General features: G+C 39.8%; 1 protein-coding gene and 1 long non-coding RNA gene across 2 annotated transcripts; both read left to right on the top strand.

Annotated features, from left to right (window-relative positions):
• The first annotated feature begins 50,319 nt into the window (after window positions 1-50,319).
• Window positions 50,320-121,117, top strand: TAPT1 (transmembrane anterior posterior transformation 1). Its single transcript, XM_031942740.1, has 14 exons — window positions 50,320-50,619; window positions 63,596-63,726; window positions 79,979-80,097; window positions 96,117-96,279; window positions 99,184-99,319; window positions 101,083-101,180; window positions 101,406-101,475; window positions 105,233-105,313; window positions 107,811-107,920; window positions 109,601-109,660; window positions 110,306-110,374; window positions 113,846-113,922; window positions 117,254-117,414; window positions 120,218-121,117. The coding sequence occupies exons 1-14, from the start codon at window positions 50,364-50,366 to the stop codon at window positions 120,445-120,447; spliced, it is 1,761 nt and encodes a 586-aa protein (XP_031798600.1). The 5' UTR covers window positions 50,320-50,363; the 3' UTR covers window positions 120,448-121,117.
• A 13,812-nt stretch (window positions 121,118-134,929) lies between these two features.
• On the top strand, window positions 134,930-140,222 carry LOC116419846. Its single transcript, XR_004230168.1, has 3 exons — window positions 134,930-135,124; window positions 135,674-135,722; window positions 138,713-140,222. It is a non-coding gene; the product is annotated as an uncharacterized LOC116419846 (long non-coding RNA).
• The last annotated feature ends 3,957 nt before the right edge of the window (window positions 140,223-144,179 follow it).

The raw sequence follows: 144,179 nt of genomic DNA, 5'->3' as shown, positions 1-144,179 counted from the left end.
ATTTTCTAGGACAAGTGAAATAAAAGCTGTCCCATACTCGATATCTATATTGTTTTCTGAATGTCTGTGTGGAACTTGGAAACCCTAGAAATCTATATGATTCCTTTTTATGGAAATCTAGTCATAAGCCATAGAGGTACAGACTGATCGTTTCATTGGTTAGGATTATACAACAACCCTAAATTCATTTCTAACCCTAACTCCCAAAGAAAATGAACATAAACCATACCTAAGCTGCGTTAAAAAGGTTTCCCTGAAGTAAATTTCAAAGATAGAAGCAAAATCCAAAGAGTGATTATGGCTCCTTGGAAGGTCAAGATCCCAGCATTGTACACAGTCCATGGATTCTGTAAGTACTTTTGATGAGCAACTGTCTCCCTTTCTATGTCTTTTGTTAAATTGTTAGAGGACCATTCAACATTTATCTCTGTGATTATAAACCCTAAAATGTCCAGAGTACTTCAGGACAGAATTGGGAGGATAGGAAGGAAAGATGGCATGAACCACAGTGCTTTTGCTTTGTATGGAGTTTTATTTATTTATTTCTATGTACATATACCTGCTGTTTGTTCCAATGGAATTTATAAGCTCCTTATAAGTGAGATCTGTTTGATTGTCTACTTTGTAATTACAGTGCCTAGCACGTTGCCTGACACATAGTAGGCCCTTAATAAATAATTATTTGATTATTGCTACATATCATTTAATTATAAATTGTGCATTATTATATAACCTCGTCGTTCCAATTGAATACATAGTGTTCAATGTATGATCTTTGCATAGAAAACCAGCAGCATTTTTATTAATATTTATAAGAACATAAAGTCTTCTTGGTGTGAATATATGAACACACATACCCATATTCAGCAGATACTCATGTATTTACACCCATCAGTACTTACACATACAAACATGTGTGAACATCTCTTGTGTTACAGTCCACCTGCAACTTCATCCCCTGATAGTTTAGGTTTAAAGGTGTTTTGTAAAAATTCAATCACCTTGTAAGAAAAAAAAATGGACCAAGACAAATCAAAGGAGGCAGATTAAGGAGAATGATGTAGACATAAATTACAAAAATGGAAATGCAAGTGACATCGTAAAGTAGTTAAATTCATATTGATGGCAATGACCTAGATCCCAGAGAACAAATGATGATCTGTTCCTTCTCAGGAGAGATCTAGTGCGGTGTGGAAGAAGAATGTTGCACATGTAATCAGGGTTATTTTGGGGTTGGTTTTTGCTTAATTGTTTTTCTTTGTTATAATGTAGGAGGAGTTAGTGAGAACAGAGCAGTTTTTGAAGGAAACAACTAATAAGAAAAAAAATCAATAATTTTTAAAAGAAAAAATAGACCATCCTAAACATCATCTTCCATTTTACGTAGCACTTTACAGAAACTGAGATCATCTAGTCCAATCCATACCTGAAAAAAGACTCGCTCCTCTCTACAAATCCTGAAAAGCTGTCATTGAGCCTCTGCTTTCAGACTCCTCTTGAGGAGGACTCTGTACCTTCCGAGGCAGCCTGTTCCACTTTTCAATGGCTCTCATCACTGAGAGGTTTTTCCTTACATAGAGCTTAAATCCATCTCTCTGCAACTTTCATCCATCATTCCTAGCTCTGCCCTCTGGGGCCAAGAAGAACATGTCTAATCCCTCTTCCTTATGACAACTCTTCAAATACTTGAAGAGAGTTATCATGTCTCCCCCTAAGTCTTACCCACAGGTTTTCTTTTGACAAGTCTGATCTCAAGTCTCTTAAACTGTCAGTTACCACTAAAAAGATTTTATCAAGCCAGCACATGCAAAGAATCCCAATTCCCCAAGGACTACTTCCAAACATACACAGAAAGCTTTCCTTCCTTCCTTCTTGTCCTCGTTGGACCCGTCCTATAGAGTAAGCTGTCCTAGGTTCACAAGACTGTCATTCTTCCCAACCCATAGTGGACTAAAATAGCTCACAGTGAGATCTCCCTTCACTGAAAGCACCCTCCTCCCACCACGTGTTTCACTCATTACAATCCAATACCTCACAGCCTAATGTCTGACTTACAGAGTCAAAGAAAGAAAAGGAAACAATCAACAAAATATTGACCAGCAGGCCAAAAAGTGGGGCCATCTGATGAATTATTTTAATTGGGACAACTAATGAAAGGATTGGCAACGAGGGTGGGGAAGGTATCTACAGAGATGAAATTAGGGATCTTCGGAGTACTGAAGTTCTAAACATGAGTAACTGAAAAGAAGGATGTCACCGCTCCTAATGATGGGGATTAGTCAGTTATTGGGGGCAAAAGAAAAGACAGCCCTAAAAATTTGTGGAGGGAAGAAGATACTTCCAGAAAGCCCTTTGCTATCTGCCCCTGAGGAAACTGTAACTTAAGTTCTTGGATCCTATTTCCTCACTTTGTTAGTAAAGTGTAGGCACTGGGCTATAGAGGATTTCTTAGAGCCCTTCGAGAACTTACATTTTGAATATGTATCTCTAGCATTTAATATATGTTAATAATTTTATAGTGAAATTTTTTCCTTCATTCTTTTATTTTATTATTCAATGAAAATATAACAAAAAATTGTTTTTTCTTAGTCTAGAATTTCATCAAGAAGTAATCTCGACAGCAAAGTTATGTGTAAAATAGATAATTTCGAGTATGTAAAATTAAAAGGTTTTGTACAAATAAAATATATGTAGCCAAGATCAAACGAAAAGCAGAAAATTTAATTTATCAGATAAAGCTCTCAAATCAAAAATACATAAATAACTTTGTCCAATTGAGTAGACACAAATCATTCCCCAATTAACAAATGGTCAAAGAATATGAACAAGTACTTTTTCAAGGTAGAAATGAAAACAATTTGCAGTCATGAAAAAATGCTCCAAATTTTAATGATCAGAGAAACACAAATTAAAACAACTCTGAGATATCATTTTTTATCCAATAAATTGACCAAAATGATTGAAGGGAGTAATGACAAATGTTGAAGGGGAGATGGAAAAATTGGGACACTAATCCATTGTTGGCTAGAATTGTGAACTGATCCAACCATTTTGGAGAAGAATCTGGAATATTGCACAAAGAATTATCAAAGTATCTATACCCTTTGAAATACTATTACTATGTCTATTTTCAAAGACGATTAGGGGAAAAGAAAAGAACTTATGTGATCTAAAATGTTTACAACAACTCTCTCCGTGATGCCAAAGAGCTGGAAATTGCAGGGATTTCCATCGATTGGGGAATACTCGAACAAATTGTGGTATACTTGCATCAAACAATAAAGAGGAAAATGAGCATCATCAAGAAAATACTATATACAATAACAGGAATGTTGTTTTAAGAATAAATTTGAGTGAATAAGTTATTTTGACTATTATAAATACTCAAATTAACCATAAAAGACATGGAGAAAGATGCTCTCTGCATGTAGAGAAAGACTTGATAAATAGGAATATGTATAGAATAGTTTTACATACATAAACACACACACCTATTTATGTTTAATGGTAGCTATGTTCAGGGGAGGGAAGTAGGAAAGAATAAGAGGGGGAAAAAAGGAAAAAAATACATAATAATTGTTGTATATTTGTAAGGAATAACAAGTTGTACCTAGTAGATTTGTAGTTTCATATGCCATCATTTTTTTTACTGTACTAGGTTACAGGAATTCTTGTTTTATTCCATAAATTAAAAATAAAGGTGTTTTTAAAAAGTGATAATTTCATATAATAAACATTGAGGTGGACCACTGGTCATCACCCCTCTGTTTCTCTCCCCTGATCCTTTTCCTTCCCCTTCATCTCTTCATTCCCCCCCCCCTCAGCATTGCAGCTCCTTTAACTGTAAAAGTGCACTTCAGCCAAGGGCAATGGTTTCGTCATTCCATGAACCTGTCAACAAGAATCCTGGTCCAGGATTGTTCTCCTTAGCTCGGCCTTTCCAACAGATGCATCAGCAATTTGTTTTATAATTCTTGCCATTTTTCTCTCTGTGATGTGAATTCCCAAAACTGTGCATGCACACTCGGAGCCAAGCCTTGGGGGAAAGGCTGCTGAATAAAAATGATTACCTCATCGCTTCTCCTCCAGTTGGGGGCTGTTAAGATCATCATCCTTATTCCCTCGCAGAGATCTCAGCATTGCAGCTCCTTTAACCGACCTCTCTCACTCTCATGTGTCCTTCTATATAGTTCTTTCAAATAGAAAAAGGGCAGAGCTAGATCAAAATCTACTAGACTGAGCAACAGGAGGGCGCTGTCCTAGTCCTGACTTGGTCACCCTTTAGTTGTATGACTTGGAACAAATCACATCAAGTTTCTTTTTCCTCCTTCATTGTGTGTGTGTGTGTGTGTGTGTGTGTGTGTGTGTGTGTACAGCTGCTTACAGACATGCACCTTTGTCCTGAAGGGAATGGGGGATGAGAAGACTTAGACTTCAGAAAACCTAAGTCCTTTTCAGTTCTGTGATTATTTGTATTTATATTTTTAAACTTGAAAAAAAATTATATAAATAATCTCTGTATCACTCTTTTACATGTCATCTTTTACTCAAAATGAGCTCCATCTTTTCAGTTCTTCCCTAATGCCTGAAACCGCATTTTAAACAAGAGAAATGTACTTTAAGTTGTTTAAGTATGAACTGCTCGTTGAGTATCTTTAATGAATTTGTTTCATTTTTATTATGGTTTTTAAATTAAGTTTAATTAGCCTAACTTAATTAGAGACTTTTTTTTATTACCGCCCCTTGATACTGTTTTTATTTTTCCTGTTTTATGCACCAATTGCTCATTTCTTTTGTTACATTTTTATTGATAATATGAATTTGCACCTGTATAGTCCCAGTTCACATACATTTGATCTCACTAAAACCCCATAAGGTGAGTAAAGCAAGAATCGTCCCCCTTTACAGGTGGGTCACTTAGATGCAAGATGCGCAACCTCCGGGACCGCAGCCTGGCCGGGCGGCCTCGCCTCCTCGGGGGTCCGCGCCTCCCGCCTCGCGCCCGATCCCGCCCGGGCCCCGCCCGCTCTCCTCCGCGTCCTGTGCTTCCAAAGACCCGCTAACAATGGTCCCTTTTTAGAAAATCCTACTCACTGACCTCCTATCTCCGACGCGGCCCCGGCCGGTTTAGTTTGCGTTTGTTTCTTGTGCTTTGAAGCATCCTTTATGTCGCTGGGGATTCTGGGGTTTTTTCCCTTGAGAACATTGCAAACATGAACAGGACGTTTTTACCATGAGCAGTAAACAATCACCCAAGTGCCACAAGGGCGTTTTTCCTCTGTGACAACCGCTCGCACATGTTAAAGCGCATGTTAAAGCTGATTTCACACTGTTAGGTGTTAAATTAGGGCAGCTCCGTGGCCCTGAAGTCAGGGGGGCCCGAGTTCTAATCCGACCTGGGACACTTAACGCTTCCTGGCTGGGTGACTCTGGGCAAGTCACTTACCTCTCTCCCAAAGTCCCCGGGAGCGGATTTCTGGACCCTCCCGCGAGCGCCGGCGCCCCTCGGCCGGTTCCCCCAGCTCCTCCGGCTCCGCCCGGCAGCCGTCCGCACGGGGCTGCTCTCCCGCCGCCCTCCGGGGCCGGAGCTGCCGTCCCTCCGGGCACAGGCCGCCGCACAGCGGGCCGAAGCTCGGGCTCTGCCTGGGACTTGTTCCCCTGGATTCTTCCTTGTCTCCTCCAGGCTTCGGCCCGGGTCCCGGAGCTCGGCCACAGTGGCCGCCGCGGGCAGCAGAGGGCAGCGGCGAGCTACGTGTCCTGGTCCCGGCTGCTTTTCCGAAGCCTCCCAGCCCGGCTCTGCGGGGCCTCAGAGCGGGGCCCTTCGTCCTCGCTTTGCGAATCGGGGGCCGCGCCAAGGTGAGTCTTGAGTCTGACAAAGGCCCCCCGAGTGGTGGTGGGGGGGGGGTCAGAATGATGGACTCCGAGGACAAGGGGCCGGGGACAGGCCCACAGTCCGACTGCCTCCCCTTACACGGGGGTGAGCTGAGGCTCAGGGTGGATCAGGGTATCCCCGAGGACGCACGGGGAGCCGGCCCGGAGCCTCCCGACTCCCGAGCCGGACAATCACTTTTTAATCATCCCACCAAACGGGGTGTGGCCAGAAGGGAGATTTTAGGCGTTTGAGCTGTTTCCAGTTGTAAAAAAAATGTTTCGGGGTCACGGCCAAAAGCCCCGGAACCTCCATTTTCCCCACTGTTCCCCGGTAACGGGGCAGAAAGGAGCCTGAAGCCCGGACAGAACGGAACGCCCCGAGCACGGGATTTGGACCTGGGAGGCTGGATTCCAGCTCCAGGTGTGACCCTTTAGGACCCCCCACCCGCTCTGGGCCGGGGCAAAGGAAGAGCCATTTACCAAAGGCTCCGTGTGTGGGAAGAGGTGAGGACACAGAGACATAACCCGCTGCCGTTCCCATCAGCCTCCCTTCTGATGGAGGACACGGAAAAGGAGGCAGGAGAGCACGGGCAGGGCCGGACAGCCAAGGCCACAGAGCCGGGAGCACAAGAGGCCGGTCCCCCGCACGGAGGCCACAGGAAGGAATCTCAGCAGCGGGACCCAGAGGGCCAGCAAGGGGCAGAAGGCAGTGACTGGTCAGGAGGGCGTGGGACCGAGTGATCCACAGGATCCTTTCCCGCTGTAGATTCTGTGGGAGCCAAAAGGTCCGCGGAGATTCCCGGCTCTGTCCCCCACAGCTCCGTGACTCCGTTTGCCCAGTTTTAAGGGTCAGGCAGACTCAACGAAATCTCGGCCTTCTCCCTCAGATCGTGCCCACTATAAAGGGCAGGTGCCCCATCATAGCCAGTGCGTGCTTACAATGCAATTTATTTGTATTCCAGGCCATAGCCCTAGTATGTGTAGGGATATCAATAAACACAAATAATTGTTATTTGTTGCAATTCGCTGTAATTAAATTTTAACAATTCAGCAAAAGGAAGTCTGCAAGTATCTCTCCCTGATGACTCCTATCATTCTCTCCCAGTTACCAGCAATTTGAACACTGAACAACCAGTGTCTGGGAGTGCCCCAATCATGGTCAGCTCCAAATTCAGCCATTGGTCACTTCAGAACACAGGAGTGCACACCTTTGGACATCACAAAGTACCCCAATAGGTCAGAAGTGTGAAGGAATCACAGCCAAGGGAGACCAACAAGCAATTTTGAAACAAGAGTTATTAAACGAGAAAAAAAAAAGGCAGAATGGTTTTAGGAAAAGAAAGGTTCCCAGACCTTAGCTCAAATCCCTTTTCTGCTCCTGATTACCAAAGTAATCCCGAGTGAGACAATTCATCATGAGATTCATTTCTTCAACTGGTACCAAAAAAGGCTAGCCCCGAAGTCCTCGGAGGTCCCTTCCAGGTCTAGCTCTGCATCCATGCCGAAGCCTGAACCCCAGAGCCTGCGGGAGGATAATCCCCAAGCCCACCGAGCCCGGCCCTCCTGCCAGCCGGGAGCCCAGAAAGCTGACCAGAAGCGGCACTTTTCACTCAGGCACTCATAGGAAAGATGATTAGAGAATGTACAGAGATGTACACACACACACATTCAATGCTCTGAAGCCTTTCCAAGCATTTTACATACACGCTTGCGTGGTAACCTTCTTTCTCCAAGATCAGAATGACATTTTTATGTCCTAGTTGAATTACAGCAGGTCCAACTGGGGCTGCTCAGACCAATATGGGCTCAAAAAATCAGACACAAATAATCTCTATGAATACTGTGGGGAGAGGCTTCTCTGATTTGGCATCTCTCCATTTCTTTTGAGCTAATTCAATTCCGCTTTGCTCCCAGAGCACAGCACCTTCTCTGATGGGGGCACCATGCTGGACGGTCCTGTGCCAGTGCCTTCCATGTCCTACAGTTGATTCTAAAGTTCCTAAGAGAGATTTTGGGGAGGCTGGTATGGCTTTTTCTGCCACCTTGTGAGCTCTCCCCCTGCATGAGTTCTACATAAAATAATTTTTGGGCAGGCCTGCATGTGGCATTTGAACAATGTGGCCCACCCAATGGAGTCGTGCCCTGTGCAGGAGACTTGGAATTTTACCTGCCCTATCCCATTTGAATATCACAATGACTCAATGAGGGATTGTTATCATAATCACGTATAAAGAAACAGTCACAGAAAACATGAATGACTTGATGATCCTACAAATAGTACCTGCTGGAAACTATAGCTTGATGGCTGTGATCCTAGGACCCAAACTCTCCTTCTATTTTCCACCAGCTGGGGTCTCTCCATCATCCTGCCTCTCCCCCGGATCTCTACTTTTCAGTTTCCTTTTGTTCTGTCCCCTTCCTCCAGTAGATTGTAAACTCCCTGAAGGCAGGGGACCCTTTTGTTTCCCTAGCGCTTCATTTGAAGCCAGACTTATAATAAAGATCGAGCGCTATTAAGTTAAGACACTAAGATCAGAAGGAACCAAGAAAACCTTGTACACAGCAACAAGAAGATTATGTGATAATCAGTGTAATGGACATGGCTCTTTTTTAGCAATGAAGTGATTCAGGACAATTCCAATAGACTTGGGATGGAGAGAGCCATCTGCTTCCAGAGAAAGAACCGTGGAGATTGAATGTGGACGGAAGCATTATGAAGGTGAAAACCTTTTTTTCCCCTTTCTCCGGTTTTTTTAAACTTTTGATCTGATTTTTCTTGTGCAGCAGGATAAATGTGGAAATATGTTTAGAAGAATTGTTTAATCTATATCGAATTGCTTGCCGTCTTGGGTGGGGTAGAAGGGAGAGAGAGAAATTTGGAATACAAGGTTTTGCAAAAGTGAATGCTGAAAACTATCTTTGCATGTATTTGGAAGGAAATAAAACACGATTAGAGGCTCTTAATGTTTATTATTTTGTATTGTCTTCCTCATGCAAGTCCAGAAAAGAATTAATTCTGGCCCCCAACACTAAGAATTGTCCTTTTTCAGTTGTTTCATTGTGTCTAACTCTCTGTGACCACATGTGGGGTTGACAGAGATACTGGAATGATTGGCCATTTCTTTTTCCAACCCATTTTACAGATGAGGGAACTGAGGCAAATAGGGCAAGTGACTTGTCCAGGGTCACACAACTAGTGAATGTCTGAGGTCAGATTTGAATTCAAGAAGATGAGTCTTTCTTATTTCAGGTCTAACATTCTGAGCATTGTGGCACCCATCATGGCTCAGCACTAAAGAATATTGAGCACTAGATGACAAGATAAACACTTAAAGACTTTTTAGTAGGTTTTATAAAAGTGGGTCTGCAATAAGTTTGATAGTATATTTTTGTACTGTCATAGGCAAAAAGTAATATACAGGGGCAACTGTGTGTCACGGTAGCTTCAGCACCAGACCTGAAGTCAGGAGGACCTGAGTTCAAATCTAACCTCAGACACTTACTACCTGTATGACCCTGGGTAAGTCAACCCCAATTTCTTAGGGGGGAAAAAAAGCAACTCACAGAAAAGCATTTTGAGCAATGCAAAGGGAAACAAGCAGAGTCAGGAAAACAATGACTACAACAATATATGGAAAAAGAGCAACCACAAAACAATAGAAAATTATTATTAATTATAAAGAATAAGGTTGGCCACAAAAAAAGGAGATATGAAGACATTTCCAACATTAGCCCACACTTGCAAAGGTGGCAAGTTTACAAGTGCAGAACGTTGCATATATATATATATATATTAGAAGGGATGGTTCTCTGGAAAGAGGAGATGAAGAAATGGAAGAGGAAATCTAAACAATATATAAACAAAAATATTCTTCCCTCCCCCCAAGAAATTATCTTTAAGTGATTCTGCATAGATATTCTTGGATAGATAGAAATGCAACTCCTCTGAAGTAGTGGCTAAAATGATTGCATTTACCTACAAAACACATTTGGAGTCTCATTCCTAGCCCCTTTAAAGTTTCCACAGATGCAGCCCATCAGTTTGAGACTATAGACAGCTCATTGTTCTCTGTGGCCATACACCATTGACACTTGCTGCATGTTTTTGATCAAAATGACCACATATTAAGATTGTAAACAATAGAAACTTAAAAGAGACGGCATTCTTGCTTTATGGTACTCTACACACTGGAGGGGATTACCACAGGCATGATGTGTATTTCCCTAGAGCTACTTGTAATTGAGGCATTTGACTGTCTTAGATAATTTAAGATAGACTTACTTCAATTTGGAACTATGCCCAAAAGACTATCAAACTGTGCATCTCCTTTGATCCAGCAGCGTCTCTACAGTACCTCAAAGAGATTGTAAAAGAAGGAAAAAGACTCACGTGTGCAAAACTGTGGCAGCCCTTTTTGTAGAGGCAAGGAACTGGAAGGTGAATGGCTGCCCATCAGTTGGAGAATGGCTGAACAAGTTGTGGTATATGAATGTTATGGAATATTATTGTTCTATTCAAAATGACGAGCAGGCTGATTTCAGAAAAGTCTGAAAAGATTGACATAAAGTGAAGCCGAGTGAAAGGAACAGAACCAAGAGAACACTGTACACAGCAACAAGATTATGTGATGATCAACTGTGACGGACTTGGCTCTTTTCAACAATGAGGTGATTCAAGGCAATTCCAAAAGACTTGGGATGGAAAATGCCATCCACACCCAAAGAGAACTGTAGAGTTTGAATGTGGATTAAAACAATGCTTTCACCTTGTTGATTTTGTATGTTTGCTTTTTTTTCTTTCTCACTTTTTTTTACCTTTTAATCTGATTTTTATTGCACATGACAAATACGGGAATCTGTTTAAAAGAATTACACTTTTTAAAGCTGCATCAGATTACTTGCTGTATTGGGGAGGGAAGTTACAGAAGGAGAAAGAAAAATTTGGAACACAAAGTTTAACAAAGTGAATGTTGAAAACTACATGTATTTGGCAAAATAAAATACTATTTCAAAATAAATAAATGGAGAATTAAAAAAGACTTGCTTCCACTTCTGAGCCTTAGTTTATGCAATTCCCCATATTACTTTTTTGTATCTGCTCTTACTTCAGTCTGTGTCTTTAAAATTGGAATTGTTTAATAGGTTATTTGTGCATTTACATCACTCTCGTTAGATAACTCTGCTGTTTGTGTCATTAAAATTTCATAATTGAGAACATACACTTTTTAGAAAAGAGGAGGAAGAAGAAAAGAAGTAAGACAGAGACAGAGAGAAGACCTGAGAGACTCATGATAGAGCCCTGAGGCACACTCTCATATGGGATGGGGGTCGAGACAAAGATGATAATATTATCAGCAAAGGACACAAGGAGGGAAGAGAACCAGGAAAGCTCAGCCATCAAAACCCAAGAAAGTAAAGAGTATCCAAAAGGATCCAGAAATCAGGAGCATCCAAGTGTTGGAGCAAGGAATGAGAAAGGACCAGTGTCTCGGCAATTAAGATACCATTGATCATCTTAAATTGCACAGTTTCAGCTGAATGATGAGGTAGGAAGCCAGCCTGCAGGAGAAGAGGAAGTAGGGACAATGTGTGTATCTCAGTTTTTCCAGAACTTTTTCTGTGAAAGAGAAGAGAAATATAGAGCAATAACTTGAGTAGGTGGTAGCATCAAATGCAGATTTTCTCTCCCTTTTTTAAAACTAGAAGATGTTTGTAGATAACAGAAAAAGAGCCAGTAGATAGAAGATATAGTAAAGTGAGAGTAAAGGAGGGGAAAGGATGTCCTGGGCAACTTACTACAGAAAGTGGGGGGTGGGCTGGAGGTCAGAAGTAGCTCTTGTTAAGAAAAGAGACTACCCTCACCAGAGACTGGAGCAAAGGAAAAAAGCAGAGTGTTTTCAAACTATTTGGAAATACAGAATAGAGAAGGAACTTACCATGAATTGTTTCCATTCTCTCAATAAAGTGTGAAGTGAGGACTTCCCTGAGAGCAAAGAGATGAAGTAGTGTGGGAGTTTTAAGGAAAGAAGAAATCATTTGGGTAGCCACTTTGGGGAGTGATAACTAGACAAAAGCATTGTCTTTCTGCATCGGGGCTTCAAGAGATATTAGAATAAGACAGAGTTGGAAGGGACATTCGTAGAAGGTTATCATGGCCAACCCCTTTCAGTACCACCTGTGTTTTAGCTACCACCCCCCCCAACCCACCAAACAATCCTCTAATATCCAAAAAAGTCCAAAATGTGCAGGTAAGGCTGCAACCAAATAATAACTTAGAGATTTTTAGCTCCAGTCTTGGGTTTAATGAAAAGCCTTTGAGCTGTAATTTGTCCTGAAGGCTAGCATGTGTTGTCACTTGTAAGTGGAGAAGGGGCACTTTTGTTTCAGGGTGCCCATTAAAATTTTAGCTGAGGACCAGCAGAGGAGGAAAACTGAATCTCTATAGGGCTGGGCAAGGCACTATTTTAAGAAGGTACATTCATGTGGAACTGGAGAAGAAAATACTGAAAATATTGGAATAAAAACTGAGGAAAAAAACAGAAGCGATATTGTGGTAGGGTTACAGTAAATGCTCCAGGCACCTGGGCAGAATGAGACAACTGACCAGCCCTTTGGAAAACAATTTGCCAACATGGCATGGAGGTTTGAGTTAGAAGTGTTAGGAGGCTCTAACCATCTGGATATCTGCTAAACTCTCAATTCCTGATTACTATTTTCACTAAAAACAAAAGTTAACAATTTAACTCATTTTATCCCCACAACAACCTTGTGAGGAGTTGTAGGTCCTATTAATTATAATCATAATAATAGGTACTACTTTAATTACAGGTACTATTATTAACTTCATTTAAAAGATGAGGAAGATGGGTCTCAGAGAGATTAAGCAATGTGGCCAGGGTCTCTTCATGATCATTTCAATCTTCAAAAGGCAAAGGAGCAAAGGAAGATTTAAAATTAGAAATGACCAAGAATTTCCCCACAATACCACTTACCAAGTCGTGATCTAGTATCTATTTGAAGACTTTTTGTGAAGAGGAATCTACCCCTTCCCAAGGCATTCCATTCTATTTTTTATCTGGGTAAACAATGTCTTAGGGCAATGGAAAAATTGATAATATAACTGCTAAGCCAACCCTGGGTAATGGTAAATAATAATAATAATTTATTTAGGAACAAGTCATGCCATTGAAACTTCAGTTTCCTTTTTGGCCAAAGTTTTAGAACAGTAGATCAAAGGAACGCTATCAGAGCAGTCATGATTATTGGTATGTCCTTGGAGAGCTTCCATTTAGAAAGGCTTAGATTTGTTTTGCTGAAAATGAATATCTAGTGCCCAGATTTTAACATGTTTTTTGGAAGGACCATCTCTACAGCTTGTCTACCAGTGTGCATAACTGGGACAGAGTTAAGCAGGAAGGGGAGGCAGATTGGATTGCCTCTGGAAAATTGCAAAGCTCCCTTATTGACCCCACTCTTCTATTAAATCAAAGACTTATCATTTAATTGCTAATAGTTTACCAGAGTTGCTGTGTGGTAGAGACATAAAATATAACTGCTTTCAAAGAATTAAAAATGAGTAATGGGAAGGCAATGTAAGGACATATGGTAAACAAATTAAACTATATAACCAATAAGAACTCCAAAAAAGAGATTCTCCAAAAAAGACCAAAAAAAGCCATACATGATATCAAGGAAACACATGATAGGAAGGGAAGCTGGGGTAAGCATGTGTCAAGAATGTGTCATGGGTGACAGATACCCATAGTACCCTACTCATAACCTCATAACATCCAGAAAGACTGAAATCTTCCAGCATGTTGGATAAACTACCTGAAACATAGGACAGGCAAGTCTGGAGAGCATGTATCATTGGAGAGAAATTCTCCAATTTCTATTGGAGAGTATTTAATCAGAGGAATAATCAACCATAATTTTAGAGGTCCAGTGATAAACATGCTACTCATGCCTAACAAACAGGGGAACAAAATGAAACATACATTTTTGGACAAATTCAAGAATTTGTTCTGAGTGACTATGCATTTTGTTACAATATTTTGTTTTCCTCTTTTTTTTCAATTGGAAGGGGGCGAGAAAATAAAGGTTTATTAATTTAAAATAAAATAGATGTTTTTAAAGTCTTTAAGAAGTGGCTAGATAGCCACCAAGAACATAATAATAACTTTTTTTTATTTCAATTGTAATTGGACTCAGTAGTCTCTGAAGTCTCTTTGAATTCTAAAATTTTATAATAATTATTTTGACAATGTCATGAAGACTGTTTTAGAGGCAGGAAAGGCAAATAAGAGAAATGAGTTCAGAAGACTATCACAATGACTTGGGAAGAGGAAATGAGGGTCAGAATTAGGATTTTGTAGTCTAAGTGGAAAAAAGGGAAACAAGGCAGCATCCCACAATATGGGTGATGAGATGAGAGAGCCAAAGATAACAGTCCAGAACCCGAGTGCCTGAGAACATGCTGGCACTATAAACAATTATGGGACATGGTTTCCAGACATGTCATCATCCACTTCATCTTTTCCAAGATTTAACTAAAGTACAGTATGAGTTATTCAAGATTTAACTAAAGTACAGTATGAGTTATTGAATGAAAGTAATTTGTATAAGTCAATTTTTAAATCCTTTTAAAACTTCTTTTGTATACAAAATTATACAAGAAATCAAACTTCTAGTCCTTTTTTCAGTGGGCATCACTTGTACTAGAAAACTAGACATCCCCTAAATGCTCAAACTGAATACATCTGAAAACAGAACCCATTCTCTTTCTTCCCAGACACAAGTTACTACTTTTGAACTTCATCGTTTCTATTGATTTTACTGTCCTCCTTCTAGCTTCCTTACAGCTTTGTAACCTCATCCTTTTCTCCTTGCTCTCCCCTACCTCATATATCCAAGAAAGTTGCCTAATCTTGTTTCTATCTCTGCACCATTGCTCATATTCATCTTCTTTCTCATGCAACCACCCTCCTTGTTGGGATTCTCACGCCTTGCACCAGGATTATTAAAAGAGCCTCCTGATTTTCATCCCTGGTTGAATTATCACCATAGATCAACTTGTCCTCCTAAAATTCCCATTTGATCCTGTCTCCTCCTTCTACTCAGTAAACCTCACCGACTCCCTGTTCTCTCTAGGATGAAATACAACTTTTTCTGGCTTGTCATTTAAAGCTCTTCACACCCTAGTCCTTTCTTATCTTTCCTTTCACGTTACTCACTAGCATATTTACACTATTCGTATTACTAGTCATATTGCTGTCATAAAACTATCCCAGAGCTCTTGATATTCTTATAGAATAGACAATGGCCATTTCTCACTTCCTTGCCTTTGTGCTGGTTTCCCCTAGTGCCTAGAATGTGCTCCTCTTCGTCAATACCTCAGAATCCCAGGCTTCCTTCAAGACTCAATTTAAAAGCCTCTTTCTCTAGGAAGTCTTTCTTAATCTATTGTTCCCCTCTTCTCCCCCACCCCTTCCCCCTTCCACTGTACACAGTAATAGATTAATATATGTTTCCAACTTGCCAAATTGATAGTAACCATAGGCTTGTCTGTCTTTTGTTGCCTAACAAAGTTGTCACACTAAAAATATAACAGTTCCCATAACATCAATCATAGGAATAACTGAGATTAATCTGAAGTCTCTACCTAGCATCTATAGTCATGATAACTGTCAAAATCAGAAACTACAATTGCTCAACAAGAATCATGAATAAAAACTCACATTTTCTCTCCTTTAAAGGGTTATAAAAGGTTTTACCCCACCCCTAAGGCAGCAACTCATGTAGGGAAAGAGCTATTCTCACCAACCGACATCTTTAGATGTCGGTAAGCAGCTAAGCCCCCGAAGGGAGAGACAGAAACTCAAATCACCCCCCCCCCTCAACTATCACTTCCCTTAAGGAAAAAAGCTAAGACCCTAAAGCCAAGAACCTGAGAAACAGCAGTGCCCCAGAGACCAAAATCCCTGCTGTCAGCCAGACTTTGTAGTCATCCTTGAGGGGAGAAATGTATGAAAAAGAGGCCGACCTTCCTCAATAAAGCAAAAACTAGCCGATGGTCAACTGCCAGCCAAACCCCAGACCCCTGGGGGAATGATGCCCTGCTCTCCCAGACCCCTGTCCTGATTCAGGTTCAGCCTCTAAAGTCACCTGGGAAGCTGCCTTTGTGGAGAAGGGACCCAGCAGGTGCTTCTACAGGTGCTATGCATCATCTGCAACAATGGCTCCTGAAATCCTAAATTAGAAAATTCTCACCGAAGACTATGACATTATCAAGTGGCTCACCAAGAGAAACAGGAATGATTGTATCAGTGGAAATAAAATTAAAGAAGGCACCTGAGCACTACGGGACCTTTCTTCCTGCCTTGTAACTGAAACCTCTTCTCCATCTAGATTGGCTTCTTCTGTTAGGATGTGTGCTCCAGGAGAGAGCAGGGACTGTTTCTGACCCCCCTCCCTGCCCCTTGCTTTTTGGGGGTATACCCATAGAGCTTATTACAAGTGGTAAGTGCTTAATGCATGTTTTCATCGACTCATTCCTGCTTTCAGGCATTTCATTTTTGTCTCTGTGTTTGCAGTCTCCCACCACACCTGAAATGCTCATTGAACTGAAGTCTTCTCCTAGAGCAGGGTCTAGCTGCCATTTTCACTGTCCCCAGATCATTGGTAGATAAGAAAAGCAATGCAAATATGTACAGAAACAGAGAGAAATGAATCATGGGTTGAGCTAATGCATGCCAGCTCTCTATTCTGCTTTTATTGTATCTGATTTACCTCCCTCTGAAATTGGAATAAGCAGAGCCAAAAAAATCACTTGATATTATAAAATGAATGATTTTGAAGACTTATAGAAACTGATGAAGAATAAAATTAGTAGAATTAAAATAATAATCTATACAATAATGACACCATAAGCAATGAAAAGAAATAAGCAATTTGAAAGCAGTAAGAACTCTGATCAATGTAATGACTGTTTCCAAGGGCTGATGATGCAGCATTTTATTCATCTCCTGACAGAGAGGTGATGGAGTCAGGGTACAAAATCATATATATATGTCTTTTTAATACCACTAATGAGGGAATTTATTTTACTTGAGAATAAATGTTTGTTAATTGTTTCTTTTTTTCTAACGTGATGGCAGTGATAAGAAAAAAATAGATTTCTCTGAATTAAAAGTTTTAAAAAATTATTTTTAAAAACTCATTTTCTATCCCAATTTTTGGTTTCAGTATTAAAATTTAATGACTTTTTTTCAGGTCAAATAGAATTTTAGTACACCGAGTGTTTTTTTAAACTCTCAGAAGAATTGAATTATGAAATAAGAATCTCCTCTACAGATAAGATTAAGTTCATATTTTTTCATTATAATATTAGAAAAATGGGAAAGGAGTCATGGACTTGTATCTAAATTTTATGATTTGTTATTGGTATCTTCCAATTTTTTTGCATTAGAATAATAAATGTGAATTCGGCCCAAAAGCTGACAGATTTTTATAAGAAACTTTGGCACAAATTGAGGGACCAGCATCTTACTATCTCTCAGGGAGATTTGGGGTTTTGTTTGGTTTTTGTTTATTTGTTTGTGTTTCTTTAATGTAGCATTATCTTTCAGACTGACACAAGGCCCTACTTTATACCCTTGGTGGGCCTGAGGACCTTATAGGTCCTAAAGGCCTGTTCTAATTGCTGCTTACATAGTCTATCATAGTTCTCAGATAGTCAATGGGGCTCTCAAAAATGGCTCCAAACCAAAGGTGTGGCAATTGTCAATGCTGTAAAGTTACCCATGCATATAACTTGTAAATAAAAAGCTATAATAAAAAAATAAAATAAAGTAAAATAAAATAAAATGGCTCCAAGAAGACAGGCAGTGGGTTTTAGTTTCGACAGCCTGCTTATAAGATCACTTAGCACTGTCACTTTCTGCTTATACTCTGGGGCCTTATTCCTCACTTCACTCTTGTACAGCAATATTAACCACATTGGAGATATAACTCCCCTGGCCCTACCTACAACCAATACACGGCTGTGCCTGAGGGTTGGAGGTTTAGTTCCTTCTCTAGCAAAACAACAAATACATCATAAAAGCAATATAAAAGACTTCTTCCAAAAACACCAAGCGGCAGGAGATCACAGAGAAGTAGATGTTATCTCTCTTGAGGAATTATTTGGTTTGGGGTTCATGCTTTTAGAAAATTATTTCAATGTTAAGACTTCTTCATTGCTTCCTATCCCAAAACAGAGACTCCCAGATCTAAAAGTGAACAACGGATCAGAGGCCATCTTGCCCAAAACCTTAATTTTAGAAATAAGAAAACTGAGGCCTGAGGAGGTTGGGTGACTTACCTAATGTCACCAAAGTAGTAAGGAGTAGAAGCAATATTGAGCCTAGAGCTGCACCCCATTGCCTGAAGTTGCTCAGCTGACTGCTAGATTTCTAACTCACTGCTTCACATTGAACTCTGGTTCCTGTGATCTCTGGGGTAGTTTAGGGACCCTATGGATGAAATGCTGGGTCTGAAGTCAGGAAAACCTGATTCAAATACTTCCTAGCAATGTGACCATAAACGAGTCACTTCGCCTGCCTCAGTTTCCTCACCTGCAAATGGGGATAATAGCAGTACCTACTTTACAGGATTGTTGTGAGGATAAAAAGAGATGTATTTTGGGTCTTTTTAAGTTTTTTATTTTCAAAATGTATACATGGATAATTTACAACATTCACTCTTACAAAACCTTGTGTTCTAATTTTTCCCTCCCTTTTTCCCACTCTCTCCCCTAGAAGGCAAGTGATATATTAAACATGTGCAATTTGTCTATGCTTATTTCCATAAATATCATGCTGCAGAAGAAAAATCAGATCCACTGATGAATCCAATGATCTTATGATGAAGAGAGCCATTTGCACCCAGAGAGAGGACTGTGGGAACCAAGTGTGGGTCACAACATAGCATTTTCACTCTTTTTGTTGTTGTTTGCTTGCATTTTATTTTCTTTCTCATTTTTTCTGGTCTGGCTTGATTTTTCTTGTGCAGCAAAATAATTGTATAAATATGTATGCATATATTACATTTAATATATATTTCTACCATGTTGAATATATATTGAACTACCTGCCATCTAAGGGAGGGGGTGGGCGAAGGGGGGGGGGGAATTGGAACACGAGGTTTTGCAAGGGTCAATGTCACAGAATTATCCATGCATGTTTTGAAAAATAAAAAGCTTTAATCTAAAAAAAAGATCTCTTTGGGATATAAGCCCAATAAAGACACTACTGGATCAAACGGTATACACAGTGTGATAACTCTTTGGGCATAGTTCCAAATTGCTCTCTAGAATGGTTGGATCCTTTCACAACTCCACCAACAATGTATTAGTGTCCCAGTTTTCCTACATCCCTTCCAACATTTGTCATTATAAAGGAGATATATTTGTGAAGCACCTAGCACACATTAGGCACTTGATAAATGTTCATCCTGACATCAGTGTGCCTGGATGTTCTTGGCTGCTTCTCACCCTAATTAATATAAAGAATATTTACCGATTGCCTGCAGCCAGTAGCAAGCCACTATGCCAGGTGGGGTTTGCATTATGGGATGCAAGTAACACAAGACAGTTCCTGCCTTCGGGGGCATGCACAAATATCTACTGTACATTGCAAGTTGGTGACAACGTCTGGAGGGATCATTTCCATGGTACATAGCCAGAGAGGGTTACAAAATAAGCCACAGCATGGCATAGACCACAGCCCCTTGGATGTGGAATCAGAGTTTTGAGTCTACTAGCTTCCTTCTTGGAGGAAGTCACTTAAAACTTTCTAGGTTTCCTTTGTAAGATGCAAGCAATCATACTTGCACTACCTGCTTCATAGGGTCATCTGGATGGATTGTGCTGAAAAAAAAATGAAAGGGCCGAGGATACTCGTGGCAGGAATGCCTGGGGAAAGACGGGAGAAGGTGGCCTGTCGGATACTACAAAAGGAGAGGATGGAGGGTACCCCGTCTGAGCAAAGATGAAGGGTGAGAAAGAACAGGCTGCATTGGGGTGAGAACGGCTGGCTCCTGGGCAATCGGGGGCTTCCTGCAGGCAAGGATGAGCTGGAAACGAGGGACTACTCCTCCCACTACTTGAGTGCTGTACCTTGATAAACTTGTATGGTCCATGATAGTTGTTTAAATATCCAAAAGGCCCTTGGCAGCCCCGGCCTAACCAACTGGAATGGGGTATTCCTACTGGGGAAGACAGAAGGAGTGCCAGAGGGCAACACCGGAAGAGTTAAGTTAGAAGCCAAAATGGAAGCACTGGAAGTTTTTGAGCAGGTGACTGATATGGCCCCAGAGCTGCTTCAAGGTCATGTCTTTGACAGCAATGTGCACAATGGAATAGGAAGAAGGGAGAGGACATTAAAACATTCCAAGTGTAAGGCAGTAAGTGCCTACACCAGGGTGATGTGAATGGGAATGGAAAGAAGGGGGGACATAGGAAAGACATTCCAAAGAAAGAATTTATAGGACTTGATGATAGGAAAAAAATCACCAGCTTGAAGTGTAGGTTTGGAGAGTGGATAACAAAAATAAAAAGTCAGGAAAAAGAGCAGATTTGGAACAAATGTTGAATTGATTTTAGAAATGAAGATGCCAGCCAAGAGGGAATATATGCCTGAAGTTAATGTCAGGAAAAGATCTCTAGATTCAAAAGTCGTTAACATGGACAGGATAGGGGAAGGAACGGGACTGGAGGAGACCTTCAAGGAGCAAACCCTTGGGAATGCCCTGAAGAGGACAAAAGGAGGAAGCAGAGCTACTTGAAGTGGCTGGGAATGATCAGAAGGCAAAGCAAGAACAAAATATAGAAACCAGGACAGAAGGGACTTCTGAGAGAGCTGTCAGCAGCAGCAAATGCAGTAGAAAGGCCAGGTAGAAGGAGAAGAGGGAAGAGGCCACGGGATCTGGTCCTTGCTGTCTTCTAACATCCTTTCAGAAGTTGATTTAAGCTGAGAGGAGAGGGGGAAAGACATTGCAGTGGGTTAGAGGGTGAGCCGGTACCACTGGGCCCAGCTGGCCCTGAAGACGAAGGGGAGTCTCCCCCTCAGCCCTCCCTCACTTAGCCCAGTTCATTGGCACATCATGGGGTCACCTCCCTGGCCACAGGCTCCTCTTCAGAAGAAAGGACAAACTGGAGCCTTCTGCAGTTCCCCAGACCTGACCTGCTCCAACCCATGGCAGTCAGCCCTTGACTTTCCTGTTCTAAGCATCTTCACAGTGTTAATGTGGTGTCTACTGGAGTGGTCTCCTCTCATCTCCGCCCCTTGGTCCCTCCTGCCCGTGAATTCTGGGTGCCCGTGTAAGGATGGAGTCACTATCCTGCTTGTAATCTGGATTGTAGGGAGATCTCCCTCCCTGAGGGGCGCCAAGGGGAGTGATGTTGGGATGTGTATTATCATCAGCCTTCTGATTAAGCAGGATCACTATGATTAGACTCCAGTGTCCTGTGCTCTCCTTAGCCTTAACTACCAAGGTGGGCTCGATGCTAATGCCATCTACTGTGTTCTGCCTTTTCTTTACCTCTTTCTCCGTGGATCTTTGGCAAACAGAATGAAGTCAATGGAAATCTTGGCAGACTCCTGAGTCAGACATTTGTTCTCATTAATGTCACTGTCTTATCCAGCTAATTACTCTCTTATATCAATTGATATCTTGCTTTTAATGTAATTGAATCTTTGCATATCCAAAAATCACTGAAGCAAATTAAAATAAGGACTCCAACTCAATAAACAAGGAGTTATAAGCAGAGCTCTTGTGAATGTTGCTGATCCTGATCAAAATATCATGTTAATATTTTTATTTTCAGATACTAACAGCTGCAACAAGTAGAATCAGAAAAGTATTAATTGGCCATTTAGCTCAATTTCTGCTATTTATAATAATGACAAACAACACAAATACCAAGCAAACTATACTCCTTGAAAAGGAATCATTCTTTTGAATATATTGTGACTTTCAAAGGAAGTCCTGATTCGCTGAATACTGAAAAAAATAATTCACTAATTCACTAACCAGAGTTCTGATTCTTAAGACGTATATGCAATTATATGTGATTCTGAGTTCACTTTTCCTATTCAGTGTCTGTCTAAAAAATATAAACCTTTCTAGATTGTATATTTTCAACTATTATAATAGAATCTAGATATTTTCCTCCATCTGCTTGGTTTTCCTGTGTGGATAGTTGGTTCTAGTTTAAAGTGTTACAGATTTCATTCAGTTGGGCTTGAGGCAAACAACACAATATTATCACAACGAGGAGCCTCCTCATCATCTATAGGAAATCCATTCCCCATTCAGACTAAACATACTCCATGATAACAGTAAATACCTGATAGGATATACATGTCTTTATTTTATATTTCACTTTACAGAAGTAATAAGGTCAAAGTAATCTCTGCTTCTACAATTTTCAATGATTCATGCATGATTTTACTAACAGACTGCAGGGCACTGGGAAGTCCCTGAATTTGTAAGGGCCCTGGGGATCTGAAGATGCAAAATAGTACTCCTATCTTTCCTCTCTTGATGTCCTATAGAAGTCTTGTTGGTCCATAATTGCTGGCATGTTCTTCCCAATTGGATTGCGATCTTGAGAACAGGAACTATCTTTTGCCTTTCTTTTTATCCCCCACTCTTAGCACAGTGCCTGGCAATAGCAGACCCTCAATAACTCCTCTTCCTCCTCCTCTTCTCTTTCAAGTTCTCTTTGCACTGAGGGGAAAGGACTAAGTAAATGTCCATGTGCTATTTCATTGGACTGTTAAGGAGGATAAAAATAAGCAACTAGTTCCTCCTGTTTTTCCACACTGTAGCTATGAGGGAGGGGACTCACTAGCCCAGGCTCAGATGATCCTTTTTGAAACTCTTGACTAATCTAAGGAATGTCTATCCCAGGGCCTGGGCTCTTAAGTCTAAATTAAGACTAGTTGTTAAATACATCGAATTACATCAACATTCACAAAGCAAGAGGTATCACTTTACAGTTTGGCTTTGGCATCCTCCAGGTTCTCTTTCTCCCTGGCCTTTCTCCAACTTCTTGTTGTTCAGTTGTTTCAGTTGAGTACTACTCTTCATGACCCCATTTTGGAGTTTTCTTGGCAAAGCTACCAGAGTAGTTTTTCATTTCCTCCTCCAACTCATTTTTACAGATGAGGAACTGAGGCAAACAGGATTGAGTGATTTGCCCAGAGTCACACAACTTAGAAGTGTCTGAAGCTAGATATAAATTCAGGGAAATGACGCTTCCTGTTTTCAAACCCATGCTCTACCCACCGTGCCACCTAACTGGCTCTCTGCAACTGTTCAATCTTTTAAAAATCCAGGGCAAAAAAAAGATGACAAAAAGAGCTCTCTCTTTTTCTCAAAAAGAGCAGAGATCATGGAGCCATAAAGAAGGAAAAGTACCCAGAAGGGGAAAAAGGAAGAGAAGAAAAGGTTTTCTGTCATTGACGGTCTTTTGCCTTCTAGCCAGCCTTCCATGGGTCTCTTCTCCCTACTTACCCAGAAATTCCCAATATTAGTCATGGGAAAGTGGAAGCATTGTCCCCTAAGCTAAGATGTGTGCCCTGAAAGACTTCCCTTTCTCACCAGGATATCCACAAACTATGAAACAGGATTCTGACACCAGCAGCTTTTAGGTAGAATAATCCTAATAGATTTAATCTATGGACTTTGGATTTATCAAGTCACCTAGATAAATTATTCATGTGATTTTTAAAACAGCTTTATGAGGCAGGTTATTATTTTCATTTTACAAATAAGTAAATTGATTTAAAAAGATTAGAGTGACTTCTCCAAGGTCACAGAACTAGTTAAGAGTATAGCTCAGACTCAAGACCAAGTAGTGTGACCCCAAAACTTTCTTGGCATTCCACCATGACTGCCTCCAAGTAGGAGACAAAAAGGGACAGACCTAAGATGGCAGTGCCCAGGTCCATGATTTCAAGTTTTATGCTTTAAAATTTTGCCTCCGTCAGGCTCTGCTCAAGCATGGAATGATCCATTCTTTCACATTAACTGGCAAAGACGTCTGTGAGCTTGAGAATGTGCCTGGGGGCACGTGAGTGTGCACACCCCCACAGTAGAGAGCCAAGATAAAAACATGAGCAGTGAAGGGAGTTAGACTCAGACCCAGAATGAGATGTGCAAAATCGAGGCTGAAAGTTCATGGACTAGGGACATGACAGAATTAGGAGAGACAAGGAACAGGAGAGAGAAAAGGAAACCTATACTAAAATGGGAAAATGGCCTCTCCAGGGCTAAGCCAAACACAAACTTCACAAGGACCAGGGGGGGAAGAAAGAGCCCTCCTAAGATCCAGAAGGCAGCATTCAAATGGAATCAGGCATTATAAGAGCAAGAAGAGGAGTCAGTAACACTAGGAGACATGATTACTTAATACACACTTAGATTATTTTTGTACTCAGAAATCAACAGAACTAAATTCCATAGAAGTCAAACAAATATACTTTGCTCAAGATTAGCCAACAAAAACCCTGTTCTGTACTTTGTCCTGAAGGCAAAAAAAAAAAAAAAAAAAAAGAAAGAAAGAAAGAAAGAAAACGTTGACAGAAGAGAATATTAAATAGTAAAAAGATTCCCAGATAATAGCTTTTCTTTAGTGGCCTGAAAATTTTAAACTTCAAGTGTATTAGTAATACATCCTGACCTACAGTGAGAATACTGAAAGAAATAAGTAATCTCTAAAGTAATCAAAGACCTAGATCAGAGTCAGCTTCATAAAATAAAGTTAATCTTTAGAACTGTATGAATTGATGGGTAAGACAAGACCTTAAAAAAGAGCATACCTCATATGTCCAACAATTTCACAAGATGATCAAGAAGCTCCATCAACTATTTTAAGATAATCTGCAATATTACTCACGACATTTCTTTTTCATGCTCCACCCACTCCATTATTTAGTGGATCCCAATATAAAAAAAAAAAAAAAACCTATTTTACAGAAAAATTAGGATTGATTATGAAGTTGAATGGCAGAAGTTTTGACATCTATGTGAATATAATCAGGGGCCTGCATAGCCAGAAAAGCTTGTCATATAATCAGAGCCAAGAGCAACAGGAGAGGCCACATGCTGAGGTCACGCTGAGACCTGTAAGCTGACATTAAAAGATCTCAAGGACGGTCCCTAGAATGCTGAGTGGGTGTTTTCTGCAGTATTTATAAAGGAGAGGTAGACAAAAGTTATATAGAATAAGAAGGCATGAACGGGGGGAAGGAAATAGCCATAGCAGAGAGGTAACAAACCTAGTAAAATAGAGAAAGTACATTAAAGTACAGTTTAACCCGAATTCTGTATTCCAGAGCCAGAGTGGAACTGAGTTCAATCCTTGGAAACTTTCTCCTTAGGATTTCAGTAATTCTCACAGGTGTCACTATCTGATCTGTTTCCCAAGTTAGAAATCTCGATATGGTCTTCGGCTCTTTCTTCACCCTTATCTTGCACAACCAATCACCTGCCATGTCCTGTTTGTTAACCTCCACAAAAATCTTCCTCCTCTGCCTCCTCTGCACTGTTCCCACTGGTATCCCAGGAGCAGAGATCTTTCACCTGGGGGTGACGGGGGTCGCTCTCCCTTCCCTTCCCTCTGTGTCCTAACCACTACTGCCAGATTCCCAAGGGCAAATGGCACTAATAATGCCCTGCCACATTCATAGGAAAGTCCTTTGTGAATTATAAAGGGAAATATTAGTGTGATGTAACAGAGCAATGGCCTTGGAATTAGAAAGCACTCTGTTCCAGGTTTGCCACTGAGAGATACTGTCTGTCTGGGCCTGGGCAAATTACTTAGCCTCTCAAATAACTCGAATTTGTATATAAATTGTAGAGAAGCAATCAGAGAAGGATTTTCCTTATCTGGCAGCTAATGAAAACAGGTCTGGTCCTTGCAGAAATGATAATTGCTGTTGTCATGATCATTATGATTGCGATTGGTATTTTTGTTGAGTTTTGTTTTGTTTTGCTCAAAACTCTTCAATAACTACAAAGTGTCTAAGAAAAAGTTTAATGTCCTAATTCTGGCATACAGTAGAAACCTAATAAAAGTTTATTTATTGAAAAATTGCTCTGATGACAAAATATTAGTCTTATAAGTCCTTTGTTGTTTAGAGGGAATTAAGAAAAAAAAATCATTGCCATAAGCTGATGTTTCTGGAATCAGAAAACCTGGGTTCAAGTGCATGTGTCCCTATCCACTCCATTTTCCAACATGTTTCTCATTACACTCCTCTACATATTGCACATGGTAGCCAAATGAACTGCTTGCCATCTTTTCTACATGTCATTTCTTGGGTCTGAATTTTAGCTTATTGGATTTCTGTCCAGCTCAAATGTCCCCCTCCTCTGGGAAGCTTTGCCTAATCTGGACACTTTATCCTCATCTAGCCTTGTATGCATTTGTCTTGTGCACTTAAGCCTTACTTTGTGTTATTATTATTTATGGATGTTTCATTTCTCCCCATTAGACTAAAACTTCACAAGAACAGGTCTGTGTCTTGGAATTTTTCCAAAACACAGTTGTTCACATCGTTTACCACATGTTTCTTGAATTCAGCAGAATCTGTATCCCTCAGGAATATGGGACTTAAGCTTCTTAAGTCTTTCAGTCTTCACTTCTTTATCCTGTTTACTACACTCATCTTTCCTTCCATGGTGGAATAGGTATACTTACCCCAGCAAATTTGCTATGGCCAGACATCAATACTTTGTTCCTCCCACACAAACCTCTCCTAATGATGCTCAAGGATCAGGGGGAATAAAGACCCTCTGAAGGCTAAGCTGGAAAATCCAGATCAAAAAAGTCCTGTCAAATATTACTTAGAAGTGAATCTATTTGCCCAAGATCACAGCAATTTATAATAAATGTTAGAATGCTTGTTCTTTAGATTTCTTTATGGAATTTATAAAGTGGATAATAGAAAATGTCCTTATACATGTGTTTCCCACAGATCACAGATCTGTGGAAGGGACCTTAGAAGCCTTCAAGCATGATCCTCACCTTCTTTTCACAGTTAAGTAAACTAAACCTCACGGAAGTTAAGGGAATTGTCCAATGTCATACAAGTAGTAAATAATAGAGGAAGAATTTGAATCCAGGTTTTCTGATTTGGGTCAGTTGCATTATACCAACTTACAACAATGATTTTTAAAGTACCAGCCAAACAACAAAGTATTTATAAGGCTATTATTTTGTCATCAAAGCAATTCATCAATTAATAAATTTAATTAAGTGCCTACTATGTGCCAAGTACTGTTTTTAGTGCTAGAGATACAGAAAGAGGGAAAAGACAGTACCTACCCTTGTAGAGCTTACAATCTAATGGGAGAGACAGCACACAAATATGCACAAAGGAAACTAGATCCAAAATAAATAGAAAATCATTAACAAGGAGAAGGCACTAGAATTAACAGAAATTGGGGAAGGCTTCCTGTGATTTTAGTTGAAACTTATAGAAAGCTAGGGAGGTCATTTGTTAGAGCAAAGAAGAGTAATGCCAGAGAGAATGCCCAGAGTCCAGAAGGGGTGTTTTCTTCTTCAAACAACCAGGATCAGAGTACCAATAAGAGTAAGAGGGTAAAAAGAAGAAAATTTGAAAGGGAGGGAACTGGATGGTTATGAAGAGCTTTGAATGACAAACAGCATTTTGTATTTGTTCCTGGAGGCAACAGGAAGCCCCAAGCAAGCAACCAAATCTCAAAATCAAACAAAATCTCAGAAAAATAAAGACAATTTGTGAAGAAGTGGGGAAGTCAGACAAACTATAAGGCCTCTAGTTAGAGTGTTAGTCCCTTCCATAATAACCCCAATAGGAGACTCCCAATTTTCCCTTTGCTTGGTCTTATCCAATGAATGGAAACTGGCCAACTCCATTAGGCAACACATTACATTTTGGAATGCCTCTATTTGAGATATTTTTCCTTCTATGGAGTCCTGTTCTATCTATCTAAAATCCACCCATTACTTCTCTTTCTTCCTCTGAAACTACAGCAAGCAAGTCTAATCCCTCTTCCACATGACCTCTCTTGAGATATTTATTTTTGTGTCAGCCGTTATATCCCCCTTTGTGTTTTCTTTTCCAAAGGACACATCCTGAGTTCTTTCAATTATTCCTCATGTGACGTAGTTTTTTCAGTTTGTCGATGTCCCTCTTAAAATGTGTCAGTCATTTAATATTTATTGAGTGCCTTCTACATGCCCTGGACTGTGCTAAGTCATGTGATAAAAAAAAAAGAGGGACAACAAAACAGTTCCTCTTCTCTAAGTGCTCATAATCAAATGGGGAAAACCACATGCAAAAAACTATGTACAAACAAGAAGACAAGACCAACTGGTTGGGTTGGGACAGTAAGATGGCCTGGGAAAGGCTTCTTGCAGAAGGTGAGACTAGATGAGATTTGAGGAAAGCTACAGAAGTTAGGAGGAGATGAGGAGAAAAGTTCCCAACATCTGGGGGAGGGCAGTGAAAATGCTCAGGTTTGGAAATCTGCTGCAAAGAACAGCAAATAGGTCAGTATTACTAGATCCCAGAGTATGTGGAAGAGAATAAGGTGAAAGAAGTCCAGAAAGGTAGGTAGGAAGGAACCAGATTAACAGCTTTACATTCAAACAGAGGATTTTATATTTGATTCTAGAGCTAACAGGTAGCCACTGAAGTTTATTAAATAGTAGGATGATATGATCAAATCTAGCTTTTAGAAAGTCCAGTTCTGATAACTGTGTGTTCCCTAAGACCAAATAGAGTATTCCAGATATGGTCTGACCAGGATAGGACATAGTTGAGTCATCACTTCCCTTGTTCTATATACTATATTACAATTAGAACAATTAAAGGTTGTAGATAAAATGCCAGTAAGGATGATTTCCCGGAAAGATTCAGCATTATGGTAAAACTCACTTTTGCTGTGCTTGCCAGTCCTCTTGCTGCCACTATTACGAATCTATTTCTTTCTATCTTGGGTCACATCAATATAGTCTGATTGGTATTCCAAATAATAATTAAAATTGCACACAGATTGCCAAAGTAAGATTGTCTGCATTAAAATAATAAGGACCTGAATTTAATGGCCCTAAAGGAATTCTGATCCAAAATGGATATGTAATTCTTACCTCAACCTCATAACTTAAGGCTTGAGAAAGAAACATAAAATTTAATAAATAGCTATTCTCTATGTTACTTAGATCATTTAGAATCACAATGTATTTCCCAAATATTAACTATTTCAACACTGAGCCATTCAAGTGACCCTAGTATCTATATCTAACCCGGTCTTACACCATCTTATAATTATGAAGTTGATTTTTTGAACATAACTTTATGACTTTATATTGATTCCTAGTTAATTTCATCTTTTTACATTTACTAAAATATCCTATTGAGATGTTTGGAGATTGTGTTAGCCATCTTTGTGTCATCTACAAAATTGATCATTAATAAAACTATCAAAGAGCACAGGTTCGAGCACAGATTCTTGGGGAACACCACAGGAACCCTTCTTCCAAGAGGACATAAAACCATAAATGGCTGCTCTTTAGATTTAGGCACTTAACTGGTAAAGAATCTCCCTATTTTATTGTTTGCCATGCACCTCCAATGTATCTAATAAAATACCATGAAAAAGCATTCAATATTTTGACAAAATCTAGATAAACTATACTATAAGGAACTGATCAAATTCATGCTGGAAGCAATTTAAATTCCTCTTAAGCTATTATATTGGAAAGAACACTGGATTGATTGGGAGCCCTAGATTTTATTTCTCTCTGTAATAATTAGGCACCGTAGGTGAATTATTGCCTTTTCTAGGCAATAATTCTTTAATCTAGATCAGTGATCTCCAAAGTGGTGGCCAGGATTCCCTAAGGGATAATGGAATCACCTAGCAAAACGTGTTCTGATTCCAAGGATGTTTGGTCCACCAATTAAAGGGTGAGAAGACAGGTTTTATCCCACCTTTGTACATTGGGGTTTATGTCCAATCCATCCACACCTATCCTCATCTCCCAACAGTTCCCACCCTGCCCTTTCCCTCTGCTGGGCAAGCTACCAGAATACCCTTTTGTGAGCTGGAATACGGATCCCTCAAGACAGCTTATAACTAATACTATCCACAACAGCTGCACAGATGCCTTTGGAAAGCTTCCGCTCCTCCTTGCTACTATCCAGGGCATCTTGCGGCTCTGACTGGCAATCTTACAAGGAAGGGCATGCATGAGGGCAGGGTCTGGTGAGTAAGACCTTGACTTTACAGCACCATATTTTAAAAGAGACATTGACAAAGTAGCCTAGTTGGACTTGTTGGGAGGTGCATGCTTTGGGTAAAGTAACTGCTGCTCAAGGGCTCATGTGTTTCATAAGTATTCTATAAACTTTGTGCATCCTCCTAAGGCCTCTTGGACATACAAGAACTGGAAGTGTTGGCTTTAATTTTAGTCATTGTAGCAGCAAATTGAAGAGGGCAAAATTTCAGAACTGCTCCCCCCCCTCACTTTTTGAGCTAACCTTGACTATCAGGCCCATGTTTCTGGGTAAGGAGGGAAGAAAAAGGGGAAAGAAAAGATGTGGAGAAAGTTGGACAGGAAATGCTTGTTAATTCTTCTCCCCCTTTATTCTGCTTCTTGCACTACAAAGAATATTAAACTGCCAGTGACCAGGCCCCTTGGGACTTTTCAGTACAGATAACAATTTCTTATCATCAACATTCTCAGCATTTTGGCAACAGGAGGACACTGTTAGCCAGAGGAACACCTGCTCTGTCTGCTCTGGCCCTTCGCACATTGTTCACTTGCTGTGCTGCAGTTGAGCACTCCCAGAACTAGAATAAAAGGACTGAGGTTCAAATCCTAACCCTCCTGCTCATCACTTTGGTGACCTTGGACAAGACTACTCTGAACTTCAGCTTCCTCCTACATAAAAGGAAGGGACTAAAGGACTAAAGGTCTCTGAGGTCCAAGTCAAAAAGCCCATCAAGGACTGTTAGCATCTCCTCTAAATATTCTTCAGTTTTTAATGACTTTCCTAAAATATGGTTGCTAGAATTGAACCCAATACTCCTGCCAGATGCAATCGGACTGGAATAAAGTACAGGGGACTATCTGTTCTCCAGATCTGGACATTATCCTCCCTCAAGCCTAAAATCACTAAACCCTAACAAGAAGAAATAATTAAAATTATGGAGAATTGCTGAAACCATCCAATTAAGAAACAGAGCAACTGTGGAAAAATTGAGATCATAAAAAAGGAAGCTGTACCAGTTTCTCCCACATGTCACAACCTTCTACTTGATATTTAAACTAAGCCGAGGGTGAAGCAGCCTATAACAGTAGAAAGAATCTTGCCAAAGCCAGAAGACTCTAGATCGGAATGCCAGTTCTCCAGCAACCCGGGTTCAACTTCCATATCGATAAATGAAAGAGTTAGACAAGATCGTCTCAAAGGGTCTTTTCCGCTTTAAAAATCTATTGTGGACATGTCCACTGCAAATTTGAGAGGTCTGTTTTATGAAATTGGGTTGAACTTGAGTGTTTCTGGACCTAGAATTGGAATTTGAGCTCTGTCTCTTCCAACTGGTAATCTTGGATCCACTTTCTTTGAAGCTTTACCTTAAAAGGCGAGGAAGAGAGGAATCCCTAGAGAATAATTCACCATACCTACTCTTTCCTTGTATTCTTCTCCTCATCTTCATTTCCCTTCTCCCCACCCACAACAATAATGAAACTGTAGCTGGAGCCAATTAATTCATGCATTAGGCACAAGACAGAAGCATCAGTGGAAGCAAAACAGTCAGTTGACCAAATTAACTAAGTTGTTTTAAATGGGTCATTCTTAAAACATGAAAGTAAGGGACGAGGAAAGACAGTGGATTTAATTTGGTCAAGAGTCAATGGGATCAACCATTTTGTTTTAAGTGATTTTTAATCATTTATTACTTTTTAGAAACAACCTGAATACCTATATAATAAGAGCTTGGTTTTGGTGGGAAAGTAGCAAAGAATTAGAGAACATACCAATAGAATGTTTTTATATCATAAAAAATTATGAATTTAATCATTTCAAAGAAATATGAGGAAACTTGTAGGAACTAATGCAGAGTGAAATGAGAAGAACTAGAATAATTTAGCAATGCCAACGATAACATGATGAAAAACAACTTTAAAGAAGCAAATCATGTGGCTGCAAGAGACTGCTAGTAAAACATTCTTCCCCTCTCTTCACAGAGGGAAAACAGCCTTGAGATATAGAATTAAGATATACATTCTCAGACCTGGCAAATGAGTTGATTTGTTTTTCTGGGCAATACTTATTTGCGAGTCAGAGGGAGATGGAATGGAAGATTAATAGATAGTGACAGATATGCCAAAAAATTATTAGTGAGATATTTTTAAATGCACAGAGAAAAATTTTAAAAGGACAAAAGAGTGTCAAATCATATAGTTACTACTCTTTTTAATTTAGCTGGGTGCATCTATATTCAAATCCTAACTCTAACACCTGTTCCTCTAGGCAAATTATTGGCTTTGAAGTGGCTCCAGGCAATTGTATAAGATTAAAAACTGTGGTCAAGAAATCAATTAACAATAGTAGAGGGAAATAGCAATAACAAGAAAATCACAGATCCACAATCTAAGCTTATTTAAAAACAAAACAAAAAAAAGAACTGATCTTAACAGACTTCCAGATTTCTTAAATAATCTTTCTTGTCTTTTGTTTGAGATTGAAACATTTGTATTTGTTGATTGTTAAGTTCACAATAAAAAGGATTTTTCAGAAAAAAATTCCCCCTATGTATAGTGCTCAATCACCTTCCTCTGTAAGCAGAGAGGGAACATAAACCCATCCCTCCATTAACTTAAGTAAAATATAATGGGGGGAGTAGAACTACACATACAAAAAGGTTATTAATTCTAAAGCCAAAATAAATGCATTTTTTTAAAATCACACACTCTTCTTTATTATCCATGGCACTGCTCTGGCCGATGAGAAAGGAGAGTGGGTGGAGTCTACGTGAAAGAAGAGAAAGCAGTAAGTTTGTCAATTTAATTGTTATGGATACAAAATTGGAAGGTATTTGTAAGGAGGATTTGACATATAAACCTTAAAGTTAGAAAACATTCAAAAAAGAAGGGAAGGAAAGGTAGCTATCGTAAATATTTAGAAAAATGCAACATGAAAGACCTGGAATGAGGGATTTGATGAATATCTCCCAACCCAGAAACAGGAAATCCTTCAAGTGAGTAATTTGGAGGAACTAAAAATTCATTAATAGTTCACAGTAAATTAGAGAAGTACAGTAGCAAGGCAAACAAAGACTTCTTAAGCTTGATATGAAGAGATGCCCATTCCCATGATTCATGTATAGGGGTCTTAAAACTGAATTATACCTACCAGGTGTCTCATTCCTAACAAGATCAGATTTCTGATGTCATTGTTTCAATACTCTGTCCTATCATCTAAGAATCTTAGATGTTCCAGGTAGCTCTTGGTACATTTCAATCAATTCTAAACATTTTGCTAATATAAAGATACAAGAAAATGAAAATGAATTAAAAGAAAACTACTAAATAAAATAAAGAGAATGGAGGCTGATTTGGGAGGAAAGATGAAAAGAATCCAAATATACTTATAGCTTAATTAAGAATGGTTTTGGCTTCAAGTATTTAAAAGACAAAAAAAAAATTTTAATTAAACAAAACCAAACCTACTTTTTAAAAAAATCTGTTCATTATAGAAAAATCTACAAGTAGAAGAATGGAATTAGATTTTAGACTTCATATTGGGCCAAAAATGTCTTAGTGATGAGAACTATCATATGGCTAAAAAAGGCAATTTATCATCTAGAGGATAAATAAAAGTCACTTAAAACAATTCTCCATTTTCTATCAGCAGTTCTGCTTTATTACTCCACAGAACATCATGCCTCCTCCAAAATAAACTGATCTCCTGAAATCTCATTAGCATATTGACTGACTCAGATTATAATACTCCACGCCTCTCCTCCCCCAGGTACTTCTCCACTGGGATTGGAGGACTGGAGGGTGGAGCAGTAAATTCCTCCCAAAGCCTTTTTTTTGTTGTTGTTACAGAAGGCTCAGAAGTTTTGGAACTTTCCAATTGACTTGTCATTTTCCATCAGCAGATCAGCTTAGTTCTGACTATAGAACAGTATACTCTGGGTCCAGCTACCTTCAGGTTCTCCCTACCCACCTACCTCCTTTTCAATTCACTTTTGTGTATTATCACTCCCCATTATTTTATAAGCTCCTCAAGAGCAGGAACTTTCTTTTTCTTATTTGTATTCCCAGTGCCTAGCAGGGACTGGTACTCTATAGATATTTAAGAAATGTTTATTTAATTGAAAATATCAAAGTTGAATTGTAAAGCCTGCTCGGCCTAGGGCTCCTATAAATAGGGGCACCCTTTATTCAGATTACCTTCATTTACATTATCTATAAATGTTGTTTTCTCAGTAGGATATATGCTACTTGAGGACAAGAACTATTTTTCATTTTTGTCTTTGCTTAATATTTAGTTCAATGCTTTATTTAGAGAAGCCATATAATAATTATATTTTGAATTTAACTGAATTGAACTGAATTAGGAGAATTTGATATTAAATCATATTAATTAAATTATAAAGGATTAACTCATAAAAGCAAGTTTTGGGTAACATCTGACTTGCAACTTTGCTATAATGACTTATTACAAACTATTATCTGAATGGTTTTATCATCAGAAACCATCACATGCTATAAAACTGGCCCATGAGGAATATATATACCACATATAGCTACAACATACAAAGTGCACTTGGGAAGGAAAATGGATACAACCTGATGTTCTTCCACTTGTCTTTCCATCCATCAACATGTTGAAAAAAGACAAAGAGCCTTCATCCATAAGAAATAAAGTTGTCAGAAATTTAGATGATAACCAGCAGTTAACCTGGAACTGACCTAGATATTACAAAATTAACAAACAAAAAAATATAAATTCACCTAAAGAAAAAAATTTGTAGCCAGTCTATAAATCTCCCAACAATATAGGTGCTCATTTAAAGCTAGAGAGTGGATCTATGATTTTATTTGGTATAGGAAATTCCTGAGTATGGATATTCCCTCTACCAATAAATATCACTTTCTTTGCAACTTGTGGCCCTGGAGAATTGTCTCAGGTACTGAAACAGTAAGTGGCTTGCCAAGGGGCCCATTGCCAGTATATTTCAGAGATGGGACTTGAAGACAAGTCTTCCTGGCTATAAGTCTCTCTATCTTCTAGGCTGCATATCTTTATCTCAGAGAGATCATGAAATCCAATCCCCTTATTTTTTAGAGGAGGAAACTGAGGCACAATGAGGTTAAATGCCTTGCCAAGGTCACACATTTAGTGTCTAAGGCAGGATGTGAACTCACCACCTTATTGCTTATGCTAGTCTTTACAGAAGTACAATGGCTCCCAATGTGGGTATATTTGACCTTAAGGATTCTAGAACTTTTCTAATTACTGTATGAATAAAATGGCCAGGAAGATGTACTTGGAAAGTCCTCCACTCTGGAAGTTCTAAAATCAAAGTTTTAAAATCAAGACTCATAGAAGTGGATTCTGGTAGCTAGAAATGACCTTAGATATTCAGTGTATATGGTACATCAATGTTGTTCAGGTTGAAACTAAATATTCATTAATCGACTAAATGTTCAATCAGCTCTAAATTTGATACAACACATTTATTCATGAAAAAAGGATCTTTACTGTGACATATGAACAAACTATGTTCTGTTCTCTCTCCTGCTTCCACAGAAGCATTGTGGAACTTAAAGTCTTCTCTTAGGACAAGGATGGGGAACTATTTTTCTGCCAAGGGCCATTTGGATATTTATAACATTATTCTCAGGCCACACAAAATTATCAATTTATAGAACTCAAGCAGTGGGAGGTTGTGATACCTGGCTTTCTGCTCATCATCACCTGTGGTTGCCTTAGTAAGTGATTTCCTGCTTTATCTTAGATCATTGCCATGGCTTTCTCCTTCAGCATCACTTATTGTAAATATTCTCCAATAATCTCATAGATAAATAGAACATATACCTTATATTCTGACTATGTTGAAAAAGCCAGATGAGGGAATATAGTATCATCCTACCAGGCCTATAGAATATAAACAGGATACACTTATGTGTGATGTGGGGTTTGGAACCAAATGGCGGCAAGCGCCAAAAATTGGGTTTCCGTCATGTGAAGAATCACAATGGCCATTCTCTTTGGCAAAAAGTAGATTTATTTTGAGGAATAGGTTACAGACAAAATGGAGAGATGGTAAATATGAAATAGAGTAGGAGAGCATATGAAAGACAAATTCCTGAAAGGGACATAACACCCCAAACAGTTAGGTAGCTATGAGGAGAAGTAGGGCTGAGAAGCATAGTGGAGTTAGGAGAGAAACCCCGTGGCACGGGGAAGGAAAGGTGAGAAGACACCATGAGGCAGAGTGCTGTGGCAGCCATGGGAGGGCCCACAAATAGATTTTATAGGGAAAATTTAACTCCAGGGATGTGATTGGGATTTCTACAGAGGATGGATCTCAGGAGTTTGACATAACTTGCATTTCAGACTGGACCATCAGGGTGGGACCATGAAGCTAAACTGATCTCTATCAGAGTCTTCCACCTGCTGGCTTCAGGGATCAATTCTTAAGTTTCTCTTGGCCCAACCATTCAGGACTCCGTCATTTATATATTCTCACAACAAAATGCCCCATGAAAAACTGATCCCACTGAAATAAGGCTTTCATTGAGTTCTGGGTGCTATTGAAAATGGGACAAGTACGACAGAAAACTAACAAGTTTAGGAATCAGAAAGAAAGATTTGCTCTGCATATCATGGAGTGAATCTGAATAGTTCTCCAGCAGAAGATCATGGAGAGTCTAGGGAATATAAAGCAGAAGGAGCATACTGTGGGACCTGCAAAACTTACTTTCCCTATGTCACAGTAATGTTTGGGAAGTACATGACTCTTCTTCACTTTTTATACACAGTAATTGGAATAATTGTACCCAGTCCTCCCGAAGTCACAGTGGGGATAATGGAGCAGAAATTAGGTGACTTCTTGGATCCTCTAGACCTAAAGAAAAGATTGATGTGTACAAGAGTTACATCTATTAGTCCTGATGGAAACAAGTCATTAGACTTAAAAGTTGCCCTAATTTAACATGAAATTAGGCCACTTATTAGCCATTAAAGATGTTCCTTCCCTCTTAGCATGTGGGGCTGTGGGGACTGGAGTGCAAGAAGGCTTCAGAAATAGAGACTGTATTCTTCAAGCATGACATATATGATTAATAATTGTGGAAAGTATAAATGAGTCTCCTAAAAAGGGAATGACCACCATCATCTGGAATTAAAGGAAAACTACAAGAAGTGTGAGAATAGAGGTCTAGAAAAAGAGTATAAAAAGAAAAAGAAAAAAGAGTGAAAAAAACTGGAGGGAGAAAGCCATGAGAAGTGAAGACTGACAATTTCTGAAAACTGCTAAAAGTACAAGTTATAGGAAAATAAACAAATGAAAAAGAACTGATTAAGTGCTGACTATGTCCAAATCACTGTTGTGATATGTGCAAAGAAAGGAACAAAAGTCCTCTCACAGAATTCATATTCTAATGGGGAAGACTGCACAAAGGAGAAATTTCAACAGCAAATCAGCGGAAAAGCCCCTGTGGTCTTGAGCATGTAGTAGCAAAGCAGATGATAGTTCATCTTTTAAAATATTTTCACTGATAAAAAAACAAATTCATTTCTGTTGCTGAACTCTTTGACAAAGAGAAGCACATTGGTGGCAAGAACTTTCTGAGTCTTCAAGGAAATGAAGAATATAAGACAAAAAAAGCACTGATGTAGAGGAACAATCCTGACACCCTCAGGGAAATAGCAGAAGTAATTGAGACTATATATTGATAGGCCCATGGGGGCCGTTTGCTTCTTAGTGAGTGCAGTTATTTTCTTTTGTGCTAAACTGAGTTCTGTGTTTCCCTTAACCTGAAAATAAAGCTGCTTGTGTTTTGAGTGTTGGGAATGTGTGCATATGAGGTACGAGATCGCATCTATACCAACGGGGAATCAGATACTGATGTTCTAAGATAATTTGGGTAGGGATAGTTAACAAGAGAAAAAAGATAGCCCACAAAGTATACCTAGACCTTCTGTGTCAGGAGACAGTTTCTGACACAGAGGTTAAAAGTATTAAGTCAAACATGACTGTTAGAATCTTTAAAAACTATTTTTACCAGGGGCAGCTAGATGACGCTTTGGACAAAGCACCCGGCCTTGGAGTCAGGAGGCTTTGAGTTCAAATGTGATCTTGGAAACTTAACACTAGTTGTGTGACCCTGGACAAGTCACTTAACCCAAATTGCCTCAGTCCCTCCACCAAAAAATTCACTAAGCCTTAAGAGATTCAAAAACTTAACTCAAATGTAATATAAAGGATTGTTGTAGACCAGAAGTATCCAACAGGCTGTTTGCAGGTCATAGATGGCTCACAATACTCCCAAATGTAGCAAGAACCAGATTAAAATCTAAATCTAAATTGATTTAATGAAATAAATAAAATGCAATAAGAAATAACTAATATTACATTTTAAAACCAAGTCAATATGTGCTCACAAGGATCTGTATGTATGGGTCAATGGGCCTTGTTTCTACTAGAATTTGACACCAGTGCTTTGAACTAGACAGTGTTTTAGGTATAGATCATCAATAGTAGATATTCCAAGATTAAAATTCTGTCCCTACATCATTGCTTGATGTTGTAATGGTAATGTAATGCATTTTTGGATTGGGTTCTCTTACTCAGAGCTGGCATTTGTGTTATATGCTAAGAAACAATCACAGAACTGGAAAATATTTTAGATGTCATTTAATCTACTCTCTTCTTCTTTAGTTGAAGTTTCTGAATAGAAAATTTTTAGTTTTAAATTTTTACTTATGATTTTTTTCCCCATGATAGTCAATTCCAGGTATGCTCCCACTTACCTATTTATACAGTGAGCCTGACTTTGTAACACAGAAGAAATTGGAATAGTTAACAGATTTATATGTAATTTCCTTGTACAAAGCATGCTAATCTTTTTTATGTTATTCTCATTTTGGTTTATGTGTTGCCATTGAATACTGTATACAAATGGAAGGATGAGAAACAAAGTGTGATAAAAATTGTGATTAAACTATACTATATGCTATGACTGGATATATATATATATGTATATATATATACATATATATAGAGAGAGAGCATGAACATCACATGACTAAAAGACACTTAATAATCTCTCGATATTTCATAGAGATATGAGTTAATATGTTTCCTAAAAATACTATCCTTTCACATGGTGGAATAGAAGAGTTTGAAGAATAAATCCTAGGAAAAATACATTAAAAACTTACATTTTGCCTTATATGTTACTACTAAAGTCATATATTTGAATTATAAGTATGTATTTTTAGGACCCATTATAGATCAAAAGTAATTCTTTTAAAATAATTTTTATTTTTATAAAACAAAACACTATTGGTGATGTTATTTTTAATTGAAAAGATCAATAGTATGTAAAGGAATTGAAAAGTAATTCTTTTTAAAAAAAACTTTATTTCAAGAAGGAATGGAATAGGGTTTTAGAGGTGAGAACTATAAACATCATTTTAGTTCAAATCCTTCATTATATGAGGAAGTAAATTCAAGAAGGATAAGCAGCATGTTCAAGGTTACACAACTGTCATATAAAAAAGATGGGGACTACAATACGGTCTTGGGATTTCCATTTCATCACACATAGTTTTTCAATATCTAATATCACTTTATTTAAATGTGGCATGAATACTAATGTCATGTTTAGAAGTACATGACTCTCCAGTTGAAAACTGGCAAGTACCTTATAAGAACTGATCAAACATAATAGGAAGCTATGGGAAGATGAAGTTTTATTATGTGTATGGGATTTTTTTTTACCACACCTGTAATTTTGTCAGAACTGCTATCTCCCAGTAAGGGATTACTTCTGTTTCTATCAGGGCAAACAGGTACCATTCCTATGACTTAGAGTCTTAGAAAATTGTCTGGTGCACTGAGATTAAGTGACTTGCCCAGGATCCTATAGCCAGCATGTCAGTGGTGAGTCTTGAACCTGTCTTCCTCATTCTAAGGCCTGCTTTCTATTGTTATAAAGTATATAATACTACAACTCATAGAAACACAAGTGTGTGTATATAACTACTACTGGAAAAAATTCTTGAAGTTGTTTCATTTGATATTGCATTTCAGTGAATATATTTACATTAGAATGTAAACTCCTTTGAGGGTAGAGCCTGTTTTCATTTTTTCTTTGTATGTTCAGTGCTAGGCCAGTGACTGGTGTATGGTAAAGACTTAATAAAATGCTTTTTGATTATGTGGTCAATTTATGTGATGGGGCAATCTAATGGTTTCCTTGACAGTCTAGTGTCCAGTGTTTTGTTTTGTTTTATGTGAATGTATAAACATGTATATACATACTCGTATGAGTATACAGAGATAGGAACATATCTATATACACATGTGGGGGAGGGGTTGCTTAATTGTAATGTCCCAATTTATTAAAGTTTTCAATTATAAAAACATGAATCTGTACAATTTATGAGGGAATCTTGTTTTGGTACAATGTTTAAAATTATGCTTTAAAAATAGAATGGTAGATTTTAAAATGGTTTTATAGAAATGAGTAAAAAAATACTAATGTAGAAATAATTTTATTTGGTTCTATTAACCCTCTCAATCTTAGCTGATATATAATCAAAATTATTATTTAATAGTTATTCACATAGTTAACATCTGATTACTTCATTGGTTAGCTAGTAATTTCTCTGTTCAAAATTTTTTGTTCTGTACTGCAGCTCTAAGATATTTCTCAACTTAAGATGCATGTTCTGAGCCTAACATTTATTTTTCCTGTACCTTGTTCAGTTTATTTTCCACTGATGGAGTTTCCTTTTATCATTTTACTTAGCACAGATTCTTGCACATAGTAGGCATTCCATAAATATTTGTTGAAGGAATGTTGAATTTGTTTCCCTTAATCTTCTAAATGGAATTTGTTACCAAAGCTCATTAGCATATAAATTGAATTTGTGCCTAGTAATATAATTCCATAAACATACCATCCAAAATGTAACACGATGCCTCTTTGGTAGATGGAGTTCTTGTACTTTTTGAAAGATTCTCATTCTTCAGAAATGGAGACAAATCAAAAAGTTGTTAAGCTTTCCCCTTTTTAAGTGTTTTAGAGGGCATTGAAATATTTTAGCTAATATTCAAACTTTATTTTCTAGTAAACAACTTTCTTAACCTTGGGGATAGATAATTGATGATGATCCATAAGAAAAAGCAACAGTATTTCCACATACAACAAATCTTTGAAATTTTTACTATTTTAATTAGCAAAGCAGATGTTAGCTCAAACATTCAAAAAGATCTATGATATCAACAATTTGGAAAGGAAAGCTCCCTCTCAATCTCTAAAGCCTATCCATATCTACTTACTCCATGGGATACTTATTTATATTTTTCCATAAGTTTGCCAAAGGGAGACCACCCAGCATCCTGGAAACCTTCCCTGGAGAAGTCTGGGTTATTAAAGCTTTACAGTTTCCTGAAGACAATCCTGTTTCATTCCCTATTAATATGCCCTCGATTCATATAGAGATGACTCTAATAAAGATTCTGTACAGAGGAGAGAATTGGCATATAGGTTCAGTATTTGTTATCTCAATCAAGCTTTTTGGAATTAATCATTTCTGACAATATTGCCATGCTTTCGGTAGCTTCTTCAAACACCCTGTAAAGATCTCTTCCCACCCTCTCAAATGTGTTCTCTCTGGCTGGGTCTCTATTATAGATAAGATCCAATTAATCTAATCATTTTTCCTTTGTTCTTTCTAGTACCATTTCTATTTCTTCTATCAATGCCTCAGTACTATAATGTTTGGGGCATTCGTTCCATTGTTAGCCTTGAATATGTTTGAGAAGTCTTTGCTTAGCTGCATATTTTTCATTAAACTGTTTTTACATCTTCCACTACAAAATAACGAATAAAAAGAATCACAGCAGAGGATCGTAGAATGTTAGAACTGGAAGTTGTCGAAAAGATTGGGCAACTGAGGCTCAGTGAAGTGCCATGAATAATAAAATAAGGTTCAAAATTAAGTGACTTACCTAAATCATTATAGTATCCAGGGTCATAATAAATGGAAACTACAAAGAATCATCAATATAAGAGTCATATTCAAGTAAAGACTCAAATAATTTGGGATCTTCCTGATCTGCATTCCAGTGTACTAACCACTTCAGCCACTTAGTTGCTCTAGACTATGATGTTTTTGTTCTTGTTTGTTTGTTTGTTTTTTAAATAAGCGGGACTAAAATAGAGCAGTATGTAACAGAAATTCAGTCTGTTAGGTAATCCTTGCTCCTGGTATACTAAAATAACTCTATATTGATGAGTTTCATTGATTGTGGGATCTCCGAAAGCTAAATCTCTTAGGCTTGTGAATTCTTAACCTTTATTCATCCTTTTTTGCTTTTCTTTGTATCCCTAGGGCTTAGTACAATGCTTGGCACATAGTAGGCTCTTTAAAAATGCCTACTGGTTTGATGATGGTTAAATTCACAATAAAAAAAAAGTTAAGAACAGTAATATAACTTTGGAAATTTTAAAACTTTCACAACATTTTTTTAAAATAATGTTCTTTTCTGTATAAATATGTATACATATATTTAAGGTATACTTTAACATGTTTAACATGTATGAGACTGACTGCCATCTGGGGAGGGGGTGTAGGGAAGGAAGGGAAAAGTTGGAACACAAGTGATTGCAAGGGTGAATGTTGAACAATTATCCATGCATATGTTCTGTCAATAAAAAAAAAAACTATAATAATAATAATAATAATAATAAATACTATATGTTGGGATAGCGAGGTAGAAGAGTGGATGGAGCACTAGCCCTGAAGTCAGGAGGATCTGAGTTCAAATGTGGCTTCAGACACTTAATACTTCCTAGTTGTGTGACCTTGGGCAAGTCACTTAACCCCAATTGCCTCAGCAAAAAGTAAAAAAAAAATGTTCTTTTAGTTAGTAATTATAACATTTTAACTTATATTTTAAAGCCTGAAGTAAAAATATTGCTATTTTAATTTTGGAAACATTACCTAACTGGATTCAGAAAATATAAAAATTATGCAGATTGTAACTTAAAGCTACCTTAATTTCATTATTTGTGATATTTGATTCTCATCAATGCTCAGTCTTCCAGCTTGCTTCTTAAAGAAAATATAGCATGGAGGTGTGAAGTTGCTAAATCTCTTAGGCTTGTGACTTCTTAACCTTTATTCATCCTTTTTTTTTTTTTTTTTTTTTTTTTTTTTTTTTTTTTTTTTTTTCTGCTCTCTCTCATGCCCCTATTTGCATTCAAGTTACTGAGTATCATGACCAATGTCAACTTAGTTTGGAAGATCTTTTCAACTTCTTCACAGGATTGTTCTAAACCTTTTTACTCTCTTCAACAGCTGTTGGCACATAAGAATCAATTAACTTTATGGTGATCTTTTTGTTTATGTTCAGAGGCCCTGCAAGCTCTGAGGGCCAAATATCCCATAAAATATATGTTTCTGATTTCTTTTGGCTACATAGTATAACCACCTCTGCCAACTCCTTTTTTTCTTCTCCAAGAAGAAATGGTGAGCCATTTTTTCATTTAGCTGAGACTGATTTTATTTATAGGGAGAAAATATTAAGATCAAATATCTAAAGCTGAAAGGGATCTCAGCAAATCTCTAACCTCCTCTCACAAAGTATGGGTAACAAATATTCTACATTTATTTAATTTTCTCATGTGAATTAGGTAAAACTATTTTGAGTAATTTAGATTTGAGTAATTGAATAATTTCATTTAGAAGTCTTCATAACTATGGCTTGATGCAATCAGAATGAGGCTAAATAGGAGTATCCAAAAGAGGTAGTATGATATGGTGGAAAATAACACTGGCTTTAATGAGAAGATATAGCTTCAAATCCTGTCTCTGCTGCTTGGTTTGACTTTGGGTAAATAACTTAAATTTCCCTGACCCTGATTCCTCACAAGAAAAAAATGAGGGGGCTGACCTCTAAATCTCTTCCAACTCTAGGGCTATGATCCTATTAGGATCACTGTAAATTAAAATTAGGATCCTGTAATTAGGATTAATTATAGGGAGTCTTCTTTCCCTGAACTCTGTTCCATACATCCTTTACAAAGGAAACAAACATCTTTGGTGAGCTCTCTCTCTCTATTATGTCTCCTGATATTAATCAAAGAGTTATCAAACATATATTTTTAAGCTACAATGGCTCCTCTTTGCCTTATTTTAAGAAACAAATTTAGTTGATATTTTGTGCTTATATCACTTACATGTTCCAATATGTCTCCCTTTCTTCCCAGAAAATCATATCTTATAACAAAGAATAAGACGATGGAAAGTTCTTTATAATAAGATGATGGGAAGTTCTTAATAACCAACAGGTAGAAAAATAAACAATATATGTAACAATCCACATGCCGGTACCTTCGTTAAAAAAAAAAAAAAAAAAAAAAAAAAAGTGGTGAGATACCTTATATCTCTTCTTGAGGGATAAGTTGAGTCATTAGTTTTACAATATTCATTTTCAATTGACTTGTTGTTCTTTCCATATATATATATATATATATATATATACTCATTGGATATGTCATTTTTAAGGTTCTGCTTATTTAACAGCATCAGTTTATATCTTCTCATGCTTCTCTGTAATCACAATTTCTTACAAATGAATTCCATTACATTCAAATATAAAAAAATCAGTTTTCACCATTTCCCAAACTATGGGCATCTACCTTTGCTATTTTTATATTTTGGTATACATAAGTCTTTTTAACACCATCCTCTTTGGCAAATATGCTTAGCAGTAGCATTTCTGAATCAAAGGGTATGGGCATTTTATTTACTTTTTTTGTCTAATTCAAAATAGCATCCCAGAATGATTGAACCAACTCAGTGTTCCTGTCTTTCCAGACACCTACATTCCATCTTTTGCTAATTTTGTCAATTTGATGAATAATACGTGCAATCTCAGGTTGTTTTGATTTACATTTCTCTTTTTAACATTTCATATAATTGTTTAGTCTTAGCAATTCTTTTGAGAACCATTCATTTACATATTGTCTGCTTATATGTTTGGGAAAATAGATTTTGGTTTTATGCATGTCAGTTGCCTAGATATCTCGGATACCAGACCCTCTTTAGGAATATGACAGGATTACTTCTCAAATGACCAATTCAGTTTTCATTCTGTTCAGTGGGATTTTTTTCCCACTCATATCCAACTCTTCATGACTTCACTTAGATTTTCTTGGCAAAGATACTGGAGTGGTTGGTCATTTTCTTTTCCAGCTCATTTTACAGATGAGGAAACTGAGGCAAACAGTGTCAAGGGACTGTTCCAGGGTCACACAGTTAGGTGGTGTCTGAGGCCAGCTTTAAACTCAGAAAAATGAGTCTTCTTGACTTCAAGTCTGCTGTTCTATTCACTATGCCACCTAGTTGCCCTATTCTTATCTTAATTGCAATAATTTTGTTTATATAGAGCTGTTCTATTTTATGCAATCACTATTATACATGAATGAAAAAAACAGTCCAGAAATTTGGCTAATTGTTGGAGACATATATACAAAAAGTTCAACAGCCTGTCCTCTGGGAGCTTACATTTGAAAAAGAAAGAACATATAGATGGAGAAGTATTTTAGTCTAGAAGTCATAAAGATGACCAAGGAAGATTTGAACAAGTGACTGACAGACATTTCTTGCATAGGATAGCAAAGTTCATTTCTATTCCCAGAGTAAGAGCCAGAATGTGTCAGGAATGGTTACATGTGTAGCAGCATGACAGATAGTAGGAGTACAAGATGGTAAGTCTGTAGAGCAAAGAGAGTCTGGGAGAAGTTATATTGAATAAATGAACACAGCCTTTATTAAGCACTTACTATATTATCAAATTTATTTTTGTAATTACTTGTTTTGCTAAATTATCTCCCAGCCATGTCCATAAAAGATATCTTGTCTGGAACTCTTCTAATTTTTTCTTTTCTTTTTTATGGTATGATGTTTAAAATCCAGGTCATAAGTTCTATCTATTGTTGTTTATACTTTATGGCATAAATTGCTACAAACCTAATTTTCACCAGATAGCTTACCAATTTTCTAAGTAATTCTTGTTAAAAAGAAAATTCTTCTCTAGATAATTTGTTTTCAGATTTATCTAACAGTGAACTCACCAGTTTCTGATTCTTTGTTGTCCAATGTATTAAAATAGTTACTTCTGTTGTTTCATCTTTCAAAGAATTTTTATGGTTAAAACATGGCATGATGTGGAAAATGGTGGATTTAAAGATTGAAGACCGGCTATCCAATTTGTATTCCATTTAATGGATGTGTGATCTTGGGCAAGTCACTACTTATAAGAAGTGACTGAATTTCAGAAACTTCCCCCTCTTCACATCAGGCCTTCATGTTTTAGATCTCCCTCCGCTATCACTCAATGGCCCCATCCAAGCTTCTTTCTGCGTTGTCTACCCCCGTTAAACTGTGATATCCTAAACAGCAGGAATTGTTTTATGTGTTTTTCTGTATTCCCTAACTTAAGACACTTAATAATCACTTCCTGTTTTGATTAATACTGATTTGACCTCTTCTGGACACTAACTTATCAATATTCCTATTACTAAGCTATAGCACCCAGAGCTAAAAATGTTAGAAATATGTGACAAGGGCAGAATACGGTGCAATTACCACCTTTCTATTCCTGGAAGTGAAGCTCCAAGGTCACATTAGTTTTGGCTGCCATTTTACTCTGCTGACTCATTTGAACTTGCTGTCCACTTAAACCTCAAGATGCCTCAGAATTGTTATATATACTTCCACATTATGCTTTTAAAAACTTTTTTTTATTTATTCATTTTATGTATTTGAGTCTCACATTTATCCCTTTAAAACTGATTTCATTAGATGTGACTCCAACCTGTCTTAATGTTTCCCTATAAGCTCTAAATAAACTACTTAATTCTAATAATATTCAAGAAACTTATTACTGAAGATACTGTGTAGTCTTAAAAAACATTCTTCCCATTCTAAGTACAAAAATGGAGAACAGCATGTAGAATTTGTTGGGACTAAAAATCCGAAATTTTCTTGCCTATAGGCAAGGGCTTAAAATCCCATTCCTCCCCTTTTAAAACAATTTCAGACAAAAGTTGCTCTAAACTATTGCATACCTGCTTTCCTACTTAAAGATTACAGTGGGCATTAGTTAATCTTTTTGTATTATGCTACATATGCAGATGATATTTAGGGTTATTTATCCCTATTATAAATGGTTCCCAGAATACTGTACTTTTTTATGTCCTTTCAAGACTATCTCTAACATTCTTCAATGTTACTTACGAGGTACATCATCATTAATTTCTACAACTTCTGACCATCCTTCATGTTTGTATTCTTATAATTCCTTATGTGTCGGCTAAAACACAATTTATTCATGAATTCTCAAAGCCTGTGACCTAAATTACACATTTTCAAACCCTAGCCTATCGTTAGATGTGGTTTTGGGTAGATGAAGTTGTTGGATAATTCTAATAAGGTGAAATTGTGACTGTGTTTTGTCAACCTACAACTCCAAAAATTTGATAGCATAGGCGACCTAGGGTGAGAAGACTTCCTGCCAGTTTGTACACTTTACCATGACTGTCATTGGCCGAGTTCATTTCAGTAATCCATCAACAAACCAAACATGAGACACAGTAAAGTGCTTTGGCCAGGAATGAGAAAATGCCAGACTCAGCCCAGACCCAATCTAGCTTTGTCACCGTATCCCTAATCAAGTTCTTTCTCTTATGTAGGCCTATTTACTCATGAAATAAATAGCTTTTAATGCCAGCAGAACTATTGTGATTCAAAAGTCTACTCCTGTTCCTGACCTTAAAAAGTTGACTTCATAATATATATTAGAAACAAAGATCATAACTAAAAGCAAGATAGGTACCCAGTGATCTAGTTTAAGATTTGTGTTTTCTGTGGCTGTGGGTTGGGTTTTGCTATTTTTAAAAAAGTGCCGTAGCCTAGCTTCTTAAAACTGAGAGTCCAGACCCCATTCGTAACCGAATGTAGGGGCAGAGAAATTATCATCAGCAAATATTTGATTTGCATTACTGTTTTATAAATCTATAAACCAGGATTATGTAAAAACTTCTTAATTTAAGTTCTTAAGGCAAAAAGGGTCACGAATGGGAAAAAAATTAAGCCTGGGCTATAGGATAATAGCTAAAATGTATATGCTTCCCATATGCCAAGCACTGCAATGAGTACTTTACAATCATCTTTTAGCCAATCCAGGGAGGCCAGTCTTATTATCCCCACTTTATAATCAAAAAAGCGGGGGCAAAGAGAGGTTAAGTGACCTAAGAGTTAAAGGTAGGGAGTGTTTCAGGCAGGTGTAAACTACCCACACACTAATGTCTTGTTGGTGGAGCCGTGATCTGGTCCAACCATTCTGGAGAACAATCTGGAACCCAGAGTCTGATAGCCTAAAGGGTTATCAAACTGCATACCCTTTGATCTCGCAGTGTCTCAACTGGGCTTATCTCCCGAAGAGATGGCGAAGGAGGTGTGGCAGCCCTCTTTGTAGCGGCCAGTGCCATCAGCTGGAGAATGGCTGAGTGAGCGATGGGACAGGAGCGCTTTGGAACACTATTGTTCTGTAAGAAATGATCAGGAGGTTGAGTTTTGAGGCTGGAGAGACTGATGCTGAGGGAAGCGAGCAGAACCAAGAGAACATGTACGCAGTGACAAGAACATGTGATCAACTGCAAGGGGCGCAGCTCTTGTCCACAATGAGGTGGCTCGGGCCAGTTTCAATGTTTTTGTGCTATGTTCGCCTGTTTGGTTTGCCTTTCTTGTGGTTTCCCCCTGTTCTGAGTTTTCCTTCACAATATGTCCGTGGAAATACGTTGAAGAGGACTGGTTAACCTGCCTCAGGTTGCTCTGTCTTAGAGCGGGAAGGAGAAGACACGTGGAACACAAAGTTTTACACAAATCAGTGTCGGAAACATGAAATACTGAGAGAAAATTTCCAAGCTCCGCCCACTTTAGCCAGCCGCCTCTGAGAATCCGAGCTTGGAGCCCGGGCCTACACATAAGAGCCGTATGTGCGGGTCCCTGGCACGAGAAAAGCGCCGGCACCGCCCCCACTTTCGGGACTCGCCCAAGGTCTCCCAGCCCGTGTCTCGGGTCCCGAAGGCCGAGCCGCCTTCGCACTTGGTGTATTTGTGGCCCTTTCCCGCGCGAACTTCGCACCCGGGAGCACCTACTGCCCACTGGGCGGCCTCCTCTGCTAGGTGCAGACTGAGACACGTGCGCCCCGTGCGGCCCTTTCCCACGCAAGGTTCGCACCCGGGAGCAGCTACTCCCCGCTGGGCGGCCTCCTCTGCTAGGTGCAGACTGAAACACGTGCGCCTCGTGCGGCCCTTTCCCACGCAAGGTTCGCACCCGGGAGCAGCTACTCCCCGCTGGGCGGCCTCCTCTGCTAGGTGCAGACTGAGACACGTGCGCCCCGTGCGGCCCTTTCCCGCGCGAACTTCACACCCGGGAGCCGCTACTGCCCGCTGGGCGGCCTCCTCTGCTAGGTGCAGACTGAGACACGTGCGCCTCGTGCGGCCCTTTCCCGCGCGAACTTCGCACCCGGGAGCAGCTACTCCCCGCTGGGCGGGCGCTCATCTGCTAGGTGCAGACTGAGACACGTGCGCCTCGTGCGGCCCTTTCCCGCGCGAACTTCACACCCGGGAGCCGCTACTACCCGCTGGGCGGCCTCCTCTGCTAGGTGCAGACTGAGACACGCGCGCCCCGTGCGGCCCCTCCCCGAGTCTGGGGCACCAGACGGAGGTGTGACAGGGCGCGAGCCCGGCCCGCGGCGGGGGCTTCGCACCGACCCACAGTCAGGAGAGGACGCGAGTTCCGTCCTCGACCCCGGCTCCGCGAACCTTGGGTCTTCTTCGCTAAGCCCGGCCGCCTGAGGCGCCTCGGAAGGCGCGACGCTTCCGGCACAAAATGGCGGCGGTCGCAACCGGGCTTCCTACGCGCAGGCGCCGGGTCGCGTTCCGGTGACGTGAAAGGCTCGCGCCGGCGGCGCCCGAAGGCGAAGCCTCCTCGGGTGAGGGCGGGGGAACTCGGGCAGGAGTGAAGGGCGGGGAGAGGAGGCGGAGGGGAGGCAGGGAGGAGGAGGAGGAGGAGGAGGAGGAGGTGTCGGGGACAGTTTGTTGTGCTCCGGCTGCGAACATGGCGGGCGTCGGCGACTCGGCCGCCGGCGCCGCAGCCTCCTCGGGCGGCGGCCGGGACGGCAAGGAGCGGGACAGCCGCGGCGAGGGCGAGCAGCCGCCGGCCGGAGGCGGCCCGGGCCCGGGCGGCGGCAGCCAGCGCTTCCCCGCGGGCCCCGGCCCCGGCGGCGTCCTCGGGCCCCCGGCCCCGCAGCTCACCGAGACCCTGGGCTTCTACGAGAGTGACCGGCACCGGGAGAAGCGCCGGAGCCGCTCAGGTGAGAGGCGGCGGCCGCGGCCTCGCGGAGCGGGGCGGGCGGGGGGCGGCGGGGCCGGCGGCCCCCCGAGGAGCAGCCCCTTCCCCGGCCGAGCCCCGCGCCGCCGCCGCCCGCGGCCGGGCCGGGAGTGGGGCAGAGGTCACGGCCAGCCCGGGGCTGGGAGGCCGGCGGTCACGGCGGGGCTGTCCCCGAGCGGCTACACTTGGGCTGGGAGGCGGCTACAATGTTGCCGAGCCTCTCGTCCGCCCGCGGCGACGGCTACTTTGTTACCGGCGCCCGAGCTCCCGCGGCGCCCGAGGGGCTGCCTCCCGGGGCTCCCCGAGACGGGTCCGAAATGGGGGACGCGGGGCGCCGGGCGGGCCGGGCGGAGCGTTCCGAGGAGCCGAAGTTGTAGAAGCGAGAGGAGCCGCGCTTCCCCGGCCGCTGCCCTGGCGAGTGCGGGGTCATCCCCGGCTCTGGTTCTGTGTTAGTCCCTCCCAGAGACCCGGCAGACCGGCCGCCGAGCCCCGGCCCCCTTCGTAGAGGGGACCCGGAGACTGGCCGTGAACGCCTGCCTGTCTATTCCAATCCGGCAGGCTGGGGTTTGGGGAGCAATCAGGAAGGGGTCAGAAGAGGGGCAGACAGGTGTCTGCCGAGACTTGGGGAAACGCGGGCGAGCCCAGTGGTTCTGTGCTCTAAGAAGTGTTACTGTAGAGTTACTTTAGTCTCCTCAGATTGCGGACTAAACCGTAACTTGAGTTTGTGGGCTGGAAGGGGGCAGCGAGGAAGTCTAAGGAAATGGACGCGTGCCATTTGGTTTCGTATCGTTATTTTCATGTAGTCCCATCACAACCTATTGTTTGTGCGGGTATTTTAGACATTTCGATGAAGGGTTTTACATGTTACCTCATGTTGCCTTCCTGCTAGCAGCCAGCTAAGCGGGAGGCTTACAGTTAAGTTGTTGCTCATTCATCCAGCTAGTAAGTGTAGCGGGGAGAATTTCATCCAAGGTCTTTTGAATTCCATTCCGGTCCAGTGTGGACTTTTCCCCCCTTTGTAATTAAACTTGGCTTCCTTCCTTAAAGCGATTCTTTTAAGTTAGGGGATTTCAGAATCACAAAACTTCAGATTTGGAAGGAGTGTTAGCTATAATGGATCTCAGTTTATTCAGTCCTTAAAAAAAAAAAAAAAAAAAAAAAAAAAAGTCCTTTTACATCTTCAACAGGTTTAAGTGACTTATGTGAAGTTGTTCTGCTGGGAAATGACAAAATCAGAAGCAGTGCCAGGTTTCTAGAATTTTTGACCAGTGGCTGCAAGTTGTGTATTCTGAAAGTGATTTGATTGTTGCTTCCAGAGTCAGACTGGACTTGGACATGTGATTTCAGTAGTCTATACCAATATACATCAGCACTTTCCTCACATGATGTGTAGTAGAGAGGACTTAGGTGACTTGTCCCACACCTACTATGTGTCAGAGACCAAACTTGAACCCAAGTTCTCTATCTACTACCCTCACAAAAAGTAGGATAGATGTTGTGTAATAATACTGTTACTGTATATGACAGCTGAGAGAACTGAAATTGTTAAATGTGCTATTTCAGTGAATATGGACTGGCTGTACGATTTTTTTATTCTTGCACATCAGTTCATCTGTATGCACACAAGTTCTTTTTTTTCTTCTTATTGAAAAATTGCCCTATATTAATTTATGAAATTGACCATGATTTAGCACTGAAATTCGAATTTTTGTGACTTTAATAATTTGAGAACCCGTAGTGTAATAGATGGCATGTAGTCTATAACAATAAATATGTTACGTTCCAGAGAAATCCATAGCCTTGGCATTTTTGTTTTGAGGGTGCAGAAAGTTGAATGTTTTTAATTGTTCATTTTCCCCTCCAAACTCTGTTAAGTTTTTATTTTGTGGTCAGATTCCTTCTTGAAAGGAATAATTACTCTCTGAATTGACAGGAGCTTAGTAAGAGAAAAGTATTAAATGTTCCTTTTGGATAACTCTTATTTGCTTGAACTTAAAGATTAAAAGTATTCAGATTGAGACGTTTCCAATCTTTAATTTCTTTAAAAGTAAACATTAATTTTAGGAAATTTGACATTTCAAAAGTTGCCATTGTTCCTGTATCACTTGTCAAGACAAATAATGTAAGTGTTTAGAACACAACATAGAATATAAAGCTATTTTTTAGTGGAATACTATTTCAGATACCCCATATTACTCCATAGTTTCATCTTTGTCTTCCCAAATCAAGATGTTCTGGTTTCCACAGTGTCCTTCAGCACACCATATTCAATTTCATTAGCATTCTTCACCCATTGAACTATGAAGTTGTAACATTTGCTCTTGTATTTAAAGTACAGTTAATAGGAAATTATCAGAGTAGACACCCTTTGGGGAGGAACAGAGAATGTTTGTTTTTTTAAGATATCAAGGGTAAAAGTGTGTGTGTGTATGTGTGCATATGTGTGTGAGTGTGTGTGTATATGACTGAGACTAGTAGTGATAGTCAAAGAAATAGTGTTAAACCAAAGATCATGTTATTTCAACCTATAAAATTTTTTGTTTTGTATTTTTATATTATACCTTTGTTCATCTACATAATAGCATTTCATTCCCGTGGATGAGACTGTGGAAGAAAAAAGGAGGAGATAGGGCAGTAATAACTAAACTTTTTTTTTTTTTAATATGACTGGAGAGACAATTTTACTTAAGATTTTCTTAATACAAAAGCTATTCTTTTTTTTTTTTTTAATCTTATGTCAATCTTTCTCAGAGGTACTTGTGACTATTACCAAGTGTCTTTGGAAATGAATATCATACTAGTTATCTCTGCTTCTTGCTTTTATTATCTTACAAATGGAGCTTCTTGATCATATCAAAAGCTTGTTAATTTTATTTCTTTCTTAAGTGACCAGGAACTTAAGGACACAGTGCCAAAGGCAGACTGATGATCCATAGGGCCATGTAAATCAGAAGACTTGATCAACAGGTTACCAGAACTATCTATCTTTAGTTCTTGTAATTTTCTCTTTCCCACTCTTTTATCAGCATGTACCAATCTTTTCTTCTCTTTGCTAGAACAGAGGATAGTGAACACAAGAAAGTAGTCAACATACCATAATAATGATATGGCCCCTGACTTAATATTTGCATCTCATTTGCTCTCATCTCCCTACATATAGTAGGCATTTAATATTTAAGTGATTTAGGCAACTTACATTGCAATCTTTGTTCAGTTATTGACTTGACTTAAAAAAAATCCTTACATTGCCTGCTTAATATTTCTGTCCCACTTTTGAGGTTAAGAACAGAAATATAATGGAAAATAAACAATGATCGTCTATAAATAGAACAGTATCTAAGGGAGAAGTTTTAAGGATGAATAGATAAGAATTAATTTGTAAGGAGCCTATTGTCAGATTTGGTTTTATCTGCTGAAAGTACTGTGGGCATTTGAATTGAATAAAGTTTTTAATGACTATTCATATCATAACAGTATTCTAGATTTACATTTTTTAAAGTGATTTGTCTGTCTTCTCCCCATATTGACCATTTAATTTGATTATTATTAGGAGGTGGGGAAGGAGAGGAGCAGTGAGCTGAAAAAAAAAAAGGCAAATAAGTTAATTGCTATTTGTTAGCAATTCCTCCAAAATATTTTCTTAGAAATGATTGGAACTAATCACTAAACAGAGAATTTGAGATTTTTTTGGTGGATTTTGATTACTCTTATATCCTGTTGTATATTAAATTATATAAGCAAAAGATAAATATGGTACTAATCTTCAACTTAGTCCATTCAAACCTGGCTTACAGTCTTGCCTCTGATATGGCCTAGCTGTATTATCATAAGCCTGAAATATATAAACTTACTGACTCAATTTCCTCAACTGTAAAATAGGAATAGTAGTTGTATTGTGGAGAGACTTATAAGAGCATGTATGTGAAAGGTTTCACAAACTTAACAGTACTATAAATGCCAGCTATGATTCTTTATGCAAATATATTTTAAGCAACTGTTCATTCTTATAGTTTTTGCTTTGATGGTAAAATTTAATATTCTTTCAAAAGAAGAGAAAATGAGAGGAGGAGAGAAGAAGCAGTCATTGCTGAGGAATAGATTAGAGCACTCTTAGGTCTGGAGTCAGGAAACCCTGCCTTTCTCAGATGCTCTCAGGCCTGCCATACCCTTTTGGAGCCTCAGAATCCTATATGTGAAATTGCATAATATTTGTGAATAACATAATTTTGAAGAGGTATAATGGCCAGAGCACCCAACCCCATGTCAGGAACTCCAGGCTTGAGGAACTGATCCCTTGATACATTCTGGCCCTGTGATCATGGTCCTATTTGACTTCTCTCCAAGACTGCATCTCTAAAACTGCTCTGCATTGGCAAAGGAACTTTTCTTCATGAGTGTTCCCCAAACAATAACATCACAAGTCTGGTCATGCACATGTATGTATGCACTACCTCCATACTGCATAGATATCTACACATAGATCTACGTGATCTGAGCTCCTGGGGCCCAGAAGGCTGACCTGGATTCTGAAACAAAGATCTAACTTCTGATACTTACCACTTGTGACATCTCCATAGTCCTTCTCCTTTTGGCATAAAGTCCTTCCCCTTTATAATCTGTAAAAAAAGGGGGATTTGATTAGATAGTTTGTAAGGATCTGTGAGGTAGGTTAAAGTGCTTGGATTATGTGTTAGATCATTTGTAAGCCCATTTATAACACTAGCTAATATATACATATCTTTTTATCTGATAGCCTGAAATGACCACAAGTCTAATGTAGACAAATGAAATGGTTTTACACTCAAGCTAATCTACATTTTAAATTCTTAGTCATCAAGGAAATTTAAAGTGAATTGCATATGGAAAATATTATTCAAATGTCTTTGACTTGATAAAGCATTTAAAGTCTCAAACAACTGAGAATTTTTGATTTTTAAAAATATTTTTATGCAACCTCCCTCCTTTCATTCTATTTATGTCTCTGTCCTTCCCTCTGTCCCCCTTCAGTATTACCAGTGACATGCCTTCCGTGAGATATACCCGAAAGCCTAAAATTGTCCAAAAGAGAGCCCAAAAGTTCACCTGACAGCAGTCGGATTAATATATCAACATGAAGCAAAATCGTTGTAAACCAAAAGGCATTGTTGTAAACCAAAAGGCATTGTGTAGAGACCATCCAAGTGAGAGGTCTCCATGCCCCATGTTGTTTATAGAAGTGAGAAGAAAGCCAAATACGTGCTACCTACTAGATTCCCAAAATTTATGGTACACCACATTGAAAAGCCAGATGCAGACCCGATGTGCACCAGTCCTTACTCTGCAGAGAATGCTAATGGGATGGGTTTTTTTTCTAAAAATCACAAAATAGAGCCAGTAGCTCATGTGGCCATCAACATTTTATTCTACCCCTTCCCGCTGCCATCCCTAGTATAAACCATCCCAGGGCACCTCCTTGCAGCTCTGCCCACCTGTTTTGTTTCCTCACTCATTTGTTAGCCCTTTGGCAGACTCCTCTAAGTTATCCAGAGATCTTGTCATAGTTTACTCCTCTACTAAACTTTTAGCTTCCTGAGGAAAATTGAAACTCCTTTACTGGAACTCAAGAACTGCTATAGTCTGATGTTATTTTATTTTTCTAAGCTTATTTTTTACTGCTCCCCTCCAAGCTGGTCTTATTATCCCCAGGTTACTCATTCTACATTTTCCCATCTAAGTTGATAAAACATAAAATAGTTCAATGTTTGAAAGAACTATGTTAGCTTTTATAGTTAGTGACTGTATCTTGAGTAAAATCGTCAAACTTAGGAAGGCCTTGTATTTATAAAATATGGAAACATTTGTTTCTTTAGTAATTAAAAATGGAAAAAGACAGCGTAATTGGTAGTATCTTTAGTTCTTGGTGAGGAATATATCATCTATTAACTTAAAGTGAAAATAATAAAAAGTTACTCTCTAACACTGTCTTAATAATGAAAAAGAAAGAATTCAACTGATAAGAAAAAATATTTAAACAAATTATTATTTTCTTTTTATTATTATAGCTTTTTATTGACAAAAGATATGCATGGGTAGTTTTTCAACATTGATCCTTGCAAAAACTTCTGTTCCAACTTTTCCCCTCCTTCCCTTCATCCTCTCCCCTAGATAACAGGGAGTTCCATACATGTTAACTATGTTAAAGTATATGTTAAATACAGTATATGTATCCATATTTATACAGTTGTCTTGCTACATAAGAAAAATTGGATTTAGAAAGAAGGTAAAAATTACCTGGGAAGAAAAACAAAAATGCAAGCAAACAATAACAGAAAGAGTGTAAATGCTAAATTATTCTTTCTTGTGAAGAAAATTGAGCTATAAAAATGACTAGCTGGGTTATTCTGCCCAAAATTATAGAACAGAATCACTTCACAAAGTTTAGATATTTATATGATGGTTTATAGTAATTAAACATGTATTCTTAAGAGGGAATCAATTTAGCATTTATTAAGTACTTAAAATGTGCCAGACATTTGGCATACAAAGATAAAAATGAAAAAAATATCCACAAGCACCTCCTAAATTTTGTAGGAAATGCCACATATACCATGTACACATTTAAGTCGAAACAAAATACACACAAAGAGAATTTCAAGTGAGATATTGGCCCGAGGTGGAGAAAGGAGGGAGAAATGGACTAGGTCTCCTTTGGAAATGATCTTCAAATGTCAAAGAAAACTTGGGATTCTTGGGATTAGGTGTGAATAGTAAGTATATTTTAGACTTAGGTACGAAGATGGATGGGAGCTGGTGTGTCATGGCTGAAGCACAGCCTAACAGCATTTAAGAGTATCTGAACAAGGTTCAAGTATGATAAGGCTGAAAAGGTAAATTGTGGCCAAGCTGGGAAGGGCTTTAAACTAAGCTAATTACATTTCATATTTGATTTTAGACATAATAGGGAACCATTAGATTTTATTGAGCAGGAATATGAAATAGTCAGACCTGTGTATAGTTTAGAAATATTTTGGCAGCAAAGGGAGAATTTTAAGGCAGTGAGAACAATTATAACCTGGAGTTGGAGGGCATGATCTGCAGAAGGACCCAGCAAAGGAGACTGAGAAGGAGCAGTCCCATAGGTAGGAAGAAAACCAGGAAAGGCCTGAAAACTTAAAGGGCCGAGGGAGTGGAGGAATATTTTCTTAATAGCCCTCTCCCTGTGCCCATTTGTTTCCTTAATGAGTTTGTACAAGTGTGTTCAACATTTCTTTGATCATTTCTGATAAGCCACTACCCTTACTCCTTCTTCCATGTTTGTGTGTGTGTAGTGTGTATTATATATTCCACCTCTCATGCTCTGCAATTATTAGTAAGTTCAAGCCCCTTATTTTTTTTTTTCTACTTTAGTGTATCCTCTTTTCTTTCTTTCTCTCTCTTCTTTCACTTTCCCTTTTTAAAACTCTCAAAACAGAATTCATCTATCCCTAGGGCCTGTGTTTTTTCTTATTTAATTCCACCTGAAGTATGCATTGAGGACTTTAAGGTTCTGAAGGGATACTTGTTTCTTCTCCCCTTATTAAAATTGTAGCACTACATCATCATCTTACAGGTGGTTCCAGCTAAATTTCCCTTTTGAGGTTTCTTTACACTCTTATATTTGTATTTAAAAGCTCCTCCTCAGTGAGTCTTTTCATCAGAAATGTTTGAAATTTCTGATATGTGTATGTATACATATATATAATATGTATATTTCATCATTAAAGATCCACGTTTTTCCTTTCCTATAGGAGTTTTGCAAATCATTCTTGATTAACCATTTTTGAGGATCAGAGGGTTGGGTCTCCAGGACTCCCTGTGCCATGTCAGGGACTTTCTAGCTAACTTTCTAGCCCAGGCAGCCTTTAATCTTGGGGTCTTGACTAATCTCTGCAGTACCCTCTCCACTAAGCACTGACCACTAATAGTCCTCATGGCTTCCAAACTGCCCACTCTGGAGCTTTCTGACCAGTTTGAAGTCTTCTCAAGAGAGCCCTTTATTGTTGCTACCTCTAGCTACAGAGCCTTGAAGGCTACACATTTTCATGCTAGTGTCTATTCTTGCTATCAACCTAACCTGTGTAATAACTGCTAGTCTCCCTAATCTTATTCAGTTCTGGCTTGGAGCAAGAAACTTACTATAGTTTCCCATTGGGAAGTTTAGGAGAACTGGGTTTAGAGTAAAAGATGATGTGTTCCTGTTTGGCAATGTTGATTTTTGAAATATCTTTGGACATCCAACTAGACTGTTTAGTAGATAGTTGTTGATTAAGACTAGAAGATAGGAGAAAGATTAGGTCTACATATATAGAGGTAAAAGGTATCTGCATGAAATCTGATGAGATCGCCAAGTAGGATGTACTAGCAAATGTTTAATAACTGCTTCTCCAGGAGAACAAAACTAAACCAAAACTCAAGTGGAAATTGTACCGTGACCATTAAGTTTAATCTGCATTATTAACATTCTCTCCTGTCCGTCATTAAACATTAAGTGCCTACTATGTGCCAGGCACTAGGCTAAGTACCAGAGATACGGAGAAAGGCAAGAGAGTTCCTATCTCCAAGGAACTCTCAATCTAAGAGAGGACGCAACATGCAAACAATATGTACAGGCAAGGTCTATATCGGACAAATAGGAAATGATCGATGTAGGGAAGATGCTAGGAGTCAAAAGCATTTTGAGTTTCTTTCAGAAGGGACTTGAAGGAAACCCAGAAAGGCCAAAGGTGCTGGTGTGGAGGGGAGGACATTGTGTGCGTGAAGGACATTGAGGAAAAATGCCCAGAGTAGATTTCAGAATAGATGCAGATTCAGGTTCATACCAGAACAATTTGGGGAATTTTATCTAAAGAAAATGCGGATTTATTATTGATGTTGTAAACCTTTTGACTCCCATGATGACCTAAGGGATAATCATTTAATCATGATAGCCAGGATGGGCTGGTAAATGTTTAATAAGAAGCTCCCTGAAAAAATATCTCACTTATTAATATTTTCTTCATCATTTTCTTAAATGTAGACACTCATCAAAATAAACCAAGATGTAAATGTTTATACTGGTAATTCAAAAGTCTATTTTGTTATGAACTGGCTCCATCATGTTCCCAGTACTGGGTCATAGAATCTTTGGACTGGAAAGACCTTACAGGCCTTCTAGTGAGACTTTACCTGAACAAGATTCCACGCTCGAAGAGACTCAACAAATGATCATTCAGCATTATGATAAACATGTAGATTTACTCCATCATTTTTCCTAACCTTCAGGGTTTGGTCTGTTTTAGTTGTGGATAGTGATGAGATGTAGTATATTCTTTTAATTGAAACATATTTTATTACACACAATTTTATTATCCAAATGTAATCTGTCATTTTGGCAGTGAATCAATGCAAATTGCTATGATGAGCATACCCATTTTTGTTGTTGTTAGAGAACTGAAGTATCATAAATCTATAGATAATTCTCAGAACAGATATTAGGCAATACAGTGGAGTTCTTTTATAATGGCCCTCATTAATAAAACAGTCCTCAATCCAGAATCAATTCAGAAAGTAGATATTTTGGGAGATAGTCTTTATGGTAAAGCTTTAAATGTGTGTTGGCTATTATTTATAGAAAAAAGCTTCTAAATTAAATTGCTTTGCTGCCTTCTCAAAGAATTGAGGTGCAAGTGGTTGTTTACCACCCACCCTGTCTTTTTGCTGCTGACTCTATTCCCTACTCTCAAACTAACTGCTGCTTACTGCCCTAATGTAATAATAATTTACTTCTCTAGTACTCAATATTGAACCAAGGATTTTATTTATACCAATCCAATGATGGAGGTAATGCAAATGATATTATTCCCATTTAGAAAAATCAGATTGACGTTGAGGTAAAATGATTTGTCAGGCAAGGAATAATTAATAATTCGATTTGAAGCCAAGACTTCTGCTTCCAGGATGCTAGCCTTTCAGCTGCCTTTTCTGTTTGTTGCTCCCGTCTCTCTCCATTTCTGTTTGTAGTAACTTTTAGTCTTTTCAGCCTTCTCCAATTCTTTTGTGAATTCCAGTCAGCACGCTCTTGTTCTTTTGGTTCATTCCAGTAGAATTGAAGCCCTTTAAGGACAAGGCCTGTGACATGTTTGTTTCTGCTCTGTGTTAGACAGAAGAGCAGCCTTTTCAAAGGTTTGAATTGAGTTGAAATCTCTGATCTCCCTGAAAGGTCTTAATGTGTCAGATGCAGACTTAGACCCAAAGACTGTCAAAGCTTAGAGGACTTCAGGGAGGAAGGGGCTTAGCCCTCTCTTCTCACAGTGAGGAAAATAGAGTCCATTAAATGTCGACACTCATCAAAATAAACCAAGATGTAAATGTTTATACTGGTAATTCAAAAGTCCATTTTGTTATGAACTGGCTCCATCATGTTCCCTGTGCTGGGTCATAGAATCTTTGGATTGGAAAGACCTTACAGGCCTTCTAGTGAGACTTTACCTGAACAAGATTCCACACGCGATCAGACTCTGTCTGGGGGACACTCGGCTGGGGGACTTTCTGACGCCAGCATCTAAAGGGGGCCTGTGGAAATCGATGCTTTGGTCTTTCCCTCAGAGTGGTCAAAGGGCAGTGCAGGGAGTCCTTCAAGTCAGGAAGAGTTGGGTTCCAGGTCCTTGCTAGCTGGGAGTCCCCAGGCTGCCCATTTTCATCACTTTATCTGGAAAATGAAGGATCCAGGTACGGCTCTAAAGCTGGAATCCTGTGATAAGAACTGAAGCGGTTCTTGCATGTTGAGAGATTCTTTGACATTCAGTAAAGTGCCCCTGAAGCAGCAGAGGGAAGCCAAAGTCTGGGGAAGGTGCAAGGCTGGCTGGAACTCAGGGAGGAGAGTTGGGATTTCCAAGAATATTGAAAGGAAGGGATCTAGGCTCCATGAGCAGTAACTGAAGCATTTCTCCTAATAGGCTCTTGTATTTAAAAAAAAAAAAAAAAAGTCTAATTTTGTTTTAAAGTAAAAGCCTTGGGGGCAGCTAGGTGGTGCAATGGATAAAGCATCAGCCCTGAAATCAGGAGGACCTGAGTTCAAATCTGGTCTCACACACTTAACACTTCCTAGCTGTGTGACCCTGGACAAATCACTTAACCCTCATTGCCTCAGCAAAAATAAGTAAGTAAAGTTAAAGCCTTGAAGGTGTAGGTGAAATGGGTTTTGTGGACACAGTTTCGTGCCTTGATTACGGGATTTTGAGCAATCACTACCCTGCTATGGATTCTTGTTTCTTCATCTCTGCTCTGGATTGGAGGATGTTGAAGGACACTTTCAATTCCAAAATTCTTTTGCTAATATGAGTTAATTTTCCTAGAAGAAACAAAGAAAACAAGAAGGGAAGTAGAATAGTAATGCAAAGGGAGGTGTCACGGGGAGCTTGCCATAAACATTTGGTCCTGATCCTTAAGACAAAGGAAGAACCACAGGTCCAAGTGGTGCCTTATGGTACAGCAAGCTGTAGGTGAAGAATCTTGTCACCAGCTTTGTGGATCACCCTGGAAGGAAGAAATCTGTAAAACACTCACTGAGAATTGCTCAGGCCTGGATTAGAAAAGACTTAAGGGCAATTCTCTCTCTTTCCATTTGACATGGTTTCTTACTGTTTTAAATAGTCTTGATACACCTTCTTTCCCTCTCTGTTTATCATCAGAATTTTATATTACCTTTAAGGTTTAAGCTAATTTCCTTCTTTTCCCAAAAACCTTTTTTAACTTCCCTAGTCCATGGCAATTGTGTATGAAATAACCTCCTGCCATATATTAATGTCCCAACTCAAAGCAGAGTTTTCTCTCATGCTTCTGTCCTGGGTCCTCTTGATCATTTACCATCTCATTCTAGATGACACCAAATCTTTATATCTAGCCCTAATCTCTCTCCTGACCCCTAAACCATTACTACCTATTAACTTGGTTGACTTTTTTTTTTAACCAGGACTTTCCTTTGGCATATCAGAGTCTATGTGGTTGAAATATGAATTATTAGCCATTAGCTTGCTCCTGAAATATGCCCCTCCTCCAGACGTCACCATTTCGGTTGGGGCCGAAACCCATGTTACCAGCTCTCAAATTATCTGTGACTTTTCATTTCCCATATCTACTCAGAACTGCTCTCTTCTCACTGCTTTTATCACCAACATCCTAATTCGGGCTCTCAACCCTTCCTGTTGGGACAATTTCAATAATTGGTCTATCTGCTTTTAGTCCCTCCCTCTTCCAACCTAACATTGATATGTTTGCCAAAGTAATCTTTCTCCAAGCTTGAGTATCCTCATGTTATTCTTCTACTCATAATGTTTCTGGATTATCTCTAGTCTCAGGATAAATTGCAAACACTTCACCTTAACATTTAAAACCCTTCACAATTTGACACTGGTCTGCTTTTCCAAAATTATTCCCATTATTCCCATTCTCACATTCTGCATTCTCTCTGAGATCTGCCTGCTTGCTGCTCCCAGAACTAGACGTGCCATTTTCTACTTGCTTTTGGATAGGCTAGTTCCTACCCCTGAAATACATTCACCTCCCCTCTGCTTTTTAAAGGCCTTAACTTCTTTCAAGAAACAATTAAGCTGCTAACTCCTGGGGAAATCTCTGAGCTCCAAGTTCTTGGTTCTCCCTCTCTCTTCAGTTTAACTTGTTTGTACTTAATCTGTTTACATGTTGTGTTCGCCCAGTGCCTAGCACATTGTGTCTTGCACATAGTAGGTGCTTTCATAAATGTCTATTGAATTGAGTCTAGCAGTTCATTCAGTATATGTCCGGAATATTCAACCGTGTGCATGATAATACTGGGCTAAGTGCTGAATCATAGAGTGCCTTATCTGGTTCTTTCTATTACACGTCTCCCCTACTGAAAATGCAGGTTACTCTCTATAAGAGCTTGTTGACTGGTGTTTCTGTTTTGTCACTTTATTTTTCTATAGAGCTTTCATTGTTGAGGTTCCTCAGTGCTGAACTAACCAGAGGGTACTTCCTCGAACATAATGAGGCAAAGTATACAGAAAGAAGAGAAAGAGTATACACATGTATGCGAATACCAAAGGAACTGGAAAAGGTATTGTATTCTTTTTCATCAAAGATGGACTTATTTTTGAAATGTTGGTCATGTTGAAGTTCTTCAGAACGAAATTGACTTTGGTAAAGATACTGTACATAATGTTATCTCACAAGTCAGAGGAGCTTGAGTTATGGAATAAAGAAAGAATATTAAAGTTGTATTTTTAGTATAATCAAAGTTCTAGTAATATAATACTGATAGAGTTAATGAAAGATTTTCCTTAAGCCAAAAAAAAAAAAAAAAGTATCCCGTTAGTCTATACCTCCCAATAAACTTTTCAAAGTCATTCTTTTTTCTTTTTAAACTTCCCCCCGTCCCCCATTTTGGTTTCCTAAAAGAGACATTTTATTAAGTAGCTTGGTTTACAAATTGTTTCAAAATTTGTAAGTTGTAGTCTCTAAGGTAATAATCATAGAGCCTGAATTATCCATTTTGAAAAAGTGAATATAAATTTGTTAAGCATGTACTTTGTGCTTATGATACTATGACCCAGGTACTGTGCTGTGCTGAACAATGCTAAATGCTGAGGATACAAAGCAAAGCAAAAGACACTTCTTCCCTCCAAGGAGCTTCCACTCCGTAGGGGAGGCAACACATAAAAAGCAAGTGAAATTAGACGGAGGTGAGTGTGGAAGAGAGGAACAGGAAGTGGCCCAGAGACATGATGAAGTTTGGTGGCCAGGGGGGTAATACTGGGCTATGTGCCCGGGACTGCCTCCTTAAACACACCATCTGGGTGGAGAGCTCTGATCTCTCCCTTCATCTTCACTAATCAGAGGGAAGGAAGTATTTGAAATATTTTATTTATCAAAATGAAAAACATTTCTATCTATTGGTCTTGGGGAATAGAAAATGAAGGGATTTTGGCTAGCATTTTTCAAAGAAAACACCAGCCTCAAATGTAGAGGGAAATCCCATCGCCTGTCCTTTGTTGCCTCTCTCTCCAGAGAGCTCAGCATCCTTTCATATTTCATTCTTTTTCACATATTTTGTTCTTCTGATCCATCTTTGGTGTAGCCTAATGGCACAGGGTCCCAGCTGGTAAGAAAGCTGTCAACATCTCTCGATGGTGCTGAGCTAAGGTATCATCTGAGTCCCTGCAATAGAGCCTCGTTGTCTTGGATCTCTTGTTAAAATGAAGAAATAAGGAAGTAACTTAAATTTAACTTCTGAATTGAAGAGAGTGATTTGAAAACTTTGAACAAAACAATTAATAGGTTGAAAAGTTATCCTTTGACATTTTTATTTTGATGATGAACTTCAAAAGGTTTAATCTTTCACTTTAGTTATTTAAAATATAAAAATGTTATCTTAATAGAGTAGGAATCATAAAATAATTTCCTTTTACTTTTGGAAGTTTGGTAGTGAAAAAAGCCAGGCTTGGTTGCCTTATTTCTTATCCCTATTATTCAGCAGGCTAATGATCCTACATTTCTAATAGAAAGTAGTTTTGGGAAAACAGAATCCCAAACTTCCTCCAGTTTTGTATTATGTTTATAAAGACAGTAACTGTTCAGACATATGCTCACAGATGACTGAGGAAGGGCCGTTGGAGAATACAACATTTCAGATCATACTGGGGGATGGAGAAATTTTAATTTGGATGAGTTTTTTTTTTTTTTTTTTTTTTTTTTCCAGAGCTAGAAAATAAGCAAAGGTGGTAAGAGGCTCAGTGGATAAAATGCGGGGCTGGAGTCTGGAGCTCCCATATCCAGATCCAGCTGCAGAAGTTCAGTAATTGGGTGATCCTGGATAAGTCACTTAGGTTGTATTTGCCTCAGTGCACTGGAGAAGGAAATGAAGAACCAGAATATCCCATATGGAGTCCTGATGAGTCCTGCACAATTGAAACAAGGGATCCACAACCCTGAGCAAAGAAACCCAGAGTCTGAGATGCAACGGGAAAAAGTGTGTGCTCTGAGGAGGTTTTTGTCGGGGCTTAGATCCCGATATATCACTTTTGCCTGAGATCTATGGAAAGAGGGATTTCTTTCCTCCCACAATGCCACATTTCCTTTCAGGGTTTCATTAACAATTAAGAGAAGCTCATGAAGTTCTTCTCAAGGTGGCTCTCCTGGCACGGCATTGTGGCTATGCTCCACCATGCTAGGGTTGTCATTGCAGAAACTCTGGGTACAATGAGCTGGAAATCAGTATTATAACATGCTTTTTCTTCACTAGAGCATATTTAAACTTGCAACATATGACAAAAGAGTTTTTTGCATGCAGCAAAAATGCTAACTTTGATCTTTTTAAAGAAAATAGGACTTTCTATAAAAACTTAAAGCAAAGGGGGAAACTGCTGTTGGCAGTGCTGCCCTGCTATATCATTAGCATATTTATGATACTGGATAAACTGAAGGAAAGGAGCCATTGATTGTTCTGACCAATTCAGTTCCTTAAGGGTCACAACAGAGCTTTCTTCCAGTATAATCACTGGATAATACTTATTGGCAACATAACAGTTAAAAAATTAACTGAAAATATTGTACTTATTTTTATTTCAGTGTCCTTAGCACTTTGCTCTCAGGTTTTAATTTTCCCTAGTCATTTGATAATAGTTTCCCTCTTTCCCTTAGGAGGCAACATGGGGAAAATGTTTGGGATCAGAGTTCTGGAGACCTGCTTCCTGGTTTGGTCCCACTCTTAAAGAGTTACATGATCTAAGAGCTTCTTCATTTGTAAAAATGATAGAATTGAATTTTGTAATCTCCAAAGTTCCTTTGAGCTATTGCTTAGTAGTTTTCAGTCACGTCCAACTCTTCATGGCCCTATTGAGGTTTTCTTGGCAGAGATGCTGGAAGGGTTGGCTGTTTTCCTTCTGCAACTCATTTTACAGTAGAGGAAACTGAAGCAAACAGGATGAAGTGCCTTGCCCACAGTCATACTGGAAGCGAGTGTCTGAGGCCAGATTTGAACCCAGGGAGATGAGTCCTCCTGACTCCAGGCCTGGTACTCTATCCATTACTCCACCATAATCCTCTGCTGACACTTGGAAGGGAGGATGGTTGTCATATAGGGAATATGGAGATTTTTAAATGCTGGGATTTGAGACATATCTCACAACTGCTCCATGTTCTTTACCAGTATGTTCTGAGCAACATCTCCCCTGCATCCCCAGGGTGATAAGGCAAAGGCAAACAGGAAGAGAAGGTACAGATAAAGATCTAATGCCTTCCAACCCAGTGTTACTAAAATAATTTATTTTTGTGGCTTCTTTAGAAAGTTTTGTACAAAAGTTGTATTTGTTTTTTTTCATTTGTAACCTAAGATCTGACGTGAGTCAGCTCTGTCTATTTATCCTATTTACCTCAGAAGCTGTTCCTTTCTTTCTTCAGTAAACTTGGCCCTGTCTTCTTTGACATCCCTTTCTAAAAGTATCTTGCCCAAGTGGCGCATTTGTCCTGATATTTAATATGTGGCGCTCATTCTACTTCTCATGCTATTTCCTCTGTTCCCAGTCCCTTATGCCTGCTGTTCAGGCTTCAGTCTGTGCTCATTGACTCAATTTAAGTCTTTGAATCACTTACTGCCTCTCATTTCACCTCACCAGTTTTCTCCATATCTCACTGTGCCAGTTTAGTCTTATTTCATATGGGCCTCATGCACCCCCTGGACATTTCTATCTGCTCTGCAGCTGAATGCGGCTACGTGGGACATCTCCCCAAATTAGAATGTGAGACGTTTATCTCTGAATCTGTAGCTCAGTGCTTGGCACATGGTAAGCACTTAATAAATTCTCCTTTTTTTTTATTCACTCATTCATAGTCAGACTTTCCCACTTGTCTGTTGTCTGGGTGCCCTTCTTAAATGGAGGTTCTGGGAAGAAAGGTCTTTGCCCTCCAGAGTGGGGAAGACAAGGAATCCTGAGAAGGTGTGCGTTAGAGGGCTGCTGGGATCTTGAAGGAGAAAGACCTTGGTGGAGAAGTTCAGAGGAGGACGTGCAGCTGGGACATGACCAACAAGAAGGCCTGCCCTGTGCTCAGGTGCCTCCTGGGGCAGTGCTATAATACACTTTTGTTTGCTGTCAATATTAGGAATGCTGCTTCTTATAGGGACCTGAAATGTGTCTCTTTACAATTTTTTCCCCTCTGGGCCTGGAAGAAAAAGTCTAAAAGGATAATGTTATTTTCTATATGACCATTCCTCAGATGCATGAGGAGAAATGCCTTGTCTCCCCCCCCCCCCCCCCCCCCCCGAGAATGTCCATGGGCATGTTCTCAGAGCCGTTGGTCACCTTCATGATGCTTTCACCCTGTCTGTGCCAGGCCTAGACTGGAGTAACTGGAATTGCAGACCAGAGCAGGACTTACCTCCCTCCTGGAAGCGACGCCTCAGTGCGCCAAAGAGCACCTTCGTTTTTTAGCCACCAAGTGACAGCCCCCATCAAAAACAGTCATCCTGTCTCTGTCTCGTCTCTGTGAAGTGGGCATTGTGAGTGAACGTCACATTCTTGTCTTTCTAAGTTTAATCTTAATATTTTGGGCCCTATGCTCATAACTCAATATTTTTTGTTGTACCGCGCCGTTGAACAATTAACATGTAAGGTGGCAATAATGAGGAGAGTTCACTTCTAGTTTCCTCTGAAAAAGAGCAACTCTTTAGTGCTCTGCTTATTGCTCTGCCTAATGGTTTTCTACATTCATCTTCTCGAATAGGAATATTCTTGTTCTCTAATAGGAATTCTCTGATGTTCCTTTTCTTTTACCTTGGGCTGAAGGCTTGATGTTCCTTATTCAGACGGGGCTTCCCTTGGGGCCCAACACCCAGAGATTGGGATCAGCTCTCCTCAGAGCCCTCAAAGCTGCCCCGCCATCCTCCTGAAGTGAGTGTTCCTTTCCTCATAACATAAGGAATAGCTTCTCTGGCTCCTGAGGATCGAGTGGCCCTTCCCACCCTGACAGTAGCCTCCCTTCCCCAACTCAGGCCCCATGTCCGCCCTGTGGATGGACATTTTGGGGGAAACAGCCTAGGTTAATCTCCAGGATTGTTGTTCCATCCTTAGCAAAAGCTCGTTCTCTGCTTCCGCTCTTTTCCTTCATGTCCCCTCCCTCTCGATTTTTCTCGTATTTGGTATGATATTTCTGCTCTCTTGCCTCTTGAGGGCAGAGTGTGCTTTCTCTGGTTTGGGAGGAAGAGCTCAAGCTTGAGAGCTTGAGGCCTGAGTTTTTCTCAGGTTTGTTTCATTTATTGCTGGAATCATTTCTTTTAGTGCTTCTCTTTTGGCTGAGAAAAGCCTTGTTCTTTGTGTTAGAAAGAACTCGAGTCTCTATTATATGTTTTCTTCTGTGCACTAAGGTTTCCATTCTCTCCCCACATTCAACTTGTTCACAGAATATCTTTCCACACAAAGAATTAAATATTTTTAAATAAAAGATAGTGTGAAGTCCAAATGCACTTTGAAAGCTTCCATGGAAAGGTAAGTAGAACGGAGGATGATAAAAAGGCTGTAATCATTAAATAGGGAGTTAGGTTTATGAAACAAAAACTTTCAAACTATTCAGAAGCCTCACACCTATATTTCTTTCTTCCTTTCCTTATTTAAAAAATGGATGCCTTTTATCACTGTAGCATAGTCATCCTATCCAACCTCTCTTCCCCTGAGATTGCATCCTCCCTTGTGGCAAGAAAATGTTAAACAAAACATCTAATTGATGTCTGAGAGCGTGTCATATTTTGTCCACCAAGTCTTCTGCACTCTTTCCCACATAGGAAGCAGAAAATCTTTCTTTAGGTTGTCTCCAACACCCTCACCAGCCTCATTCTACTTTTAGGGATCTATTCATTTACGTTGTTGTTATCATGTATCTCATTTTCTTGGTGTTCTCTCTCCCTGTCTCTTTCTATCTCTCTCTGTCTGTCTCTCTCTGTCTCAGTCTCTCTGTCTCTATTTCTCTCTCTCCGTTTCTGTCTTTTTATCTCTCTCTCTTCTCTCTCCCCCCCCAAAGAGAATTGAAAGTGCTGGATGTCAAATAACATCAGTTTAAAAAAATAAAATAAAGCTTGCTTTATCTTGAGTCCTGGAGTGACTATTGACAGCAGAAGAATTAGGAGCTTCATTTAAAAAGTGAAAAGCAATAGAAGCGAAGTCTATAGAAAGTTTGGTGTGAGACCCAAATGTCCACATCATTCCAAGAGCTGTCACATAAACAAACAGAAAATGAGAATGAATTTGTTAAATTCACCGTAGCTCTTTGTTCTTATCCGATACCTTGGAAAGAGCACATTCAGATCCTTAGCACTTCAGCCCCCACTGGGTTGTTATGAGGGAGTAGAAATGGTACAGAAGATGGAATCTGGTAGTAACTGGAATGGACTCAGTTTTAAAAGTCTTCAGGAAGCGATTTTTAAGATGTCAAAGAGCAGATGGAAAGAGATGAGTGACTTTGTGACGCTGTTGTCTGACAAGAAGAGGAGGCTGGCTCGAGTTGGGCCCTGGGGCCTTGCCTGGGGAAGGCGCTGGAGAAGCTCCTGCTTGATTCTCCCTCCAGCCTGGAGGCCTGGCCTGGAAGCCTGACTCTGTAGCTTTCCCCCTTCCCCTCCACTTTGTGTGTGGTCCTGAGTTAGATGCTCCTTGTCTTAGTCACAGTCCTAGGAGTCAAAATGCCGGGACTTCCGGCGTCCTGCATTAGAGAGAATTCCGTTGACAGCAGCAGCTAGAATGCTCCGGAGTCACTTTAGCCGTCCCGTGAGGTGTTCGCGGAGTTCCTGACCTCTGCCAGAGCAGCCAGGTTTTGTGGCATTGAGGCCTGCCGAGAAGGGCAAAGCCCGGCCGCTGTGCTTAAGTCCACGGGAGCACACAGCAAGCAGGGCCACCGGCGCCTCAGCTTCAGGCAGATTGTTAGACCCACAGCCCTCTGGCACCTCAGGAGAATAGGTGAGTCCTGGCTACGGGCGGCAAGAATATTAGAGAAGTTCCTGGGGTGATGAGGGAGCATCACCAGGGCAGGAGCCTGGGGGACGCCATTAAAAGTGCAAACTTACATAACAAGACCAACAACATTTCAACCAGACATCAACTGAGAATAGATATCGGACACGCGCTTATTTCCAAGATGGTGCAATTTAATGAATGATGATTAGACATTTTATTAATTAGAAACAATGATAACATACGATGTTTAGATATTAATTTAAGTAGATTTCTAAAACTTCATCAGAGATTTAACAATGCAGTTCCCACTTGGTGAGGAGCTGCTTTCTCAAAGTGCCTCCTCTGTCAAAGGAAGACTGGGGTAGGAGAAACTGAGAGAAGTGGCTCCCTGCAGACCAGCACTTTATGGCCCAGTCCTCTTACTACACAATGCTGAGCTCTGCCAAAGGCTTTCCTGCCCCACCCCGTGATGGTTAATTATGATGATAATTATCCCTATTTTAGAGAAGATGAAATGGAGACCCCGGGAAGGAAAGGCCCTTCCCAGACCCCATGGCTGGTGAGCATCCGACCAGAACAGGGTCTCCATCCTCCGGCAGTGGGGCTCTGGCCCACACACCGGCGGCCTCTGGTGCTGGGCTGGCATTCCGTCGTGTTTCAGTCATCTTCCCACTGGGCTTTCCTTGGCAAAGGCACTGCAGGGTTTGCCATTTCCTCCTCTAGCTCATTCTACAGGTGAGGAACTGAGGCAGGCAGATGAAGGACTTGGCCAAGGTCTTCAGCTCCGAAGTGCCCGAGGCCAGACACGAGCTCCGAAACCTCTGGACTCCAGGCCTGGCGCTCTGTGCGCTGTGGCATCCCCTGGCAGAGCTTCTTTCAGGCCAGAGGGTCTAACGAGTCTGAGTCGCGAGAACTAGCTTCCTTACAAAAATAAGTTGTCACTTTCTCTTTTCGTTATCCATTTTAGACCTGGAACCGCAGGACTATTTTCAACAGTCTTTTGGTTTAGATGCACACTCAGATCGTGACTAATATGCAATTGAACAAAAGCAATTATTTCCTCTTGGTGGTGACATTTTACCACACAGGTAGAAGTGAACTCTATTTGTGCATTGTTCCTAGTGCCACCCAGCGATTCCAGGGAAACTTTTCAACAAGTTCAGCTTCCCAGGCTTTTTGCCGAGTGTCTTATCTGCCGTGTGCCAAGCAGGGGAGAGAATGACCCCTGCCTTCAAAACCAGACATTTAGTATAACAGAGTGATCTGTGCAGAGAGAGAGCAGAGCACGTTGAGAAAGGAGAACAGCGAAGGCTTCCTGGTGATTAAAGCAAGGCAAGGATTCCGGACGGCAGAAGGGACAAGGGCTGCCCATCTCTGCCCGGAATAGTGCCAGGAATAGTACATCGGGGGGCAGCACTCAGTACTGCTGCTTGGTGCGGTACAGAGAGCATAAAAAGCAGAAATATTAATAAGACTGAAAAGTTAAATGGCAGCAAAGTCAGGGAGAGTCACCGGAGGGTTTGAGTCAGAAAATCATAGAGCCGGATCACTCAACAGGTTTGGGAGATGGCAGAAGAGGAAGGGGAAAGAGAGGGAGGAGGGAGGAGAAAAGAGATGCTGCAGGAAGACAGTAGGGGAGCTGAACAGGTGTGCTGTCCGTGTAAGCAAATGTCACTTAGCGGTGCTGACTTGGGAGGAGCCAAGCAGAACCTTGTGAGAAAAAGGAGACCCGGAGGGGTGAGTAGGGGGCAGTGGAATCTGGGTCTCGAGCCAGAAGGGGCCAAGTTGGCAGCCTCACTTTTTAGGTCCATGGAGGAGAAGTGACATAGGCTGAGCAGAGGGCACACACCTCATCTCCAGGGCCTGCGTTAGTGCCTCCCTGCCCCCTGGGCCAGTGAACTTTGCTTTGGACCCACTGACTTTCAACATCAACAGGCAGGGAGGGTAGGTCATGGCACGCTACCTCAGGAGAGAAATGAAGGCTGGCTATGTAATAGGGGAGGCATTTCTGTTGAGATAATCATTAGACCCTTGGAAACAGGGGATCACTGAAGAGGAGACGTAAAGAGAATAAGGACAGAAGTTGAAATAATGGTTTAGAAGGTGACATTACTGGCTATTTCATTAATCTTTAATGGAAAATAAAATTTAATGCCAAGTTTTATTGTTATAGGGAAAGAAAATACTAGATGAAACTAAAAAAATTAGTGGTTGCCATTGTTGGATCTTTTTGATAATTTTGGGGAAATTCCTAAGAAATTCAAGGTTAGATCACTATATTTTAATGCATCTAGTAAAAATAATATTTTATTGTATTTTAATAGTGATTTATTGTGCTCTCTATTGGTAATAGAAAATTAAATTTGTGTTGAGACAATGAAATAATCACATTTCCAGCTGACAAAAGTACTTTATTTACTCCTGAAAATGAATTAAGAATTGTCCAAATCTATCTGTTCTTTACAAATATTATTCCTTTAAAAATTTATTTATTTGAAATACTAATTTTTTTTAAAATTTAAAATCCAAATTTTCTCCCATCCTTCCCCTTGTCATTTACTGTTCTATCATAAACATCACAACTTCTTCAACCCATTGGTGACATTTCCTCAATTTCTATTTCTTTGCCTCCATTAAAAAGGGACTTATATGCTTTACAAGTAGGTGTTTTCCTGTTTTCTTTTATCTCTTTGGGATATAGACCTAGTAGCCCTATTGCTGGATCTAAGAAATATACACAGTTTTATAGCCCTTTGAATGTAGTTTCAAATTGTTCTCCAGAAAGGTTGGACTAATTCACAGTTCTGCCAACAGTTCCTATTTTGTTGCATGCCTTCCAGTAGTTATCTTTTTCCTTTTCCTCTCCTATTAATTAGCCCAATCTGAAGGTGGTTTTATTTTTTTTTTTCTTCTCTAATAGTGATTTAGAGCTTCCCCCCCCCCCATGACTATATATAGTTTTGATTTCTTCTTCTAAAAACTGCTTATTCATATCCTTTGACTATCATTTGGGGAATGAGTCAGTTTCAGTTATATTGGAGAAATGAGTCTTGTATAGTTTTGTAAAATTTCTCTCCCCTTCTACTTTTTCCATCTAATTTTGACTGCATGTCATGTAATCAAAATTATTTCTTTTACCTTCTATGATGCTCTCTAGCTCTAGTTTGATTATAAACTTTTCCAATATCCTAAATTTGACAGGTAAAATTTTCATGTTTCCCTAATCTGCTTGATATCACTCTTTATATCTAAATTCTCAATCCATTTTTATCTTATCTTGGTATTTAGTGTGAGATTTTGGTCTATTCCTTGTTTCTTCTATAGTGCTTTCCGGTTTTCCTAGGAATTTTTATCAAATGGATGTCACAGTTTGGATTTTTGGTTTCTTAAACATTAGATTTCTATGGTCATTTACTACTGTATATTGTATATCTTATCTATTCCACTGATCCATTGTTTCCTTAGCCTGTACCAAATTGTTTTGATGATGACTGCTTTGTAATATAATTTGAAATTTGGTACTGTTAGTCTGTCTTCCTTCATATGTTTGTTTTTTAATTCTCTTGATATTCTTGACCTTTAATTCTTCCAGTTGAATTTGGTTATTATTTTTTTCTAGCTCTATAAAATAGTTTTTTGGTAGTTTGATTGGCAGGTATTAAAATGTAAATTAACTTAGGTATAATTGTCACTATCATATTGACTCAGCCTACCCTTGAGCAATTAATGTTTCTCCAGTTGTTTAGATCTGTTTTTTATTTTTATGAAAAGCTTATTTGTAATTGTGTTCATATAGTCCCTGGATTTGTCTTGGTAGGTAGACTTCCAAGCATTTTATAATGTTTGCACTTATTTTTAATGGAATTTTCCTTTCTATCTCCTTGTTGGATGTTGTTGATAATATATACAATACTGATGTTTTGTGGGGACTTATTTTATATCCTATAACTTTGCTAAAGTTATGAATTGTTTCAACTAGTTTTTAGTTGATTTCCCTAGGATTCTCTGAGTATACCATCATCATCTGAAGAGAGTTATAATTTTGTTTCCTCATTGCTTATTTTTATTCATTCATTTTCTTTTCTTAATGCCATACCTCACATTTCTAATACAGTATTGAATAATAGTGTGATAATGGACATCTTTCACCCATGATTTTCTTCAGAAAGCTTCTTATTTTCCCCATTACATATAATTCTTGTGCTTGGTTTTAAATAGACAATACTTATTTTACGAAAGCTCCATTTTGAACAGTGATATGAGCAGAACCAAGAGAATACTGTATACAGTAAAAGCAGCTTTAAGAACAACTTTGAGCAGTCAGAATCAGTACAAATGCCCAAATTAGCCTCAAAGATCCTATGAAGGAAAATGCTGTTTACCTTCAGAGAAACAGATGATAGGAGGAAATAAACACAGTATGTTATTACAGATATCTGAATGAATGTCAGTGTGTGTGTGTGTGTATGTATGTATATACAAATATATACATAGCTGTTTTTTATACAGTTAATATGGATATGTCTTATCCATATTATATCCATATTTAATATGGATAATATGGAGGCTGGATAGGTCCTCCTGACTCCAGGACCAATACGTTACCCACTGCACCACCTGGCCAAACCCCCTCTAATTCTTTTGATATTTTATCGGTGTCATTGCAACACCCAGATGATTCATCTCTTATTCCTTCTTCTCATTTTATGATTGGCTTGCCCTCTCTGCTACTCATGTGTGCCCTTGATGATGCATTTTTGTACCATTTCCATTCAGGTGTTACCTGTGACCCAGGAGACAACCCCTCCACCCCCATCTCCTTTCCCACAATTTCTTTCTTTATACTTAGGCAAAACCTGCATTTCTCCTACCTGAGCCCAACTAGGAGAGTCAGGTTTTTCTTAACATATTTGATTTGTTCTGCCTTCATCCCAGAGTTACATGGAAACTACAACAGAGTTTCATTACGACTCATGTCAAGGAACAGAGTCTCTTCTAGAAAAGTTAGACATTGTATAAGGTAGACAGACAGCAGATAGACAGCCATGCTTTATTCTCTCTCCCTGCACAGCCATCCTGAAAACACAAAAGATTCTCAAGCAGACATCCTCCTCCTAACAGGCTGGGAGGGGAGGGAACATCTCTGTTGAGAACCAGAGTTAGAGTACTGCAGGATCCTTATGTTCTCTAGAGCTTCCCTAATGGTGCTGTTGCTGAGGATTTCCTTTTTCCTGAGGTTACCAAGAGTTTCTGGCTTGTTTGCCTGTGGCAATCAATGTTGGGACTCAGTTTCCAATGCCTGTGGCTTCTGTCTTTGTTTTTTTGTTGTTTTTGTTGTTACAGCTTTAGCTTATCAAAGTTTCTTTTTGGATTTGGGGATCATTATTCAATCTGGTTTTTTTTAAGATCTTTTCTGGGGTAAAACTGGGGCAAGTTAGACTTTAGCCTGACATAATGTCAGTTGAACTGAAAGTCTCCTTGATTTCCATGTCATGTTGTTGATTCATTGATGTTGTAGTCCATGAAAGTTTGTTCTTTTTTTTCACATGAGCTGTTACTGTCTTCTTCCATCTAATGCTGGTAAAGTTGATTTTTTTTTTTTTTTTTTTTTTTGCCTCAAATAGTGACTTTACAGTTATCTCTATCTGATTTTGCCTTATTACTTTTCACTTAATATTTTAACCAGAATAGTATCTTTTAATCTGTCACTTATGTAAGTTGTCCCATTCATAATTGTGGCATTTTCCCTTTTAATCTTTGTCATCATCCAAATAATTAATTTTTTAAAAAGTTGGAAATTGGAGGGGCAAGAAGAGATTGTGAGCATAGTCGGTGGAGCCCTCTCTCCAAGTTGATGTGGGCCCCAAAGTGCTGCTCTTTTGTGTCCAATTTAGTAATTCAAACCAGTTTGAGAACACCTAAATATACATATATCCACAATGGAAGCATTGGAAATCATGCCAGTTTCCTGGGTAAAAATTAGCTAAACTACGTTGATAACCTTGCCTGTGTCTGACAATCTAGGATTATGGATTCTTGGATCTAGAGCTGGAAGCGATGCCATCTAGTCACCCCCTCACTTTAGAGTCTCACAGGATTTAATTCCCTTGCTCAGTGTCTCCCCCCCAGGTGGTTCATGCTGTTATTGAAATGATACCCCAGAGCTTCATTCCAGAACTGTTGCTCTGTCCTTTGTACTGTTTCAATCATGTTAGAAAGGAAATTAAATTAGTTTGGAGTGGCTTCTTGTGGATAAAGGCACGCAGGTTCTTTGTGATTTCCCTTCCCTTTAGCGACACATTTGAATTAATTATTTTTTTCTTTTAGAAATCAAATTTTGAGTTCCCCAGTCTTGCTTTTTTTTTTTTTTTTAAATGAACCTTCTCTAGTCTGATCACACTGCTTCTCTCGATGTGTATTATTCTCCAGTGCTTTTCAAAGATCAGTGACAGGGATTCTACATCATATCCACAAATGATTACCTTTGGATGCGCTCATATGGTGCATAGGAAGCAAAGTGCTCTGTCTCCTCCAAATATATCTTGAACTTCAATTCCTTATTAGCCACTTTCTTCTGCCTTACTAAGTGCTCCCTAGGGGTTGGTCACAGTGTGTATGGGAGGGGGACTTAGAGTTAGTCTAGTCGGGACTTCCATACTTCTGTCCCAGCTGCCAGCTTCTTGTGTCTTTAGGATTTACTCTAGAAATTGCCTCCTTATCCAGAGTCTAGTGGAGATCATTCTGTGTCTACATGTATTGAGCTTCTGTTCATGCTCTTCAGGGACAAAAGTGACCTGAATCTGAACACAGCAGAGCTTGTGTCTATCACTGAAGTTCCCTTCTAGACCACTTTGCTAAATGCTGGGGATACAACAACAAAAGAAGATGGGGCTTGTTCTCGGTGAGCTTACAGTCTAATGGAGGAGGCTTAAGAAGGGGAAGCAGTGGGGAGCAGAAGGAAGGAAGAGCACTTGCTCAGTCCGGCCTGGACAAGTGCAGCTGGTGCCAAAGGAAGAGATGAAGGACCCGGGAGGCGACCTTCAGCAGAGGCTTTGGGAGAAGTTCTTTCAGCCCTGCAGCCACAGGAGCCCAAGGGAGATCTATAGAATGATGGCATTCCCTGGTACCACAATGGGGTCTGATCTAAAGGAGTGTGGCTGGCAGGGAAAATGGAGACATTCTGAGCTGTTCTTTGGTTTTTTGGGTTGGAGTTTTTCAGCTTGTAGGTCAAATACTTAAATTTTGGTAATGTTGAATTTCTCAGTGTGTTTATTAGTGTAAAATTTTTATCAGTTGTACTCCAGGCTAAAGGATATTCCAGGTATCTCTCAGTTTCTTGTGTTGACAAGGTTCTGACAGCTTGTGTTTTGTGATTGTTTACACACACACACACGTATATGTGTATATATACATATACCTATATATATGTTTAGTTGAAAACCTATTTGTTTCGTCCGGTCAGAAAACATTTATTAATGTTTGGCTTGCATCAGTCGCTGTGCTAAGTGCTGGAAATACAAGTAGCAAGTAAAAGAAAGATAGTCGGGGGCAGAGCCAAGGGGGGAAAGCGGAAGGAAGCAGTGAGCTCCCGGGCACAACTTCTCCAAAGAGATTCTCCACCCGACACGAGCGAATGAATCACAGTGGAGAAATCCAGAAGAAGGCACAGGGAGCCCTTTGGCTGGTCCTTGTCACCCCAGCAAGACAGACAGAGAGGGGGCGCTCTAGTCACTGGGGGCATCACAGGAAGGGGGTCCCAGACGTGGCTGGTCTGGGGACAGGTTCTGGCGAGCAGCTCGGCCAGTCTGTGTCAGGATCCAGGGCAGAGCGAGCAAGGGCCTGTGCTACACAGGGGTCCCAGAAAGGCAAAATCCAGAGTGGGAGCAGCAGCAGCATAGCTCAAAGCAAAGCTCAGAGGGCTCCCTTCCCATCTAGCCCAGCCTGCAGGGCAATCTTCAAAACCGGAGAGCCTTCAGTTCTCCCACCGGGAACCCCCAGAGCTTTCCAGCTGCACGGTGGGGGCTAAGGCCAGCAGCAGGCAGCCTTTGCAAAGCGCCAGACCCAGGCCACCCAGTCCAGGGGTGCAGCAGTCGGGCTTTGCCTTGGGCCGGACTAAGTCCCGAGGGCGTCCTGAAAGCTGCCTTAGCCGTGATCCTGGAATAACCAACAACGGGACCAGCCCAGACACCAGCCGATCAAGCCTGCGGGCTGGAGGAGAGGGCAGACAGAGCAAGGACTCGCCTTCCTGGGCTCTCCTGGGAGCCGGGACGCCCAGGACTCCACGACTCCACCCGGCGCCCAAGGACGCGGCCAATCAAAGCTGTACCAGCTCAGCCAGAATTCCTGCAAGAGATGAAGCAAGAATTCAGAGAATGCTTTTTCAATGGAACGTTTGAGGAAAAAATCTGAAAAGAGGGGAGAATATGGAAAACGATTGGAAATGAATCGTTTCTTATTACTTCCTCATCTTTTGGTGTGGGTGTGTGTGTATGTGTGTGTGTGTCAGTGAGTGTGTGTGTGTTGTGGGTTTTTTGTTTGCATGTTGTCTCTCCTCTTAGACTATGAACTCTGTGAGGGCCAGGGTGTCTTTTGCCTCCTTTTGTGCCCATAGCACTTAGCACAGTAGCTGGCATGCATTCTGATTGGTCTATCATGGAGTCATAGATTTAAAATGGGAAAAAGAAAATTGTCTTCTCATTGTTTATATTTTAAAGATAGTTTAAAAAATTAATAAGCTGAAAGGGAAATTTGTGGATTTTCTTTGAATATTCACAAGAATCATTTCACAAAATTATGTTTTGTGTTTTATACAAATAATATACCCTTTTATTTTTGGCCCAGACTGTGACTTTGTTGTTCTGAAACTCCCTTAACAGATAGAGATGGGTAATTCTATAACATAAGAGCCAACAGGCCCTGAGAGATTAAATGATTTGCCCCATGATTACTCAGACAAAAAATGTCAGAGACAGGATCTGAAGGGAGTCTCCTGAATGCAGGCCTGAATTTCAGTCCAGTTCACCTTTCTTCCTCTCTCATGATAAAAAAAGAAAGTCAAATTTAGAGATAAAGTTTTATTTGGTTTTTTAATTAAACATTTAAAGAATGACTAAAGGCTTAGTAAGTCATATCCAGTATTTCATTCATCATTCGGTTCAAAGGCTGCTCTTCTGAGTGATTGGGTAAATTGCATGGCATATTCTGGGGAAATTGAAGATGGTCCCTTGGTGCTAAGAAGTGATTTTTATCTGCACAGCAGGTAGAACTTGTTATTCAGAGTTGAAAAGTAAAATGCCTGATGTTCTTAAACTTAGTTAAAAATTTGGTTTCTGAAATTACTTAAAAAATAATATACTCTTTCCTTTCTAAATCTAGCTTATGATCTTTGGAATCTTTCTGTGCCTGGATGCATTTCTCTATGTGTTCACCCTACTTCCTTTGAGAGTTTTTCTGGCATTATTCCGATTCTTCACTTTGCCTTGTTATGGCTTAAGGTAGGTTTTATTTAAAATATCATTACTTATTTTCAAACTATTTGTAATATTTCACTGTTGGTCAGAAGTTATTGTTTTCACTGGGTAATTCTAGTCTAAATAGACCTTGCAAATAAATGAGTTAAATTACATGAGATAAAATTCATGCTTATTTCCTTGTGATGTGAACCTCAATGTAAGCAGTAATGATTATATGTTAATCCTCCAGGTTTGGGATTCCAAACATTGTTTTTTTACTAATAAGAGCAAATGAATAATTTAGTAGGCAGGAAGCTGGCAAATGGAATAGGTCACAGCAGCCCATTGGTTCTCCCAGTAACTGGCTTTGGGAGTCTCTACACAAGAGTTACATCAAGTTCAGTTTCCATATTGATTAAAATAAAGGTATTGGCATAATTAATCTCTAAAAATCCCTTCCAACTCTTAAGAATCCATGATCCTGTGTTCCCAGATATATTTTTTCTTTCCTCAGAAAGATGAGACTATCAAGTGTTTTTAAATTTTTATTTACTAGAATGTCTTGCTCTTAAGTGCTCAATAAATAAAAATATTTTATTAAATGTATCTCACCAATATCTTGACTTTCACATCGGAAAGCTGTTATAGCTATTTAAACAGAAAATGATAATTTTAATACTGCATGTTTCTTAATAATTCTCAAAAGCAAGTATAAATTCATAACACGATAACATATTTATGTAATTTTTAAGAATAAAAGCAATTTCTATTCGTTTTCTTATTTGATGTTTGTAGCAACCCTTTGAGATAGGTGAAATGGGTATTATTTCATGTTTACAAAGGAGGAAATTTACGTATATGGAGGTAGAGCTTGTCCACATCACACAACTAATAAATGGTAGATCCAGAGTTCAGATTCAAATCTTGTGTCTCTTAACTTAAATGTTTAGTTTCTTTTACCCCATGCTGTATGTTCACTTGAATAATAATAATGATAATCCATGAAATGTATGTAGTTTTAAAATTCAGCAGGTGCTAAACAGCTACCATTTAACCCATATAACAACTTTGTGAGGTAAGTAATGAGTATTCTCTCTATTTTCTATGTGAGGACATTGAGGTTCAAACTGGCTTTACTTGCCCACATTCCTCCAGCCAATGTTAGATAGAGAACTCCAATGCAGACTTGCCGACCCTGGTATAGGAGTGACCCTGTGCTGTGCCCTAGAACATGACGTGCTTTGGAACTTGACGACTGCCCGCAGTGCAGATGAATATTGCCCCATGCGACTGGGATAACATTGCCCACATAATATGTGCAGGACATGTATAATGGATTGTCAAATAAAGCAAAATGGAGACAAAGGGTGTCCAGGGAGTCCTGGAACTCTGTCCCAGAGTTCTTCTTGGGACTCACCTCCTTCAAGTGACCCAGCTTCTCCACATCTGCTCCAGGGGACTCCTTAAGACCTTATGACTCTATTATGCTTTGAAAGAGGGGCTTTCTACACTGGGAGGAGCACCAGTCAATGGTCTTGCCTCTCGGCCCCCTTTTTAAATCTCCCAAATGGACCTGACCTGCAGTTTCATCAGCAGGGCATTCTCTTGGGAAAGGAGATACCTGCTCTGGAACTCAGACACTGAATTGGGCAGGTCCCCAAGTGTTGGTCACATGTACAAACACACCCACATTTATTCTTTTTGACAAAGTCTCTTGTAGTCAATGACTTTATAGAGTTCAAGTCAAACTGAAATTCATTTTTCCAGAATGATAAAAACAGAATAGTAATTTCCAAAGTAGTGTTCAGTGTTGTACCATTTGGGATATTGCACAGAAAGTGAGAGTGGACAGATTCTTTCCAGTAAATGTGTGTTGCTAATAAATATTTATGAAACACTTACTGTGTGCTAAGCATCATGCTAAGCTCTGGGGAGACTAAGAAAACCGAACGGCCGTCCCTGCCATGCTCGAGCTTGTGAGGAGGATCCTCCTGTGGGGACGGAATGGAGAAATGTGGAGGAGAGGAGCTGGGTGGGGAGGGGAGAGATGCTGAGCCGTGGCCCGGGCCTCCTTCCAGAGAGACAGCAGTCCGAAACTAGTCTATTAAGTCTGTTACCTGATGTTATCTGAACCTGTTGTCCATTATCTGAATATTAGTGTTTTATTTCTTTTCAAGAGACTTAACCTTCATCATAACTTTTCCATCCTAATAGTATCTTCAGTTTCTCTCTTGTTAGTTTCTCTTTTATACTCAGCTGGAAAGTTTGTCACAGAAATGTCTGAATTCACAGAATTAGTTATTCTAAATGAGAATAACTTTCCAGACTCTATAATTCTTGAACTAGAAAAGTGATGAATATCCTATAATAACGTAAAATAGATGTTTATTGGCCTATTACAAAATTATCATGCATTCAGTATGTCGAATAGAATTCCATTTAATAAAAAGACTAGTCATTCAGAATCTTTGTGATTTAAAAAATGTGTATTAAAATGTGAATATATGCCAATTCAGAGACCAGTAAATTTCCCCTTTAAAATGATTATTTTTTGATGAGGAAGAAATATGTTTTCTGTTTCTGCTGTAAAATATTAGAAATTATTAACCTTTGATCTTAAGTTTTGATAAGGATAAGAATTCAGCCTTAGCATACAATCACTTACAGACATGCAAGATTGCAGAATTGTCTCTTCATTGTGGTTAATACTTTTGTTTCATGCAGAATTATATTTACCCACCAGAATATGAAAGAATTAAGTCTGTGAAAGTCTATGAAATTAAGTCCAGAAAATTTAGCCTATGATAAAAATGAATTAAGTCTATGAAAATTAAGTCTGTCAAATTAAGCCTATCATAAAAATTAATTGGAAAATTCATCATAGACTTCTTTAGCTTCGTGAGTAGTGTGAATCTCTCATACTTGAATAAAGAAAACTTTCTTGCTTTCCCACATTATTAACACATAGATTTTTTTTGGGGGGGGGGGTTTAAGGTTTTAAATAAAGGATGACTATGTAACTTAGTGAATAGAAGGCTAGCCTTGAAATCAGGGAGGCCTGACTTTGTAGCCTACTTTTTTTTTTTTAAGTCCAGCATTGTGACCCTGGAGAGGTCACTTAATTTCTCAGTGATGAGAGTTAGAAGATTCTAAGTTACAGATGAGTTGCTAATGTGTATCAGTGGAAAATTTTTCCCTTTTATCATAATAATCAAATCACACATCTAGAAAAAAAAGAAAAGCAGTAGACAGAAGAGAGAAAGACAGAGAGACAGAGACAGACAAAGAGATAGAAACACAGAGGGTGGGGGGAGAGAGAGAGAGACAAGAGACAGAAACATGGAGGAAAAAAATCTGAAAAAATAAATTACCCTTATGCTTTTTTTAAAAAAAAGACTATAAAATATGCTCTCTGTAGTCAATATAGAAAGAGTTGGATTTACTTCTGCCTTTCTATATGTTTACATACAGAGAGAAGATTCATTTCTTCATTACATGGTAGCTGCCTTGTAAGATTAGCTCATTTCCAGTATCATCGCAAAGAATCAGGATAACATCCATGGCACAAAGATTAATCAGGGAGCCTTGTGGGAGCCGAGAGCATTCTCCTCCATGATCTCCCCACTTCCAGAGAAAAGGGAAGAAAGGTTATTAGAACCTTTGATTTGTACAAAGCAGCCAAAGTAAAGCTTGAGAAAAACTAAGACAGAATTTATGATGACCAGAATTTATATATCCATTTCTGAAGTCAGATCATACCCAAGAGACCATCAACCATTTCCATAATTAAATAAGGAGGAGTATTAAAAAAAAAAAAAGAAAGAAAGAAACAAGGTGCATACAGTGAATAAGCAATTGTGGTATTTATTGTGCCGATGCTCCTGAATATGTCTCAGATCTCTGAGGCATCTAGCCCAGCCTTGGGCCCATTTCATGGGATCTCTACCTCTTTGGGTTACATATAACTTACATTGTGACTGAAAGCAGAGCAGCTGGGTCAAGCAGAGATCCTTAAGTGTTCAGAGAATCACAGGGAAGGCCCTGCTACCTGTTTCTTTCATTTCCCTTCCTGATCCAAAGTTGCTGAAGTTTTAAATCTACTTGTAGCCCATTGTTAATCTTCTTAATGTACCCTTCTTTCAAGTGCTTTGTAAATGGACTTTTAAGAAATTTTTAAATGAAAATTTACAGTCAAGTTTTACTTCCAACCTTTCTTTTTTTAAAAGTCTTATAACCAAAATTGACACTAGAGGGCACTTGTCACATTACCTTTGAGAATACATGAAAACCTCATTGTGAAAATCATTTTCTTACTCTCCAACTTGCTCAAAACAAGCTTAATTATCAAATTCATGTAGTTGCTAATATTCATTTACCATAAGAAACAAAGGTTAGTTTAGTTTGGTTTGTTTTTAATCTGTTGCTCTGTTTGGATGAATATCTACTTGAATAGAACTTAATTATTTATTGTGGAGTATCTGCTAGACACAGTTTTGTTGATGATGAGCAAAGTGTTTTATTTATTATAATATCTGAGTGTTTTAATTGTGGTAAATATTATAGTAAATAACTAATTTGTGCTGTGATCTATTCTGTAAGTTGCTTTCTTTGAGCTATTTTATAGTTTTGTTATTTTTGATAGTTTGATGTTTTGAACTTTAAAAACTGTGAATTTTTGAAACAATAGCTTTTAATCTTTATTTTGATTTAAAAAATAGGTTTTTAAGAACATTGGCATATGTTGTTAAAAAGGCTACTCATTATGCATTAGAAATAGGAAATTCCAGATTTTAGTATTCAGAAGCTAGCTAAACATTTCCTTCTTCCTTCCTGCAGCTTTACTCCCAATGTTTTCTTCACTTTGACTGACTTGTTTCACCTATAGTCATACTATAATATTTCATCCTTTGTGTTACATCTCTTTCAGCAAATAAAATTTTCCATCTGTTAGGTTTTTTTTTTTTTTTGTATTTTTAAAGGGAAAGAGGAGGTCACTCCTCTTGAATCAGTAAATAAAATTTACTTGAATCAGTAAATAAGTTGAATAATACCTGTTCTATCTTGTTTTCCTTTTATTCTATTTTCTTTAACTTGGCCTTCTCCCACTTCCTCCATAAAAGAGAGTGCTTTATCAAAACTCCTTTGAAAATTTTTGAAATAAAAGATACTTTTGTGAAATGATATCTACTTCAGGTGCAGTGAGTAAGATGGAAGTGCTAATAGTCATTTCATTTAGTCTTTTTACATAGGGAAATATTGGGAGAAAAGAGAGAATGTTAGAAAATTTTAGGTTAACACCACATTGTTTAGAAGCAGACATTTTTGGTTCTTAGAATTAGCTATTTTCATTTACTCAGATGGCTTCTGGTATTGAGCACTACCAAAGTCTGCCAATGCCCAGATCAGCATCTGCTTTAGAATCTTATCCTTAAATCATTTCCCCCATCTTCCATAAGTTTCCATTTATCCTGATATTAATCACCATGTGCACATATATTCTTTATTTCAATAGCATCGAAAGATAGGTTTTGATAAGGTAGCAACCTACTTTAGATCCCCTAAGTCAATACCACTTTCATCCCGATTCTTCAGAATTGCAGCAAATTTTGCTAGCATTGTCAGGAATTTAGTAAGTAGTAAGCCTTCTGTAAGCACGCCAGAAGCACCGAGTGACTACTCTATGCCAGGCACGAAGGCAGCAGCTTTTGCTCTCCGCAGCTCACTGTCACTGTAGAATTGTCTGCTTCAGTATCTGTCACAATTGCTCTCTTCAGATAGGAGCTTAATGTTTGTAATCAAATTATACTAATAAATAGCTGAAATAAATATTTAATTCGAGGCTGTTTACTATAAAGTAGCAAATAAAGGATGAAAAATGGTTTCCTTGACACTTCCTTATTGTATGATACTAAGTTACTTCTCAAACTTGGGTTCAAAAAATCAACTTCTCAAGCATGAGATGGGCTTAGAGAACAGTGTGAAAAAAGACTGGAGTTTTCCATTGGAAAACAAGCTTGATCTGAGCCACTAGTAAATCAGTAAATAAGTTGAATGATATTTGATATAATTTAATCAACACAGAAGCCAGCGTGATCTTGAGCTAAATTAAGACAATGTTCACTTTCAGGAATATGGAGGTGAGAGGTCCTTTGCATTAGGTGCTGGTTAGACCGTATTCAGAACACTGTAGTCATTTCGGGGTGTCCCAGTGTAAGCTTTGGTGAGCTGGAGAACATTCAGAGAAGAAGGTCCTTGCTGAAGGAACTGGGGATGTTTAGCATGGAGAAGAGAAATGCTGGAGGAATCTATATTTGAAGGGCTTGTGTGATAGGACCTGACAAGACATAACAAAGAGCAGTGGCTGGAAGTTACAGAGAGACACTTTGAAGACTTTGTAAGGAAAAGTTGGGTCATTGTTAGAATAGTCCAGAAGTGTAGCGGTCTGCCACAGGAGGGGCCCAAGCCATCACTAGGCTGCTGCCTCGTCACGGTGGACCTCTCTTGCATGCGGGTTGGAGTAGTTGAGTGCTCTTACAGGTCTGAAATTCCATAACATGTTGTATTACAAACTAAAAAAAGTTTCCATCTTCATAAAAAAGAGCCATTACACAGAATTATTTCCTTTTTCTTAGAGACTAGAAGCTTACTGAAAGAAAAGTTTATACATTTTGAAATCTTTATAAGAAGAGATGATCTATAGGTCTTTGCTTGTGTTCAGTTGTTAACTAACAAATCCTCATTTCTTGAAAAGGGAAGTGGTTTCAAAGGATAAATTTTTCTACTGTCAGGTGAAGCTGTCAAGTCATTCTTTTCTTAGCAACAATTCAATCACAAATTGATCATTTCTATACAGTTTTTTAGTTTTACTGATACTGTAGCTGATCTACTTTACCCTTAAAAGTTGTACATTTTGATTTGATATAATTATTGAATGAAAGAATTTTAGGGCAAAATGTCACCTACTGTTAAAAAGTTTTTCTTCAAAAAATTTCTCTTTGCAGTGTTAAGTGGTTTCATTTTAGCTTCTTTATTTTATGTACAGTTTATTATTAAAACTATTCTATGAAATTAATAGAAAAAATAGGCTTTTTAGAATAGAAAAAAAAGTTGGGGTGTTTTTTGTTCTCTAACTTAATTTTTTTTCTTGCTAATTCATCCTAACTATATAGTTAACTCTTATTTTCTTGAGGCCTTTGGGGGAACTAAATACATTCTTATCAAACTACTTCCATCAAAGAATTCTGGTTCATCTTCAGATTCTAAAACTATAAATTGAAAGGATTTGAGAATCTCTTATTAGATTTTCTTTCATATTATATATCGATATCTTAAAGATTTTCAGTTTTCTAACTGACAGTGTCTTCTTTAAAAATTCTCTTTTAAAAATGCAATTTACTGCCCAGGTTCAGTGGGATATGTCACCTGTAGGCCTTCCTGTCAGAGGAGGCAAGGCTGGTGTTTAAACATGAATTTGGAAGTTCTGAGCCTCAGTAAGGCTGAAGCTGATTGGGTATCTGCTCTGTGTGGTGATCCCTGGCAACAGAATCTGTCAGGCTGCCTACAAAGGCTAGCTGGCCCGGGTAGGTCAGAAGAAGGACTGAGGTTAAAAGCTTCCATGGTAGTCAGCATTTTGTCAGCCTGTTAGGAGCCACTACACCTCCTGCCAGGGCAAGAGAGGAGACCCTGGCTCAAAATTTAAAAAAAAAAAAAAAAAAAAAAAAAAAAAAAGGACAAAATTCAACTTTATTTTTTATGCACAAGCTTGATTTTTGGTGTGCCCTGTTATTGCTGCCACTAAAATTCACATAGAAAAAGCTCTTTGTAAAATGCAGGGAGGAAGCCAATGTGTTTCCTTTTACTGCGGCAGAGCCATCTTTCTTTTTTCTTTAAGTAGCTTATAAGGTCAGGTACATATTTACTATTTTCGCTTCATAACATCAAAATTTGTTGTCCACCTTTTCCTCACGATTCCCCTCTTGCGTAGGGTAGCAACATTACAACCTTCTCTCTCTCTTTCTCTCTTGTAAATCAGACCCAAGGGAGGAGCCCTTTCACTTCCTTTATAGGATGGATTATGGTGTCACAGGGACTCCTTGTGGTGAGTAGACCCTGATTTTTCCTTCTATGCTCTTGGCCAACTTGACATAAGTTCAAATTCATATCTGTCACAATGCAAAAGTAAACAGCTTAGGCAGCATTAATCATTTGGTGTGGAAATATGCTTTTCATGTGTAAGAATGCAGTTTAGTTCCCTGAAGTATTTGTAGCTCACAATAATAGCTTATTTTTTAAATGTATAAATTGTTTTATATACCTCACTTCTCCTAACATCAAGAAAATAACTATAAAAACTAATCCTTGATTATTTTTGGGCTAGCCTCAAGCATATTCTTTAACTTGTCTGTTTATGCTAAATATGGTCCCTATTGTGTAATTATAATAACATCTAGTTTATGTGATCAAAATATTTCACCCAAAGAAATTGATTTTTAAAAATTCTCTTTTTTAGAATAGTTTGAAATAAATTTAAGTTCCAAGGAACCCTTAAAATTTTTAATTTAATAATAACATATTCATTTGCTGTTAATAATTTGTTTTATCATAGAATTTAGCTATTGATTATAGTATTTGGATTCAAGAACATTTGAACGTTTCCATCAACTCATGAAACATCTTAGAAATAAATCTTTGTGTGTGTGTGTATATGTGCATATGTAAGTCTTCCTATACACATGGGCACATATACATATATGTACATATTAATCACAAGTTTTAAGTATAATTCATAGATATTTAAAAATTTTAGCTTCTGATTTAAATCCTTAAATATCTTTAAATTCATTCAATGATCTTCACAAGTAGCTGAAAAATCAGCCTATGCCAAGAAAAAAACAATTCAGTAAAGGGGCCACAGGTTTTATTACAAAATGAAACTTGCAATAGTGGTCTGTTGACATTTTAACTTCCACATTTATTTTATCATATGTTTGATACCCTTTGCCTTTATATTTCAAATTAAACATAAGAATTATTTCATTCTGTCTCTCCTTTTGCTGTCCTCTCTCTCCCTTCTGTCTATTCTCTTTGAATTACTTTGCCCATCTCAGTTCACAAAACTGTCTTAATTGTGGCTGTGACATGAGAGGACCAAAGAGGAAGAATAGGAAACCAAGTAGAAGGAAGAAGTAAAAGGAGATAAGGCCAGACTTGGGTCCTTTTCTCTAAAACTTTCCATTTTTGCCCCTTAGCTGGTAGGGCACAGAAATAGATGGTACTCCCAGCACCTGATAATGTGCCTGGCACATAGTAAGAAATAGTAAATTGATTTATTGATTAATGACTACAGAAGCCTGACAACCAACCATGGAAGATGTTGTGCCAAAAGGATGGAGTATTTTGTGTAAGCCACACTTGTAATTAATTTGGAAGACTGAAGTTTTTTTCAGATTGGCTCCTTGTATAAGTTTACTGAATTTATGAGAGATTATTTGGAGTGTTAATATTGCCTCAAAATTTCTTTATACAAAAAGCAAGAAGTAGATAGAAAGCTGGGCTAGGAGATAGACAGGTTAACTTCAGGTCCTACTCTTTCTGTCGGTCCATTAGTGGGTCTACATCTCAGTGCAGCTCTTTAAACTGCTAGCTACAGAAGAGTCCCTGATCTGTATATATCCTGCAGTGATGAAATCAAAGGGCCACACAACTCCTCCCCCCCTCACCTTGTCCCATCTTGGTCCTTTCCTCTGTGTTCCCCCCCCCAAAAAAAAAAAAAAACAGATAAAATTGAGACAATTTATGTTCTGGCTAAAAATCAGGGATCCATTTCCACTTTGTTCTCTAACCTGAGATTTTTTTCCCCCATTTCTGTGCATTTGTAATGTAGTTGTTAGGATTTTAAGTCGCAGTTTAGTTTATGTCAACATTTGTGATGAAAAACTAATATCTGAAGTAGATTGTTGGAAAAATATTTCAAAATTATTCATCTTTTTCAACACTAGAGAAGGAAATACTATTCTCACATTGTTTCAAAGGCACAGAGGAAAAGTAATTACAATGACAAAAAGTACTATCTTTGACCCAAGTTATTGGAGTTACATACACACACACACACACGATATTGTAACACTAGGTCTTTTTTAATTTTTAGATTCTATACTATCTTTAATATGCCCACACAAAATTTTGCAAAAGCCTAGCCTTTAAAAGCAATTGTGGTTCAAATTTAAAATTTCCTCTTTGTTTATCAAGGGTATTTAGATGAAAACAAAACTTTTGTTTCTCGAGAGTCCACCTGTTTTTTCCAACTCTTCAGTTAAGTCATGATCTTCAGTCTGAATATCATAGACATCTCCATGACATCCAATTAAGAGATTATAACAGAGTGTGAATTTCTACAATCACATAAGCAATTCACCTCTGTGGAAATTTGCAGTGAGTTTGTTTGGGCTAGAAATTAGAATGAAGTTGAAGTTCTGGACTGAACATTAACCATGTATATGTGTACACACACACACATACACACACATACATCTATAAACATATGTTCTTATTCCAAATGTATGCTAAATAAGGAGCTAAAAGAAAAAGTTTGATTTAAAAATATATATATATTTTAAAAAGGATTGTAAAATAATGTTCCTATATTTTAATAAGATTTTTATTTTATATTTGTAAATATATTTTAATATTTTAATAGATTTATTATATATTTTAATAGATTTAAGGTTGGGAGGGACCTTAGAGACCAGCTAATCTATTCCCCTAATGTTACAGATTAGGAAACTGTAGTTCTCATCTACACACAGTCACCCTCTGCCTGGTGCTGATTGTTGGTTCATGTTCCAGAAACCATTTCAAAAAGACAATGCTGGAACAGTCAAAGTTGCGTGTATGTAGATGAAAAGAAGGGAATTAGATGCTCACAGAACAGCCACAGCACAGGGAGAGAGTTGGACATCCATCTCACCCAGTTCTCCTCCGATGAGGTTCAGAGAGATTGAATGAACTGCCCTTGATTCAGAGCAAATGACAAAGCCACAATTTAAACCTACTTTTTCTTACTCTGAATGAAGCTCTCTGCTCCTTTTAGGTGCCATAGGTTTGCAACAATTGAATAACTGAATTTTAAGGGTAGCCATTCTTGTCTCAGTAATTCCTGTTGAATGTACCCAGGGATCTGTCCATGAGTATAGTCATGGCAACATTTTTATTTGGGATTTGATAAATGCATAGATGGCATAGATTATCAGATTTGCTGATAAAGTTATACATTTGAAACAAAATTGAAGAGGATCAGCTGACACAAATCAGAAATCTCCACAGCTTAGAACACTGTGCTGAATATAACATGTAAAATGTAAAGTACAAATTGTATCAAACTCAGAACTTCACAAGGCCTCTTCAGTGAGAATCTTGATTACTTAAAAAGGATCAGGCTAATAGTTCCCATGGGGAAAACCAAAAGGATGAAAAATATCTTGTGTACAGAGTATTAAATGCATTAAATGCCTAATACATTGAGTTATATATACACACATCACTGTACTCTATATATCTCAGACACTGTTCTACACCCAGAATGGAATAAGAGGGGCAGATGCCTCAAGTTTGCCATGAGAAACTGCTCAGTGCTTTTAATGATTTCAGATAACTCCTCTCTAAAAAATAAAATGACCATTTTAAATACTAATTTCTCTGGATAAAGTACTCAGATTTCTAAAGAATTCAAATTGAGAGTGATTCAAAAGTCACTGAAGAGACACTTGATGAATTTAAGTAAATTGTAGCTTGTATCCACTGACCTATTCACAAGAAGTGACATGAGGTGTCAAACTAGAGGCCTGCAAGACTCCCAAGTGCTGACTAAAACATTAAAATATCATTGAGAGTTATTTAATAAAATAAGTAAAAATTTAGTATAATTCAAATAGCATTAATTTGTGGTTTTCTAATTTGTTTAAATTTGATACCACTGGTGTAAGGAGCATTACTTGGGGAAAGTACGATTGGAAAAGAAAGTGGATTGGTTAATAACATGATTTTGTGAGGGGTAACAGATGGATAGTCAAGTTCTACTTTGCTAAAAAATGTAAAAAATATTTAAAGAAGGTCTGTAACATATGGAGAGTTAGCTGCCCGTGGAGTCCTTGGGAGCACACGTATAAGAATCACAGAGGATGAGACAGCATTGAAGGGTTGCAATCTGTGCTAGTGGAATAGCATTCATATTAAAGAGTGTTTGAACCTATTGAGGTAAATGTAAAGTGTTATTTTGAGATTTCAGATACCAAGTTCATGAGTGTGAGACGGCAGAGGGGTAACCAAATAGCTCTTAGAAAAAGATCTAGCTATTTTAGTGGATTTGAGAACTCCGTGGAAGTTCATGGTATTTTGTAGCAATTAAAAAGCTGATGATCTCTTAGGCAGCATCGAGTGGGCTTGGGTCTAGAGCAGAAGTGTCGCACTCACGATCAAAATTCAAATTAAGAAATGTTTAACAAAGTCAATAAAAATACCACATCGGTAATACTAATCTGTGGCTTTCCCAGTCACTTAGAGGCCTTTAGGGATCACTTTCTGCTTCAGTTGAGCAGGTGGGTGATATAACCTGCTCTCATCAGGCTTCATTTAAACCCCAGATTGGATGTCCCCTCGGGCGTTACCCCAAAGGTGACATCTAAAAAACAGAATTCCTCTTTTCATCCAATCAGTCCCTCTTCTCAACGCCCCGGGTCTGTTGAGGGTCCCATTGTCTTCTAGGCACCCAAATCGATAATCCTGGCATCCTTTCCGGCTCCTTCCTCCCCCTCAGCCTAAATGTCCAAGCAGTCGCCCGCCTTCTCCATTTTATCCACGTTGGTCTTTTTCTCTCCACTCATGCAGACACCACCTTGCTTCCCATCCCTGTGACCTCTTGTCTGAACTAGTCCTGTTGCATCTTCGTTGGTTTCCCTCCCTCAGTCCTCTCCCTTCTTCAGTGCATCTTCTACCCACCTGGCAAAGTGAGTTTTCCTAAAGAGCAAGAGAGACAGAATACCTTCCCTGCTCAATAAACTTCTGTGGCTCCCTCCGATCCTAGGGATCAGGCCCAAAGCTCTTCTGTTCCAGCTTCCCCTCTCAGCCTTAGAACCTAGCACAGACTGTTGGCTCTCCCAGAGGGCTTTTACTCTTCTTCATGCTCATGCTCAGCTCTCTCTGCTCCTGGTGCCTTTGAACTTCTGTCTTCCACCCCTAGAAAGAATTCACTCCTTGAACCTTTTCTTTAGCTTTGAGGGTTTCCTTCATTGCTCACCTTCATTATAGCAAGACTTGATAGTTAAGTAGGCTGGAGTTATTGTGAAACGAAGGTCAGGAGGGTGCAAAGGGACAAACATTAAGGGAGTGGGCTGAGAGGAACCTGGTTTTGAATACTAAGATGTCGAGTGCTAGAACATGCCCTTCTCCAGCAGCTTGGAACAAGTGTCATCTGAAGAAAGTTGCTAGCATTGAAAGTGAGCCAGAAATCTGAAGGAAAATCCCCAACTTGATGGAAATTCAGAACCATCATTTGTGGGTTTTAAACATAGATTTATCTGGTGGGCTTAGATGAGGTTTGATTTGGGGTATTTTTCCCCAACAATAGACAACTTTGCATGTGCTAACATGACATCTCCAGGTAGATTTATGGAATGGGGAGTTTTTAAAGGTTTACCCAGATGGCTACGTGTGCTGCAGTGAACCTCATAGACCTCCTGAATCTGGACAGTTTTTCCCCAATTCACATTATGGATTTTTGGTTTTTGTTTGTGGACACAGAGTTAAGCCTATTTATGGGCCTAGAGGCTTCTCTCCACAGAGCCGAGTCCTCTGAGTCCCAGTCCAGCTCAGAACTGCCGAGTTTGAGCGCCCGACCAGGAGCCTCATGATGAACGCGCCGCCTCATCTGGCGCGTCACACTCTTTGGTGACTGTTGTTTGTGCAACTACTAATAGATGGAGAAACATGTGTTACTGAGGGGAGAAGACAGCAGACCTCAGTCCTAGGCCCTTTTCCCTTCTGTCCTACTGCAGTGCAGCTGAGCTTGGTCCAGATGAGGAAAACATACGCCTGGGATACTTACGTGTATATGTTGCCTGCACACACACACACACACACACACACACAATCTGAATCAAATTGGGGAAATCGGTGTTTCAGGGTTGAAAAGCAATGTCTTTTGGTTGGACAATTCAGTGTGCTTTGTGATGGCTTTAAATTAGTGATCTAATTTTTGTATTCCACATAAATATAAATGTAATTTTATAAAGTGGCCACAAAGGATATACCCTTTTGCTAAGTAAACTAAGCAATATGTAACTTAATTGCTTTTTCTTTTCCATTCTTTTAACTTCTTATTCTATTTTCCTATGACGTGTCTCCCAAGTATAATAACCATTTAAATTTGTCTGCTTTAAAAACCAGAAGAGATCTTTGTGTTTTAAAAGTACCAGTTATGTTATCATTTTTCCTATGGATTTCTGTTTTAGTAGTTATTAACTATAAAAATGATAGGAATTTTTTCTTTAAAAATCTAACATAAAGGACAGCCAGATGATGCAGTAGATAGAGCACTGGCCCTGGAGTCAGGTATCCTGAATTCAAATTCAGCCTCAGACACTTAAGACTTCTAACTGTGTGACCCTGAACAAATCACCTAGCCCCAACTGCCTCAGCCAGAAACAATTTCAATATGAGATATTTCTATTTACAATAGGAATGGTGTTTTTTCATTGGGCAATTTCTACAAGATATTTTCTCATCTGGCATCTCTGACATTTTCTCATTAAGTCAGTATGAATGCATGCTGGGAGGAGGAGATGGTATATGATACAATTCAAAAATCATTGGGCTTAAAGTCAGAAGGCTTGGTTTCTGGTGCCTTAAATGTCTTTGGGTATTTATTTGTTCAATCTTGATTCATTTAACCTTTCCCTTTTCTTATCTGTTAAATAAGGATGTTGGCCTGGATGGTCTTTAAGATCTTTTTTGCCTCCAAAATTGTGGGAATCTCTAACGATTGGATAAAGCCATGAGGGGAGGGAGAGAAAAAATACACCAGAGACACAGGAAAGTCAAAGCCACTTGGGTGAGGAAAGAATACCATCCATATCCTGTATGTATGTGTTGTGTGTGTGCGTGTGTGTGTGTGTGTGTGTGTGTGTGTGTCGGGGTGGGGGGAGGTAGGGAGTATGACCATAGCCCAGACCAGTCACAGGGTAATAGTTGTGGGAATGGGGGTAGTCCAGCCCCAGACAGTGCAAACCCCCACTGGTCCTGCTCTGACAGTGCTTTATCTCCCATGAGACCCAGCTGTTCTTTTGGCTGCTTCAGAATGAGCTTCATATTTTAATTTTATAATCAAATGGCAGTCCCAATAAATCTCGGGTTCCATTGATATTCTTTCCATTCCCACGACATCATTAGCAATAGTAACAGTGAGTTTGTCAAAACTTACTGTTTTATATGTAATATTTTATGCTCCCCATTTTTACACTGGAGAAGCAGTGTGGGGTGATGGGTAGGGCCAGGTGACCTGGACCCTCATTTTCTCTCTATGTGATCCTGGGGGGATCACTTGGCCTCTGTAACTTTCCTGATCTGTCCAATGTCTTAGGAGTACTCTACCTCTAGGACTGTTGTAAAGAAACGGGATTGTAAAAATGGAAGTGCTGTCAAGATGTGAATTCTTAGTATTACTCTCTGATACCCTCATAGTGGCTCCAGATGATTCACTTTGACTTTGCTTGTAATTTAGATTTGTGTGCATTAAAGAATAATTGGTGTTCTTCCCTGTGTTCCACTCTTAGGCCAACTGAGGCCATTTTTTTCAATCTTTTTTTTTCCTGAGACAATTGGGGTTAAGGGACTTGCCAGGGTCTCACAGCCAGGACGCGTTAAGTGTCTGAGGTCACATTTGAACTGGAGGCCTCCCGACTTCAGGGCTGGTGCTCTGTCCTCTGTGCCACCCAGCTGCCCCAAGAGGGGCTTTATTTTGAAACCCCATAAACCAGACCTGATGTTTTCATTGCATTTCTCTATTTCAGGGACAGACGTTTGCTCCAGCCTGCTCAGATCTGTGACATCTTGAAGGGTGTGATATTGGTCATTTGCTTCTTCATGATGCACTATGTCGATTACTCCATGATGTATCATCTGATAAGGGGACAGTCTGTTATCAAACTTTATATCATCTACAACATGCTGGAGGTAAGGGCACGACAAGTCCCTGTGGGGGTCAGTTTTCACATCTTGCCATCAGTAATTGTGTTTTAAGTTCAATGTGTGTGAAACAGAAGAGCAAGTGTTAAATACCATAGGGAGAATGAAGCTTTGGTTTGGGTTTTGTTTAGTTCTCAGATCAACGAGTAATAAAATGACGTCTTCAATTTGCATTCTTGATAAAATGGAAGTAACTGCTTGGGAGTCACTTTCAAATAGAAGGGCTTTTTGGTAATGTCACTCAGTGACATTAGTGAAAAATGCTCTCTTTTAAATATGTTGGGAACATCTGTCACCTTGTGAGAACATCACAAGGGAAAAATCCCACCTGCAGAAAACATCAAATGCGAATAAGGAAGGTTTTTGCTTTCTACAATTTTAAATTTCCTTACTTTTCCCTGGGTTGATTTAATCTGTACTGGACACAGTCTCCCCGGGCCCAGCGATCCGGCTGCCCTGGTCGCTGCCCACCATGTCTCCCAAGGCCAGGAGCAGCAGCCCTTCCCGGCCCCCTCAGACTTTACTACCCCCTCCCCTTCGGGATGATTCCCATTCACTCCCCCAGTTAGCAGGCACCTTCTTTGCAGGGAGGGGCCGCTTTTGCCTCTGTGTGCCCGTGTGTGGCATAGTGCCCAACCCAGGTGCTTGACAAGTACCCGACAATAGACTCCTTGTGCTGGGAGGGTGGAAGCTCTCTGAAGGCCCAGGCTGTTACCATTCCTGTCTTTGTGTCCCCAGTGCCTCCAGGAGGTGCTTAACAAATGCTTTTTGAATTGAAGTAGGGAGGAGAGAGGCCATTTGGGGGCACCAGAGTGCACAGAACACCAGGCCGGGAGTCAGTTCAAATGGGCCTCAGGTACTTCCCAGCTAGTGACCCTGGGGAAGATGTTTAAGCCTGCCTCAGTTTTCTGATCTGTTAAATGAGCTAGAAACAGAAATAGCCAATCCCCCTCCAGGATCTTTACCAAGAAAACCTCAAATGGGGTTTCAAAGAGTTGGACAGGCTGAGCCAACAGAAAGTAAAGAGAGACTTGTTTTAAGTTATTTTTTAAAATAGTATTTCATTTTTCCAGCTAAATGTAAAGATAGTTTCCAATATTCATTTTTGTGAGATTCTGAGTGCCAGTTTTTTTTCTCTTTTCTCCTCCCTCTCCCCAAGACAGCAAGCAATGTGATATAGGTTATAGGTGGACAGTCTTTCAAAGCATATTTCCATATTTTATATTATGAAAGAAAAATCAGAACAAAAGGAAAAAAAACATGAAAAAAAGTAAACTTCCCAAAAGGTGAAAATTCTATGTTCCGATCCCCCATCGTTCTCTATGGAGAGAACTCCCAAGAGTTTCCTATAGTTCTTTCTCTGGGTGTGGATGGCATTTTCCATCCCAAGTCTTTTGGAATTGCCATGAACCACCACATTGTTGAGAAGAGCCAAGGCCATCCCAGTTGATCATCATCTAATCTTGCTTTTACTCTGTACAGTGTTCTCCTGCTTCTTAGAGCAAGGGTCATTAAGCTTTGTACCATGGACCCCTTTTAAATATATAAAATGAATTGTATAGTTTTACAAAAGAAAGCAATAATATTGAAATATGTTTGTCAACATTTTTTGAAAATTTCTTGGGCACCAGGGTAGAAGTCCTACTTTAGATGCTCAGGTGGGTGAACATTGCTCTGCTGAAGGATAGCTAGAAAAGATTAAAGTTCTTCTAACGAGGAGATTTGCTCCTGACAATGCTCAGGGGCTAGGATGGCAGTCTTTGGTCATCTGAACAATTCATTTGCATCATCTTTTGCGGTCAGGAATGTGTTTGTACTGAAGGCCGGCGAGTTGCCCAGTTTTGTGTGAATGGCCCCATGCCCTGGGCTTGTTATGCTCAGACATATGCAGGAGAAAGGAATCTTGTAGTTTAGTCACGATCAATCTGTTCCCTATGAGAAATAAATGTGACATCCCTGTTTGCAGTGAGTCACTGGTGCTTCTTCAGACTCCTTTAACTCCTTTGTTTGGGAGTGAATCCCCTTGGCCTACAGCTTGGACTGCACATGGGGAAAAGGGGCTGGGATCTGGCCTCCTGCCTGCCTTCAGGTTCAGATGATGGAGCATTGGGGGATTTAGTGTTCTTGCTTAATTCAGCTGAGATAATTATTTGCTAAGTAGTTTGTGCTACTTATTGTAAACAGTCACAGTAAGTCTAATTTGGAAAGGCCGTACAGTCGGAGTTCAGTGCTGAATGTGGCCAGGGGAAACCTGGCAAGGGACGGGGGGCAAAGTCCTCCTGAGGCAGCTATAATAGAACCTCCACGTGAAGGAAGACCCCAAAATTTTGGACAGTTATTAGGTTATAGGATTGAGCCATACGCAAATAATGACTTCGCCTTCCAGTGTTGGTGGAGGAGAGTGCCCATTGGCGCTGCCACAGCTCGGCAAAGCTAGCTGCCATCCTATGGGAAGCCTTTCTTTATTCTCCCAGGTGTGTCAATGCTATCCCCTTATTTACACATTTGTGTGTGTGCTGTGCCTCCCAGTATAATACTGTTTTTGGATTTGGGGGCATGAGCTGTCTTGGTGCCTCCAGTGTCTAATACCATGTTTTACACATAATTACTTAGGAAATACATTTTGAATTGGATTAAATTGATCATTTGCCTTTATCTGAAGGATTTCTGTTTGATTTAAACTGATGGAACACATTTTGGGTTTTTCCCTGTATTTGGATATGTTTTCATTTGGTAATGGATATAAATGTTGGGACATTCTCTTAAGATGAAAAACGTTTCTGCTGTTTGGCTTGGGCCATTTTGGTGTTATACTTTAGTAGTGTTTTGATGCGTCGTTATCAATGCTGACTACTAAGTGAAACACTTTGTTTTGTTTTTAACGTCCCTCAGGTTGCCGATCGGTTGTTTTCATCATTTGGCCAAGATATTTTAGATGCTCTTTATTGGACAGCAACAGAACCTAAAGAAAGAAAAAGAGCCCATATTGGTTTGATTCCTCATTTTTTCATGGCTGTGCTTTATGTCTGTATCCTTTTAAAATTTCTAGAAACTCCGTACTTATTGATAAATTTATTCACTTAGATATACAGTTGTAAATAATTACAAATATAAATTTATGTCCTTATTTATTATATACAACTAAAGATTACTATTTCCTTGTCAGGAACTAGATGCATTAGAATTCTAAAAGAATAATTTTTAATCAATCTAAGGAGCATTTTTATCCTCACAATTCTTTGAAATGCTTTATAAGAATGATTTGAAATAAATAAAAAACAAGAGATTTCATTATGAAAATGCAGTGAACAGACTCAAAGTCCAGGACAGAATACTTCCACTGTAACTTTTTTGTAGATGTATTGAAATTGCTTTAGTTTGCAAAACAACATATTAATGAAATAATATATTAATAATATTAATGAAATAAAAGTGCTGTTCAGAGTTTTTTAGAGGGACGGAGGGAAATGTTGTTTCATTTTGTTTTTCAGAGAAGGATATACAAAAATATGAAAAACAGCAACAATAGTGTCATTCCTAAACAGATTATTTTGAATATATGTGCCACAGAGTTATAATTAGCCCTGTTTTCATTCATCTGTTTACCTCTTTTTGGGGAGTAGGGAGGATAAAGTGCTTGAGTTTGAAATATGAGGGATGTAGTGAGAAATTTTTAAGATTTTCTTTGTCTCAAGCTTCATCATAGTCTTGTTGGGGTTTTTGATTGCATCAGTATGGGAAAACTCCCAGTATGAAAACCCTTTTCCCTGATTCAGATCTACAGCTTATGTAAACCTAGAATTAGAACTAGCCTGTGCTTCAGAGATAGCACTTGAACTCAAGTCTTCCTGACCCTATGATTAACAGTTCATCTTCTGAGTCATGTTGTATCTAACACTGGGGCAAGGCAGAGATGGTTTCTTTCTCTTCCTGACCTGTTCTAGTTTTTGGTGAGCATTTGTATTGGGGAAGGACAATTCAGAACAAATTAAATATGCAAATGTCATGCTCTCATGTCCAACATGGGAAGGATGATCACCAGAGTGCTTTAAGATATGCTATATAGGACAAAGAATAACACAGTTTTTACCTCTGATTTCCAGAAAAAATCATCTTCAAGTGACAGTTTGTTTTTTCACTCTAAGAAGGTACTCATAATTTTAGAGACAGAAACATTAAGTATTAAATACTTAATTTAAAAAATTATCCCAAAATAATTGCTATGTCAGAATTAGCACTCACTTGTGATAGGGACAGTGACAGTCTAGATGAAGCAAGTATTCTAAAAGGTGAATATTTGTACAGTCTGGCATTTGTACTTCTAAAATAGAAGATAGGGAAGGATACCAGCTGATTTTACAGACTTTTTAAAAAATCAATTATTCTGCCTTCACAAAAGACTAGAGAAAATCAAATATTATTTAAGAGAAATGCAAGATGATATCTAGCTTAATTTTTTTCTCATTAATTTCTTTTAGTAAAAAAAATGAATTAGGAGTATTAACTTGTGATTTAATATTGACTTCTAAGCTTCTGTTTGCACAGTAATTAGAATTCTCATTTAAGCACAATTAAATGGACAGACATTAAGGTTTGGGGTTTGTTTGTTTTTTAAATCCAAGTTCTGCAAGTGTCATGTTGATCAACCATCCAGTATGGAATTATGAAGAAAAGTAAATCTGGTTAAGAATTAGAGAATAGATCCTCTCCTTTTTCCTCATAAAATGTCTTGAAAATATTTTACACTATGTCCTTATTAAGATATTTTTTCCTTAACATCAGTATTGACAGTTCTGCATGCAATTCTTATTATGGTTCAAGCAACAACTCTCAATGTAGCTTTTAATTCACACAACAAGTCACTGCTTACTATCATGATGTCTAATAATGTAAGTAGAAGGAGAATGTTTTATAACTTCAAGTAATATTGTGATAAAGTATCCGTAAGTTAGAATTCAAATTTTATTGCTATAATTCTAAAGTTAAATTAAATTTAGAGTTTTGCTATTTTTCAAAAATTCTGTGTTAAAATCATAGCTCAAGATACTTTTTAAAAATTTCACTGAAAATTGTTGATATGATTGTAAATCCATTTATTTTGTTTGAAATTACAGTTTGTTGAAATAAAAGGAAGCGTTTTTAAGAAGTTTGAGAAGAACAATCTTTTTCAAATGTCCAATAGTGGTACGTATGATGCCTGGGTCCCGGGTAGTCACTGAAGTTCCATTAAGATCGTCTTGCATGTTTTTAAATGGATGTATTATCGTTTGATGGTTTTCAGTCTTGGCTGACTCTCCATGGGCCCATCGGGGATCTTCTTGGCAAGGGTACTGGACTAGTTTGCCATCTCCTTTTCCAGTTCGTTTTACAGATGAGGAAACTGAGGCAAACAGGGTGAAGTTCCTTGTTTATGGTCACCCAGCTGGGAAGTATCTGAGACCACGTTTGAATTCAGAAAGAGGAGTCTTCCTGAGTCTAGGCCCAGCGTCCTATGCACTGTGGCTCCTCTAGCAGTCTTTATTAATGACTACTGAAAGTCCAATGTTACATGATGGAGAGGGGATTTTTGTTCAGAGATAGTTTGAGATAGATGGGCAGAAAGGTCTCTTCTAACTCTGAGAATCTTTGATTTTTTGGGGGGAACTTAATGGCTTGGTTCCTAGACTTTAAGAGCCAGGTCTTCTAGCTAAGCAGGCTAAGACCTGCTATCAGAGGCAGGGTCCAACATTCTTGTTCTTTACAGAATCCCTCCAAGTGGACCCCCAGACCCTGCTGGATGCACCCATTGTTCTAGCCTTGTGTTGGGTGGCCAAATGCACACATGCACTCAAGTCCTTGGTTGCCTTCTCTAAAATACAAGTCCTGGCTTTGCTAGTTGGCTCCCGGTGACATTGAGCAGATTACTGCATCTCTCTGCTTCTCGCTGGCTTTGTCAGTAAAGGGGGCACGTGACTAGGTCCCTGAGGCCCCTTTCTGCTGGGCACACTGTGTAGGCTTCCCTCATTGCACACCTTCCTTTTAGGGCTTTACCCTGGTGTCCTTTTTAAACTTTTTCTTTTCTTTTTCTTTTTAGAAAATAGTTTTGTCTTAGCTTTAAACTATACTGTTCTTTGTCATTCAGCTATTAAAGTGCGTGTCTATTGATCCATACTTGGTTAATTTGCCCATTGAGCCATGAGGCAAAAATGCATCATTAACCACTATTATTACAGATGAGAGTAAAAATGAGTCATGTGCAAGGCTTACCTTACAAGATAATGCATTATGGCAATTAAGTATGATGTTTTTCAAGTGTACAGATTTAAATCAAAGTTAAACATATTAAGCTCAGTCAGAAAATTTCCATGTAGGGACATTTTAGAAATACCTGCAAAATTATACTGTCTCTTGTGTAAAATTATTTTACACAATTATTCTATTGCTATGTCACCTGACATCGCCTGTTCAGAGACATTGAAGAGAGAATTACTGCATTATGTGGAAGGTTGGTCTAGTTGCCTCCAAGGTCCCTTTTCATGCTAAAATTCTATTATCGTACATGAACCAAAAGTATGTCTGGTACATGGTGACATTTGTTAGAATGACCATTTGGAAATGTCCCTTCACCTCACCCCCCCCCCAAAAAAAAAAAGTCAATATTGTCCCCATTCTAGCCATTCCCTTTATATGACACTCATAATATCTGTTTTCCCGAGGAAATCTTTCACTCGAAGTCAATAATTTTATAGGTTAAAAATAATTTTCTCCTTAAAAAAGACAAAAACATTAAAACTGCAAATATCCTTTACAAAAACACTTGAGTATATTGCCAAAGCTTTATTTAAGGAAAATCCCAATTGTTTTAAATGAAGTTTTATTCATTCATTATTTAAGTATCTGTTTAATTTCACTTACTCCATATTACTGATATAAAAATGCATTTCAGTAATATAGATTAAACTGAACTAAATACCTTACTTCATTGTGATTTAGAAGTCTCCATACAACTCTACATGCTATCACTTCTGAAAAAATTAAAAGAATGGAGATTTCCTTCCTAGAATTTGATGAAAGATACCTAACAGGTCATCTGATCCAAGATTCCCCTCAAAAGCATACCTAGCAAAAGGGTTTTTCTAGCATTTGGACAAAAGATCTCTGATGAGCTAAAACCCAGCCTCCTGAGGCAGCCTTTCCCACTTCTGAATAGCTCCGATTGTGAGCAAGCCTCGCAAGTTATAAATGTGCCACGTGGGGACTTCCCCCTTTTTGTAGTAGGGTCAACAAATGAAGACGTGGGGAGGGCTACATGGGCTGATGCTTGTGTGCATCACATGAAAGGAGGGGGCTGTGTGGCCCCTAGGGAAAGGCTTCCCCTACTGACATGACTAAACCATGTCACCTGCTGCAGTCATAAAAAGAAGGAACCTAGAATGATCCTAGCTCTCTGGGGAGCAGTCCTGGATATGCTAGCATTTATAGGGATTTAGAATGGGAAAAGACAGGTTCATATGATCTAGTCTTCAAGTCCTTTTCATGGGTTTGGTTTTGGATGTGTGCAATCTAAGATGTCTGTGGCACATTTGGGCATTTGGAGTGGAGACACTGAAGGTCAGAAATGTGACCAGGGATGGATAAATAGGCCTGAGAATCATTCTCCCAGAGATGTGGGAGCTGACAAGATTACCAGGCAAAAAATGCCTTGGATTCTTGGGTTTTACGTCTGTTTTTAGTGCCATCTTCCCTGGAAGCATTGGTCGAACCTGGAGAATCTCGTTCTTATGGATCACCGAGTATATCCAGAGCCCTTTCCCTTTACATCATCCTTGATATATTTTTACAGCATTTTTGTATCCCACAAGAGGCAGTGTTGTATAGCAGATGGAGAGCCTGCCTCAGAGCAGGAAAACCTGCGACACAAAATATCCGATGTGCTTGTAGGGAAGCTCTTAAGTCCCTTAATGCTTTGGGTCACTCTAGAGCACAAAGGGCACAGCGGCCGCTGACCTTCAGCGGGAATCTCTACAAAGTCATTTCTCTTTCATGGCAATAGCAACGTCCGGGGCCTCCACGGCCCGTAAACCTGAAACGCTTGTTCAATGAGCGAACGCCAGAAAGTTGTGGGCAAAGGCTTATGGGGCAGAAAAGACAAACGGGCCCAGCAGGGTGGGAGGGTGGGAACGAGAGAACGGAGATGGGAACCCGGGATTGTTTCCTCCTCTGGGGCCAGAAGCTGGTTGATAAAGGAGTTGGAACAGAAAGAAATGGAGGGAAATGGTGATGGCGGCTGCCCACTCTCCGGGGAGGGCCAGAGGGCAAGGGCTAGAGGTCAGGGCCAGACCCGCGCTCGGTTACCTGGGGAGTGCAAGCGTCAGGGCCGCTGGTGCGGCTGCTCAGGGAGCGCGTTCCGGGGTCGGTCAGCGCCCGCCTGCCGCTGTTCCCGCTGTTCTTCTAGAGGGGCTGGAGATGGCCAACCCCACCAGGCTCTGCCCCGGAACGTCCCCCACAGCGTCACCGGGGGTCAGAGAGGCTGAAAGGACAACAAGGAGGGGGGGGGGGAGGCAGGATGCCTGTGAACCAGACACCCCGCTTCTTGTGAGAACCACTGAAGCTTCCATCTCTATGTGCTGGTCACCGTCTGGCTTCCCCGGGGATGCGGACACACGGCTTGTCCACAGCTTTGTCAGGGCCCAGGTCTTGAGCCCTTGCCATAGCAGGGAGAGTCAGCCTGGTGCTAGAGTGAGAAAGTGCCCTACATGTAACGTCTATGGATGAGAAACATTGTATCCAGTGGGGCTGGTTCATCCAAGGTCATGTGTGTTTCATACCAGGTTAGCTCTTGGCCCCACAGTGTCAGGCCAGTGCCCTCAGGCCCCTCTCTCGCGGTCTCGGGCGGAGTGAGCGCTTAATCAGTACTTATTGAAACCGTCTTAAACTCGGGCTTTGTGTCTCTCATTTCTAGATATTAAGGAGCGGTTCACGAATTACGTGCTCCTGCTGATCGTGTGTCTCAGGAACATGGAGCAGTTCTCCTGGAATCCAGGTAATGAAACATCTATCAGCTGCCGGAAACCTTCCTCTTACTTCTGAAATAAAACTCCTGACAACGGGAGGAACTACGCAGTTTTTAACAAACGCATTTTCAGCCTTCTCTGGTTTCTGCCCCTGTAAAACCCGGTGAAGGGTGGCGGGTATTTCTCCCAGCCTCCCACATGTGCCTTGTGAGCGAGTCTTCCCCCCCCCGCAGTGACGGCTTTGGGAAGGAGGAGGAGGATGCAGCGGGGGCTCCCCGCGAGCTTCCTCCTCGCCCTCCCTCCTCCCGCCTCCCTGTAGCTGCTCTCTCCTCCTCGGCTCCTGGCGCTCCAGGGAAGCGCCACCAGGGGTCGCCACCGCCAAGTCCTGAGAAGCTTTAGCACCAAATGGCATCAACCTTCGGGAACCTGAAGGAGGGAAAGGCTAAGTCTGGAGCCTGGAGGCCCCCGAGGGGGCGCCAGAGGCCCCGGGAGACAGGACGCCCCCAAACCAACCAACCCCCCCCCCCACCCCCGCACTCTCCCCTCTGCCACGTTGGCGCCGCCTCGAAGACGGGGCCGGAAGGAGCGGCTCCTCCCCCGCCAGCCGTGAACGTCCTCGTGCAGAGGGAGGCTTCCGAAGCCTGGCTGGGGAGGGCGCCATCTTGTGTTTCCGGGACTGGGAGTCTGTAAGCGAAGCTGGCCCTCGCACGCTCCACTTTGGGCGCCGCTGGCCCTGGGCCCCCGCCCCGTTAGGAACCGGCTTTGGGCCGAGGGGCCCGGGCCCCTCCCGCCCGCCCGGCCCGGCCCGGCCGCCCTCACAGACGGGAGCAACCCAAGGCCCGGCCGAGGAGTCCAGCCTCGTCTTCTCACTCCCCCCAACCTTCATGTTCACGTCCGAGTTCCGTGTCTAGTCTTAAGCACTTTTCATTTCGTGCATCTGTGAACTGGGCCGGTGTGACAACGTCATGCGGGGAAAGGCAACTTGTAGACCCTCCCGGTCTGCAATGGGGCGGGGCCCCAGGCAGAGATGGTCCCGCCGGCGCTTCCCTTTCAGCATCCTCTCCCTTGGGAACTGCGTCCCCTCCTGTGGCATAACTGAGAGCTTCGTGTAAACGTCCCCAAGTCCCGGCTGTCGGGCCCCATCCCAAGCGCTTCTCCTCCTTCCCATGAGCGCTAGAGCGCACGCGGCCGCCGCCCTCCCTCCGGAACTCAGCTTCCGGCCTCCCGCAGAGTCTGTGCTAGAAGCGGCTCGGGGCCTCAGCCCCGCCTCCTCCTGTCCCAGGACAGCGTGCTTACCCCAGAGAGGAGCGCCCGCTATCTCCTAGTTCCCCGCCTCCCCCTTCCCCTCCCACCCCCACGGGAGGCAGGTGCTCAGTGACGGGTGGAACTACAGAGTCCGTCCCCCTTGTACCGAGCCGTCAGCCCGAGTCTCTCTGGCAGTTCGGACTCTGCCATTCGCTGAGAGTCTTGTAGCAGAACATGCCAACAGGCACATCCCGAGAGGGCGGCTCAGGAGCTCAGCGTCAGAGCCCCCCGGCCCGTCCGAGGAGCTGTGGGAACCGCGGGCCTATCCAGCGTCCGGTTCTCAGAATTGTGGCTCACCTGGGGCCGTTGCAGCCTCTTTTGGAGGCTTGTGCTTTGGATTCTTACTCACCGCGTCAGCTCGTTACTGGTTAAAAGGAGGCTTTTTAGAACGTTTGTGGGTGTTGGAGCCCCGCACACTTGTCACAGATCATGGGTAGTTGTGTCCCTAGAGAGCGGTCTGGTTATACTTGAGAAGGTGTTGGCGAGGTCTCTGACAGCCCAGTTCTGCCTCGTACCCTGCGCCGCCTACAGTGTTCATGGGACCGGAGGATCCTCCGTTCTTGATTATGAGTCTCCAGAAGTTGTCGTGGGGGACGCTGGGAGCTCGTGGGGCTTTGAGCCTGCGGTTACTCAGGGAAAAGTGGGCTGGGCCCTCGGGAGCGCTGATGAGGGGCGGCGTCCGCGTAACTAGGGATGGGCCAGAGCCGGACAGAAGGGGTTAGGGGAGGTGAGGCGGCGGCCGCTGGAGGCACCCGGGCCTAGAACTAGCGAGGAAGCGGAGAAGAGGAAGTCCGAGGGCAGAGCATGGGGGGGGCGGGATGCAAGGGGGGAGACGGCTCAGAGCTCGTGGCGGGGAGACGGGGGCGCATAACAACACTGCAAAAGCACAAATGGGCGATGCTTAAGGCCGGGAAGAGGAGTTTCCGTTTGAAACCAGAAGGGCAGGGAGCCATGGCAGCTCACTGAGCAGCTGGGACTTGGGACAAATCACCTGGACAGGTGAGAGGAGGGTGGATGGCAGCAGCAAGGGATGTTGATTATGCAGATGATGATTGATCTTGATTTGGGCTCAAATATGACGGTTTTGTCAACGGAAAGAAGTTTCCTAAAAATCCAACTTGCTTTTATTGAAATGCAAAGGGTGTTCTCCCTTCGGAGATTTTAAACTGTTATGGAAGCACAGGGTTTTATCTGACTTCTGTTTTCTTCTTAATTTTATAGACCACCTTTGGGTATTGTTCCCAGATGTCTGCATGGTGATTGCCTCAGAAACTGCTGTGGATATTGTGAAGCATGCCTTTATCACCAAATTCAACGACATTACCGCAGATGTATGTTTGCCATAATGATCTGAGAGTTTCAGCTTGACTTGCATTTTAAGATTTTCTGTTTTTCTTTAGTAGTACTACTTTTAATAAAGTGTATGAAGACTAATAGAAGAAAGGTGTTTTGTATTCCTGAAAATTATTTTTTCTCAGAATTAGAAATGCCTTTTATTGTGTTTTTAAAATCAAAGGTTAAATCAATTTTCTTTTTTGCTTCGGTATAATATTGCATGCCATCTTTTGTACTCAGATGTATGCAGAATTCCTTTTCTGTCAAAGAATCTGATTATATTGGGAAAGGTTATTTTATGACTGCTTTTCTAGAAGTGGGCATATTGATGTGGCTATGTTAAAGACATGGTAGAAAAGAAATTCTTTTTTGTTGGGTTATTGATTTCCCATATCTTCTGTTTATAATGGGGGTCAAATATAGAAATGTTATCCTTTTTAGTGACTTCATGGATATTGCCATGTCATGCAGTAATAAACAGCAGGGATTTTACATTTGTCCTGCTTTTATGTAAGAAAGCAGAAGTAAAAAATAATAATGGATAATGGGGTAAATTTCAACTGTGAAGTTCTACAGTTTGCTGTTTGAGTTATTGTTTATTTTAAGCTTTGTTTTACATATTTGTGTTAGAATATTTAATTTTTTAAAAAGGTTTTATGCCCAGTTTCCAGATAGCATTAAAATAAAAAATACGCTTTACTTTTTACCCCTTTGTTGCTTTAAGGACAGCAAAAAATTTCCTTTCATAAAAACATTCTCTATATCAAAATAAAATTCATAGATTTCAAGGATTTAATGTTTGCTGTTAAAATTGGCAAATATATATATTTATATTATATATATCTTCAAATTATCTCATATTAATCATATTTATTCTTATACCTTCATTCCCTAAGAAACTCAGAGCAGTTAAGCATTTGTATTTTTACATATGGCATTATAATTCTTAACAGTTCATCTTGGTCTAAATTGTTATTTTTTTAAAGTACCTTAAAGTATAATGCTTGGAATTGTCAGTTTCTTGATAGTTCTTGATCATAAGTGTATTTGCACATCGTGTGTTCCTTAACAGCAAAAATACCTTTTGATCTAGGAAATACATTTTTTGAAATAATTTAATAACTTTACATAATAAAAATAAAAGCATCATATTTATATACAATTAGAAGGAAATTAATTGAGAAAATTATGAATTTTAGTAAGAAGGCTATGGTTAATATTCCTTCTGCCTCCATCTTTTTTGCTTGTCTTCAACTAATAATTTTAATGATGTTATCAAAAAAGACAAATTTATTCTCTGGTCATCTTTGCTCTTAATATTTTTTCTTAGGGTTCAGTGCTACTCTAGTAATGTTGCACACAAAAACATATTTTAAGAATTAGCCCTTTCCTGGCACATAGTGTTTTAGCCTCAAAATCAAAAAGAATTAAAGGTGATATTTTGTTTTCCATTTCAAGTGGCCATTCAACTATTGTAATCTGGCACATTTGTGTTGGCAGTGAGGCGGTTATACTTTGGACAAGACCATGCAGTGAATTTAATAGTATTCTAAATGTTCTGCCTCTTATTATATCAGATATGATTTAAAGAAATTAGGTATAAATTAGGTATAAATGCTAATTTTCCCACATATGCCATATAGAGAGTTATATATATATATTTTTAATCTTTTTAGGTCTACAGTGAGTACAGAGCTAGCCTTGCTTTTGACCTTGTTAGCAGCCGCCAGAAAAATGTAAGTATCAAATCAAAATGTCTTCTGATAAAAATTATGGTCTATCAAATGCAGTTTGGACATATTACTTAAAAATTAAAACTATTCTCTACTTTAGTAAACAAAATTTGTAAATTACTTGACCATAAATTTTTCATCCACCAAGGACAAATCTTCTGGTGATCAGTAGCATTGAAGTAGGCTGGTCTTCAGGGGATAGTTACAGATTTCATTGCCAGGTCCACCCCCCTATCCCTACCTCCCCAAATCTAACTGCTTACACCGCACTAAGACAGACTCCTGAGAACTTAGGGTCATCTCCATAACAGCTCGAGGCATTGGCATGAAGCTTTTGGAAATTTGAATGAAATGTCAGCCAAGAAAAATGGCAACTTTTTTATTTCTTTATAACCTCTAAACTGAAGATCTAAGTCAATTTTAGCATTAATACTCATTTGTTTAATCTTCTCTTGTAAATACCTTTATGTTTAAAATGGATCTTAATCTTTATTGTTTCACCAGTTTTATTAAAGAACATTAAAGTTTCTTATCTGCTTACTTTAAGTTTTACCTGTTTGCTATTTACTAACAATTGCAATTGAAAAATAAAATGTTTTAATGTCATTTATCGCAAATTTGAAGTTTCCTTCTGTGTACTCTCTTTAGGCATACACTGATTATAGTGATTCTGTTGCACGGAGAATGGGCTTTATTCCTCTTCCACTGGCTGTTTTAGTGAGTATCATGTACATTTTCCCCTTTTCTAGTAGAAATTATGTCTTAGTATTTCAGATACTTCAACGATCAAGAATTTCACTAGAATAACCCAACAGTTTAGTAGACTTCACCTGTGATTGGCTCTGCCTCTACTCCCCCAATTAAATAGTGACCATACTAATTATTTGTAAAGTCCTGAAGGACTAATAATAAGTATGGTAGAGTAAGACTATTTCAAGGAGTCTAACATTACTTGGAAAATCATACATTAAAAAATAAAATCACAGCTTAGAGGGGAAAAAAAATCTAAGTTTTAATTATTGATATTCTTTTGATTGACCTGTTGTAAATGAGAGGCTTTACAGAGTTTTTAAAGTTGCAAGAGCATTTATTCATACAACTAATAAGTGACAGTGGAGATGCCTGCCCAATATAGATCAAGCCACAATAGTTGTTTTTGTTTGTATGTGGATCTTTGGTGTCCTTTCTTTATACTTACATTTTTAAGGAAAGAGAATATAAGCATCTTTTTCTAGGGTTCTCTACTGTTCCTGTGTATTCACAGAATCTCAAGAAAATCAAATGAAAAAATCACTACAAAATGAAGTGGTAGATGTATTTTAAACTTACTACCAGTTTTCCTTTAGGTTAGGAGCATTTGACTGATATGTTGATATTTTTATTTCTGTGAAATTCAGATTATAATATTTTGTTATAAAATTGTACTGAGTTTATGTTGTATGATTTAATTTGCTTTGAAAGAGAAGAGAAGCCAGATGTGAATTCTTGTAATACAAGAAAATTTAATGTTGAAGGACATCTTAAAACCTTAAAAAAAAAAAAAGTCTATGAGCAAAAACAAGAAAGAAGAATTTGAGTGAGTAGAATCATAAGGAGATATCAGTTCATGTTTTGAAAATGGAGCCAGTTTTTTTGAGATCCCCAAGTGAGTGTGGTAGAAATGAAATTAGAGTAGACATTAAGTGAAATGTCTTCAGGTGCTAAATCACATACTAAATGAATTGCCTTAAGACTAAAGATTGTTTGGAAGTGATTGCTTTGCATATAAGATAAACTTAGTCTGCCACATAAACCTATACCCAGTTTGGCCAGCTTATCACAGAGCCCCTTCATTTCTTTTGGGACAATTAGCATCCATATTTTAAATTTTGTCATTTCTACACTGTTTCTAAAATTTTAATTATGTTCTTTTTGTATGATCTTCTAAAACTGTTCTTCCAAAGGACTAAAATGTGATTGGTAGCAATAATAAGGGGGAAAAAATTGTTCCAGAAAAACATCCTATGTTATTGATAGGGATTCCTTAGTTACATGGCGATGAGGAGGTGATTCTCTTTTATATGCCTCTGTCTTTAGGGCAAAAAATGACATCATAGAGTGGGAGAAATGATTATGTCTTTTAGTCCTGACTTTTCTAAGAAGAAATAACACATTTCCTAAAATCCAGTTAGGAAGCAACCTCAGCCACTAAAACGTAGCAAAGAGTTGTAAAGCTGTGGTTGTAGGAAATATATGAAATTAGACTTATTATTGATTTAAATTGCCTCATGTCATAATGAAAAGAAGGGGCTTAGTACAAGGAAGAAAACCTAAGCCAATTAGTTTTTAACTTTAAAAAAAATTAGATTTTTAACCAACTTTTACTACCTAAGAATGAGGGGGAAGGGAACCTTTCTTTTCCAAATGAAGGGGAAAGTACCAAAAAAGAAAAAAATGTAATTATGTAGATTGTGTGAATTTGGAACATTAAAAATTTCTCTTAGAGATTTGGCTGCACATTAATCACTGACTTATTGGTTTAAAATTTTTTTTGGTCTCGTTTGTGCCAGTATTACCTTGACTTTCCAGTGAAATTTAATCCTACACAATTTTTCTATTAATGTATATATACTTAATGTATCAAATGAATAAATAACTTTATTAAAACCAATTTTAGGTTCTGCATATGTTAGGTTTCAGTGATCCTTTTAGGAATGGATCCTTAATCATTGCAGAAACATCAGAAGACTTAAAACTTAAAATTTCAGTAGAGGAAATGGAACTTAACTCTAAAATAGACTATCTCCATTTACCCAAAAATTGCCCTCTCTGAGCTCTGTGCTTTGCATCATTGTTACAAAGAACTAGCCAGGGAGCCTGGAGTGCACAGAGCACCAGGTTTGGAGTCAGAAAGATCCAAGTTCACTTACTAGTTTAGTTATATGACTCTGGACTAGTCATTTAATCCCTGTTTGCCATTTCTTCAAAATAAAATGGGAACAGTAACATCACCCACCTCCTGGGTTTATTGTAATATATCAGGATCAGTTGATCCTGATATATTTGTTAAGCAGTTAGCACAGTTCCTGGCACATAGTGGGTTTTTTTTTTAAAAGCATGTTTTCTTTGCTCATATGTGAATATCAAGCAAATCCAATTGTTCCATCTATATTTACATCTTTTTTGAAAAAATACAAACAAATTCATAACTAGATTTAAAAATTCAGTCCTTATTGATCCTGCTGCCTTTGGAAAAATAAACATTTGACCATCCGTCTTAAAAACAAAATCTCAGCCTGTTTCTTCCCCCCCAAATAAATAGGTTTCTGATGGTGATTAGTTTTGTGGGAAGCAGAGCCTTGTTCTGGAATCCTTCTTTCCTTTCAGGTCCTGCTCTCACAGAACACAAGAGCTGAGGCAAAATAGGGGGAGTTTACCAAAGGAAAAAGGGGAGTGGGGGAGAGTTCATGTTTCCTCTGGTTCTAGCAGGAAGAGCTTTCAATAAGAAGAAATCACCTTCACTTCCCTGATTTTAATATTAGGCAAAATTTCAAGAAGCTCCTTGAGTTGCCATTGCACCGACTCGAATGGCTTCTGACTGGAGATGGAAGAAAAAGCATTTGAAAATCAGGGACACTGCCTGCATTTTTTATTTCCTTCATAGGCTAATTGTACACTATTTCAAAGTCCGGCTCTTTTTGTACAGCAAAATAACTGTATGGACATGTATGCTAATATTGTATTTAACTTGTATTTTAACGCATTTAACATGTATTAGTCAACCTGCCATCTGTGGGAGGGGGTGGAGGGAAGGAGGGAAAAAGTTGGAACAAAAGGTTTTGCAATTGTCAATGCTGGAAAATTACCCATGCATATAACTTGTAAAAAAAAAAAAAAAAAAGCTATTAAAAAATAATAAAAATAAGGGACACAAATATGGGGACATTGCTGTGCTGCTGAGAGCTCTGTGTTTTAGACCCGTTCAGAAGCTTCTTATTCCAGGTTTGCCTGAGCAAGCCAAAAACTGCCCCCTCTAAGAAATTATAAAACGTTGGATGGCTCCAGGTGTAGAGGAGGCCTGTCCTGGGGTAGCTGTTGGTCGGTACCTGAAGAGGTTTCAGGCCCCATGAGCCAGTAAGAGGCAGGTGGGTTGGGGTCTGCAAACAGCATCCTGACAACTGATCTGTTTCTCTCTGCATCTTTTGTTAGCTCATCAGAGTTGTAACAAGCTCAATTAAAGTGCAAGGAATCCTGTCTTATGCCTGTGTCATACTCTTCTATTTTGGGTAAGAGTAACCGTTCTTGAGTTTCTTTGTAGTTGAGTAAGGTGTGAGATCTAACCCGTTGAGGTTAGTACAAGGAATGCTGCCCTTCATTCAGTCTGCTCTGCCGCTGGAGAAGTGCCTGCCGGAGGGAGTTCTGTTTCCCAGAATGTCTTCTTTATAGGATCTTTTACATACGTGTATGTGTGTGTGTGTAGAGAGAGATACATATATGTACATATACACAAGCATATATACACACACATATATACCTATGTATTTATTATATAATTTGGAACTGTTAATAACACTTAAAGTGCTTTAATTATAGCTTCAAAACCAAAACACTTACCTGCTCACAAAAATTGTAATCAGTGTAATAATTCATAGACTCACTTATTTCACTTAAGATTTCAAAATTCGTATATGTGCATATACATATACATCTATACACACACACACACATACATATATATATATATATATATATATATATATATATATATATATATATATATATTTGTTCTCTAATTGGGACCTGTTACTAACAGTTGGTTAAAGTGCTTTGATTATAGTTTCAAAACCTAAACGCTTACCTGCTCACAAAAATTGTAATCAGTGTAATAATTCATACAACTCACTTAGTGCACTTAAGATTTCAAAATTGTTTTCTTCATCCTGTGTAAGTTGGGTAAGACAGGGAGCATCTGCCTTTTACAGGTGAGGAAGTTCAGAGCAGAGCAGCAAGATGTCTAAAGTCCTCGTTAAAAAGTGAGGGAGGAGCCAGGATTCACACCAGTGCTCCCCGAGGCCAGGTCCAGTTGCTGCCCTGTTTGCCACCTTGTCTCTTAAGACAGGAGATATTCAGCCTGGCTTTGCTGCTTCCTGCCGGATTGGCTTTGGGCAGCTCCTCCCACCTCGTTCAGCTGCAGTCTCTTCATCTATAAAGTTCATGCATTGAGTTAACATTTATTATCTACCATGTGCCAGCCACTATGCTAAGTGCTGGGGATCGCTGCCCTGAAGGAGTTTACTAGGTAATCTAGGGGATTAGACCCAATTGAACCATTGAGGTCTTTCCTGGTCCTAACCCTAAGAAAAACCTAAAAGAGGTCAAGTTTCTGGAACAAATTATACACAAAGGCAACTGTGCAGTCAATGTACACTTACTAAGCCACACTGTGCGCTTTATGGCTGGGGCTACAAAGGCAAAAACAGAATCTGCTCTGCCCTCAGGAAGCCTGCATCGTTTCAAGGACACGCAGTAATAGAGTGGTTGAATTCTCAAAAAGCCATCGTGTAAAGCGTGGCTGACTTAGGAAGGGTACAAGGACTGGGGGGTGAGGGGGAGATTATCCTGCTCCACTGCATCACATTCAGAGTAGACAAGTCAGGGAAAGGAGCATTTATTAAGCACCCACTGTGTGCTTAATGCTGGGGATACAAAAGCTCACATTCTTACTGGAGAGACCCACACCTACAAGGGAGCTGAAGGGAAGAGCCCTCAGCAGGGCATGAAGCCCACAAAGTCAGGGGCCTGGCCAGAAGGTTAACAAAGACTGGCTGGCGTGGCGGAAAGCTCCCAGAGGGTGGTGGATGGATCCCCAGCTGCTGAAATCCCACAGGGAGTCTACAAATAAGTCTGGAGAGTCAAAATCAGCCAAGAGGAGCGTCAAAGGCGGGGGCAGACTTTGTTCAGGTTGTTTGAGCTGAGGTGCTGGATAGAGAAGAGAAGCTTTACCAAGATCATGGGGGCCAGCTTCAGCCATGGGAGGGGGACTAGAAGAGCAGCAGAAATATGGGCTTGGAAGAAGCAGAAAAGCAGCTTTTGGCTGGATGTCAACGGAATGACTCACCTCCTATAGAAGAATATGTTCTGTTCAGTCCCAGCCTGAAGTGGTTGGCCAGCCTGTGGAGACCCTTCCAACTTGGGGCTTAGTGCAGAGTGGGAGCAGAGGAAGGGGAAGATCTTTGCAGGTGACAGGCCGGGTGGATGGGGTCTGGGACACTGCAAGGAGCTAGAGTGCCAAGGAAACCCCCAGGGAAGCTGAAAACCAGGGAGCTGTGACATTACAGGCACGAGGTGAGAAGGGAAGTGGAAATGGAAGGAAATAGGAAGGATTAGATATTAATAACAGTGCAAACGATGAGGACCTGGTGATGGATGAGAAGTTTAATGGAAGAAAAGTCCAACTTGACTCCAAGATTGTGACCTGGCGAGCTACAGCATGGTGTAGGAGAAAGATCACCAAAATAGGAATTAGAATTTGTTCTAAGCTATCGGTAAATTAACTGTTTCATTGGGCAAATCACACCGATCAGTTTCCTTGCCTGTAAAATGGCCACATAGGAATGGATTGGTCTCCCAGTTTGAAAGTCTATGATTCTGTGAAGGAAGCAAAATTGAGGACTAGAGGAGATCGTCAAAAAGTGGCCATTTGTTGATGTCAACGTGCTTTGTGCTTGTTAAAATGTTTTTGTGGAAAAAACTGGTGATATGAGAAGAGAAAGAAGGGGATCCTATAATCACTAGTATACAGATGGCAGGTGAACCTGCTAGATGCTGCTAGGATTCAGCTCTGAAGAACAAAGATCCATGTTAAGTAACAAGTTGGATCTGTATAAAGGTTTTTCCTCATTCTGGTGATATGCTGTAAGAAAAACTGGTTCAAATTCCCTCTCTCCCCTATACTGTCACCCTGTGGAAATGACTTAGCTTTTCTCAGCCTCCATTTTTTCACCTATGAAATGGGGATATCCAAGATAAATATCTTGTAAATATCAGTAAGTCCCCATTTTAAAGATAAGAAATAGAGGTTAGGTCATATGACTAGTAAATGTCCTAGGTCTTCTGATTTCTGAAGTATTTTCTTTTACTATATTTTTAAGCTAATAAACAAAAGAAAAATGAAAAATCATTGAAAAGGAGAGGAAGAAGACAAGAGAATGGTTAGAAAAATGAAAGGAAGATAAAATCAACTGTAAAGACTTAATGACTCTGATCCAAATCTAAAGCTAAATGAGTTCCAAAGGACTCATATGATGGTTGTGAAGGGATTTAAAATCTAATCAAATGATTTTTATATTTGATTCTGGAGGTAATAGGGAGCCACCAAAGTTTATTATGTAGGAGAGTAAGTAAATCTCTCAAGCTAGCTGGCTCATTAATGCCCAATTCCTTTAATATCTTTTCCCCTGCTTTTCTTAACTCCCTGTTAAGAAAAATGTATATTATTACACAAACATGGCAGATAGAGATTGTGGGATTTCATAGATATTATGAATGATCATATACTGTAGCTTTCTACTATATTCAGCATTTTAAGAAATTAAAGTCATTTATTTCTGATTTTAGGTTGATAACACTTAAAATTCTTAATAGTATCGTGCTATTGGGAAAGTCATGTCAGTATGTCAAAGAAGCCAAAATGGAAGAAAAGTTGTTTAATCCTCCTCCAACCAGCACACCAGGAAAAACATCTAATAAATCACAAAACAAATATAAATTCTCCCAAGGTATGTTTGTTTTTGTTTTTTTGTTTTTTTTTTTTTACTATGTCTCCTATTTTCCTTTGTAATATAAATTGTTACAATATAATTATCTGATCCTTAATAATTAGTAACTTTGTTTTAGTTATACATAAAATATGTTTTACATAAAATCAACTCCAGTTCCATCTGTGAAGGATTTGCTCTGCTCTTAGTTACATTTGCTTTTACTGGTTTAAAATGTTTTCACAACTCCACAGTCACATATAGCATGGAGGACATGCACAAAGAATTCAAGTGACTTTCCTTGCACAAAATGTCAAATAAATATTTCTTGGTTTGATATTGTTTGAAAGTGCTGAAGTGCAGAATTCAGTCAGAAGTAGTAGTACATGAAACATGTTCATAATATCACTTAAGGGAGGGATGTGTGTAAAGCATTCTGTTTAATGGGAATGAAGTGCCTTCTGTGCAAGATACTGCTGTTTCAGAGCTGTAACATGAAAATTCTTTAAATTAATGGAAGAGGAGAATGGAAAAGGGCCACCTTTTTGGAGATGACTGTGATAAGTAATTCATGATAGTCAGCTAGCATTTATTAAATGCCTACTGTGTGCCAGTCACTAGTATAATAAAGGTCAAACAGAAGATGTAGGGAGAGGATCCCTCAAGGAGAGGAGAAAAGGGTTGAAAGGAGGTTATGTGAAGGAAGTGACCTCTGAGCTGAGCTTGAAAAGAGAAAAATCCCAGGAGGAAGAAGGAGGGAGTCACAGTGTAGGTCTGAGGGACGAGATGCATAATTGCAGTGAAGTACAAAAGGTCAGGGCAAGATCAGGAAGGTAGGGCGTGGCTGGCAGCAGCATGGAAAGTTCTTCAGAAAAGGGCTAGAAATAGGCCATCGTCCATCAGATGCCCACGGGTAGGAGTAGAGCTGCCTCTAGACAGGGAAGGTTGGGATCTGATGGAGAGTGGGAGGAAAGTGTGCAAGAGAACAAGTTGGCGCTAGGGATCTTCAGATTACTACCTGACAGAACTCACAAAAGAAGGTTTGTTGGGGGGAGGAGAAGGAAGAGCAAAAGATGACACCGTGGCAGAATAGAACTGTGAGAAGGAGCAGCCAGTGTTAGAGAGAAGAGAGTATCAGGTGGCTCCAGGGCATGGGAGACGGACACGTTGTTCCTGGGCCAGAGGGCAGGGCAGGGCTGCTGGAGAGATCATCATACAAGAGGCGATCATGATGGCGGATGAGACCGCAGGAGACTCCCACCCTTTTACTGTGTTGGAGGAAATGTCAGAGGAATCGTAAAAGATTAAGCAGCACTAGCCGGGACTGAGACAGGAAAGCCAAGGCGGAAAGGGTATCTAGGAGGCAGGAGGCAGCACACTCTGGCCTTAAGAGGTCAATGAGAATCACAGGTGATAGGCTCTCCTAGCCTTGGGCTAGTGGCCTGGTCATTGTTGACTCAGATTTAATAAAAACTAGGTTGTGGGAAGCTGAGGATAAGGGAGCGGTGAGGAGGAGGGATAGTAAGTCTAAACCATTGTTACCCAAATAATGGAGGAGGGGAAAAGAAGTTGATGGTTTAAGGCAGTAGGAACCACAAAGGAAGACTTACTGGGGTAGAGGTAGAGAGCAGTGGGGAGGAGGCAATTAGAAGATGTGAGGGATCTGTGGTCCCAGGAAAGACAGCAGGTGATGGAACAAAGGGTCCTGCAAGACCAGTGAGCATTAGCAAGGAGAAGAAATGAGCAGAAATCAGACTACATAGCCTCCAGAAAGGAGAATGAGAAAGGGAGGAAGCTCTCTCTACTCGGACAGTGTGGTAGCTGCAGCTTCGAGGTCATGGTCTCTTGAAGGTCCCGAGAGGTTGTGTGGCTTGTCCATCTATGTCCTAAGTGGGGCTTGAATCTGGGTCTTTCCAATATCTCTGTCCCATTGTATTCCTTTGTCTCTCAAGAAATCGTTCGTTAATAAACTTAATTTCTAGAATCTTTAGCAAAGCTCTACAAAATCATAACCATTTCTGGGTCTACCTTCAATTGCAAAAGCTGCTTTAATCCTGTGCCTTTCTTCACATTTGTTTCCGTTTGTTTCTGTCCTTTGTAGAATGCCTCCATTATGCTTATCTACAGCAAACACATTTCTCACAAACTCAGAAATGAAAAGGAAATTTGAAGAGACTAGAAAAGAAGAGATAGCATGTTCTGTTTAATCCCACTTCCTATTTCTTCAAAGCCCTGTATTTAGGAGTTCGTGTTTATTTTCATGACTAATAAAAGGAAATTCATTTTAAAACATGATTAGAGAAGTTATACTTTTCAGTTCTAAAATCAGGAAGTTTGATTCTATATACAAATGATGAGTGCAAACAGGTACTTTGCACAAAATAGACACTTAAATTTACTGATGAATTCATTCATTCATTCATTGCTCATGCCTGTGATTCCATGGTCATTGGAAATTCAGTGTGAAAGCTGCTCCCACTTTTGAAACTCAGCAACATGTCTGATACTCCAATAGAGTCGCCTGGAACACGGCTTAAGTGACTTGCCCATAGTATGCAATGGAACAATGTGTGGCAGAGGCAGAATTTGGGCCTGGGATTTCTTCGCTGCAAGGCTGGGCTCGCACCTACTATGACATCACTAGAATGAGTGTGAAAATTATCTCTTTTTCAAAGTTTCCAGCTTTAGCAGCTTAAAACATATTGCCTTTTACTTAGTTGGAATCGTTTCAATGATAGATTTCATCACCACTAGTATAATTAGTGAATTATAAACCCAACAGGCAGTTTCTTTTTGATGACATTTGTTTCTGCTCTTTCAATAGGACATACTGAAGAAGAGACCTTATCAGCTTCCATCATTAACCAACCCGTACATCAAAAGGAAACTCCGGCACCGTCACTTGTCACCAGCAGTTCCGATCAGTTCCTGACGACGCCAGACGGTGACGAGAAAGACATCACTCAAGAGAATTCGGAATTGAAACACAGATCCTCAAAGAAAGACTTGCTGGAAATTGACAGGTTTACAATTTGTGGAAACAGAATTGACTAACTTCTTTGACTTTGTGTGCTTAGGATACTGAGCGTGGGGGCAGCGCAGCCGAGGCTAAGCTCCCAGAATGGACAAATGCCAGACGTGGCGCCTAAATATTTATTTAAAAAAACTTAAATTATTCATGGCAAACATATTAGTATCTTTCTACAGACGACTTGGTTTGGTTGCTGATCAGATCAAGTAACAACAGAGATCTCTAACTTGCTATGTGGAAAATGTGATGAATTATGAAAACCTCTCCCTGCTTGGCAGAGTGACCGTTTCTTTCTTTTCAATAGACTGAAACAAAAGCAGAATCCCTTTGGCTTTGTCAAACTGTGCTTCCAGAACATAAAATATTGCCTCACGGCTTCTTCAGTAGAAAAATATACCTGGAAAGCTGTGAAATCCTTAACGTGACGCTCCCTTCCCAATGTCCTGTTTCATAAGCACTTTTGAAACTTTTCCTCCATCTGCCAAAGCATTAAAGAGAAATGAACTTTGATAAAATTAAAAGCCACAATAAATGTTATCACCACTCAGAATAATCCTTGAAGATGTATCTGAACTAATCAGAATAAAAGACTATCTTAAATAAGACATGATGCATAGTAGCATTTTATCTAAAAACTAAGTTAGTGAGAGTTCATTAAAAAAAAAAAAATTTAGAGAAGGGTCTACATAACTGGGCAAATTTTATCATCTCAGTTTTTATCATTTTTCAGTTCATTGTAAAGAAAAACACGAGAAGGTGGGAGTTGTTCTGTTGCAGTGGGACAGATAGAAATTTTGTTACAAGATGGCACTTTTTATACTACGAAAGCAGGGCAGTGTTAACTTTAAGGTACAATAATAGCCGGTTCCACTTTATGATTTAAGTGCTACATGAATCATTATGGTGAGAAAGCTTTTAATGTTGGGTTGGCTGGGAGGATAAACTCAATAGAGTTGTATGAAATTCAAAATTTCCCGATCATCAATAGGGTTTTTTAAATAGCAATTTTAAAATAAAACGTCCCAAGCTGGTTTGAACAACATTTTCATGAAGTGCTTGGGCTTTTGGGTGCAGTCTTTGTGTGTTCATCTGTGTGGTTTGAGAAGAGGAGCCAAGAGTAGACCGTGACATCCACATTGCATTTTGACATAATTATTAGGCTACAGGCTGCATCTTGAGACAAATTAGTTCCCATCCTATTTTATCCAGAGAATGCTTCATGCATTTTTATAAAAAAAGGGTACAACCTCTATTTTCAGAACTATCAAAAACCTTTCATTAACGTTAACTAAATTATTTCCTTTTAATTTTGGATTTCAGACACCATGTGGATAGTTCAGGTTTATTAAAGGCATAAGGAATATTTTTGATTAAAGACTAGTCTCTTACTAAATGGAAGAAAAGCCAGCTTTAAGCTTTAGGTTTATGCATTTGAAATGTGAAAGTTAATTCTGAATAATTTGTACTGATTAAAGAAATTGAAAGACTTGTTCATAGAAAAGAGAAGATTGTGTGAACATGCCTTTGTGAAACCAAAAGGAATTTGTAATTAAAATGAAAAGAGACTTTTGATTGATTTTTATGAGAAGAAGGTACCACTTTAGCATTATTCTTTCCTCCATCTCTCCATTAACAGAAACAGCAAGAATCCTATACAAGGTGAATGCAAATAATTTCGGGGAAATAAGGGGTGGGATTTGGAAACCATGACCCTAATCAAAAAACAGTATTTGTTTTGAATACACTTTGTGTTCACACAGAGAAAACTTTAAAATTCAGTTTGAATTATTGAATAAATGTGATGTCATATATTTTTTAATTTTTTCAGTTACTTTGCAGTTTCTATAGGGATTTTGGGATAATATTCATTTCTTCTGTTAAAATGACAGTACCGATTTTATAAGTGCATCTTGTGTGAAACTCAATAAATTCAATTTTTTAATCTTTTTAAACAAGGTGATTGAATTTATTTTTATAATTATGTATTTATATGTTATATATATACATATATATAAATTAAATGTTTATACTTGCTTAATATATCTTTCACTTTTAGGTGGCAAAAGTGCTGTCAATTCAAAAAAATAAAAATTAACCTCATTTTTTTTCTTTAGTGTTAATGATAAGAAGATTGACTTTTTAAAAATCTCCTAACAGAGAATTTACCCCTGCCTTGTTTAAGGCTTTTATCAGTATTACTAAAGAAAGTTATTAGATGATGTACTTTGTGCTTATCTGTCATTGATCCTTATAAATGGAGTGGGAACAAGGCATGGTTAATGTGCCACACAGCATATTATATATTTTGTTGACTTTGAAAGACATTCCATTTTTGCCTTCTGCTGTGAATATTTCTGTCATTTTGGAAAATTGATATTTTACTGCTTCAGTTTCATTGATGGTATTCTTTGTTTGGGTATTTTTGTTTAGGTATTCTTGTAATGGGTCTTGTTTTCAGGTGTGGATTATTCTAGATAGTCTGAGATCCCATCCAACTCTGAAGTTCCGTACAGTCTTCCATAGATTATCATATTGGAGGCCTTCCTCGAGGTCTTTTCTTATAATATTTTATTGGTACAAATGTATCACTTGTTTGTCAATCTATTATCCCTCCTTTTTAATCCATTACCTGCCTGATCCCTTTTCTAATCATATGTTTCATGGTTGATTTCTGTGACCCTGGACATTTAACTTTTGAGTCTAAGTTTCTTTATCTGTTGAATGGGGATAATTCAACAACAGTATTGTCATGAGAATTTAATTTTATTGTGTGTGTGTGTGTGTCTGTGTCTGTATGTGTGTGTGTGTTTGTGTTTGTGTGTGTGGTGCTTTGCAAACTTTAAAGCATTACATAAATGTTAGGAATAGAAAAAGAAAAAATGTAAAGGGCTGAAACTCTTGAGTTCATGCACTAAGGTTTGGACAGCCGAGCACTTAAGGCTAACTACCAGTTGGACAATACTCTATTAGCATATGCTGGGAAAATGGCCCTTCCACTATTCTGGGCTGGCTTGATGATTGGTGTATGCAAAGAATTGTAGGAGGGACTAGGGGGTGGAATAAGACTGACCAGGGTCACTTTGGTGGTAAACGAGGAAGAAGGAAGGTCATGGAGATTCTGCTTCCATACAATTCACTTCTACCTTTAAAAACCAAGGACTTTTGCTTATCCTTTCTCCGGCTAATTCTAAGGTATCCAGGGGGCTAACTCAGTCATCACAAAAAAAGATGTTGAAGTACTTAAGCCCACCCACGTCACACCTCTGCCTTTTGCATTACAAGCGATTTGGATTCTTTGTTGTGTTCTGTGATTCTCAACCCTATAGTAGCGCTAGAAACATCGGCATTAGAACGTTGGAATTTTGTCTTAAGATTATTGAAAAGGTTGAATGGTTTCCCAAATGCACCCAACCCGCTTGCTGCTTGTTCTGCTCTGGACCCCCAGTTCATTGTCTGTCTGAGGCACTTGTGCAATATGTGCTGCTGAAGTAACTCGGTAAAAGACTGCCCATTCAGGTTCCATGTCACAGTTTGGGTGCTTCTCAGCCATTTGGTTTGATCCCATGTGAACTAAAAGGTTGATCACCTCGTAAATCCTGCCAGAATACGCTGGGACGTTCAAAATCCTAACATGCAACCAAAGGCTTGGTGTCCGGAAAGGTTCCTCTTCCGTTTGATCTCGGTCCTTAGCACACTCCATAACATGGGCAGAGTCTTTGTACGAGACGTGCTCATCCTCGTGATGGTATGTTTGCTTTTGCTTTCAACACGAGCTTGGCAAGTCCAGGCAGGCAGTATCCTACAAAACGATTCTGATTGTGTTTGGTCAGACCAAGAAACCGTCTGGCCAACTTCTCCTCCTTCCATTTAGATGCATCTTCTGGCTTGTGCTTCATTAAGAACACCGGTGTTTGTGTGGTTCAGGTTCTCCAGTAAAACATTAAGTCCGTGATCATTAGAGATCTCATATTTAGAATAGCAACAAGAGAGAGCAACTACAGCTAATCTAAAAAGGATTATTTTAGCACTTTTTGCCTCCTTTTCCTCTTTTTAGTACTTTTACTGTGGAAATGGAAGGCAAATTACATAAGATTATTTTCTATTTTTTATTTCGTGAGTTACAATGGGCCAAAAAATTAATTAACCTCATGGCCATCCTATTGGTAATGAACGTGTCCTGGAGTCGATCCTAGACTGCAGAAACAACGCCACTGGGATTATATTCAAAGCCTTTTTAGCTTGGCAGAACATGACAGAATTGTGCTTTATTAGCTTAGCCTTCAAGAATTCAGGAACATCTCCACACCTTAATGAGGTGAGGAAATAGGCCTCTAGTGGAAGAATTCTGGAAATGGAGGCTGCCCTAAAATGTGCTTGCTACACTTAAAACAAATATTTAGCAGTGCCGGGAAAGCTTGCTGGCTTTCTAACCTCAGCTTCTTTTTTGTTGCCTCTCTAAGGGCAACATGACTTCTCCAGTTCACCTAGATGCCAACAGAGAAAAGAGCAACTTGGATTACATAGAAAAGCCAGTCTTTAGACATATTCTGATTTTTTTTTTTTTTTTTTTGGCTGAGCCAACTGGGGCTAAGTGACTTGTCCAGGGTCACACAGCTGGGAAATGTTAAGTGTCCCAGGTCCTCCTGACTTCAGGGCTGGTGCTCCATCCACTGCACCACTTAGCTGCCTCCATATTCTGATTTCTAAAGGCAGGAAGAACATTTAACAAGTTCAGGAGCGAAGTCTTTGGATTCAAGGGAGTAAACTATTTACCTTTGGGGCTGTTACTGGTTATGAAGAACTTGGTGACTTCTCATTATTTTTTGGTTTGTGAAATGTTTTGCATTTCTTATCAGGGAATTAGGCTCGGGTAACAATTTGGTCTGAAAATACTTCGAATAATGTACAAAACGTGACAAATTAACTTTTAACCTTTGCAATGAAAGTACAAATATCAAATATTCAAGCTTTTTTTCTTCCAAATGTGGACATGTTCCAGCACATGACAGTTACTTACAGGGTGCATATGTCCACACGTGAAACCTTTGATAGACTTTGATCCTTAAGTAATCAACAATATGTCAACTGAGGAATTAGTCAACAAAGAGATAGTAGCACATCTAAGATTGAAACAAAGGTTCCTATGGGATCTGCCAGTCAATGTACATGGCTCTCTGTTTCTGTGACACTGGACACTTTTATCTAATATTTGATGAAGGGAAAATGGATGTTGTTTACCCCGAGATCAAACATCAAGCCGTCCATCTATCTGGATCTTAGCTGCAAACTCCAGAGAAGGCTTTTTACACATTACAAACTGGCCAGGAATTGAAGAGAGGTCAGAGGTGTGGGATTGGAAGACTCGGATCTAAATCTAATTCCAAGCCATCCTCCACTTGCTGAGGGAGAGTGAGGGGGAGCCCAGTGCCTCCCAAAGCGACCCATTCTACTTGTGGAAACCTGCTAGCAAGTTTTCCCCTTCCATTCAGTGTCTCTTGTGATGCTCTGCCTGGGGCTGAGCAGAACGAGTTCCATCCCCTTGCATGCCAGCTTTCCAGATGCTTGCTAATAGTAATCCTGTTGCTCCTAAATCTCTGGACTGATCGTGCCCAGTTCCTTCAGCTCACCTTGTATGACATGATTCTATTACCCTCCTGCATGCTTTCCAACTAGGGGTCTTCTGTGAGATGTGACCCCCATACCCGAAAAGGGCAGAGGTCAAGGGTGTTATCAGCTCCCTCGTTCTGGATTCTGGTTCTCTTAAGACAACCTAACACTGTACTCCTGAGCTTTTATTTTGGATCATAGCACAACGCTGACATTAATAATAATAATATTTATACAGTGGCTTCCATTTTGCAAAGCATTATTTCATTTTATCTCTACAACAGCCTCTGCTACTATTAGTCTTCCTTTGTGGAGGAGGAAACTGAGGCAGCAGTTAAAGGACAAGGGTCAGATGGCTAAGAAGTATCTGAATGTAATTGAATTTGTCTTCCTGACTCCTTAATGGTCCCCTCTTTACTGCCTTCAACTTGCTGTCCTTTTTCTAACCCCCCGCCCCAACCCTGGCAATATGGCCTAATGGGAGGACCACAGGACTTATAGCTTGCTTCAAATTCCAGCTCTGCTGGTCTGGCAAGCCCCCAGACCTGGACCCAAACAATAAAGAGATTGGGCTCGCCTACCAACATCGTCTCGACAAGACACAAAAACCGTTGGCTGGAGAATGGCCATCCAGAACGTCGGGTCCAAAGAACTCCTCCTCGTGTGGTCTCGGCGTCTTGAGCAAGACTGGAATGGACTATCCCATCATAGTGAAAGTCTTCCAAATTAGAACCATCCGAGCCAGAGTTTTGTTAAACAACAGAAGCTTGACACAGTCATAGAGCAGAAGGAGATATTCAGCAGGATTCAGCACTGGATCAAGCTGAGAAGCTTTCCACTCTTGGTCACGCTGCTGGTATGTTAGCCTGAAGCCTTAGGAAGGAGCCCCCTGACTCCTCACACTCCAGCTTTTTTTTTTCTTTGCTCTAGTGATGGGAAATTATAGCAATAGCTTTGGTCAAAAACTTTTTAAATTTTCTTTTTTTTTTTTCAATTAATAAGCATTTGATTTCTCTAATCTGCTTCACCTCCTGGGGAAAAAAATAAAGCAAAATTCTTGAGACAGATAAGAACAGTCATGCAAAACAGACTCCCTCATTAGCTTTGTCCAAAAATGTCTCCTTCTGCATCCTAGGTCTGTTACCTGTCTCGATGGGAGGGCAGCATGCATCATGATTAGTCCCCTACAATTGCAATCAGTCATTGTGTTGATTAGAATTCTGAAGTATTTCAAAGGCATTTGTCTTCACAAATATGGTTGTGGTTCTTATAAAACTTGCTTTCCTGGTTCTGTGTTAACTCCATAGCAATTTGTCTCAAGTCTTCCCAGGATTTTCTGAATTCATCCTTTTTTGTCATTTTTAATTGTGCAAGAATATTCCCTCACATCCATTAATTTAGCCATTCCCAAGTAATGGTTACCTCTCCCCTTAGTTTCAACTTTCTTTGCCATAACAAAAAGGGGTTGAGATCCATTTTGTCTTTTTCTTTGATACATTTGGGATATAAATCTAGTGGTGGCGTCTCTGGACCAAAGGATAGTCACAATTTGTTGATTTTGGGAAGATGGCTCAACATTACTTTCCAGCATGACCAGACTAATCCATAAGTTCAACAGTGCATTAACGGGCCTGATTTTCTTCAGCCCATCTAACATTTGTCATATTTCTGTCAACTGCCAATCCAACAAGAGGGAGATGGAACCTCAAGGTTGCTCTGACTTGCATTCCTCTATTATTAATGAACTGGAGCATTTTTCTTCTATTTATTGATAGTTTGTATTCCTTCCTTTGAAAACTTCCTATTCATAACTTTGACCATTTATCCATTGGAAAATAGCTCTTGGTCCTATAAATTTAAATCAGTTCCTTGTGTCTTGGATATTGAGACCCTTATCAAAGAAACTTTCTACAAAGAGTTTTTTCTCCAATAGTTTTCTTTCTAATTTTAATTATTAGTTTTATTTGTGCAAAAAAATTACATAATCAAAACAGTGCATTTTATCTTCTGTAATCCCTTCCAAACTTTAAATTAGTCATGAGCTCCTTCTCATCCATAGATCTGAAATGCAATTTCTTCCTTGATCTAACTGTATATGATGCTGCCTTTTATGTCTTAAGTCATTTGTCCATTTGGAGTTTATATTGACTTATGGTGTATATCTGTCCTTAACTCCTGCCAGATTGCCGTTCAATTTTCCCAGCAGTTTTTTACAAACAATCCATCCCAGTAACTGCAGGATTGTGCACTTATTAAACACTATGCTCCTATGGTCCTTTACTTCTGTATGTTGTGCACCAAGTCTGTTCCACTAATTGACCTCCCTCACTCCTTCTACCCAGTACAAATCATTTTAATGATTACTGCTTTGTAGCATAGTTTAAGATCTAATCATGTGGCCCTCCTTGTCTCTCCCATTATATTTCATTATTTCCCTTTAGGTTCTTGATCATTTATGTCTCCATATGAACTTTAGTATTCTCTTTTCAGAATAATCCTTGGGAGGTTTGATTGGCACAACACTGAATAAATTAGATTATATAGAGAGTGTTGTTAGTTTTATTGGTTCAACCCACCCATGACAATATTTCTCCAATTCATTCAGTTTGTCTATTTCCTCAGCGTTTTGTATTTGGACCCACATAGTTCTTGTATGTGTCTCAGTAAATCAGTTCCTAAATATGTCATGAATATTGTTATTTTGAGCGGAATTTCTCTGATGTATGTGCATTTGTTTTGTGTCTTGCAACATTGTTGAATTGTTTTGATTAATTTTAATTAACTCTTTAAAATTTTCTAAGTAAACCATATCATCTGCAAAAGCAATAATTTTGTTTTCTCCTTGATTATTATGCTCATTCCCTCAATCTCTGGCTTTACTGTCATTCCTAGCATTCCTAACTTTTATCTTTAATAGTCATATTATAATGAATAGCCTTGCTTTACTCCTGCTTTTATTGGGAAAGTCTCTAATTTTCCTCCATTATATATAATGCTTGTTCTTAGACGTTGGCAAAATGCCTTTTCAACATCTATCAATATGACCATGTTTACTATACTTTTCAGAGTCCCCTATCCCACCAAGTCCAGTAATATCTATGAGGTCAATTTTCCTCCCTCAGATTAGAATCTAAATCACCTTAATCATTACTCGTGCTTTGTGCACTTGCATATGAATATCCGAATCTATGTGTTTTTCATATTGTCTCCTTTCTCAGATTTAGTCTCCTTTTTACTATTATTTTTCCTATATTCTTCTTCTTTGGGGTACCTAGTTTGGTAAATTATGTGTAGCCAGTTTGGGATTTGTTTTTTTTTTTTTTAAGTTTAGGTATCTAGAAGAGCTAGAAACAGTTTGATTTACCTAAAATAAATCAATCCCTTCCAAATATCAGTTAAATGAGGTGCTGTCATGTTAAATTTCAACTAGAAGAGACAAGAAGGAATATTGGTTGATATGATAGAACTTATGGATTAGTCTGGTCATGCTGTAAAGTAATTTTGAGCCATCTTCCCAAAATCAATATTTTTTAAGTTTTCAACTTTAACCTGATGAAGAATGCCCTCTGACCTATAGCAGTAATATATCATCTGATATCAAATATCATCTGATTTGTAAGATTCCTTCCAGATTTAACTTTGTCAATCTAGAAGTAGCCTGAGAGTATGTATCAGGCTTTGCTTTCCACATATATTTTTAGTTGGATTTCATTTGGGAGTTGTATTGGCTTCTGTTCCTTTCTAATTGTATCTATTCTGAGATTGCATAATGGAGCAGATCTTGCCAGGTGAGTAACTAAAACCATGGAAATTAGTTCCTTTAGAAGCTTACCAAGCTAACACCAAAGCCTATGTCAGTGCCTCATCATGGGATAGAGGCAGTTCTGGACTCTTGGAAACTCTGCCTCTGGAGTCTAAGTTCTAGCCAATTCTTTGAAGCTAAAAAGATTTGGAGTCGAGTCTTTTTCCAGTTCAACTGTCCGAAGTTCACAGAGATTCACCTGGAACACATATTGGGTTGATGATTGGTAGACTCTTTATTCTTGGCAATCCATAAAATTATATAATCAAAGGTGGCCCTTAAATCCTAAGAGCCCCCTTTGTGGTCCTGTACCCATAATGATAGAATAAAAAAAAAAAAGAGTGCAGAAGACGTTAAGGACTGTGCCATTGTTATACTTGCTACGAGTCTTAACCAGCACTCAAAATAGCTATTTTTATCCAACGAAGTGACCAATATTGATATTCTTGCAATACATCAAGCCATGGGACAAAAAGGAAGATATGGCTAAATGAAAAGATGACTCAGTTTCTCATTGGAGATAGAAAGGAATTCGTTGGACAATGTGTTAGAGATTAGAGATTTCTAGAAAAGAGGATATATTCTGAGCCAGGGAGGTACAGCTGGAGAAAAGGCATGGAATCAGGCAGGAGATGGAGTTTTCTGTGTGAGGAACGGGAAGTAGGCAAGAGTAACATAAATTTGGCAACACAGGAAGAAACCTGTTGTGAAAGACCCCAAATGCCAAACAGAGGATTTTGTATCTGATGCTGGAAGCAATAGGGAGCCACCACATTTGTGGAGAAAGAGTGTGACATGGTCAAACCTGTACTTTTGAAAAATCACATTGACCACTGAGTGGTTCAATGACAAATCCGTTGGTTTCGATCTTTATTAGTGGGAAATCACAGGATTTTAGCATGGGGCTCTAGCACAAGCCATGGCTGAAAAATAATTCCCAAATGGAAGATGTGGGGAGAACGATAAGAACGCTACAGCAATTGTCCCAAGGAGATAATGAAGTTTTGAGCTAGGATGGTGGCTATGTGAGTGGAGACAAGGAGACATACACAAGAGACGTTGTGAAGATAGAAATTACAAGATCTGGCAATGAACTTGATGAATGAGTGACAAGTGGAGGATGGAACTGAGGTTGCAGACTTGGATGATTGGGGAAAATGGTGCCCTCAGTGTCACAAGGAAATTTGGAAAAATGAAGAGTTGAAGGCGAAAGAGAATGAGTTCTGTACTGTGGGATTTTTTTCCATCTCTTATTTCCCCTGTTAGAATGTAAACTCTTTAAGAGTAAGAAGTGTTCTTGTCCATTTTTAGACCTGCACTGAACCTCAAGCCCAAGACCTTGTGCTTCAGCACTCGGTGAACAATTTAATTGAGGTTTTTAATGCTGTTTCTTTGGTATTCTTATCCCTATTATGAGAAAAACACATAACTCTCATACTCTAGAGCTTATTCTAGAGCGTCTATCACGCCTTCATTCTATCCCCCTAAACTTTGCAGATGAAGAAGTTGGAGCTCATGGTGATGAAATTACTTTTCTCAATGTCATATGGCCAGTTCCATTCTTTGGGAGAGTCTATATGGATTAAATGTGCCCCAAGGAAACTCACACTGAATAATTAGATTCTTCCCATCAAGAGGCAGTTTGATAGAGTGGATAGAGAGGCAACAGATTGGAGTCCGACTATGGCAGATAGGTTGACTATTGGTTATCATGTCATTTCCCAAGACTATAAATTAAAGTTCATTGTTAATCTGCTTTCTTAAGTCTTGGTATGATTTTTCTTGTGCAGCAAGATAACTGTATAAATATGTATACATATATTGTATTTAAGATATACGTTAACATATTTAACATGTATGGGACTACCTGCCATCTAGGGGAGGAGGTGGGGGGGAGGGAAAAACTTGGAACAGAATGCAGGAGTCACTTGAAAAATTACTCCTGCATATGTTTTGCAAATAAAAAGCTTTAATTTAAAAGAGACTCAATCCCAAAGCATTTATTAATGAGGCACAGAGCTAAGTACTGTAAATACAAAGAAAAAACAAAAACAAAGAAACAGACCAAGCCCAGTCCTGCTCTCTAGTAGCTTATATTCTAATGGAGTAGATGAACAGTAAATGCTGTTTACAGGGACTGCCTTTTGCCTTTCCTTGTATCGCCAGGGCGCGGGATAGTGGCTGACCACGGTAGGCACTTAGCCAGTGTTGGCTGACTTGTTCTGGACACAAGAGATTAACCGAGCAGAAGGGAGGGGAGCTCAGATGGGGGGGAGGTGAAGTCTCCTGCAGAAGGTGTGCTGTGGTCTTAGGTGATGGCGAGGGAGGAAGAGCATTCCAGGCATGAGGGACCAGGGGGACAAAGGAGCAGAAATGGAGCATCCCGAGCAAGGAGAAAATAGCAAGTCATTGTAGTTAAGTCATCAATTGGATGGGGGGGGGGGGGAAGGGGGGAGAGTGATCCCTATCAGGCAGAGGCCGTCAAGATGTTGCTACATTTGTAGATGGGAGGTTTCCACCCTCTCTCTTTGGAGGGAATAGTAAAAAGTCCGAAGGAATAGCCAAAGTCGTCTCGGGGATGACGTCGGGGAACAAACGTTTAGTGTTTGGGGAGCATATTAAGTTCATCAGAATGGAAGTTAGGTTCATGGGCCTTCATTTTAGTGGCTTCTGATGACAGCGCAGGGGGAAAATCCCTTTGTTGGTCAGCCCTGGGTGAGAAATCTCTCCTAGAAGCAGAGAACTTCAGGGCTGTGGGGGATTTCTGCATCCACTCCTCCATGTCTGAAAAGCAATCCCCATTATCAACCACAATCAGGCTGCTGCATTAAAGGGAAAAATAATTAAGTGCTTGCCATATGCCAGGAACTGTGCTAAAACTGGGTAAACAAAGACAAAAGTGAAAAGATGCATCATTGCACACTTAGCCCCAGTCTCTGCCCTCAATGAACCCATATTCTAAGGGGAGAGACAATATACATATTCATAAATGCAGATACCAGGTCACTCTGAAGGACAAATGACCAGCAGCCGAGGGGGCCGGCAGAGATTTGATGATAGCAAGTGGACTCTTTGAGGAAAGTGGAGCTTCCAAGAGGCAGAGGTGAGGAAGGAGATCATTCCAAGAAGAGGAGGAAGCCCCGACTGGGAGAGGACTTGGTTAGAAGAAATTCTAATGAATTCTGTTTGGATTTTAAGACACCTACATGTCATTTTGTGGGAAATCTCCAAACAGCAATTAATATGACGGAGACTGGATCTCAGGACAAAATTAGGCTGCATGTCTGGGTCCGGTGAATCACCAGGATCTGCTGAGTTGTGGTCAGGGGAATGTCCCAGCCTCCTCACCCCTACCAGTCGGGCGGGTTTTTTACTGAAAGGTTACAAGGCTTTGTGTACAAGACGTCCCTGATTGGCTCAGGGCACTAAGGCTCAAACTGGGCCTTGACCCAACTTCCTGGTCATATGATCTGGCCTCCTGGTCACCTGCAGGCATAAATGGCTGTTCTGTCCCCTGAGTTAAGGGCTGGAATATCCTCGGTGGATATCCCTGCTAAGCTCTGGCTAAGTTACCTGTTGTAACTGCTAAATGACCCACACCTAATCATGCTCCTCATTTAGTTTCTGTGTCGAACTTGATCCAAAAGGTTCCCTGCTGGAATCAGGCCTGCCCCCAAGCCTCAGGTGATGTCAGGGTTAGCAGCTGAAAGTAAGCTTCAGGATCATCATCTATTCCAATGGGGTCCAACTCAGATGAAAACAGACCGGTAAACACGAGGACCCTGCCGAGCCAACGTTGACTTGGTTTTAAAGTTTTAATAATAAAATGTTTTATTGTATTTTTATTTATTTGGTTAAATATTTCCTAATCACTTTTTAATTAGGTTCAGGCTATACCTCCCCATAGGCTGTGTTTAAGCTCTGATTTAAACCAACCTCCCTCATTTTGCAGATGGGGAAACTGAGGCCTAGAGGAGCATGACTTGTTTAAACTTTCACAGGTAAAAAAGCCAGAATTGCTGACTCTAAATCCACAACGTCCTCCTACCTTAGGGTGGCAAGTGCAGCCATGTTTCTTTGATGACTGACTGTAAATGGTGCCTTTTCCTGATTGTAACAGAACGGAGAAAATGAGATTGTACTTAATGTCTACTGCCTGTAGCCCGCTCTGCAGCCCTGCCTTTCTTAAAAAACCAGCTTACAAACAACGAAACAGTCACCCACTTAGTCGATTAGATTATAAAAGGATTTGTGAAACATCTATAAAGATCAGCATGCAACGGGGGAGGGAGAAACTGTTTTGGATGAAGAATGACAAGTCATTCGTTTATTCACTGAACAATAAATATCTGATATGTGCAAGTCGCCATGGAAACAATGGTTGTGTTCCATTTAAGTGCGCAAGCATGGAGTCTAATCTCAATTCTCCCACTAGCTACGTGCACAGCCTTGTACAACAGCTCCCGGCTCCTGCCTGTAACTCGGTGCTTCAAGTTTGGATCATGGTATTCCCTTTTGCACACTTCCTGTCCCCTCCATAGAATGGAAGCTCCTCAAGAGCAGGATCTCTTTTCCTTTCATGTCCCTAGCAGCTGGTATGGCTTGAACACGGCACGTAATTCATAAAGATATGTTGAATTCAGTTGAATTGCTATCACTGGAGTATCATGGGATGAAAATATATTGGCAGGATCCACAAGATTTGGGGATGGGAAGAACCTGTGGATGTTTAAGAAATAGGAATATTCGGTGGGAAGTGGATTTGAAGTTAGAAGATCTGGATCCTAATTTTTGTTGCCTATAAAACGATGGTCACTTCATGGGTCTCAGTTTTCTCATATGTCAAATGAGATGGGATCATCTTTTCCCCTTCTACCTTCTGTTTTCCTAACTATCATTAGAGTTGAATATTGAGGACATTTTGTAGTAAAATGGAAGAAAACCTATTTTCATGCTGGAAAAAAAAATTATTGCATAGTGTAAGCATTTTTGATGCCTGAATAAATTCATGCTTAATAAACATTAAGAGGGGGGATAATAAACATTAGAGGGGGAAATGAGCTAGCATTAACATTTTCTCACAGAACCCACTTCATTGCCAGAAGACCACGATTCAGTGGAACAGAATTTGGAAACCCCTGAATTTCATCTCAAAGGTCTCGAGAAGTCTGTGAAGTATCCACCTGGGAACAATAGAGAACAAACTGTGTTCCCTGCCGTGATAAGGATCTGGGTTACTAGCCAAGTATAATCACATTTCTTATTTTGGACAATAAGCCACCGTGTCACTGGTGAGTTCCACCCTATTCTGCCCCTTGCCAGTTGTACAGGTGCAGCTGTTGCTTGTATTCCCCACAATGTGTAAATTATCCTGAGGTCGTTCCAAAGCTCAAATAGCCACAGAGGTCAGTCCAAGGTGCTGTCTCTGTTGTCCCATGGATAATTCCCCAAATGGTGCTCGGGGTGGGGTGGGGGGGAATTCTGCCTCGGTCAGAGCACGAGCAGTTTTGTTTGGATCCACAAACACACGAGAGATAGTATATGGAGGGTCCATTGTTCTAGACTAGGAACTCATGATTCAATGTCCTTTAATTTATTTTCTGCCCTCAACTATGTCAAAAAGAAATAAATTGGGAGTGAAATTATCTTGACTGGGGAAGAGCCAAAAGCGATATTTCAAATAAAAGAGCATTCCCAAAGACTTCATTGTGTGGGGAGAGAAAGGATCTTCACGTACACAAACAGCTTCTTTCTTTTTCTTGGTCTGCACTGTGACACATCAGTGCTAGAGTTACATTCCCTTATTGAATTTAGAAAATTTTGTTTCTTCCTATTGATAGCCTGGAGCTGTCTGCCATGATAATGGTCACTGATGAAGGACAGAAAAAGGTAAGTCCTGCCTCAATTATTCTCTTGATTTCTTTATAAATGGATATGTTTGCAAGCAAGGGGATCAGATAATGAAGTGTTTGATGTGTGCCAAAAGAAAGGAAATTTGAGATCATGGAAAAATGGCATACTTTGTAAAACTGAATTGAAATCGAATTCAAACACACACAAACGCCACTTCCCATCGCCAACAATGAGTAAAAAGATTACTTAGAAATGTGTTAATTTTCCATATTTTACATGTATTGGACTACCTGACATCTAGAGGATGGGGTGGAGAGAAGGAGGGAAAAGTTAGAATAGAAGGTTTTGCAAGCGTCAATTTTGGGGAAATTACCCATGCGTGTGTTTAAAATTTACCATTTTAAGTTTCTCTAAAAGAGAGAGAGAGAGAGAGAGAGAGAGAGAGAGAGAGAGAGAGAGAGAGAGAGAGAGAGAGAGAGAGAGAGAAAGAAAGAAAAGTGTTAATTTCTGGGAAACTAGAAACTTCCTGAATTGTGAACCAATAGAAATCTGAGCATTAGGAGGGACTTCAGGGGCCATCGAATTAACTGCTCCCTAAAGGCTGAATCTGCCCTAGAGAATTCTTGATCCACTGTCATCCAACCTATGACTGGAAACTCACTACTGTCTAAAGCTGCCCAATCCATTTCTGGACATTCTACTTTTTAGGAAGTAATTTCTTCTTCTTATGTTGATTTTAAAATCTCTCACTAGAACTTGAATTTAAGAAGCACTTTGAACTTTTCAAAGCCTCTTTTGTTATATTTTTTTGACTGTTAGAATTACCTTGTGAAGAAGAGCTTTGGGCTAGTAGAGTTGGAGGGACACTTAAAAAGTGATCCAGCCCAACCCTCTCCATTTTTTTTCCCATGGGGAAGGTAAGACCCAGAGAGGTTGTATGACTTGTTCTCAGTCGCAGCAGAAGAGCAGGATTCCAAATCCTCTTCTCTTCCACTGCAGTAGGAAAATAATAAGTTTTGAAGTCTGATCAACTTTCTTTCTCCTCGCTATCTAAATATTGACTCTTTCCTCAATATATAAAGCACATTAAAAGTTTCCTAAAACTCAAAATAAATTAAAAGTTAAAATAAAGAATCAAAGATAGATTCTCCAGTCTAGTAAAAAAAAAAAAGTTTGTGTAAGATTCAGAAATAAGACCTAAGAGAAGCTCAGGTGGCATCTTAAGGACATCAGTCTCCTCTTAGCTGTTTTACCTCCCACACAATTTAGACATGAAACTATTTACATTCTCATTTGGAAATACTGTAACAGGCGACCAAGATTATCACCTGATTTTCCTCAAAAGCCTGGAGTACAAAGCTTTATATAGTAGCTAACTAATATTGGCTCAACATGTCAAAGCTTTCTTTATCTTCCTAGCCCTTAGCTGGGTACTTAGCACACAGTAGGCCCTTAATCATGTTTGTTGCCTGACTAATCGGTGACTGTCTCTGCTGAAGCCTATTTCCAGAATGTCTCCTCTCCCACCCAAGTTTCTCTGGACTCCCTACTTTTCAGCCATCTTCGTAACTGACCGACTGTCCAGACTGTATCATTCATTTCCTCTTCGCTTTCCCCGTCCCCAACCCCATGAACCATAATCACAGTGTCCTTAATGGAGACATAAGAATCCTGGACATAGGATCAGAGGAAGCGAGTGCGACTGGTTTACCTGCTCCCAGCCATCAGGGCCAAGAGGACCCTAAGAAGATCCCAGGTGCCCTGAACCTTGGCATTTTATGATCCTATGTGCCAGGCCCACCCAGACTGCAGCTGTGGAAAAAGCCTGAACACTCTTTCTCCAAATGATACCTTTTCCCTTCCTAATCAGTTAAATCCAGCTAATTACACCCAAGAAATACTCATTAAAAGGATGTTAATTAGGTCCAGTAGTCCCTCTATAAACTGCTGGCCCCAGTATGTCTTCAGCAGAGAAGCATTTGCAAAGTCCTTTTTTATTTGAGATTCTTTAACTAGGCCATAGGTAATCTCCACTTACAGACATCTGGCCCCATTTTAAAAGTCAGTCCCAAGTCTCGGCGCAAAAGCTCTGTCCCCACTGAGAATTAAAAAGCCAACATTTCTACCCATGCCTCAATTGTGTTCTAGAGCAGAAGTGTCAAAGTGGCTGCAGAAAAAAACCTGAATATGGCCTGAATCAGATTTATATATAAGTGGGAAATATTGAACCAAAAAGGCAACATAATGCAATCGAGATAATACGGATTAATGGCTTTCTAAGTGAATCTGCAAGCTAGTTGAGCTTGCTACCATCATTCCAGGACTTGAGCCCAGGGACCCCATCTTGAAAGGAGGCCGGGTGGATTTGCTGCGTCCCAGGACCCCAGATTGCACTTCTTCCCTTGACTCCCTGTCAGAGGACTTTGTCCTCCTGGTGACAAAGCGAGGTGAGCCAGGAATCATGGACGGTCAGGCTGCACCGAGCACTTGGGGATGCGGTGGGCAGGAGGCGGACGGGAGAGAGAACAAAGTCCCAAGTCAGTCAGTCATCATTTATTTACTGATCATATATATTTATCAACACCTACTATGTGTCAGGCTCTGTGTTAAGCCCCGGAGATGCAAAAGAGGCGAGGATAACCCTTCCCTCAGGGAACTTCTAGTGTAGGTGGCCCTGCAGCCACTGTACCGTGAGCACTGGGTATTTTTACTCTGGAGGCTCATGTTCCACCCTCATGTGGACTACCCCGGGCACTCCTGGGGATTCCAGAAGGGTTCCCTTCATGAGCGCCATCTTGTTTTAATTCACCTCCCTCCAACGTGACTCAGATCTCCCTTTAGGGACCGCATCATATCGTCCTGACTATTGATCTTGCTGCCAGACCATGAGTAGTACCTTCTGAAGGATCCCCAAACCTCTCCTGCACCCACACTCTCTCCCCTTCAGCACCGGGCTGCCAGGCTCCCCACATTGGAACACTGGAAGCCTTTGATAAATGCTTTATCATTCACCCTCGTTCATTCAGGTTTTCAGTGTGAAGACGCAGTGATCCCAGGCTCTCCTGGCAACAGAGTGGGAACTCCGTCAGGACTCATGTCACCGCACCAGCTTCCAGGACTCAACTGGTCAGTCCACCATGGCTGCTCTTTAAATAGCATCTGCTAAATGCCCGAGTTTGCGATCTGCTTTGGTGAAGAGTCTTCATGCTACTGAAATTGCTCATTTTCAAAGTATTGAAGGAAGAGCCTCTTAAGAACCTGATGAGAACTTGTGCTTCTGGGGGGTTATTACCTAAGGGGTGACTCATTAATTAGTGCATCTGATTATAAAGTTAAGGCTCCTCAAAGGACACACCCACTGGGTGCTAACAGGCTGCGGTAAGGATTTCCCAAGAAGAGCAGTAATTTAGAAAGCAGTTTGTGGAAATATATGCTAGGAAAAGGGGGCCTGGGCGCTCGCCAAGCCTGATAGCCTTACTGTTCTGTCAATACCCTTCTAATGTCAGGACAAAGCCAAAAAGCTCCTTCCACTCTGGTTAAGCCCGGGCGTGACTCATGGGAAGACAGCAATAAGCCCTGCGTAAGTGGGGTCTGGATCTGCCTTAGTGGGGCCGCATCCAAGCCAGGGAGCCACCTCGCAGAGGCCTGAGATTACCAAGAACCGTCCCTCAGCTGAGGGCCATCCCTGGCCAGATGCCAGGGCTCAGCCACAGCGGCCCATTCTCGGTGCCAGCGGGGCAGCAGGGGCAGCCTGGATCTTGGGGAAGCAGCTCAGAGATTAGAGGGAGGCATAACAGGACTCCACCTGGGCAGGAGGGAGCCACTGTGTGCGAGACCCTGCTGCAACCCAGCCCTTCTACCTGTGTGGTCCTGGAGAGGCGGCTGGCTGCTTACCGGGCACAGACACCAGGCAGGCAATGAGCAGAACCGGGGAGTCGGGCTGCTCTTGGGGAAGATCCAACCGCGAGGAGGGCAACGCTGATCCAAAGCCGGGAAGCCAGAGCCAGTTTGCTCCAAGGAGATGGGCTTCGTAGATGGCTTTCACACCATCTCATTGTGTGCTCCATCCCAACCTGCTCTTCCATATCCCTCCACATCCGGACAGACTCCCAGCCCTTGTGTGAGACATTGGCGCCTTTGCACACGTTGTCCCCCGGCCCTGGAGAGCGCTCCCCCGTCACCCCCACCTTCTAAAGACCCAGCTGCCCTCCAAGTGCAGCTAAGGCACCTCCTCCAAGAGTCCTTTGTGATCGCCTGTGTCACTAGGACTGCCTGTCTCTTAATGTTGCAACGCTGTGCGTTCTTTGCTTGGCCATGGAGATGCACATAATCTCTTTGAGGGAAACATGGTATTGCGTTCATATCCTGCCTCTTCAGGATGGCGTTTTATTTATAGGAAACATTTAAAGAGTGTTTGCTGGATGGAATAGAACTTTTCAGGGAGCAATGTCTCGATGAATCTTCTGTTTCTATTTTGTATCCCCTTGTACCTTAATTTGATTGGACCCACTTGTGGGAACCCAAGACTGGGCTGGATGAATGTAAGGCACTGACACACCACCACTGTCAGTGTACAGAATACAGATCCCAAAGTAACTCCTAGATCTCTACTTCCATGCGCTCTCCCCACTCCCCAGCACTCCCTCCTTCCTGAGGAACAGTACCCAGAGCTATTGTCTGGATCAGGGCTTCCTAAACTTTGCCCACTTGGGGCCCCTTTTTGCCCAAGACATTCTTCTGGAACCCGTGTGTAGTTATACAAAATAGGGACACAAACCAAACATTTCCTGATAATAAATCATGATTCCACAACCTCCACATTTAGTTACAAGACCCCATATGAGGTCCCAACCATAATTTAAGAAACTTTGGTCTAGCTGTCTAAAGGATTACTGCTCAGTGGATCCTTTATTTAGAAAGAATGAACAAAAACTTTACGTGCTGTTGGTGAAAGATTATTGAACTGAAACACTACACATAAAATAGGACACAAGTTGGAGATTAGCCCTCTCTTACCAGGGGTTCTGGCTCAGGACTCATGCCAGCTAAGGGAACCTGACCCACAGAGAGGGGTTCCGACTTTTCTCATCTTCTCTGACTCATTGTGCACTCACCTGGAATTAGGCCAGGAAAACTTCGGAAACAGAGCTTATATGTGGTTCATGTTTAGGTGGCCCTTAATAAAACCCCAAAGAGAAAAGTTACTCCATGTACAAAGTAGTATCAGGGAGAGGGCATTTATTTATTCACTTCCTCTTCCACAAAAGAATCATAAGCACACAGTGACAAACCCTAAAGTGTGAAACAGTGACCTACGGTTCTTATTACACTCTCCTAGAATGGAAAGACTTCCAGCATACATGGGGGACTTTTGAGTTCATTTCACTCTCATCTCAACCTATACTGTCTAAGCAACAAGGTCCATATTTTCTGGCCAGCCAATCCTGTACAACTCATCCTCCCATCTGCCTTTCCTTCTGTCTGCTGCCTGATACCTTTACTTAATCTCTCTTTTTTCTCCTAAATATCTATCTATATCTATCTGATATATATATATATATATATATATATATATATATATATATATATATATATATATATATATATACAGAGAGAGAGAGAGAGATTATTTTTCCCCTGGAAAGGGTATAGCTGTAAAGAACAATTCCTTCTGGGCAACCAGCAACTGATTCAATTACTGCTGATTCCCACTGATGAGGATGTTGCTGACCCTGAAGCATCTATCTCAAAATTACTATTTGCCCATAATTCAGAAGGAGAAATGGAATAAATATTTGTATAGGTACTTCACCAAGTGCTTTTACAAATATTATATTATTTGATCCCCTACAAGCCTATGATATAGGTACTGTTATTATCCCCATCTTTTTAGTTGAAGGAACTGAGGAAGACAGGTTAAGTGACCCGCCCAAGGTCACACAGTAAGTGTCTGAGGCATTTAAAGGCAGGTCTTCCTGATACCAGACCCACTGATGTCGTAGCTCCCGCACTCCCAGCTGTCTTCACAGGAGTGATTAAGAATACTTTTTCAATCCTGTGAAGACATAGCACATCCTCCATATTCATTTACCATTGAAGACAGGTACAATCCAGTGCTCCATTTACTCTGCCCCAAACACAATGGGATATTACGACACTACAAGAAATGATGAATGAGGAGGATTCAAAGAAGTGTGGCATGATTTAGATGAACTGATAAAAAGGTCTGAAGTAAGCAACGCAGGAAACACATATACGATGACTACAACCATGTTGATGCAAGATCCAAAAGAGAAACTGAGCCTTGCCGAATGATCATGACCAAGGCTGAGGTCAGAGGAGAGTTGAGAAAATGTACTTCATTCTTCTCTTTGTAGAGGAGGAGACTTATGTGTATGGAACATTATGTATATGTTGATGTGTTGGTTTTATTGAACTTTTTTTTCTCTCTCAATTTTATTCTTTGTGAGAAGGATGGCTTCCTAGGTAGGGGAAGGGGGAGGATATATTTGGAGATGAAAGTGATATAAAAATAAAATATCTGTTAAAATAATTTTTTTTAAAAAGGAAGCCAGGATGGCCTGAGTGGACTGAGGGAATATTCTCTGAGTTTGCAGGGCACAGAGAGTGGTCTGTCTGGGTAGCAGAGCCCTCCACCTTACCTGTGTGCCTCTTTCTCTAATCTTTTTCAAAAGCCACAGTGTGAGGACAGAAAGGTCAGTGTTGCTTCAGGAGCTGTCCACAATGACGGCAGAGCCTCATGTTGCAGACCTTTCACTACTTCCCCACCACCAATCTGATCCACCCTCTGTTCCATTCCCTTGGGGCTGTTGCATCCCAGGTTTAGGAGAACTTAAATGTGTAACAAAACCATATTGATGCATATTTACTGAGTGCCTCCTCTGGGATTTAAAAATACTGCCCCAGGTGCTGAGGAAAATATAAAACTTAAGCCAGACATTTCCTGACTAAATGAATTTACATTCTAGAGAACAAATAAGACATTTTAAGTGGAATTCAAATTGAGATGAGATTCAACAGATAAAGAGAAGTAGAAAAGAGGTTTAGGTGTAGGGGATAACTTAATGAAAGACTTGGAAGTGAAAAGGTAAAGGGTATTTAGAGGCCAAATAGTGAAAGAAGTCTAAAAGATTAGCAAACTTTAAAAAAAAAATTTCTCAGAGAGACCTGCCCCTAGTCCATGATTTGACTGCCAATTAATCTAGCTGCAAAGGTTTTAGAAATTCTTGAAGGTCTGCTTCTCTTCCCCACACGTGCCTCCAAGTGTTGAGTGATATTTCAATCCCCAGAGACAAGAATACAAACACCTGGGAATCCAACCTTCCTATTAAGCCTCAATGAGGGGAAGTGGAGCCAAGATGGAGGAGTAAAGGCAGGAACTGCCCCAACTTTTCCCCAAACTACTCCAAATGTCTTTAAATAATGACTCTGAAGATATTTTAATGTCAGAAGACCCCAAAAGAGAGAGAAGAACATTTTACAGCCAGAGTAAACTTAGGTCAGTGGAAAAGGTTCGTGGAAACAGGATGGGAGTCCAACGTGCAATCCCAGGGCAGCCCCAGCCTCAGCCTTATTCCTGGCCCCAACCAGAGAAGCTGGACTCCATTGCCTTAGCTGGATCTTACAGCTACAGAGAGGCTGGGACACTCCTAACAGTTCCAGGGTAGAAAAGAGGGCTTGTGGTCAAGTCAATAGAAGAAGCCCTGAAAATAGCTTGGGACAGTGCCCCCCCCCCCCCCACCCTGGAACCGGAGCCTGACTCTAACAAAGAGTTAAAAGCTGAGTAAAAGGCTAAGAAAAGGAGCAGACAACAAAAAAGTGTCTGACCATAGAATGTTACTATGGTGACAAGAAAGATCAAAACACACACTTGGAAGAAGATAACTAAGTCAAAGCTCCCACATCCAGAGCCTCCAAGAAAAATAAGGATTTGGTTCAAGCCATGGAAGGTCCCAAAAAGGGATTTTGAAAGTTAAGTATGAGAGAGAGGGGAAAATTAGGAAAAGAACTGAGAGTGGTGCAAAAGGAAATACAAAAAGCTAGTGAGAAGAATGCCTTAAAAACCCCAATGAGGAAATGCTTGCTTTGAAGGACACCCTGGGAGGACGGGCCAATACTTCTTGGAGACTCAAGTGACTGATGATAAGCCATTCATTCCCAGCCCTGCAGAGGAAACTCAACTTCTCTCAATCAGGTAAACTTAGAAGAAAGCGCTCGGACCGGGATTCCCTGACAGGGAGTTTTCCTGTGCATTTCCTGTGACAGCATTCTTGGTTTTGCCTTGGGTTCTCCATGCCTGACTGGATTCCACATGGAGAGCCTGTGTTTGGCTCAGCCCAGGCAGAGGCTATTCTGAGAAATCCTGGTCTGGGACTTCCAGGATGCCATTGTCCAGCCAGGGTTTTAGAGCAGTCCCCCCACAATAGTGAGAGCTCGTGACCATGTGGTTTGGCTAATGGCCTCTTTCTTTTA

Source organism: Sarcophilus harrisii, chromosome 6, assembly GCF_902635505.1.
Source record: "Sarcophilus harrisii chromosome 6, mSarHar1.11, whole genome shotgun sequence".
NCBI classification, from domain to species: Eukaryota; Metazoa; Chordata; class Mammalia; order Dasyuromorphia; family Dasyuridae; genus Sarcophilus; species Sarcophilus harrisii.
Note: the sequence above shows the minus strand (reverse complement) of the source record. Positions and strands in the feature narration are given on the sequence as shown.

Excerpts from the sequence above, each read along its gene's own strand:
- TAPT1 (XM_031942740.1), top strand. The coding sequence starts at position 50,364 with ATGGCGGGCGTCGGCGACTCGGCCGCCGGCGCCGCAGCCTCCTCGGGC. Across the intron at positions 50,620-63,595 it reads GAAGCGCCGGAGCCGCTCAG|AGCTTTCATTGTTGAGGTTC; the intron begins GTGAGAGGCGGC and ends ATTTTTCTATAG. Across the intron at positions 101,476-105,232 it reads TTTTCAAATGTCCAATAGTG|ATATTAAGGAGCGGTTCACG; the intron begins GTACGTATGATG and ends TCTCATTTCTAG.